The sequence below is a fragment of the Myiozetetes cayanensis genome, unplaced genomic scaffold (genome assembly GCF_022539395.1).
Source record: "Myiozetetes cayanensis isolate MyiCay16 unplaced genomic scaffold, myiCay2020 scf10, whole genome shotgun sequence".
In the NCBI taxonomy this organism is placed as follows: Eukaryota; Metazoa; Chordata; class Aves; order Passeriformes; family Tyrannidae; genus Myiozetetes; species Myiozetetes cayanensis.
In genome coordinates, this window is record NW_026086605.1 from 6,148,046 (window position 1) to 6,292,224 (window position 144,179).

At 46.6% G+C, this 144,179-nt stretch overlaps 1 protein-coding gene across 1 annotated transcript; it reads right to left on the reverse strand.

Moving 5' to 3' along the window:
* Window positions 1-38,336: 38,336 nt before the first annotated feature.
* Window positions 38,337-96,478, reverse strand: TCERG1L (transcription elongation regulator 1 like). The gene is given in 15 exon segments (XM_050337528.1): window positions 38,337-39,287; window positions 40,733-40,851; window positions 42,885-42,974; window positions 45,923-46,058; window positions 48,476-48,545; window positions 53,767-53,921; window positions 55,167-55,255; window positions 56,354-56,448; window positions 60,654-60,779; window positions 85,083-85,238; window positions 93,750-93,930; window positions 94,774-94,920; window positions 96,218-96,410; window positions 96,412-96,449; window positions 96,452-96,478. Coding segments are annotated over 15 exon segments (1,779 nt in total). The 3' UTR covers window positions 38,337-39,130.
* Window positions 96,479-144,179: the final 47,701 nt, after the last annotated feature.

The window sequence follows — 144,179 nt, forward strand, 5'->3', positions numbered from 1 at the left end:
TGCATCTTCCTTCCAAACTCCCCCCCATAATTTCACAATCCTTTCTAAAAAATCTCATAAGGGCAGGGGGAAGGATCACCGAGGTGAGAGCAGGTTGTCCAGGACAGGGACTGGATGAACCTCTGTTTATTTTAGGCAAGACTTGGCCAAAACGGAAGAGTCTCCACTTTAACTCAGTCAAACTGTCAGGATCTGACAAATTACTGTCCCACACTTGGCTTTTTTTTTTTCCTGCTGACAATTATAATTCTATTTGTGAGCATTGTGGGTTTGGTGAGATGAGTTGCCAGGTATTCAGGGACTTGGATATGGGAGCAAAAATTATTTGACTTGTTCAGAGACTGCACAAGACAGGCTTATAGGCAGAGGTGATATATTGCTGTGCTGCAGAGCAACCCCATGGAGGGAGAATTTGTAGCTGCCAGGGCCCCAAATCCCCCACCATTTCTCTTGCTTTGGAAATGTGACTTTGCCTGGAACTCTGCTCTCACTGTTAATCAGATGAAGCCTTGATTAGTAAACCAGGAAAAAATGATCCTAAACAATGATTTATCTAGAATTCTTTTTGTTCATCTTGTTGTGTTACATCTAGACCTAGCACAGTAGTTCTCAGAGTATTGGGGATATTAAATAGCATTTTATACTTGTTAGTCTTTACTTTCTCAGATTCTTAATGGAAGGTTTTATCCCCTGTATAAATTTGGATTGGATTTCTTTCTCTGTCACATAGTTTTGGTTCCTTCCTCTTTCTAGAGATTGATTTTGGGCTGAGAGAGACATTGAATCACAGAATGGTTTCGGTTGAAAGAGACCTTAAAATTCATCTCAACCCACCCCTTGACATGAGGGCAGGTTATTGAAATAAAAAGCATCTCCAAATCAGTATCTTGTCATTATGAAGTTGTGGTTTTGCTGTCTCAGGAGACATTCTCATCTTCATCTGACAGGAGCAACTGCCTGCTTGCCTCTTGGTATGATCCGTGCTAAATTAAGATTTGGGGTGTAGAAACTGGAAATCAAGTTAAACTGAGGTAATTAACAAGGTGATCTGCAGAAAGTGAATATGTAAATATATAAATATATATATATATATATAATTTCTAAGCTTCTGTTCTCCATGTTCCCTTTCACCTGAACTGCAAAATAACACTTCCCCAGACTGGACAGGGCTTGGAGCAACCTGGTCTAGTGGAAAATGTCCCTGGGGTCAGACTAGATGCTCTTGAAGGTCCCTTCCAATCCAAACCAGCCCGTGATTCCATGATATATTGTTTTAGCCAGGTTTATTTGCTTGCTTACTTACTTCCTGCCCCATTTCTGCAGTGCAAAAGCAGCAGGAACTGCAGGACATGAAAGCCACAAACACTTAATGAAAGGAGGGACATGATCAATGAACACAATTGGATGTCAGGTTTTTAATTCTCCCCATTTAAACACAAGCTGTTTTTTAAAGTGAGAGACAGAGAAACATGGTTACAACCCCCCATTAATGTCCAGCATCACCACTCTGAGAAGGAAGAAAAATTACACTCTTTTATAGCCAGCACATGCAAACAGCTCATTAGTAGTGTGGATAAAACTGAAATATGGGCCTTCAAGTGACTGGATTGGAAACCATTAGATACAACACTGGTAGGAACAGCTGTAGGAATCCTGGGAGGGTGGTCAGGAACACCAGGACCTGCTCAGCCCAATGGGCACCAATCCTGTTCTTGCCTCCCTGGTACCAGCACCACCCGACCCCAGGAAGTGTCCAAGGCCAGGTTGGACGGGGCTTGGAACAACCTGGGCCAGTGGAAGGTGTCCCTGCTCATGGCAGGGGGTGGGACTGGATGGGTTTTAAGGTCCCTTCCAATCCAAACCATTCCAGGATTCTGTGATCATGAGGGAAGGGGGCTGGGGATGGTCTCTGGACCCCAGAGCCTTGTAACAGCCCTGCAGGTCCCAGCTCAGGGTTGGGTCCCCAGAGGCCTTTGCCTAGGAAGGAAGGGTTATAAAAACCCCAACTATTCCCCTGCTTAAGCTTTTTTCTTCTGTCCCCATTGAAGCTGCATCAATGGAAAATTTTGGAGGAAGGACTTCAAGTATGTGAGGAATGAATGTTTGTGCACCTGCAAAATGATGTCCTGTCCCAGTAACAAACAGACGTTACAGAAGCTCCTGATTTGTCTTTTTTTAAAATACATTTTCACCAGGATACTCTCTTAAAATATAGATCTTGAAAGATATATACTCTCCTGAATATATCTCTGTACATATATATATATATACACATATACTGGAGGAGTCTTGCCCCACTTCACTTCTGCTCTGATGACTGATCCCTTTAACACGTCAAGCAATCACCCAAGGAGGTCACACATAATAGAAAAACATCAAACCAAAAGTTATCATACTCATCCCATCTGTGAAATCACTTTGCTTCCTGCATTGCTTTATCTTCTCTCAAAAAAAAATATTGCTTTAAAATCTGACACTAACACCAAGTGGATTTGGGTTTATCTCAAACTGCATTATTGATAATTAGGGGGTTTATATTCAGCTTGAGCTTTTCTGACTGAGGATGGATTTGTTATGAAGGAAAACAGGAGCTGTAACTTCCCCTGCTCTGGCAGAGCAGCACAAAAAGGGCTCGTTCGGGTGGAATGTGTTTGGAATTCCAACATCAAACAGCCCCAGCAGCACAGGGGAGGGGGAAGGAGCAGCTGCAGTTAAAATGATTTATCCCGGCCATCGAAGATGCAGTTTGACAGATAAAACCACGAGCCGGGTGCAGTTGCAGTTGGAATAAATGGAAATGAAAATAATGTCTTTTACCAAGGGGGAATCAAATGGACAATGTGCGAGTGCCGCAGGCTTTTATGTCCTGGCTGCAGGAATATCAGTTACACCTCCCACAACTTCATTTCACACACACTCTTTGTGCCAAACCTAAGCAATGTTATTGTCACCTCAGGAAAAGTGAATGTTGGAAGTGCAAGGACTCTGTACCTGAAGCCTGCCTGCTTTCTCAACAAAATGTGTTTTCCTAACAAGAAATACACCACCAGCATGTCTTTAATACTTAAACCACTGCAGCTTTAAACATCACTGTGAAAGATATTAGGTTATACAAGCTATGAAAAAAAGTTAATTTGCCCAAATCTTCCAAATCACAGGTCAGCTTGAGGCCACAAAGAAAACCTTCCAAACCACATACAGTTATCACTGGATCACCACCATAATGCCACAGTCACCTCCCAGTTCATTAAAAAAGCCAAAACCAATCAAGTTGAAGCTACTGCAGGACAGGATTTTTTTTTCCTTCATTAATATGCTCCCCCTTCAAAGCAAACATAATTTTACAACACCTTTAAATATCAACACATTTTTAATGTTTGCTACGTGCTGAGCACAGTCAAAGAGGACCTGAAGCACAGGTAAAGAATTTATTCATGCCTTTTTCTGAAGGAGAGATTTCTTCCCTCTGTCCCACCAAAGCACTGAGAGCAGCTTCGATCCAAACATGAACCATCATTAAACATGTTTCTCGTGTCCAAGGAATGACTGGACATGGCACAGGTTGAACTCGATGGGCTGGGGGAGCTTTTCCAACCATAACAATCCTGAGAGCACATGAATTACCTGACACACTCCTTGGAGCAAATTCACCCTCGTAGTTCAAGCAAAACGACTTCAGGAACAAGCACCACCCTCTCAACTTCCTCCCTCTGGTACCTCAAGGATCTCTCTTCCCCCTTTCCTAGTCCTTTTATATAAATGAGGTTATTTAAAGCACCATCAATAGCTGAGCAATCCCAGCCCTGCCTCCTGGTTAGTGTCAGCCCCAGCACCAGGGAGGGTTTAGCTCAGAGCAGAGGAAGGTTTGGCTGATGGGATAATGCTGGTGCCATTAACAATTAATTGAATGAGGAAAGGTGGGGGGAGGATGCAAAACACTTGTTTTCCTCCCTCCTCACACAAATCCACCCAACACAAACCCACAGCAAAGGGAAAATGACCCTTGAGGGACAGAGAACAGACCCACAAGACAGGACAGCCCAAAAGCAAGACAAGACAATTTGCTCAGAGAGTTTTCCTAAATAGAACTGGCAGGTCCCAGTTCCACTCCAGCAAAGCCCAGGCTGACTGTGAGTGATGGGGGATAACTCAATAAAGATCCTACATTTACTGTAAATAAATGGGATTCATTAGGCTAAAAGGCATAACTCATGCCAGGTAATTTGTATTGCACAGGTAATTTAGGTAATTACCTCAACAACGAGGTAATTTATATTACACAGCAAACTTTCTGCACTCCCCCGCTGATGGATTTGCCATTGTTATCCTTTGTTAAACGACACTGAGCCTTCCCATAAAACCTGGAATGGAGGGTTTGATGGGCTTTATGTACTTCCACATGGAAAACAGCTCTTGGGCAGGAATTGTGAGCAGCAATGCACTGGTGTTCTTCTGGGTCTTATTATTTCCAGGAGAATATTTATGGGATTTCTTGCAGCAGGTAAAAGCTGCTCAATGCAAACATCTTCTCTACTATTTGCAGCTCTCTGAGCAGGGATCTCATGTCCTTTCTCCTAAGGTCAACTGCTCCAGAATTTGGAGCTTGGCCAAGAGCAAACAGACAGGTGTAAGAGCCTAGGAGGGGCACCTCCTCCCATTCTGAAAACCCCAGTGCTGGATTGGAATCCATAGGCTTGGAGGTCTTTTCTCATTGACTCTTTGGATTTTTGCTGCAGCTGAAGTGTTTTGGTATCTACCAAAGCTTCCTTGCCTGACTAAAGAAAGTCAAAAAAATCCTCCCTGACCTGCATAACAAGTCCAAAAAGATTAGGAAAAAGGGATGCGAACAGATCTATTTAAATAGATTTTGTTTGTTTTGAAGCAAGTCTTTCAATACCATTCTGCTGGTTTTTGGCCATTGTCCACAGTGTGCCACCAGCAGGGCCACCACAGCCACCTTCACCCCCACTGTGGTGTCTGTTCCCTGGCTCATGTGCATCAGGGCCAGCCCAGACCTGGAGATGGCTTGGTTTGGGTCTGCCATTCAACTAAACCTTTCCCTGAGCTCAGGCCCTGAGCAAGAAAGGAGATCAAAATGAACACACCTGTCCAGACCCAGGACTGCAATTGGGTGGCATTCGTGCAGTGGACTCTGTGACTCTGCCAAGGAAAACACAAAGTTAAAAAGGAATGTGAAACTGGTGACAAGTTGCCAAGCCTGTGTGTCTGATGAAGGCTGAGGGATCGAGCTGTACTCCCTGACAGCTTCCAAATTAAACTTTGGGCTCTTTAGGAGGTTGTCTGTCAATAAATCCAAGTGTTTAAGAGGTCCAAGGCTTTTTCTTTTGCCTGGCAGACAGGATATAGGATTTGGAGTGTGTGAATCTGGAAGCAACAACTCCCTTCTCCTTCACTGTTTCTGGATCATATTTATCTGACTATTACAGGAGATTTTGTCTTTTGGAAAGAACTCAAAAGTATTATTTCACTGGACTGAAATAATCCTGTTTTATCCTACCATCCATTGATTGGAACAGTGCATTAATTTTTACGAAAGCCACCCACTTACCTGGGGTAGTTCACCCACATGAGTTATCCTGCAAAGACTTTGAAACCAAACAAATTCAGAAACAGCTGAGTAACCACATGGGATGTGTGGTATGGCAGGATTGGCTTAATGTCTATTAGGAGACGCCTGCCCACACACACACACGATTTCGAAGATAAATGTTTTATTTTTACCTAACAGTCTGTTGAAAAATCTCTTCCTCCCCCAGATTTTACCCTCCAGTTTATCCTAAACCACCTTTGAGTCCCAGAAAGTTTCAACAACATACCTGAGCTTCCTACATGCTGTAATTACAGGGTGTAATTGGCCAAAATACAGATGAAAGCTTTGGGTGAATGATTCATCCCAACCCTCTGTGTGTACTCAGAGGAACCCAAAGGGTTCCTTTTCCTTCCAAGCCTCCTTCTTCCTTGGGAATTCCCATGAAATTCAACACATTACTTGGGCAAAGCTTCAGTCTCAACAAATAACACTCTGGACCCAAAAAAACCCACTCCAGCAACAACATGTTTTGCACAGAAGCATTTCTGGACAGCTCCATGAAACCCCTCAGGTGGGATGATATAGATGTGCCAGGCAACCCTCAGCTGGCACAGGCTGGCACAGCCCCATCTCATCTGTCTCATGCATATTCATGAGCAAGAGATGGCATCCTAAAACTAAAACACTCAGCAGATGCTAAACTCGAACAGGGATCTTGGCATCTGCAGTTAGAAGGTGTGAACTGCCCCCAAATAAATCAGTGTCCCAAGTGATCTTTGAAAACAAGATGAGCACTCCTAAATCACAAGCAGCTTAATCCAACATGGGGAGAGACACCAAAACTGAGATTTAGAGGACACTCGATCACGTCAGAAAACTCCTGCCCAGACACCTTTGGGGATTTGGTTTTTAAGTGCTGTTGAAAATGTTATTTTTCATTTCCATACAATTTTAAAGCGTGGAATTACTTGTTAATTCTCCAGTGCACTTGTGTTTCATGTACAGAGGTGGGTTTATATCACACCATGACAGACCTAAACTCCCTCAATCCCCCCTGAGCCCGCCCAGGACACTGAGCCCTCAAAGAGGAGTCTCACTGGCTCATGTGCAGTATCAGATCAGCCCCAAAATATGTTTATTTTGCACTATTTGGAGAAAAAGAAGAATTTAAAAAGCGTCCTGTGTTTGAACTCAGTCTTCAGCCAAATATAAATTTGTGTGTTTTGGATGAGAAAGACTTTCCACATGAAGAACTGGTCGTGTCTTGGTTCTTTCTCCAGGGCGTCATTGGAGTGACTTTGGCTGGATTACCTTCAGCAACATTCTAAAATAAAAAAGCTGCTAACCTGCCTCATGGTTGGAAATCCAGGGGTGATATTTTCCATGGTGGCTGAAATTCTGCTGTTGGGTGGGAAGGCTCTGCAGAGGGATCTGGACAGGCTGGATCCATGAGATTAATGGGATGAGGCCAATGGGGACAACAAGGGCAAGTGCCAGGTCCTACCCTTGGATCACAACAACCCCATGGAACATTCCAGGCTGGGGCAGAGGGACTGGAGAGCTGGAGAAGGCCCTGGGGGTGCTGGTGACAGCGGCTGGACATGAGCCCAGGTGTGCCCAGGTGGGCAAGAGGCCAATGGCCCCAGTGCCAGCCATGGTGTGTCACAGGCCCAGGGCAGGGACTGTCCCTGTGCTGGCACTGCTGGGGCACCTCCAGTGCTGGGGGCAGTTCTGGGCCCCTCAGACAGGAGAGACATTGAGGGGCTGGAGCGTGTCCAGGGAAGGGAACGGAGCTGGGGAAGGGTCTGGAGCACCAGGAGCAGCTGAGGGAGCTGGGGGGGCTCAGCCTGCAGAAAAGGAGGCTCAGGGGGGACCTTCTGGCTCTCTGAAACTCCCTGACAGGAGGGGAGAGCCAGGTAAGGGTTGGGCTCTGCTGCCAGAGAACAAGGGACAGGACAAGAGCAAAGGGCCTCAAGCTGTGCCAGGGGAGGTTCAGGTTGGATATTGGGGAAATTCCTTCATGGAAAGGGTTGTCCAGCCCTGGCACAGCTGTCCAGGGCAGTGGTGGAGTCCCCATCCCTGGAGCCAAGTAGATGTGGCACTTGGGGATGAGGGTTAGTGGTGGCCTTGGCAGTGCTGCGGGAGGGTTGGACTTGATGGTCTTGGAGGGCTTTTTCAACCTGAATGATTCTGTGATTCTGTGAAACCATAACCTTCTCCCCTGCCTGTAGGTACACGTGGTTTAGTGAATTTACTCACTCTGAAGCCAGAATTCATTATCTGGAGAGGCAGATTCCCCCTCCTCAGCACTGGCCTTTCACAACACACAAACTGTTCTTACTCCAACAGATTAATAAAGACATTACATAAAACAGTCATGAGACAAATGACACAGAAAACTCCAAAAATTAGACTAATAAAGAGGTCTGAGCCATAACAAGGACCTTTGGGGATTACATGTGCCAACTTCAGAGCTGTTCCCAAAAAATTAATTTATCAGCCACTTACATCAAGGTGAGTAAAGTTTATCCTCCCATAAGTTAAGATGCTCTTGATTGGAAATGACCTGTGGTTACAATTTGAATAAATAAATGGAATAAAGACACTTCAGCAGAGCCTCAGTAGAGAAGCATCAATAAATCCAAGGTTTTTCTGATCAGCACAAAATGGCAACAGAGTGGGGTATGAAGGGAAAATCTCCATTCCCATGAAAAGTCATGAATGTCTGGGAAAGAGCTCCAACACCTTCTTGACAGTTCTGATGATATTCCAGGCCCCCCTTCCCAAAATAGCTCTGACTGTGTGTACATTCATAACTCGGCTCCACAACCCAGTTCTGGAACTCTAAAATAGAATAATGGGGGCACATTTTCCTAGAAGTTCGGGGAAAATTGAGGTTATGAGAAAATTCTGTCATATTTGATAAGGCTAATGGATGTTTCAGAGATGGACTTAATTAAGACTGAAGGTTTGGGAAATGTTGGAAAATTTGATTTTAAAAGTAGCTTAGAAGGAAAATCAGTGATTTTCCTGTGCAAGCTGCACAGCAACTGGGGTGTTTGGACCTGTTATTTTACACAAGTCACGTACAAATCCTGTGGAATGCTATTTTGGAAAGTTATTTACCTGTGTTCTTCTAGTCTCTCGTGCATCAGATTAATTATTTTCAAAGACCAACAATATGTCCAGAAATAAGGTGGAATGAGCTCTTTTAAGGACAAGTTAAGAGATATGGAGTGGAATAAAAAATATTTTATATTTATTTTACTATAATTAAACATATACATTATAAACATAAATATTTATTGCTTTATCTCTACATTTATTTTTTTTTTTTAATTCTCAGATCTTTTCCTAATATCTCAAATCTTAGAGGCAGAGGCTTTGCTTTGAGCCCATGATTGGAGGTCCCCAAGCAAACTGCAGCACTCCAAGCACAGCTCTTGTGCTATCTGTGGGGTCACGGTGCCTTTCCTTCCTTTGGAGGAGGTTAAAGGGTCATTAAAAGCCTTCAGTTAAGAGAGCACTGAAAGTGCAGAGCAAAGCTGGGGAAAGACCTGCTGAAAATATTGGCTGTTGTGTCAGACACAAAAAGGGTCATGATGGGGCCACCCCATCTCATGGAATCATGGAATGGTTTGGGTTGCAAGGGACATTAAAGCCCATTCAGTTCCAGACCCTAACATGGGCAGGGACACCTTCCACTAGCCCAGGTTGCTCCAAGCCCTGTCCAACCTGACCTTGGACAATTCCAGGGATGGGGCAGCCACAGCTTCTCTGGGCAACCTGTGCCAAAGTCTCACCACCCTCACAGGGAAGGAAAAATTTCTATCCCAATATCCATCTAACCCTGCCCTCTGGACATCTCATAAAGAGCAGTTGCACCAGAGACTGAACATCTGTTACTTATGTTCAGTGCAACTTGCAAATTAATTCCATAAAATGCATTTAAAATTATTTATTATAATGTAATCATTTTGAATGCAATTTTCCTTAACTGTATCTACCTGAGCTTTATAGTGAAATAAGTGCTTGTTTCAGCTGTGGACATTAATATTTTTCTAATACTCTCTCATCCCTGACAGTTGTGCTGCCACATCCACAATTTCCATAATAATGACTGTATTCCTCAGGAGGGTGCACAGATCAGAGCAGAGGAATGTTAACTGGGTCTGGAAATTCAGAGAGATGAACTTTCTCCATTGACAGTCTCCTTTTAATCTTCAGGGAGGAAAACTCAGTGCACAACAGTCTTACTTTGGGGCTGGAATGCAAAATCAGGGGCTTTATTTACTAAAAATGGGCAAATAATGTGGTGATGAGGAAATGAATCCATTACTCTGCTTGAAACAAAGTAATCACCCTGCAAGAAGTGAAGGTACCTCATAGAGCATCTTGGCATTTGAAGAAGAAGGGGGTTTGTCTGAATATTTATTTAAAATCCTTAATGCAACAATGGTGAGACTATAAAGTTCTAAGGAGGTCTGAATGCAGCAAAAGCTTAAGAAAAAAAAGGATCTGTATTTATCTGAAGTGAATTTTGGGAGTGAAAAAATCAGTTGGCATCACAAAAACGGATGAAATGTCTGGAATGTCTCCAGTCCTGGAATAAAATATTAATAAATGAATTTCTATTTCCAGCCCTTTCCTTCTCTTTTCTTGTTACCTGGTGACTTTGTTCCTGCTCAGCCATGGTTTTTCCCGGCTCAGCCCCAGCACTCCAGGTTTTCCTTTGATGTGGTGCTGCAGAAGGCTCCCAGAGATGTCAGGTTCTTGAAAGGGAGAGAAATTCTGCTGTGTGAAAGACATGCTCTGTTTGCAAAGGCTCTGCTGCTGAAGGACGGGGAAACTCAGCAACTCCTGGGTCTCTTGAAGACTCTAAAAAGGTCTATTTATCTACAGATGAAAAACAACTTCCAGGGCCCTTCATTGGCTTTGTGTTTGCTCTTTTCCTGCTCATTGAGCTGATCTTGGTGAGGAGCCTCTTGACACAGCTACAATAGTCAGGAAGGTGTGATACAATATATGTAAAGGTGAGTTCAGCCTTTGGACACCTCAACATTCATCCACTGATGTCTGAGGGGATTTTCCAAGGATTTCAAGGGGCTTTCAGTCAGGACTGGAGTAACAAAACGGGGCCACACACCAGTGTGATGCTTGAGAGAATAAAGTACAAGAGAGAAAAAAGAAACACTGTGATATAAAATGAGTTATGTCTAAGAAAAACCAGGTATTTTTCTTGCTGAATACTGGGAATGCTGCACTCGTGGGAACTGGCAGAGTTGGTGTCTTTGCTCCTGGTAGCACCTCACTACAACCTCATTCAGGGAGCTACAGAGAGTGAGAAGGTCCCCCCTGAGCCTCCTTTTCTCCAGCTGAGCCCCCCCAGCTCCCTCACCACTCCTGTGCTCCAGCGCCTCCAATGCCAAGAAGGGACGTGGTGACATTCCCTGCACGTGCCATCCCATGTTGGACCAGGATGTGCCCTCCAGGAGGAGTTGGGCTGAGGGAGAACCTGGGGTCCAGAAAATGTACTTGCATGCAAGAGAAGGAGGATAAAACAAGGCCAGGCTGAACAGGGCTTGGAGCAACCCAGGTTGATGGGAGGTGTATCTGCTCATGGAATGAGGTGGACTTTAAAGTCCTTTCCAACCCAAACCATTCTGGGATTTTATGATTCTAAGAAAACTCATCACACCCCAGAAAGCCCCTCCTGTTCCATCCATCCCAGAGCCCTTCTCTGCTCAGAGCCACCCCAACCCTTAGGCAGGACTGATCAGAACAGGGCCTATTTCCAGTCTGTGTCCAGCAGAGCCCTGTTATTTCCTCAGTGGTACAAATGCCACGAGCAGCAAATCCCCTCCCCACCTTCCTTCCCAGTGCTGGCCTGAAGGGGAGCAGCTGGAACATATTCAGATATTAAGGCACCATTTATCAGGGGTGCTCTGGTTTCTCAGCTTCACAAAACAGCAGCATAGGACTTGAGTATGATGAATAAAAACAGGAATTGAAAGTGCTCCTGTAATGCTTGGATCGAGTTCTCCTGAATGAAAGGGAAAAGGTAAATTGTTGTCTTTGCTCAGTAACTGCCCAGAGCTCTTTTCTCTTCAGGGGGAACAACTTAGGCCTTTTAATCTATTTTAAGAGGGGAGTGGGGGTGTTGTGATCTATAAAATTAAACTTCTTAGTTGTCTTTCTGCTCTAGTGGGCTCCCTTTCCTTGGGGAACCTGTACAGGTGATTTCAGGTGCACAGTTCAAAGAGAGTGTTCCCAGACTCCAGTCCAGTTGACTTCTCCCAGATCCACCCACCTTCTCCTTATGGACATGAGAGCACTGTGTTGAGACACTGTTCCATAAAACATTGTAATATTCCAGGCAACCATTCTATGGAAAAGGCCACTGTTATCAGGTACTGATACATTAGTATTCAACTAAGGGTTTGCAAACAGGTCTCTGGGAGCTGGAGCTGTGGATGGCAATTCCTCCCTCCAAGGAGGGCCTGGCACAGGTTGCCCAGAGCAGCTGTGGCTGCCCCACTCCTGGAAGTGTCCAAGGCCAGGTTGGACGGGGCTTGGAGCAACCTGGGCTAGTGGAAGGTGTCCCCAGGGCAGGGGGTAGGATCATTCCATGATTACGTGATTCTATGTGGGAAGATAGACAAACACATTTCTGAGGTTGTTCCTTTTGGTTTATGGGGTTGGGTGTGTTCCTACTTATCTGACAGATCATGGTTTCCTGAAAATTAAGAAAGATCAGTTTATGTTTCAGGGTTAAATTTCTAAACTGAACTTTTTAGGTCAAGCTTGCCATGTCTAAGACAATATTAGATGATTTATTAATTCCTGTCCTGCTCCAGCTCAATACAGTGACAAATCTGCAATTCATGTTCATTCTTCCTAAAAGTAACCCTGCCCAATGGTAGCAGGAGATGTCACTTTAACTGAGTCCTAATAAGTGAGGATGAATATTTGCCAGGCTGGCAGAGGCACTGCCTGACCCTTGGAGGTTTCCCTGCTGCCTCTATTGAATCCAACTGCTCTGAGCCTGAGCAGCAGATTTATAGAAAACATTTATAGATTTTGATCTCTATTTGTTTTCTTGGAGAGCAGGTGCTGGTAATTGAAATGCTGGTTCTCAGGGTGGTTTGTGTGTGCTCTGGTACAGGAGCCCACGAGGAGCTCCTGGCTCCGGTGCCGGCAGCATCACTACTGACAACCCTGAGTGGGAAGGCAAATCCTCTGATGGCAAATTGCAACACCAGGAACTCTCAGACATTTTCCACACAGCACTGAACTATCTTAAAATACAGCTGGGGTGACTTACCTGGAAAGGATTTCTGTTTAAAAATCTCTGGAGTTTGAGTGATTGAGGAAATGGCCTCAAGTTGCACCAGGGGAAGCTTAAATTAGACATTATGATTCTAATTAAACACATCATTTTAATGAGAGTTTCAGAGTTACAGAACTACATTAGTTTGTGCACTGTTTGTTGGTCCTGCAGTGGAAGACCAGAGAGAAACTCTCAGTCCCTGCCCTGATGGTGCCACACCCACGCTGGTGTAACACATCCCTCACTGAACCCTTCCCTGTACAGGTAATACCAGCGTGTGCAGAGGAAATGATGGTGGATTAATTAATGGTGTTCATGAGCAGCTTAAAACACCCACTCTGGCCGTGAGAAGACAAAGGCACAGTCCTGCCTTGATTAGTGGCTTGTTACCTATCCCATTGTCACACTCTCAATCCCACTCACCTGCATTTCATGCTGCCCATCCTATGACATTTCTCTCTCAGTTCCTGGTCTGGAATGAGGCTCTTTTTATTTATTCCATCTGATATGCTCAAATTAAGCAGTGGAAAAACTCAAAAGAAATCTTCAATCCAAGTGCAGCTCAGCCTGGGCTGTGGCTCTGGCCGTGTGGAACACGGGACTTGCTGTCCCTAATGGGAAGATGGTGGGGGAATATTTCACTCTTGGCATCTAAACAAAATTCTGGCAATGGACAGATTTCTATTTCCTTCCTGTTCCCTCTCATCTTCTTGGGCTAAAGTGCAACATTCTTCTCTTTAACAGAGCATTCTTTGATGTTTCTGGGAACTTTGGGTTCAGCTAATTCTGAAAGATTTAATATTTATTTTTCCTGTTATAATCACTGGCTTGGAGATCCCTGTGTCATCAGCTCTGAAATAATTTGGTGGTAACTCTCTGCCAGGAAAGGAACAAGTCTAGAGCATTCTGGGAGGATGGAAGGAAGTGGGAAAAACTCTTTCTAGGTTCAAAAGGTGATGAGATGGGGCAATAGGGCTATGGCCAGCATGGTGTTCTCATAAACTGTGGGTTAGCAGATGCAGGGATTCTGGGGAATTTTAGGAAGATTGGCAACCACAGCCAGGGGTCATTGCTGGGCATCACATTATACACTGTAATAAGGAAAAACTCCAGGAAGGCTTCAACTCAGGAAGAATTTTTTTCCTGGAAAGGGTGGTCAGGCATTGGAAGGGGCTGCCCAGGGAAGTGGTGGAGTCCCCATCCCTGGAGGTGTCCAAGGAACCACAGCATGTGGCACTCAGTGCTCTGGACTGGGTGACAAGGTGGGGATGGGTCAAACATTGGACTTGATCTTGGAGGTCTTTTTCCACATGATTCTGGGATTCTGTGAACTCTGTCTCCTGGGATGGAGTCAGTGGCTGCAGTGCTTGGAGGGAAAACTGGGTGTATCTAAAAGGATCTGAACCTCTCCAGAAACAAAACACTTTTTCTGGAGCAGTTCAGCTGTAAAAGTTTAGGCTTGAAAATACATGAAATAACTGCAGTTTTGGAGTCTGGAAAAATAACCATGTTAGCAAGAAGCAGATATCAAATACTTTCTACATGGAGGTTTAAGCTCCATGTGCTCCATGATTAAAGCATAATTATTGTAGTTGATGGAGTATAAACCCTCCCATGATACAATTACCAATGAAGGCAAAGTCCCTGCATGAGCCCAGAGCACTCCCTGGGTCCAGGACTTTTCTCCATACCCCAAAACCCAAATAACCCTTTGTTATCAGAGATATCACACCTGGGAGAGGTGCAACCTGCCACCTTGCACTGCTGCTCCAGGGTTAATCTACCACTGTGCATGATGTAGGACAAAATGAAAGGTATCAGCTCTCTCTATACTGAATGTTGCTCTGACTGGAAAACCACTCAGAAATAAATCCCATTGGGATTTTTCCAGTGGAGAACACTAAAAATGGATGCAGCAGCCAGGGAGGAGGTGATGCTAAAGAATCACCTTCTGGAAAATGGGCATGGATGAGAGCATATCTGCCACTGCCACCTGTGAGATGGGCATTGCCATTATTGGGCTGTCCCAGGAGGTGCTGATAAGATAACCCTGTTACATTTCTGAGTTGCTAAAACCTGAGTTTTCCAGTCAAACACTCTGGAGTTTTCCAGTCCAAGTAGCCACTGAAAACAAGGAGAAAATTGGAGTAAGCCAAAAGATCTGGTTTTGCTACAGAGACCTTTCATGAACTCCCCATATTTCTCTTTGCTAAATGTGATTATTTGATTTCCTGAGTTTGTAGGGCATTGAGAATTTGTATTGACTTTTTATTTTGAGTAATTTGTACGGTGTAGTGACAGCCTAATGGAAATAGGTGTAAATGGAATAGGATCAGAGAGTCACCGAACTATTTGAGTGGGAAGGGGCCTTGAGGCTCTGGGCTGGTTAGCAGGGATCCAGCTTTGATGAACAAGCCCTTCTATGTTTATGATTTCATGATATAAACCTGCTCAGCTCCAAACAATAAGATTAAATTCTGTGCTGGTTTTGTGTGAGGGAGGATTTCTGCAAAGACAGACTGTGTTTGTACCCAGACATTTGAAATACAAGAATTTCATCAAGGGTTTTTCCCAACTTCTCACCAAACAGACAGATTCAGGGGGCTTTGAGGGGAAAAAAAAAAAAGAGTTTCTGTGCTGGGTATTTGCTGGCAGCCCTTCATTAAACACTTTCAAACCAGCCCATGTCTGTCACTGGCAGCCTGGCTGGGCAAGGGGCTTTGCACAGAACCAGCAGAAGTTCTCCCTCAAATGATGTGAGATGAGATAGTGACAGATGATGTGAATTTCATGCCTCACCCCCAGAAAACAGATTTTTCCTTCAGAACTAAAAAAATAAACAAACCCACACTGTAGGGAGCTATTTTTCAGTGACCTTGTCTTCCAGCATCCCCAGGAGGAACTGGGCAGCAAACACGAGCCAATTAATTCTGGACACATTGCAAAAAAGAAATATCAGCCAACAACCTTTTCCTGGTGACAGATTTCTGCCTTTTCAGTGGCAATGAAAAGAACAGCAATGCTGATCTTTGTTTCTCCAAAACAATAGAAGCGGCCAACTCATTAAACATCTTCTCCATCTTCATCCAAAGAGCAGCTGCTTGTCCTGCCCACCCCACGCTCAACACTGGGTTGTCCATCAGCTGGAGCCCATTTGGAACAAACTCTGCTGTTCAGAGCCAAAGGCACACGTGGAACTTGGACTGATCAGGCAACAAAGGGGCTGGTGCCACAGAAAGGGGAAAAGCAGCATTTATTACTTCTCTCTGTCGTATGAAGGAATTCTGAAAACTTATGAGCAACACGGATGAGTCTCAGAAACTTTAAAGTTCAAGTCATTATTCATGTTCTTTTACACATTTTGTGGAGGCTCATACTTTTTTTGCAAAGCTGATGAATTTCTGTTCAAGGTTTACCCAGAGGCACAATGATCCTGCCAGGCAGACACACACGAGCTCTCTGATCATCAATAACACTTCCCACATCACTTATGGCTGCAGAAGACAAAGCACTTATTCTAATCTGGATCACAATAAAAACGCAGAGATCATAAAACTTGGTCAAGAAATCTGATCACTGAATAAAGCAGCAGCTCTGAAATATGGAGCTCTGCTCACACACGAGCTGAAAATCACTCCCCAGACACTTCAGGTTGCTAAATTGAAAGTCTCTGGTGAGTCCATAAAGATGAAAGTGGTGAGCCCTGTTAAACACCAGCACACACCGTGGGATGAAGGGAAACAGAGCAGCTGAAATTTGGGTATGAGAGAGAAGGAAAACCGGAGCACGATGGAGATGTGTGGCAGTCTTAATTTCAAATTCTGGAAAATAAATTTAAGCTAATTTGCTTAAGACCATTTAATGACACGGGAAATTAGTTTCCCTGAATTAACATATTATTGAATCCTGTTGTTTATGAGTGTGGGAATCTGACAAAGCCCCAGAGCTCAGTGCTTGAGCTTTTTTTCCTTCATACTGCAAATTATACATTGCTGTGTATGGCAGGGACTGTAAAGGGTTGGCTATAAACTGGCCTGTGACCGCTCCTCTTTGGGCATCCAAACTGCCCAGAATGGTGCTGTGAGCTCTGGGGGTTGGGATGTGCTTTCCAGGCAGGGATCTCCCCCCAGGGAGGGCAGGGCAGGGGCAGGGCTCAGGCTGGGCCCGAAGGGAGGGTGGTGGTGGGCACTTCTTTGTTAAGCACAACCACGAGGTTCCTCATGGTTGGATTGATGGTCACAGAATCACAGGCTGGGTCAGGCTGGAAGGCACCACAGTGGGGCATCTGGTCCCACCTCCCTACTCAGGCAGGGCCATCCCAGAGCACAGGGCACGGGATTGTGTCCAGACAGTTCTGGAATATCCCCAGTGAGGGACACTCCACAACCTCTCTGAACAATCTGTCCAGTGCTGGGTCACTGCACAGCAAAGAGGTTCTTCCTCATGTCCAGCTGGAACTTGCTGGGCATCAGTTCCTGCCCATTCCTCCTGTGCCATTGCTGGGCCCCCCCAGCAGAGCCTGGTCCATCCTCTGCCCCCTCCCTGCAGACACTGACAGACATTGGGGAGGTCCCCTCTCAGTGTCTGCTCTGGAGGATGAACAGTCCCAGCTCCCTCACCCTTTCCTGGTCCTCCAGTCCCTTCATCCTCCTGGAGGTCTTTTGCAACCTAAAGGATTCTGTGATTATCTTCTAGAATTTTCTGGAAAATGCAGTGTTTCCAGCCTGTCTTTTCCCATCTCTACCCCTGCCAGTTTGTTGCAGTCGGAGCAGAGTTTGAACCAAACTGGTTCTTACGTCACTAGAGAGCAAACTCTCTGACTGAGACTGGACTCAATGAGATCACCAGGAGTGTGTGGGGTACAGGAGCCTGAAACCCTCAGAGATCTGTGCAGAGCCCTCATTTCAGTCACAGGAGTGGAGTGAGGCCAGTAAGAGCCTGCACTGAACTGGGGTCCAGCACCACTGAAATGCCATCATGGGAGATGTCAGGGACACCACTGGAAGCCAAGTGGCCTCATCACGGGGCAGGGCAAGAGCCAACCTTCCCTTCCAGAGTAATAGAAGCCCAAACACAACACCAACAAGGCTGTTACAGGGCACAAAGGAGCTGAAAGGCAGCAGCAGCCCATTCTGAGTATCTGAACATCATGGCCCTGACCAAGAGAGTGAAGAATCTCATGTGTGAAGGTTGGGCTTGGTGCACAAGGGGCAGTGGAGCAGAGGGAGAAGGAGGCAGGAGACAGCAGCTAAGCAACAGGGCAGTGGGAGCATCACCTGTGCACAGAAACAGGAAAAGAAAAAGGCTGAGAACAATAAAGTGGCGGATGAAAAGGGTTTTGAACTAAGAGCAGAGAAACTCCAAGCACTTGAGCGTGGCTACGTGGAGGGAATCAGTGCCTCATGCATCCCCTATAAACAGGCCTACATCCCACATTTCTGCCTCCATCTCCAAACTTCCCTTCTTCAGAAACCTCATTTCAGCGAAATGCTGGAGTGACAAGTGTAATAAAAATAACACCATAAAACGCATGAAGAATCTCCTTTCCTAAATATCAGATTTTAAAAGCAAAATACACATTAATTCTCCTCTGTCCTGCCGTGACACTGATGTGATTCATGGCCATTCAGCTGCACAAGGCTGAGTTCTGTTCTTTGAGAAACAGAATATAAATCTTCAGATGAGCTATCAAATGGCTGGATGATTAATCCTGTGTTATCCTTGAATGTAATACCAGTGGGTGGGAAGAAAAGGGGAATATCCCATAGAAGAGGAGTGGAGCACAGACAAACTCACAAGTGTCCCAAGGTTAATCTGAAAGAGTTTCTTTCTTGTCTCTCCCATGGAATGTGATGCTCTGGGACCGATGCTGGGAATGGAGCCTTCAGAGGAGCTGCCACAGGCTCTGGAAAACACGGGAAACATGCTGGGCTGGGGCTGCTCCCTTTTCCCTGCTATGCCCAAATACAGTCAGAGCAGCTCCCCTTGGGAAGGCAAAGCTCTGCTACTGCCACATCCTGCAGGAATGGGGGACAGAGTTGTGAGAGCCCAGGCTGGGGCTGCCTGGATCCTGAAGGGACCTGCAGGTGACTCCTGGAAGGCTGAACAATTCCATCTTTCATTGTCTGCCAAAATCTAGGAAGATTTTCAGAGAATCCCAGAATGGTTTGGGTTGGAAGGGACCTTGAAGACCATCCAGTCCAACCTCTGTCATGGGCAGGGACACCTTCCACTAGCCCAGGTTGCTCCAAGCCCTGGCCAAACTGGCCTTGGACATTCCCAGGGATGGGGCAGTCACAGCTTCTCTGGGCAACCTGTGCCAGGGCCTCACCACCCTTACAGGAAACAATTCCTTCCCAATATCCCATCTAACCCTGCCCTCTGGCACTGGGAAGCCATTCCCCCTTATCCTGTCCCTCCAGGCCCTTGTCCAAAGTCCCTCTCCAGATCCCCTGAAGCCCCTTTAGTCACTGGAATGAGCTCTAAGGTCACCCTGGAGCCTTCTCTTCTCCAAGTGAACACCCACAGCTCTCCCAGTCTGGCTCCATAGAAGATGTGCTGAAATTTTCCTGCCTTCTGTTTCAACAGATGCAGATTATTGTTTTATATGAGACGAGTTTTAAATATACTTAAAAAAAAAATAAATGAGGCATTGAGTTTAGAATGAAAAGAAGAAAAAAACACCCAGGTAATTAAGACATGTCTGAGGGTTTGATATAAACCTGGAATTTAACTGAAAGTGGGAAAGGATTTTACAGCAGCTCTTGCTTGCCCAGATCCCAAATAAGCCCCTGGCTGCCCTGGGCTCTGGAGGTTCCCCATGCTCTGATCGTCACATTGTACTGAGTTCAGAAGATGCCTGGCAGGAGAAATGGATCAATAGCACCAATTACATGTGACTCTGCAGTAAAATTCCCTGCTAATTTTGTTTTTTTAAGTCCTTGTAAAGCAGCACTGAAAGGTGCACTGACAGGAACAAGGGGCAAAGGGCAGCTCTGTCCCTGTCCTGTGCCCAGGGCACCTCAGGTAGGGACCCTCCACCTCCAGCTGTGTGTGGGACTCCCTGAGTGGGCTGGTGTGGGCACAGTTCCCCGAGGATGGGATTTGGGTTTTCCTGCTGTCACCTGTGTGTCACAGCTGGCTGGACCTGCCAAGGAGCTGCTGGGCCCTGTTAGGGAGCTCTGGCTGCTGCTGACAGGGTGTGAATGAATATTCATGGCCATTATTCTGCAGTCTGCACCCCATCTAGGCATTATCTGTTAAAAAATTAATTAGGAAATCTGAACTCATCTCTCAAGCTTGAGTCACAAAATTGAGTCCAAATAAAAAGTGGTTCAAAACAGCCGAGGTGACAGACGGTGTCCTCGGCACAGCTGCTGCTTCCCTGGTCCCCAGCAGTGTGAAGCCCCCAGTTCCCCAGGGAGAAGCAGCAGACGGGTGTCACAGACGTGGCTGTGTGTTAAAACCACAGTTCCATGGATATTTGGATATCCAGAGGAGAGGGAAGGAGTGTTCAGGGCCCTCCTGCTGAGATTCACAGCAGGAGGAGCTGCCAACCCCAGGAGCTGCTTCCACAGCTCTCAGCCTCCTGACCCCAGACAGTTCCCGAGACACTTCTGAGAATTCATCACAAAGTTCAGGCTTTTTATTTCTCCTGACTCACAAACCAACAGAAATCAAGGTCAGAGCGTGAATGGCCAAGCTTTTCTACAGTTTAAATTCTCATCTTTTGCTGTCTGAGCTCTGGAAAGTCTGAGTGATACAACGAGGGAAGTGCTGATGCCACAAATCACTTGAACCAGGCAAAGGTCAAGAAAACAGACTGTGAAGACATTTAGAGGGGACCAAACAAGTCCAGTTCAATTGGCAGGATGATGGTGGAGGAATCCACATCTTACCAAAAACACATTACTATTAATTTTAGATTCCTTGCAGTCATGCAGAGATCAGACCTGGGAATCATTTCTGAGCTCATTTTCTCTCTGTGTGTGGTATGGCTGATTGCAAGTGAAGTGTTGGGCAGCATAAAACAGAGTAGAAATCAAACAACACAAAGGATTGTGTCCTACCTGCTGCAGATTCTTTGTCCCCACCTACATGTGTATTTTTTTAATTAGAGTGGCCTTACTTGGCAAATGCACCGAGTATTTCTCACCCTCAAAAGAGTTGGGCAGACAGAAGGTTGCTATAATCATTTAAGATATGAAAAATCCAAAAGATGGGAGAGTTGGATCCAAGATGAAATAAATCAGAGGGTATTCTGTAGAGATTTATGGAATTACAAAGAGAAGAGCAAGAGACACCAAACCTGACACCTGATCCGCCTTGCTGTTATAAAACACCAATTTCTAACACAAAATTAATTTTACTTCTGACTTATTTTGTTTTACTCCAGAACAAGTGAATCATCTAATCCTGCCATCAGAGTAGCTGAGATATCCATGGAAAAAGACCTGACAGAAATCATCCCATGAGCCCACAGGTGGTGGTGTCTCCAGCCTCCAGCCCACTCCCCTTCTGTGGGGATGGTCATGGTCTGGTCCCATGGATGCTTTGGAGCAGGGCACCACTGGTGTCATGGGCTCCACAAGATTAAATAAATTAAGAAATTAAATTAAATCCAGCACTTCCAGCAATGTAAATATCCTAACATGCTGTATTAGGTTACAGCAAACAGACAGACCCTCCTGCACCACTGTAAAATTCCATGATTAACTAATTGGGTTTGTAAGAACTAATCCCAACTAAGAGGCTTTTCTCCCCAACAGCTGAGGGGATGATCAGAAGAGATGGACAGAATAATGTACAAATAAGGCTCCTGTAAACTGTATTTCCCAAAAAGAGCCTGTCCAGGCTGTTGTACAATCTAGAAGAGTTAGAAACTCAGTATTTAGGGAAGTCCCAAAGGCATCACAGGACAAGAATAACCAAAAGGAATCACTTAGGTTGGAAAAACCCTCCCAGCCTGTTGAGTCCAACCTGTGCCCAATCCCCACCTTGTCACCCAGCCCAGAGCCCTGAGTGCCACATCCAGTCCTTCCTTGGACACCTCCAAGGATGGGGACTCCGCCACCTCCCTGGGCAGCCCCTTCCAGTGCCTGACCACCCTTTACAGGGAGAAATTCCTCCTGGATTCAGGTCAGAGCAGGAAGGGGGGAAACATCCCTGAGGACACCAGGCAAAATCCTGCCACACACTCCTTTATCCTTTCCTTTGGACATTACTCGCTTTTAGCCAAAAGAATGGGAAATATAAATTAGTGACTGTGCCCCAAACTGCCAACACAGAAATTAGAATTACTTAAAACATCACTAAATTATGCTCTGGTGTTTATTCCATTTGGCTCATGATCTCATTTTTCTCCCCATTATAGTCACAGAAATAAATGATTTAATTCCTCCAGCCTGTGCTGCACATAAAGCACTGCCCTTGGAAGCTATGGAATGTATATGTTAATCAGCTCGGGGGCTGCCTGGGCCATTCCCAGCCCTCTTAATTTGTTTCCTGGTGTCATTCCTGATCACACATCTTTGAAACAGATCACTGTACTCACAGGGGTGGGCAGGCAGCTCCCCTGCCAGGGAGGCCTTGGATCAATCTTCTCATTGCAGGCGAAATGTATTTTCTGAATAAATTCCAGGTCTGCTTTTCGTTTTCTGTAACTTTTCCATTTTGGGAATTAATTAATATTAGTGATTGCAAGAGCAGGTAGAGCTTTGAATCAACATAAATAAACACTATTGACAGAGTAAATGAAATACAGAACTGGTGCTACTGGGAACAGCCAGCTGAGGGATGGGGTGGGTTTTCTAGCCTGCTAATTCATCACCCTTTGAAAACAAAATTTTGCTCAGTCTCAGACCCAAAGATCTCAAGCAGCATATTCATAACAGCAGCACTGTCCTGCTGCTTTGCTCTGGGACTGGTGGCTTGTGTTGCTGTTCAGTTTGGTATTGATTTCTTTGTGTTTTAAAATCATCTGGAGCAAATTGTCCCTGAGTGAGTCTCTTAACACGAGCTATGCTGTGCCCTGGGTGTCCCTGGGTTCAGACACACGAGGTGCTGAAGTGGCTGCTCTTTTCTAGGTTTCTCTCCAGCAAAACTAAAAGGATGCTGTGCATGGATTGCAAGGCTGATGAATTACAAATATGTGCTCATGTTCTATTCACAGCACAGCACATGTAGCTGCTTTCTTTGAAACAGAGTAATTTGGGGTGTTTGATCACACACACCCTGTCAAAACACTGCAAAAGTCTCTCTAGAAGAGCTACAGAATCACAGAATCGTTTAGGTTGGGAAAGACCTGCCAGATGATTGAGTTCAACTGTTCCCCAGCACTGCCAAGGCCACCACCAACCTCTGTCCCCAAGCTCCACACCCACAGGGCTTTTGAATCTTTCCAGGAGCAGGGACTCCACCAGTTCCTCGGGAAAACATCCAGCACATTGCAAACCAAGGAGCAACTCTTCCACCTGCCCCTGAGGAGTAAGTCAGGACTCCTACATCTCTTAAATTTTATCAGAAAGCCACCAATTACTAAGACCAGGGACAATGCACCCCTGCCCAAAAGGCATCTTCACATCAGGAGTTCCCTGTTCCTCTTGACCACCCTTCAGACCACTTCTTTCCATCTCCGCAACTGAGCAAATATCCAACTGCTTCCCCTGCAAACAAGGATTTTGGGACCCCAACTGCACCAGGAGTTTCCCTGGAGCCAGACACCACTTTGCTCCAATCTCTCCTTGGCTTCCAACATATTCCCAGCCCTTCCAGCTGCTCAGGCTGCAGCAGTGAGGGATTTAATAGACACAAGGATGACTCGATGCTTTCCAGCAGCTGAAACAAAATGGGAAGGGAGCCAGGCAGAGTTGATAATTAGGGAATAAATTCACACTCAATAACAGAGCCCAGCAGCAGAAAACCCCAGACAGATCAAGCTGGAATGAGAGAACAGGTTGTTTCATCCTCTCACTGCTTTTATTCACAAAGTAGAAAATTACTCTTCCCCTCAAAACACTCCCTGAAAACTCTGTTCTTGGAGGTGTGGGTGGTGGGAAGAACAGATTCCTTACATCCTCCCTGGGTCACCTTTCCAGCTGGAGGCTGTTTAAAGGTCTCTCCAGGTGAGCTTTGCAGTGAGTCTAATGAATAGGAAAGTATGAAATATTTTCTACTCAAATGTAAGAAATGCAGCCCAATTTCAGCTGTGCAGAGCAGGAGAAACTGCTGGGACAGCTGTGTGCTGGAAGGAGGGCACAGGGGGACACAGAGGTGGAAGAAATGCCCCTCATCCTGCAGCTCATCCTGCAGACCCACAACCATCCATTTCCCTCGAGTCCACATGCTCTGGTCATCTTGGAGAATGATCTAGAACAGAATCCCAGAATGCTGTGGGTTGTAAGGGACATTAAAGCCCATCCAGTCCCACCCCCTGCCATGGAGAGAGACACCTCCCACTATCCCAGGTTGCTCCAAGCCCCATCCAACCTGGCCTTGGACTCCAATTTTCAAAATTTTCAAATTTTCCAATTTTTTCAAATGTGCTATTTTTCAGTACTCAGGTGGGACCTGCTCCACCTCCATGACTGACTCCATCCAGTGACTGACTCCCCAGTGAGCTCCTTCATCCCAAGCACAACAGCAATGACCCACAAGTGTGTGCAAGAACGACTCGGTAGCACATCCAATAACGAGCTTTACTACAATTAATGACTTTCTTTCAATAATTACTTCCCTTGTTTTGAATTAGGAACTGTGAATTCACCGATAAATGGACCCATTTGAAAGATTCATTCCCACTGTAGCTCCTGCAGTTTGGTGTTTGTGAAGTGATGCTTTTTGGTGATTCACACCCAGCACTCGGCAGCTCCTGTAGCCCATTCCCCCCATCCTCAGACCCCAGGATGCAGCAGAGCCTCTCCTGGTTTCCAAAGACCAGGGTTAACTAATTAATTAATTAATTAAGCTGTGGCTGCTCCATCCCTGGAAATGTCCAAGGCCAGGTTGGAGCAACCTGGGCTAGTGGAAGGTGTCCCTGCCCATGGCAGGGGTGGGACAAGATGGGCTTTAAGGTCCCTTCCCACCCAAACCATTCCATGGTTATGCCATGTGTCCCATGCAGCCACATGTGTGCATGCAAAGAGTATTTTACAAATCTCTTTTTCAAGTTTTCCCAGTTCTCTCAAGTTATCCCAACCCCTGTCCCATCTGCCTCCTGTATCTTCCCTTCCTCCACCCCTACCTGGTGTTTGCAGGTGATTTATTACACCCCAGCTTCCACAACAGGAGGAATAAATTCCTGACACAGAGTGTTTTCACGGAGCCTTTCCCAAGTTCAGTGTGAGCACACTGGGTGTGAGAAGTTAATCCTTTCAAGGCACACTTCCCCGTGTCCCCGAGGAGAGGATCAAGGGCTCTGTGTTTCAGAGCTCACCAATCACATTAAAACCACTCCATTCCCTTCACTGTGGTTAACTCTGATGCCTCACTGAATGGAATGGGACCTACCCAGGAATTCCAGGCCCTTTCCCCCTTCTCACTGGCACGATGGTGGAGTGAAGGCCACAGGAGCTGTGGGACAGGGCCATAGCCATGGGACACAGTCCACAGGGAGCTGAGGGTCTGGGCCTCCCAAAGCCCCCCTGCACACAGGGAATGGGGCAAGGAAGGCACAATTCTGCCTTGCCTTTGAGACCAATCAATTGTGGGATCAATGAAACAATCTGCTGAGCTATGGGAGCAACAACCTTGCTGACACTCGTTTGCTCCTCCAAGCTAATCAGTTTTATTGCCAAACTGCTTGCAGACCCTTCAGGGAAATACATACATTTTACTTAACTCAGAAATGTTTTGGTTTTTGGTTTGTTTGGTTGGGTTTTTTTGCTGTTGTTTTATTTAGTTTTGGTTTAAAATCTATTTCATGATTGCTAATTCAAAGCTTTTTATTTTATTATATTTCATTTATAACTTATGGCTTAACTTTAGAACTTATAACAGGTTGCCCAGAGAAGCTGTGGCTGCCCCATCCCTGGAAGTGTCCAAGGCCAGGCTGGACAGGGCTTGGAGCAACCTGGGATACTGAAAGGTGCCCCTGTCCATGGCAGGGAGTAGAACGAGATGATGCTTAAGGTCCCTCCCACTCCAAACCAGTTTGTGATTCCATGTCCACTTGATCAGTTTACAAACAGAGATACCTGAATGTGGGACCTTCCATCTGAAATCAATTTTAGGGAACACATGCACTGAAATATCAGATATCTGTGTGTTCACAAGCACAGACCAAAGCACTTTGTTTATCCATTTATTCAGCATTAGTTAGAAGAGACACAGAGATGCTTCTTACCTTCATTTGGCCTTTTCTGCTGCTTTGCTGAAGGCAGGGGATGAGCTGTGAGCTGCAAGCTTTGAATCCTCACAGTGTGCTTCTCTGGGATGGAGCTGGATTTGTCCCTGGAAAACAGTTCTCTGTCTCCTGGAAGTCCTTCACCTCCTCCTGCCTTTCCATCATGGGCGCTTCCCAGGTTGGCTGGAGAGCTTTGGATCTAAAGGGAAAGGCTGTTTTAATTTTTTGATTTTTCATTTCTCACAGGAATTAGAAGGGAATTGAGGGTTTCCCCACAAATGTTCACTTTCATCGAAGCAAAATGTCCACCACCACAATAAAGCACATGAACCTGCAGCTCTGAGCACCTCCCACTGCTGCCCTTGGCACCACCAAGGAGCTGGACACCAGGACTCTGAGGTGTCTGTGCTGCTGGGAGCTGAAACAGAGGGTTTTTCCTAATTAACTGTCCTGGAAAACTGATGGAACTCTTGTGGGTATTGAGAAAGAGAGCAGAGTAAGGAGCTCAAGCACATCCTCCATGCTCTGGTGATGCTTTATAGGACTTTACTGGTACATGGAGAGGGCAAAGAAATGACTCCCAAATACACCAGTACAAAAAAAAAAAAAAAAAAAAAGAAAGCCCAGTCTTGTTCTCTTTTCTCATTGAACCACATTAAAAGATTAATAATGGAGATGTGATCTCCAGGAAAGGGCCCCTGGGATTTCCATTAAGCAGCCTCTAAGCCCAACCAGATCAGCAATAGCAGCACTACTAAACCAGCTTTCTGTGATCCTCACAACAGAGACTGAAGCCTTCAAGCAGGCCACAAGATTAAAGAAATTACTTCCATAAAGCATAATCTGCTCCCCTTCCTGGACCTGGTTTAGCCACACAGTCAATCAGGGAAGAATATTTTCTCCTACAGAGAAAAAAAAAGTCTTTACAGTGTAACTTCTTTGCAAAAATGAGAATTTTCAGTGATAACAAAATCCAATTTCCTTTGATCTGGCTTCTGCAGGACATTTGACTACAGGCTGGGTCTTGTAAACCTTTTCTGAACCCTCCCAAGCCCAGGGTGAGCTCAGGCCCTGCCTTCTGGTTTCTGTGGCAGGGTGAGGAGTCCCTCTTGCAGCGCCTGCATCTCAATGTCCTGCTCATTCCAGTCACACCCCCCTGAGGGTGCATTAGATCACAAACTTGACACTTTCTAACCAGCTACAGAGAAAAACTGTTTTTCTCTTACGAAATAAACTCCATTTCAATTTGTCTGAAGGAACAAGAAATCTACCTGGAAATTACCCCGGGCTGCCACATTCTTGAAGTGTCCAAGGCCAGGTTGGACAGAGCTTGGAGCAACCTGGGATAGTGGAAGGTGTCCCTGCCCATGGCAGGGGTGGGACTGGATGGGTTTAAGGTCCCCTCCCACCCAAACCGTTCCATAATTCCACGATTCTGTGACCTCAAACCACATTGTGCTTTTCACCCACTGCCACGTGTGTTGGAGGTGTCAAGAACCTTCTCCAGGCCACAGCATTTCAGCCAGATCTGTCCCCAGCACCTGGCACTGTCCCTGAGCTGAGCAGCCACCACTGCCCTCACACCATGGCGTTCCCAGGGAAAGGGCAGGAGGGAAGCAACCAGGAGACTCCATTACAGCCAAAGATTAAACATTCCTTCTGCAGCGTTGAGAGAAAGATTAATGTGCACAGAGTTGTTGAATTAGTGCCCGAGTTAACTGAGGACTGGAGAGTTGTACAGTTTCTATATGCACAGTTAGTTAGGTATATATGGTCTGTAAATGAATAATAATAGAATGATATTTCTTCTAGTCCTAAACAGCAAAGCCACTGTTAATTGTGTTTAAATGTAAAATGGCCTTTACCAAAGGGTCACCTGAAGAACCCCCAGAGAGTGGGGCTGTGCTGGCCCAGTGGGTGACTCTTTGATCCCTTCACTGCCACAGCCAGTGGAATGCAGGGAGGGGAAAGTACCACCAGGTAAAATTTAGGTTTTAAATACTCCTTTCATCCCCACCTGGAGCTGGCTGACTTCAGGCTTGGCTTTGGTGCAGCTCCTTAAAATCTGGTGGCCCAGGGGAGGGTTTGGTGGGAGCAGAGCTCCTTTGCCTCATCCTTCTTCACCCTCCTGTTTAACCACAACAATGAGGCCTCAAATGTCAGGTTTGGTGGTTGTTAAATTATTGCAGCCAAGTTGACCAAGAGAAAAAGAGGGAAGTTGGGCACCTGGATCCTCAAAGCCAAGGGGAGGGAACAGTGGTGTCACTGGGTAGGACCAGGACGTGCCTCTGGCTGGGACATCATCGGTGCTAAAGGCAAAGTAAGAGCATTTTAGGAGGAACAGCAAGATTTTGGGCAAAGGCTTATGGAGGAGGGATGCAGGAAAAAGAGCTTCACACTTCCAGGTGTTGCAGAGGGATGGAAGAATCAATCTGACAGAACTCTCACTGGAGTAAAAGGCTCCAGGGATCCAGCTCAGCTGGGAAGGAGCAGCTTGGACAGGAGCGATGCGGAGGGTGAGGGAGATTTTTGCTTCTCCAAGTGGCACAATGACAATAAAAACGGGCATTAGAGGAGAGGGAGGCAAATCTAAAACCCAGAGTTGGAAAACACTTTTTGCCTGGCCCATGGGGGTTCTTATCCCACGGGGCATGGCAGGAGTTTGGGGCACCAACCTCCACAGCAAGATGGGAAACCTGTGCCAAGGAGACTTTCTACTTGTGGTGGGATAGAAAGAAGGAAAAATAGTAACTCAGGGAGATGAGGGAAGGTGACAGGCAAGGGCTGCACAAAGAGAAGAGTCTTGGCTCAGCCCTTCACTGCGTCAGGCACAAGGAAACTGCAATTTCCAACTGGAAATCACAGTCCAACCAAAATGAGAAGCAGCACCTCAAAACCAGGTGGGGTTTTCCTGGGATCTGGCACATTCCCATCCTGAGGGAGTGTAAAGAGAAGCAGAGGCACCTGCTGTGGGGAGCAGCCCATCTCCATCACCCCCCACTTCACCTCCTGCTTAATTGGCTGTGACAGCAGCGATTCCTTGTCTGGGATAAATGAGGTGTCAGTTTTGTAGGACAGGGCTGTGGCAGCAGCTGTGTGCTCACCCTCCCAGCAGCAGCCAGGGAAAAACAGCTCTGGAAGCACTGCAGGAAAGGAGTCTAAAGGCAAAATTTAATTTGCCTTATACCTCCAATGTCCTTCTCCAGCATCATCTGGTTTGTCACTTAACCATTTCCAAGGCAGGCAGCCAAAACCCCACCAGTGACTGTAGATGTCCCAGAGGACAACTTTGGAAGGTCCCAGATGTGCATATGGGAAACACAAGCCTGATTAACAAAATGAGGAGACACATTTGGCTGGAGCTCTCCTGCTCTCAAAGAGCAAAGGTAGCTTAAATAGCAAGTTTAGAAAGACCTTGCTAATTAAATGGGTTTATTATTTCCTGAGCTCTGGTTAATCACCCTTTTAAAGCCTCTGTTTGCTAATTGAATGCTTCCCTTTCTATCAGGAGATGAAGGGAACAAGGAGCTGTTGAAAATGTTGATTATCCATGTGGATAAGGACACTGGGCTGCCTAATGAATCTGGGAGATGAGAAATTTATATTTACAGTAAATCAGTCACCTGTTTTTTTGTCCCTGTTTTATGGGGATTTCCCACAGTTCCCCTGGCAGTGAGTGTTATCTGTGAAATGGCTCAAGACCATTCTCTGCTCATGGTGGCTGCACCACTGGGCAAACATGGGGCAGAATCCCAGAATGATTGGGGTTGGAAGGGACCTTAAAGCTCATCCAGTCCACCCCCTGCCATGGCCAGGGACTCCTTCCACTATCCCAAGTGCTCCAAGCCACATTGTAAATGGTCTCTCTCCATCCCAGCTCTCTCAGCCTTTCCTCCCAGCAGAGCTGCTCCACCCCTCTGATCATCCCAGTGCCTCCTCTGGACTCGGTCCAGCAGCTCCAGGTCCTCCCTGTGCTGGGCCCCAGGGCTGGAGGCTGCTCTGCAGGTGGGGTCTCACCTGAGCAGGTGTGTCCAGGCGGCTCTGCAGGAGCTGTTCCAGTGGTGCAGCCCAGGTTGGTAGGAGGTGGCTTTGCTAAATAGCCAGGCAGGTCTGGAACAAAATAACCCTTTTCTGATCCCCCAAGCATAAATTATCAGTTATAACATAATTGTGGCGAGAGGCAGAAAAACAAAAGTTAAACGAGTTAAAGTGTAAACACAGGCAGTTTTTGAAAAAGATAAGTGTGAAGCAAATGAACCAAAACTGGCTTAAACACAGGGGAGAGCAGATAATCGAGTTCAGGAATTAGAGTGAAAAACAGGAGATGGAGCTTGGAAGGACGTCTGCTGACAGCATACAAAGGATTAGGAACAGCATACAAAGGATCAGGAAGGTCGAGTCGAGGATAATCCCATCCCAGCAGGATTTGTGCAAAGGGCTGGACCACAGACACTCGGGGCTGTTTCCCCTCTCCCTGTTATTTGCTGTTCAGTGCTGTCACATTCCCTGTGTGGTGATGAGTTTCATCTGAGCTGTGGAACAATGGGAGCTTGGGATGGATCGTGGCACAGCAACCAGGTGCCTTAGTGCAGTGAGAACAGGCCCCCCCAGCCTCCAGCAACAGCTGTTCCCACACCCATCAAAAATTCAGCTCCAGAGTTTAAACTGAATGACACATTTACTGGGGGTATCTGGTGTTTGGGGCAGCGGGGGCACAGGGGACTGAAAGGTAAAACTGCCCAGCCAGTGCCTGCAGTGGGTTCAGAGCAGCAGGGATCACAGAATCATTGGGAAAAGCCATCTGAGCCCGTCCAGTCCAACCATTCCCCAGCACTGCAAGGCCACCACTAACCCCCATCCTCCAAGTGCCACTTCCACATATTTTAAACCCCTCCAGGGCTGGGGACTCTGCCCCTGCCCTGTGTTCCTGCTATTTTTCCTGCTGCAAGCCCCAGAGCGCTGAGAGTGGAGAGGGAGCAGAGGAGGTGGTAGAGGCAATATCATTTTTCCTGCTGGTGCCCATAACACGGAATGATTTCCAATTTGTCAGCATTCATTCCCAGTGCTCTGCTCTGAGAGGGCTGTACCAGAGCTAATGTGTTGCAGGTGGATTGCAAAGTGCTTTTACATCAGCCTGGGCCCAGCAGGGGATCAGCCTGAGCAGGGTGGTTTCAAATCTGCTGTTCCTGAGGATGGGAATGTTGACTTGTGGCTGGAGCTGTTCCCTCACAGCAGCTGGGCCAGCAGAGCCCAGCATGGGCTTTCTCCATCAGCAAGGGCTTGTAACTCTGCTGCTGCCTGCTGTGGGGAGATAAACCAGCTCAGGGGGGAGGGCACATGCTGGAGCCCTGCCTGCCACCCCTGCCAGCACCCAGGTTCACATGGAATATGCAATTCAGTGGGTAGGGCACGGCCAGCTCCTCACCTGGGGCTGTGCTCAGTGTTATGGGCTCTGTTAGTGGTGCTACCAAATGATCACAGAATCAAAGAACCTCCTGAGTTGGAAGGGATCCACCATCCAGTCCAACTCCTGGCCCTGCTAAGAACACCCCAACAATCCCACTCTGTCCCTGAGAACATGGTCCAAATGCTCCTTGGGCTCTGTCAGCCTTAGGGCTGTTCCCACTGCCCTGGGGAGCCTGTTCAGTGCCCAACCACCCTCAAATCCAACCTAAACCTGCCCTGACACAGCTGCAGCTGCTCTCTGGGTCCTGTCACTGGATGTGCTGGTTCATGAGATAATTTGCTTAAAAAAAAAAGAAAGTCTGCCCAGAGTAAAACTTGGGAAATTCAAGTGTTTCTGGGCAAAATATTGGTGTGCAGCCCAGTGGGTACAAAAAAAAAAAAAAAAAAAAAAGGTAGTCTTTGCTCCCAAGGGCTCAACAGGCAGCACATCCAGCACCTCCAAACTCTGGCAAACTGATCCACAGCCACCAGAGAGGGAAAAGCATCTGTGTGGGGAAAGGGGTTATTTCTTAATGAGTTTGAAATGCCTCCAGCCACTGCCTTTGCAAAGACGTAGCTCAGGTGGTGCCACTCCCTGCTCCATGTTCCTGTCTGCTGTGGGGAGCAGCAAAGCCAGGGCCATGCCCTCACACCTTGAGTGGGTGGTTGGGGGACCCACAATCCTCCATGACCTTTTCCTTGTTTTTCAGTGCTGTTGAGGCCCCACCACTAGCATCTCCCTGTCCCTCAGGCTCAGCACAGTCAAGTCCCTTCTCCTCTCCCAACCCCTCATTAGCTGAGTTTCTGTCTCCATGGAAGAGAAGAGCATCTTCTTTAACCAAAACATTTCCATGGAATGCTGGGAAGATGCAGTGTGAAGGCATACTGTCTATTTTCTCATTAAAAGAGTCATGTGAGAAGTCCAAGGAAGAAGTGGAGCTGTTTCATATTTCATTGATTCAACCCTCAGCAGCACAGGAGACACATGAGGCTGCTTTGGAAATTATTCTGGCTGTGGAGCATCAACTAAAGGTGGCTCAATTCATTATTATTTTTTAAATTTTGGAGTGATGTCACTATATTCATATATTTCTATGATATATCTGTCACATATTCATTTGCTGTAAAGTAGATGCCAGACTCTGGCTGTAAACCCAACACATGGATGGGATAATTACTGTTACTCACAGCAGCAGCAAAGACCATTCAATAAAATATATATATTTAGCATAGCAGGCTGAATAAATGTTTGTTTATAGAAATAAAACCCATGTGCAAAACCATCTGCTTCTGTCATTACTGTCAGAGGGAGCTGAGTTACTACAAGCCACCCAACCATCAGCTTCACCACAGGTTTGCATCTCTGTGATTGGAATTATCAAGGGCATCATCCAGGATGGGTTCTCCAGTTTGTTTTGTTTTACTTGGCTGTCTTTTTATTTAATTGGGAATCAGACTGGAGCTGCCTGGACTGAAAAGCAATGTTTCTGATTCCCTTGGACTGAAATCAGCTTCATGGAGCAGGTTCCCCTGGCAGCCCTTGGGATGCTCATATAGGAGCCCTCAATCCCCATCTGCACTAGGGTTGATCCCACAGCATGCTCCAGTCAAGGAATACATTGATTTTTGCCCATTTGTCCCATTGCTGGGAGCAAGACTGCTAAATAAACATCAAAGAGGCACTGGGAGAAAAGAGGTGGGATCGGGAATACAATGCCTTGTCTCCCTGAGTGCTTCAGACAGCCCAGTGCAGGAACGCTCATCATCCTGTCTGCTGCTTCAAAATAAGTATATTAAAGAAAACACTACCAAACTTCAGCTGGGGAACACAAAGGGTTTATCACCACGAAGGTTTATCGTGGAAAGACAATCACAAGCTACTTACACAGCCCAAGAAAGAGCAGAAACTCTGCCAGGGGAAATAAACTCCTTCCTTCTCACAGTGCCAGCCCAACAACCAGGATTAAAGGCAGCTGGAAATATGGACACAGAGCTAGAAACACATGTTTTTCCTGCAGAGAGAATTCCTGCCCAAAGCCCTGAGGGATGTGAGACCAGTTCTGGGAGGATCCTGCCCCTGAGAATGAACCAGGTTTGTGGTGGCTCTTCGTATCCAGCACAGGGGTGGGTGAGTTGGAGCTGGGATGGAAACCCACCAATCCCCCTCCTGAACTCGTTTCAATATTCTCTTTGCATGCTGCATAATTTGTGTCATAATTCCCAAGGTAATAAAGTAAACAACCTCACAGCTTTTTTTGTTTTGCTTTTCCCCAGGATCTCCCCCGTGGCAAAACTTTTCTCCTGGCAGAGGACAAGTGTGGAATACTTAAAGAGAGCAGCAAAACTGAGAGGAAAATGTTGCCTTTTCACTTCCCAACCTTCATTTAGGAGAAAAACAAACACATAACTCTCCATTCACAGTGTAGAGGACCCCCATGATGAGCATGGGGGGACACACAGCCCTGCTGCAAAGTGCAATCCCTTCTTTTAATGGCAATATTCCACACTGGACTGCCTTAGGAGCAGGCTCAGAGAGCTGTGGGAGCAAATGGTACCTTTGGGAAGAGCTGGGGCCATGCTCCTGGATAAAGCAGATCCCCAGAAAATTCCTTTTTCACTGCATGGTTCTGGTATCCACTGGGAGACCTGGAAAATCCACAGGATCAAGAGGCTTCTGCAGGGGCTCACTTTCCCTTTTTCTTTTAGCACTTTCCTGCTCACAATTAAATGAATGTTCTGCTGTAAAACAGATGTAGGAACAACACTAGGAGGCTTTGAAATCCACCTGAAATGCCTTGGAGAAGATCCCTGAGGAAAACAAAGGCAAGTGCAGAGCAGCTCCCCCTCACCTACAGCCCTGAACCAGCACATCCTGGAGGTCTTGGGATGGGAATTATCCCAAGGGAAAAAAGTTACAGCATCCCTTTTAAACAACTGCTTTGAGGCCAGAACAGCACATGGAGATTGTCAGGGCTGAGAGCGAGGTCTGCTTAGAATCATGGAGTCACAGATACCCGAGGCTGGAAAAGTCCTCTGAGAACAAGTACCACCATTCCCAGCACTGTCAAGGCCACCACTGACCCATGTCCCCAAGTGCCACATGCACATGGCTTTTAAACCCCTCCAGGGATGGGACTCCACCACCAAAACACCCAGACGTATTTCCTTTAACCATGGACAAGTTTTGGCACAGCTCCCTCCATGTCTTTGTCCCTGTTCCCCCACCCTGAGCTCTCCTCACTCTGAAATCCCCATCAGGTGTTGCAGGGAAGATGATTTCCCCTGGTTTTGGAACATCACAACAACTCTGGATATTTTTTGAGAACACATGAGCAGCTTTTTTTTTAAAATAAAAACATACAGTGGCAATTTGTAAGATCTGTGTGGAAGATCCAGACAGATCAACCTCCAGTTGACTGGGTTTGAATTATTAAATCAATATTTTATTCTTTTAGGAGGAAAAACATCACATCTGAGGGAAAAATTATTTTTAATACAAACAAAACACGAGCCTTGAAAGTCTCAGCCTCCCGTGCTTACAATCACAGCCTCCTCAGATGGAGAAGGTCTTTATTAAAAATGCTCTTTAAAGTTAAATATATTCTTGTTTTTCAGCTTCTGTTCCAAACAGAAGAACTGCTTTCCTGTGATTCCAGGGAAAGGTTTTCTCTTCAAAGTAGGAAAAAAAAGGGGAAGTGTATTAAAATGACATTTTGTTTCATTGGGTAAAGCCTGATTTAAGAATCCCAGACTGGTTTGGTTGGAAGGGACCTTAAAGCTCCTCCATGGGCAGAGACACCTTCCACTAGACCATGTTGCTCCAACCTGGCCTTGGACACTTCCAGGGATGGGGCAGCCACAACTGCTCTGGGTATTTTGTCTGGTTAACCCCAAAGTGGTTTCATTGGTTCAACCCCAATGATGGCCAAAGCAAAATCTATTCCAACAGGTAAATGTGGAAAAATTAATTTAGAAAGGCTTAGACCAGTCCTTACAGCTCAGAAACTTGTATGTGCAGTGGAACTGGAGACTCCAATTCCATTGAAAACCTGCCTGAAATTTGCATCTCAGGCATGAACAAGAACTTCCAAGAACAGGATTTTTGTTTCTCTCCAGGTAAATAACAAGCTCAGAAAGAAGGGGAGGTGTTCAGAGAGTGTTTAGGGATTTGGCAAAGATTTTTTTGCCCTTTTTTTATCAGTGCCTTTATTTTTACCAGATGGTAACTCAAAAATAATCAGCAGAAGACTTTGTGATATTTATATTGAAAATCACTCTGAGTTAAACATTGGCAAGTTATGCAATTCTGTTACCAGAAGAGAAGGGGATGCTTAGTGGTCTGCAGTGAAGATGAGAGGACAGGACCAGCTCTCTGACTGTGGTTTATAAAAACCAACAAAAAATATCCTTCACTTTTCTACCCAAAGCTAAACCTGGTATGGAAATACAGTGGATCAGGAATGAGTTGTGAGCTCCCCCCTCATACCCAGTACAGGATGCCTGAGGAAAATAAAGTCCAATTTACAGCAATTTTGACAAACTCTAAAGCATTCCTAGGGCTACACCGAGTGCCCAGTTCACCCTCTTAGAGGAACTTCTGACAAACTCTTCCATAGCAAATTACTCCAAGTCACCTCCTGATCTCCCTCTGCTGAAAGGGGTGAAACTCAGTTCCCTGTCCAAGAGAAACCAATATTTCTGCATTTCCAGTTGCTGCACTGTTTTCCTTCCAAAAGGCTTTAAAAACCACCACCTCAAGACAAGGAGATGGAAGAAAACCATGAAAACCTCTCAGGTTACAACCCAAGCAAACCTGCCAGGAGTGAATTCATCAGGAAAAGCAAGTGGAGAGGCACCAATACTGGGTGTCTCCACCAGGACTGGAGAAATACAATATATAGAGATTTCATTGGTGCTTGGAGGGATAAATCAAGTTGAATTGCTCACAGAAGCAAACCCAAAGCATCTCGTTGTGAATCCAGAAAAGTCAATTCCGAGACTCCTGGGAACGTTGCCATCATTTGTTTTCATTGCTCTGACTTCTCTTCATTTAGGCTCGAGATGAGCTCTCCCAACAATGATCACAGCAATACAAAAACCTGCTCCCAGGGGAATGGGATGAAAGGAATATTTACCAAAGTAAACCCAAGCCGAGAAATCAAAATATGGAGAAGTTAAGAAATAGCAGAGTCACAAACTATTTAGGAGAGAAACAAAATGGCTTTAACTGTTGCTGAATCGCCAAACATTCACCCCAAAATCTGTAGCCTTGTTAGGAAGCCAAAAAAAACAGAGAAAAAACTCATCCAAACCTCCCAACAACCATCCTTTGTGTATCTTCATATTGCCCACATTGATCAGAATTTATTTACTGAGTATTTTGCACTTTTTCTAAAGAAAAAAGCATTTTCACCTTTGATTTTTCCTCCTCTATATCTTGTTTTCAGCCAAATATAATCCTGCTAAGGATGCAAACACACAAATTGCTCTTCAAACAGACTTACTCAAACAAAGTGATTATTTGGATTTTATTGGCATGCGAAGCCAAAATGCAACGAGCTCCAGCCTCTGGCAGCCCCTTCCACCTCAATTTAGTTTGAATTACAACATCCTTAATTTCTAGTGTCCTGTTCATAGGGGAGGCAAAAGCAGAGCTCCCTCTGGAAATGTACCCTCTGCTCAACTCCTGTTCATTCTTCTTCCCAAGGATCCAACCAACTATAAATAAATCTGCTCTACGTGTCCTGGGGGGGTTTCCGGGCTGTTGGTTGAACTGGAGACCATGAAAACCACTAAATGCGCCAAACTTTTCTGACTCCAAAACTGAAAAAGAGAAGATATCCAACCCTCCTCCAAGGCACTTATCTGGGCAGAAGAACATCCAGAAGATCCATCGCAGATGGGAAATTATGGAGCAAGCACAGGAAGACACAGAGCAATGGGAGACTCCAACAGGAAGCGAGGAAATCAGGACCTGGACAAACATTTTTTCCCAATATCCCACCTAACTCTGCCCCCTGGCAGTGGGAAGCCATTCCCCCTTGTCCTGGCAGTCTTTGAATTATTCAGAGTTAGTTTTCCAAGGCATTAGCAAATACCCTTTATCTCCTTAATTATAAAAATATGTAGCACACACATAAAGAATAATTCCTGTTAGCTGGAGAAAACATCCCCCTCATTCCAAGCAAGCAAAAATCTATGGATCTGAGGAGTAATGCCTTAAAAATTAGGTCAACTGAGAAGAAAGTGATGATCACAGAGAGAGTGTCTTTGAACTAGCACAAAGGCAGAGATACCCTGATGTCCAGCAGGGCTGTGCTGGTTTAATCCAGCCATGAATCCTATCTGTGTGGCCAGAGTGACTCTTTTGCTCCCAGTATCCTCAGAACTCTGATGGATCCCAGTGGAATTTGCACACGAACCCTGAGTGGGGCTCCTCCCACTCCTCTGGTTTTCCATCTCTCCAGTGAAAACCACAAGATTTTACTCATAATTTCACAGAAACACAGAATATCCTGATTTGGAAGGGACCCACAAGGATCATCCAGTCCAGTTTCTGGCCCTGCACAGCTCCAGCAACCCCACCAAACATTCCTTGAGCTCTGGCAAAGGAACTATTCAAACAGTCCGGAAACTTAAACCCCCTAAAAATTGGCTTAACATACATATTAATTAAAAAAGTTAAATATTTATTTATACAAATATGATGAGAAAAATCTCATGCAGACTTTTCACAGACAGTAACAGAACCCAGACGGGGATGGCTTTACAAAACTTGGTTTTGGGGACGTTGAGGGAGAAGTGTCGCTCTCGCCCGCCCGGAGCACCGGTCACAGGGGGTGGGAAGTTCTGAGAGAGTTTTCCTATGGGACATATGCCAAGATTTTCACACTCTTCACCAATATTAACAATTAATATCTGATTACTACTACTCAGAGGACTGGACAGAGACGTATGAGCAGTGGGGAATGGATTCCTGTGACCACCAGACCTCCACACACTGGGAATGCAGAAAGTTGCCAAAAGGTTGCTTGAGATAATTCCCCTAATGATGAAAATACCTTGAGATGGTTATGGATGGCATCTGCTTCTGCTTAATTATAAACCTGCACTGGATTCATAATTTGTGTATATTACAAGTAATTTGCATAATTAAAACAATTAAGGGATTGACATATCATGGCAATTAGAAATGCATCAAACTCTGGATGTTGTACAAAAGAGAGCTTCAATATGAAACATTAATTCTTTGAGAACAAAATATCCTTCAGATTCCTGCAGAACAGCCTTCACAAATCCCAGAGATGGTCAAGAAACTCTATTTAGAGCAAGTTTTTTCCCTGGGAAACCCACTCATTGTCGTGCTGTTGAACACTGAACCCTGACCTCCTTCTCCTTCAAGTTCCTCCCTGCGGTCACAGCCTGGGCTCCCTCGTGTCTTTATTGCCAGTTTCAGGAGTTCTTATCTCATTTTCCGTAGCCTTATCCTGTTTTCTTTGTCCCTCTTTTTGAGAATAAGTATGAACTGATTGAAAAAATGCTCCTGGTCCTTCTTCTTCTGGACAAGGCGGAACCGCTGGTCTCGGCCGTGTTTCTCCGCGAATTCCTTAAATGTTGTCCTGCAGGAAACAGAGAGGTTTTAGAGCCAGGACTTGGCCAAGCCACTCTCAGGCTCTTCGACCTGGATCTCAGTTTGTCACACAGACACCAAGAACGAGGGGTGTTCTGGGAATATTTGACAGGAGTGTGATGGTGAAGGAAAGCAGGACAATGCCAGAACCACTCGACCTTTGGACACACAGACCTCCCTGCAGCGGCTAAGGTTCATTTTTTATGGAAAAATGGGGTGATAGTTGGCACTACGGGCATTGCTGAATCTCTAACGCGTCATTCACAAACCAGTGACAAGGGATTTTTTATTTTAACTCCTGGATGTTTTACATTACACTCTCCTAGCAGCATTTTCTCCCTTATTTTCCTTTCAGGCTGCACTCCCAGCATGATGTTTTCATTTTATAGGAAAGAGTTGTGATTTATTTATCTCGCTGTGTACCTAATCCAAGCCAGAGACTACTGGAGGCAAACAAGCGTCCTCCCTGCTGTGTCAAAACTATTCACAGGTTAAATGTTCCCTGTCCTGTCGGCCAGGACAGTTTTTCCCTTGCAGGCTGGAAGTATCATTGCCGGAACCAGCTTTTAAGTGCTACATTACCCCCAGAATATTCCCAGTTTTGTTCCAAAATCCTTCTTATAATAATATTAATTATTATTATTATCTCCATCCAGCCCCACATGCTGTTTGTATCTACATGTCTTGGCAGGTTTTGCTGTGTAATTAATTACCTGCCTATTTTAGTAGAGAAAACAATAATTTTTTGCTTCCAACTATATATTTATGAGATATAAACACTTATTTTCATGTAATTTACACATAAAAAGCACTGCCCTAAGCACTGTGTTTGCTATACATTTGCTAGGTTTGGACCATCACTCGAAAAACAAGGTAAAAAAATTAATTACACATGGGGCACTTTATTCTAAGTTAATAACAGAATTAAAGAATGGTTTGGGTTGGGAGAGACCTTAGAGATCATCTTGTTCCAACCCCCTGCCATAGGTAGGGACAGTTTGTACTAATTTAATGGCATGGCATTAACAGCAAATTTGTTACATTATATTTCTCTTCCATCAAAAACCAAACCTAAATAGAATTTATGACTAATTCCACCTGTATGTGTAATATAAATGAGATTTAACATTCAGGGACTGATTTTATGTGATTAATATGTATGTGTGTGGGTTCTACAACCACAGCATACATATAAATATAAAATAAATATGTTATGCAAAATATTACACATTCTGAATGAGAGGGGGAGAGAGGGAACGTTTCCTCTCCCAATACTTTGAGGAAATATAGTAAAATATTAGGAAAGAAACATCAGCACAGCATTGGAAGAGCTTGTTATGAAGAGTTAAGCTCAGTGTTCCAGCACTCTGGGCTGATAAGCTCAGCCTAAATGAGAAATCTTATCTCCCCAAGCCCTCCAAAGGCAATGCCCACCTTGGTGACAACTTGGATTCTTCCAGAAGCTTTTTAAATTCTTCTTTGGCCAACAACAGTTTGTTTTTCTTCTCTTTGTACTCCTCTCTGATCCGGGTCTTGACAAACTGCTCAAAGATCTTGCCAAGAAAGGGAATAAGACACAGAGTTATGAACAAAGCCTTTGTGCTGCTGGGGCCTGGCCCAAGAGCTGCCAATCCCAGGGACTGCAGTTCTTATCTGCTTGGGGTTCCTGCAGCACTGACTGTGCATTCCCACAAAGGAAGGAACTGGGAAAAGGCACAGTTTGGAGAGATAACATCTCCATCCAAACATCAAATGCAACACAAATCAAAATCTCCCAGCTCCAGTGCCTTACTCGCATTTTCATGCCTCCAGCACTAGTTTTGTGCCCCTGTCCAACTGCCTGCAGGCCTTTAGTTTGAATCTTGCCTCATTCCCAGCTGGCTGGAATTCCTGAAAATGTCTGTTATACCAAACAGCAACATTCTGTAGGTTATCCCGAAAAAACCCTGAAGATCTTTCAAACACCATGAGTTTACACCTGATCCTCCACGCACCCAAAAGCTTTAACGTCTTAGGAATGAGCAACAACCTTCCTCTAATAGTATTTGGCAGCCAAACAGGTGGCAGGACACATAACATCAGGACTTTTGATGTCTTCAAAAGGACTTAGGGAGCTCACTATGTTACAAAATTCTGCCAACGACTTTAATCCCATTTTTAATCCCCAAACCCTGGCTGGTTTCATGCTCTAAACACTGTAACACACTAAGCTGTTCAACAAAAGGAGCTGCTCCTCAAAATTCCCGGAGTTTTCCATAGTCGCCATCCTTCTCATCACAAATGACACACATTAGACATGAAATCCATGAGTTCCTCCCCAGCCATGAGTATGCTCAGGGGCAAATCCACATCCCAGGAAAGCTGAAGTAACCAAACTACAACTGGGATTTTGGAGGAACGTGGAAAAGGGAAGGAATAGCAATGAGAAACTATTAAAAGATGGTAATGAAAGAATTACTAAAAGAACCCCAAGGAATCTAAATGCAGTTGAGTAAAGATGGAAAAAATGGAACTAACAGGTAACACTGGTTTTGCTTTTCTTTCCTTCCTTCCTTCATCCCTTTACCTTCTATCTCCCTTATTCTCTCCTTCCCTCCCTCTTCCCTTTCATTTTGAGCCACTTTTCCCCTCTCACTGAATTTCCACCATTCCCAAAGCCTGCAACAGTTGCTCTTGAGGCCACAGTCACCAAGTCAGTAAATGAAGATGGATGTGCCCAGTCCCTCAGTAAATATCTACAGGAAGCTCTCTGGAGAACCAGGGGACAATATGGAATAGGAAAAAGTCCATTTTTCATCGTGTTCACTTAAAAAATGGACAATTCCATATTCAAAATTCTTCCTTCTCCAGGATGACAAAAGACTTCTAAGGAAGAGCAATAACTACAGGACAGAAGTCCTCACCTTCACTGCAACATCCTTGCATCTCTCCCAAATTTTTTAGATTAAACTGAAGACTTCTGGATCCCTTGTGATAATTAACACCCAAATTATCAAGGAAGCAAAACATCCACATCCCTTTGCATCACCAGGAAAACCCAAAACTGTAAAACAGGCACCAGCACAACACAGGGCTGTGCCCATTTATTTCCAAATCCAGCAGTAAATCCTGCCAAACTCATAGAAAACGTACTAAATAATAAAAATGAAGTAGTCTCTCTTCAATATTTAAATAATTCAGGGTAGGAACGTTACCTTATGGCCATTTCCTTCTCTCCAGCCCAGTTTCCCAGGCTCAGGAGTTGTTCCTACAACCCAAGAGACTGGAGCTTGTCTTGTGTTCAGACCTCTCTGTGCCACTTGCTTCTTCAAGGAGACAACACTTAAAAACATGGAATATCCTAAGTTGGAAAGCACCCACAAGGAACATCCAAGTCCAACTCCTGGCCCTGCACAGGACACCCCGACAATCCCAACCTATGCCTGAGGAGCATCACATCCCAATGAGCTGAGCCTAAACCAGGAGTTTCCACAAAGAAATAATAATTTTATGCAATTTTTACCCTCCCAAGGTAATTCCTCTGGTATCCTGGTTAATTTGGGAGATGTTTGAGGCCAGTCAGGAGCCTGGCCAGGGGAACACTCACCTGCTTTCGCTCCTCTGAGTTCAGCAGGAGGTACCGGGGGTCAAACACTATTTTGTGTAATTCTTTCTCCCACGTAGAAAATGCTGAAACCTGCAAAGCACACCAAGAGCTGCACTAAGGAATTTTAATAAGGATGTGGAAGAAGCAAATGTTCCAAGGTAAAGCCAAAGAGGAGCTAACGAGCCCTCGGGAGGACATCTCAGAGCGACTGGAAGGGGAATTTTAATGATTTTGGCAACGCTCTGGTCACCCCCACACCACTGATTTCCTTTAGGATATCTCAATGAGGAGCTGGGAGATGCTCCTTCCATATTTTTGGTGGAAAGAATCTGTAGCAGAAAGGAAAATTCCATTTTATGATCCTGCTTGAAGAACAGAAAAATCAATTCCACCGAAGGAATTATCTCAGCTTTAACTCCAAAACTGAAATTAAGACCCAACTGAGGCACAGACTGAGGAACCACCAGTGAACATCTTCAAAGCACCACATCCCTGCAGCTACAGGAGATGAGGAGATCACATCCTACAGAGGTTCTTCCATCTTCACAAAGTCGTGGAATCACGGAATGGTTTGGGTTGGAGGGGACCTTAAAGCTCATCCAGTTCCACCCACTGCCATTGGCAGGGACACCTTCCACTATTTCAGGACTTTGGGAATTATTTGCTACAGAACAATCTGGAGGAACATAAAATATTCTAATCACTCCATCTAATTACAAAGCAGAGTAAACTCTCTAAAAAAACTAAGTATGTGAAGTATAATTACATAGAGCAATTAACACTCAAACAGGAAAGGTTTGATGAAGCAAAGTGGGTTGAAACGGACTTATTTTCCTCTTAAGAGTGGTCAGAGATTGGAATATTCAAAGTTCAAGCTCCTTTTGGGGATGGAAGGCCATCTCCTCCCAACATCTCCTTTTCTGAGGTCCCCTCCCTGTGCCCACCATGCCCTGAGATTTGGGGGTTCCCCCTTCAAAAGGTTGAGCAGCAGAAATCCCCTTTTGGGGGTATCTTTTATACTCTCTTAGACACTGGATTTGTTCCCAGCACAAAACCCACTTCGAACTCAAAGCCAGTTAAACTCAGACTTTGAGATGGGAAGGTGGGGTTTAGGACACCCAAACCCCCCACCTTTCTCCCCAGGATTAGGAAGGTAAAATCTTGAGGAAAAAATACTGCATGGAACCCTCTGAAAAGCCTTGTTTTGCTGCCAGAATCCCAGCAAGGAGAAGGCTTTCCTAGGAATGCTGTAGAACGTGGATGTTTTGATGCTGGGGCTGGGAGGAAGCCAGAAAGAAGCTTCAGTTTTCTCAGGATTTCGCATAAACTTTTAAACTTCCAAGAGGGTATCAGAGATTATATTTTTACACAGAAAAACTTGCCCCAGACTTCAGAATAGATAGTGCCTTTGTCTTGGAGCAGCACCAAAAATTCCCTCTATTTTTGAAATGTTACAATAAATATTCTTCTGTTGACATAATTTATGTAGGAAGATGCAGAACTACCCTGGCAAACTCCATCTGGTTCAGCTTTTGTAATGCCATCAAGTAACTCCTTGAGAAACAACAGCATGAGGAGAAAATGGCAGGAGATGGCCATTAAATAATCAGATTAAAGCAGCACTAATGCACTCCCTGTGTCTGAAGTGATGCCAAGCAGCTGGTGCTGACCCAGGGCTCATCTGGACATTTAAAAAATGCTCAGGGCAAAAGCCAAATCCCCCCTTATCTCCGCATTTTCAAATCATAGCAATGCAAAACTGTAAAAATTCCCAAATTTCTTAGTTTTATGAGCAAATCTGGCTCTCACACAGAAACACTTGAGGATTCTATTCCTTAGAACATCCCTAATACTTCCAAATATCGCCTTATTAACCCCCAACTTAAACTGTGCCAGTAGAAGTCTCGACCAGGGTTCATTTATGGCCCTTCTGCATTTTTATGCATAAATAACAAAATGCATTAATAAAGCAGGGCTGGCGTGGAGATAATTTACTGCTGAGCTGCTGAAGCTCTAATTATGCACCTTTAAAGCTGCTGATTACCAAGGATAAATTTTATAGGCTTTACTGCCTAACAACAGACACCTTGGGTTTTATTTTGTTACAGAAATGACATTATCTTTATAGAACACATATTGAGTTATCTTTAGAGAACACAGATTGCAGAGGGTTAGAGGGAGGGAGGAAAACTGCACACACTGCTCATTATAAACCCTCCTTGTCCCTGTTCAGCCCTGAGCATCCGGTGTTCCTGCAGCTCAGCCTCAGCTGGAACATCTCCAGAACATCCTTTTCTAGGGATCTGGATAAGCATTAATGGCTTTACACTGCCAGAGGGTGGGTTAGATGGGATATTGGGAAGGAATTCTTCCCTGTGAGGCCCTGGCACAGGTTGCCCAGAGAAGCTGTGGCTGCCCCATCCCTGGAAGTGTCCAAGGCCATGTTGGACAGGGCTTGGAGCAATCTGGGATAGTGGAAGGGGTGGGACTGGATGAGCTTTATGTCCCTTCCCACGCAAACCACTCTGTGATTCCATGATTCTATTATTTTGGATGGCCAGTAAGTGAATTTAGCTTCCAAACTCTGCTGGAATCACTGGAATTTGTGGTGATGAATAAATCACAAAAAATAAAGCAAATAAAGCAAATATAAAATAAAATAAAGCAAAAGCCCTTGCCAGGACAAGCCTTCCAGGTGATGTACAAGACACATCATTTGCTCTTTGGGATGGTGCATGGCCACAGTCCTCCATGATCTGCTGAGCCACTGCCCTGTGCTGGAAGAGCTGCTGCCCCTGGTTATCTCTGGGTCTGTCTCCAGGAATTTCTTTGGGAAGGGCTTCAGTCCTGCATGGCAGCGTTTGGCAGTGGGAGAAAAGGCACAGAAAGTGTCCCAAACCAACAGGGTCGTGGAGAGAAACTCCCTCTCACCAATTCTCCACTTGGCTGCTGAGCCATAGCCATGAAATGACTTCTGCATCGTCCTGGCTGGTGCCCTGGCTGAGAGATGGGATGTCAGGAATGGAGCAGTTCCTTACCCCCCTCTCCAGCAGCATGTCTCGGAAGTGGGTGATCCTCTCCTCCAGGGGAGGGGTGATCTGGGGGGCAGATGTCTCCTCATTCCTCTCCTCCACTCCAGCCCTCTCCAGGCCAGCAGCTTGGGAATCTTCTGTTCTTTAACAAGGCAAGATAGAAAAGAGTTCAGCAATTGTGAGCCCGGGAGGGGATTTTAATCCTCCCCAGAACATCCTTGAGGATCCGGGAGCGGACGCTGATGGATGAGAAGTTCCCCCAACCTGCAGCTGGTTATTAAACCCTGGGCTTTGTGGGACCTGTGAGGGACCTCTGGCAGCTCCTTATGTGGAAGGATGGTCCATCAGGGACATCAGAGGGACTCAGCAGCCAAACATTACATGATAATTCCAGCTACAGCAAAGTGACAGCTTTAAATAAACCTTGCCAAGGAGCACAGACTTTGAAGGACTGAAAAGACTCATCTTGGTTTATTTTTTTTCCACCTGTTTTTGTGGCCTCTAACTTGACAGTCAATACTCATCTTTATTTTATGTTCCTGTGCACCCCAGGAGCTCATTCCTAAAGGAAGTAATCCAGGAACACCCTGAGTTCACAAAACTTGCCAGAGGGTCTGTGTTTATTTTGGCAGCCTTTTCCAGGATTGCATCTGATTGGAATAGATAGGTGTTCCTGAGAAATCACTTCCTACACACTGTCTGAGTGCCTTTGTCCACAATACCCCTGGATAAAGCAGGGGGGCAAGACCGTGGGGGGTTCATTGCTGGGAGGGATATTTTATCATGGAATCACGGAATCATTACAGTTGGAAAAGACCTCCAGGATCTTCAAGTTTCAACCGTAAAGTCACAGCACCATGAGAGTGATGGTCCCCTCAGGTGCAGCCCATCATAACCAGTGTCATCAGCTGTTTCACACAGGATAAATATCCCCTCCTGGAGCATCCAACCCGGGATCCTCAAAAAAAAAAAAAGGATGTGGAGCTGCTGGAGCAATTCTAGAGAGACCACAGAGATGCTCTAAGGGCTGGAGCCCCTCTGCTCTGGAGACAGGTTAGGAGAGCTGAGGGTGTTCACCTGGAGAAGAGAAGGCTCCAGGGAGACCTTAGAGCCCCTTCTAGAGCCTAAAGGGGCTCCAGGAGAGCTGGAGACGGACTTGGGACAAGGTCCTGGAGGAACAGGACAAGGGAGAAAGGCTTCCCAGTGCCAGAGGGCAAGGTTAGATGGGATACTGGGAAGGAATTGTTGGCTGTGAGGATGGTGAGGCCCTGGCACAGGTTGCCCAGAGAAGCTGTGGCTGCCCCATCCCTGGAAGTGTCCAAGACCAGGTTGGACGGGGCTGGGAGCAACCTGGGAGAGTGGAAGGTGTCCCTGCCCACAGCAGGGGTGGGACTGGGTGGGCTTTAAGGTCCCTTCCAACCCAACCTGTTCTATGACTCAATTTAAGTTCAGCACAAATTCAGGCTCTTTCTGGAAAGACCAGGAAGCTTTAAACCATCACAAGGTTCAAGTGAGGGTAATTCAAGGAAGGTGATTTGATTTTTAGCCTCCTACTAAACATGACTGCATTTTCTACTGATGCAACTTTCACCACTACAGGATATTACTCAGTTTGAAATTTCAACAAGAGAACAATTTGGTTTACTTCCAATCAGAGGAATTTGATCATTGTGTAACTTGAGCTCTGGCCCATTATCCTCCTACAAACAATTACATTCCACTTGACATTCATCCCAAAACGGTGCTGCATCACCAGTGAGCTGAGAGGGACCACACTGGTGCCCTCCACAGAATGGCAACGAGTGTGATATCAAAATAGCAAATTTCATTTGGTGACATCACCCATGAAAGGCCCAATCCAATTTCTACTACACACAAAGAGCTTTGTCCAGCCAGAACTGAGGGAAGCACATCCCACTGCTCCCCCAGCCAAGCACCAGGACAGCTCCTCTGTCCTTCAGCCCTCACACAAGTGAAAATGATGCTGTAAATCACACTGATTTTTTTTTTCTTATGCCAAAAAAAAGACAATAAAAAATTTAATTTAGCAAATATACAACAATCTGCACACCAAACTCCATGACTGCCTGCTCAGAAGGACACAGGCCATGGATCTTGGAAGCCTGAATGTCTCAAAATTGCTTCTTCAATTGTTTTTTCATGAGAATTTGAAGCACAAATGGTAATAAAGGTCAATAACAGCAACACCTCAGGCTACTTCTGAGCCTGGAAACCTAAGACCAGGGGAACAAACTCTGTTTCCCTTCAATAAAGACAAAGCTTTTATCCAACGTCTTTGAAATAACTTGAAACATCCTTGCAGTCTTTTGTTTAACCATTTCAAAGGAAAAGCTACTCAGACAAAAATGGATGATGTCCATGGGAAACAGAGATTGCAGAGCAACCTGGAGTCTGATGAGGACTGGATACCCACAGAATGACTCCTATAACTTAGTGGTGCAGTTATCCACACAGAAAAACTGTGTTTTCTTTGCCCTCCTTCCTACCAAACATTCCCTTCCCACCATTACACACAGACAAGCAAACTTCAGAACTTACTTATTTCTCTTAGTTTTGATGTTGAGATCATCGTTTTCATCCCCTGGGCAAGAACTAACACACTTGTCTGCTAAAAAGAAAGAAATCATTATTAGATTGGAACCAGAGAGATGGGAATACAAGTTCCTCCCGTTGACCTTTCACTCCTTGTCTTTGCTGCTCAGGTATTTAGTGGTTTTCACTCCCCACAGAGTTGTTTTAAGAAAATACTACATATTTTATCAGATCCCCGGAATTGCTTCATCCAAAGGGAAGGGAGAGCAATAAACTGATCATTTTCATTCAGCAAAATCACTCATTTTTCATTCGTGACACTATTGGTTTCAATCTTGTTATCGTTTCACCTGATCCTCCCTCCTCCCTTCCCTTAAAAATGCAACTGCAAAGACATTCCTGCAAAATCATTTCCGTGCTGGCAGCCTGAGGGATTCACTAGAGGGAAGTCCCCCAGAACATCTCCCCTTAGCCCATTTTTCTGTCTTATATAAAGAAATATACCCCTGCTTTCCCAGGAATACAAGCACCAGTGTGGCAAGGCTGTGGAGACACCAACAGCCTCCACACTCCTGATGTTGGGAATAACTCCAAGGCAACATCACTCCTCTGGACTGAGCTGGACACACGTCCTTGAAGGACTCGAGGGTTGGATTTTCACTCATAAAGCACATGTTTACTTCTGAAATATTTTCTTTTCATCCACATAGGCTGCAGTTTTCATCCAAATTCCACTGGACAGAGCACCAGGAGCCACGACCATCCAGTGCTTGGTTTGTGCTGCGACTCTTCCATCCCAAACACGTTGGCTGAGAAATATAAATATCAGACTGCAAGGGGTTCACTTGGGAATATCAGAACCACCAACCTCAGCCCTTTTGGATTAGCCTGGTAATGAACTTGTCTTGCTCTTTAGAAAACTACAAAAAAAAAATAAATTAAAGGCAAATATAAAATTGAACTGAGGTTATGGAGAGGAAAGGTTTGAATAACTTGAAATGGTAGGATCTGAGCTCACTGAAACCCCATAGAACTACGAGAATTCTGCTGGAAAATGGGTCCAGTCTTTGTACCAGTGAAGGAAACAGAAATTTGGTCATTTATTTCTGGTTTCAATTTAAGAGTCTTGCTCTGAGCTCAGTTTGGTTCCCTATTTGAAGGAAATTACATGTTTATTTGTGTTCTTCCAGCAAATGTTAATTTCTATTTAAATTCAGTGCTCAAAGGAACAATAAAAAGCAAAGAGCAGCTGTGACTTTGCGGCATGAAAAGATCAGGAGCAGGGACCCCATGAGGAGGAAAAACATGACAGGCGCCAAAGGACACTCTATTTAAAACCCTAAAGGATAATAAGGAGAAAGGGATGGAATTCCAAAATAAGGAGAGATTGATCTCAACATTCCTGACAACAAATTAGCATTATGACAACATAAGTGAATTGAATAATGTTTTAAATAAACATAAAATTATTAGGTCATAAATTACCTCTTCTCAATAAATTCTTCTTTGAAAGAAGAATTAAAACCCAATTAAGAACACAAACAAATAGGAAAACCAACCTGTGAAGTCAGAAGGTGGAATGTAACACAACAGAGAGATTATAGAGCTATTAATCAGGAGCTGGACATCCTGCAAAGGCAGCAGTAGTGTTAATTTAATGAATTCTGAGGATAAGAATATGAAATGAGACTATTTGGTGGTGCTTTCCAGAAGAGCTGGGTGACTGGGCAAGGACAATCCTGTTCCTACCAAATTTAGGGACGTGGGTCAGTGCTGGCCTTGGCAGTGCTGGGGGAATGGTTGGACTCACTGGTCCCAGAGGGCTTTTCCAACCTCAGTAATTCTGTGATTCTATGAAAGAAAAGGAAAATCCCCCTCCTGCACTTGTCACCTGCCATGGGAGCCCTTCCAGAGCTGGCTCAAGGATGTTGTGGGAAGGTCACACACTCTGAACCCTGATGGGATGTTCTTTTAGTAAAACAAGTGGGGGGGAGTCCAACCAAGGCAGCAGAGCCTTTCCCATTCCACATTTCCACAGGACAAGAGAAACCCCCTGGTGATGACAAATTATGTCAATTTCTCCAGATACTTCAAGAAGAACTCACGTTTTAAATCATTTTATGACAAGATCTCTCACAGCTCTCTGAAAGGGAGGTAGCATTTTAAAGTTTTACCATGAAGAATCTGTGAACCGGGTAATAAACCCCAATCTTAGCTACCACTGAGTCCTCAGGTAAAGGAACTCCGACACAAAACATCCCAGCTTCAGAGTTTGATTCCATCTGACCATTCCTATCACACCTCAGGTTCCCCCCCAGAGAGCAAGGACAGACCAAATCCTTTTCACTTTGCCACATGACTGACTGCCAGGACAAATGGGACAGAATTCCAGGCAATACATTACTGACACCTCAGTGCAATGGAAAACTCAGGAAAACACGACAAATGGTGTCTGTGCTCTCACTCAGGAATCCACTGAATCACATCACACCCCTGGACCTCTGTGAGTTGCAAACCCACTGTGCAGGGAAGAGGCAACCAAGCACAAAATGCAGTAATTGATGTAAAGCTTTGAGGAAGAACATCCCTTGACAGGGATCCTTCCACAGACTCACAAAGCCGAGCACTGCCCCAGTCTGTTGGTCTGTTGAGCTTAGTGCTGATTAATTAAATCTCTCGGCTAATCCCAGCCTTGTCAGGAATTCTGGTTCATTTTCCAGCACAAAGAGGAAACACCAGCATTTACCAGGCCCTTGTCAATCCCTTGCTCCCATGCAAAACTCTGATTTGCAGTTTTGGAGTTTCCTGTCAGCCCAGGAGCTCCTCTGTGATAGGGACAGGCTTCAGATTTTTGTCTGAACGTGAAAGGGTCCAAAATATTTGTTGGAATTGAGTAAATGGAACCATCACTGGTAGATTCTGCCAACTATATTCAAGGCCAGGTTGGACAGGGCTTGGAGCAACCTGGGATAGTGGAAGGTGTCCCTGCCCATGGCAGGGGGTGGAATGAGATGAGCTTTAAGGTCCCCTTCCAACCCAGGCCATCCTGTGATTGCATGATCCTATAATGTCCATTTTCTTCTAATTAGCTGAAAAAATTTCCTCAGCCTGAACAGCCAGACAAACCACAGGAGGAGCTGAAGGAAGAGGAGGAGATAAAAAAAGATCCATTTGCTCTGGGGCACAGAAGGAGCTGCCCCTCCTCTCCAATCCCACGGGATGGCCTGATGGGAACCATCAGTGAGGAGCCACGTCCATGAGAACAAACACTTGGGGTAGGTGGAGTAACTGATAAATGAGTAATTTTTCATTTATGCCCAAATTACAAATGCACTTGATCTTTCAGCAGAGATAACCCAGAGCACCCCGTGAACAACTTCACTTGACAACTTGTTTTCCATGCCTTTGATCTGAAGGCTCTAATTAAAACTCAGCAGCAGCCACTCAGCTCAATAAATTTGGGAACCATTGTTGGGAATGCACAGCTCATTTGTGTTATTTATTTACTCCAGATTACAATGTAAGAGAAGTGGGAACAAATAATCCCTTTCACCTCAGCAGCCAATATATACTAATTATAACCAGCCTGGCTCAAGCATCAAGTAAGGCCCAATTATATCAAGGAATATTAGGACAATTAGCAACAATGAAAATCATGGCCATAAAAACACTGGTGCATGAGTCAAGTCTTCGTGGGACATAGAGATAATAAATGAAAAGGATGGATCACACAGCAAAAACAGACTTTTGAAGTGGGATGTACCAACCATGACTTCAGACCCTCCTGTTAATTAATTACAGACCATGAATGATGATATAGACCATGAACAATGACCCTCAGTTTTGTCTCTGGCCATTGTTCCTCCTTGTCAGGAATCAATAATAAAAAGCATATGCTATCTTTTTCTCCTAAAGAATGAATTTTAGCTGTAATTCCAAAGTGTATCTGCTGAAGTTCTTCAAGTCATATACAAAACTTTATATAAATACATATACAGGCATCTGCAGATTGAAATTGATATTGAAAAATGTAATTACACCCTTTGTTGATAAGGACACACCAACAGAAAACAGCCTTTGTGGCTGTTTTCCTGCTCATACTGCTGACACAAATCCTGGTTATCACTCCCTTTCACCCCCTGCAGACACAGGGGTTAATTGGGAGCTGTGGCCCTGGTTCAAAGCCAACACCCAGCCCTGCTGGGCTGAGGGGACCAGGCAGGTCCCCTCATCAGACTGGCAGCGCCACCCTACTTTAGTTATAAAAACTACACTTTAAAACAATTACTAAAGTCTCACTTTTCCCCCCTCCATCTTTCTAGGTCTCACCACTAAAGAACAACCAGCAACTGAGGGATAATGACTATTCCTTCTCCCAAAAAACATAGAACATTAGGGAATTCCAAGCAGCTAATCAAGACCAGGAGCTTTTCCAGTGACTGCCATGACTCAGTGTCCCCCCCCCCAGTAAGGGCAGGTCTTATGGACCCTGCTTCCAATAAAGCCAATGTGAAGCCTCAGGAAATAAAAGGACCACTGCCATGGGAAGGAACAACTCCCAGGAAGAGGGAGTCCATTAAATTGGTGAAGCAATCTTTGGAGAGAAATGTGGTGGAACAAGCTATGGAGCCACCATGGAAACAGCAAGCACAGGCTGGCACACTGGGCTGCTCCTGGACTGGCAGCAGTATGACAACACCTGGATGGAGCAAATAAGGTATGGAGAGCAGGAAAGAAGCTGGAGCATGGGATTGGAAAGTCCAGCTGGGAAAACCCTCCCTTCAGGACTCCCAGGTGATCAGAAGGTGCCTGGCAGAGCCACGGTTAGATGGCAGCACCCGCCTTTCCACCAAACCCTTCAGCATTCAGAGATTTCCTCCTGGGATTTTCCCCCCTCTACAAGTCGGTTGGATAATCATTAGCTCTGGAGTATCTGCCTCAGTGCAGGAGCTGAGTGATGTGTTGGTAATCCTCTCCTAACGTACATCTTGGAACTCAGGGCAATAAAACACACAGACAGAGTCTTCTGAGATGTATTTTATACCTCAAAGATTCATCTCATATAAGGAGCCACCTGCTCCTTCCCTGCCAGTAATGAGAACACTCAGTCCCCAGCTCAGCATTCCAGTGAAAACAAGGATTCTGCAATAAACAGCAATTTTCCTGCAATACTTCACATTGAATCTCCAAAGGAAACCCGCTCTGATTATGGCTACCAAGCCTCCACCAAGCACGTTCAGCGCCCAGGCTTCCCTGGACACGGGAGTTTAGAGGCCAATAATCCCGGAATGAGTTACCTGGAGCAGCCTCCAGCTTGCGCTTGTGCGGGGGGTCCTCGAGCAGCCGGTTGATGTCCCCGCGGTGCCGCAGGTCCAGCGGCTTCTCCCACACCGAGAGCTGCATGGAGGGGTTGAAGAAGAACACCCTGTCATCTCCAGTCCACACCACACACCTGTGCCAGGAGATAAACCGGCTTTAGACCAGGTCAGACACACCCACGAGCAAAACATTCCCCCCCAGCTGGGTATCGCATCTGCATGGCCATGCCTGGTGACACCCGCCGGGACTGCCCTCTGCCTGTGCCCTGCCAGCTCACCCCAACACCATCTCTCTCCTTACCAACACAGCATCACAGAAATGGTTGAAAGAGCACACACCACCTCTCCAAGAAGCAGTAGGGGAAATCCTATCCCAGAAGGGAGAAAGAAGCAAGCTCACTGTGTGCCCACAGCAAGAGCAGCCCCAGGAAAAGAGGTTTCCTGACCCAAAGCCATGGCTGAGAGCAGCAGTGGCAGGAGCCTCAACCATGGGACAGGGACAAGGACATAACCTTGATGCCACAGGCCAGGGCTCTGCTCACTGCTGGCAGGTGGCCGTGGGAGCCTTTTCCACTGTGCTGGTGCGAGGAGGTGCAATCACAGCATTCCTGGGCCATCCTCTTGGTATCCCAAAGGCATCCCAGCCAGCTCCCACCTGCTCTGGACAGTTCTTCCCAACTGGACAGGTCCCTCCACTACTCATCACTGCCCCAAAGCTTCAGGTTGATTTTTTAGGGCTGTTTCAAATCTGACAGGTGTGACCAAGCGCAGTCTCAGGCCTTGGCCAGGTAAGAGATGCACGGCAGCAGTTCAGCTCTTTGTCCTGACATTCATTTGGAATCAGCCAAGACAATATGAAAATAAGTATTGCACCATCCTTAATAGACATTCGAAATCCGGGAGCTGTACTTCCCTAAATTTATATGTAAATAAACAAACAGAATTTCCATCTCAAGCTGGCGCTTTCTGAATCACAATGAGAACTAACAAACACTGGCTTACACACACACACTGATAGGAGGGAAATGTTTGTGTCTCTGAAGCATAAATATCTGGAAGAAACAAATCTTATAATTAGACGCTCAGCTGCTTAATTGTTATTAAAAGTAGGGAATAAAGCCGGTTAAAAAATGGTCTGGTCTGGGTAAAAGAGTCCAAACTGGAGAAGTGCTCCACCACTGCAGAGTATGAAAATAATCTGACACACACCCTGTGCACCACAGGTAAGACATCCCACCAAAGTGATTGCACAAACCCAGCTGTGCCTTCAGCCAGAAAGACAGCCCATGGGAGTTTTGTCTTTCCCACTAACACAATGTTTGGGAAGGGAATGGCACTGAGGAACAGCCTCTATCACTCTGACCCTTCCCTCTGCTCACCATGGTGACCCCGGCACGGGGGTGGAGGCCACGGGCTTATTGCCATTGGCTGCGCTGTCACCCTCAGCCACCAGTTTAAAGGAATGACCCTGGAAAGGCAGACAGAGATGAGTTAACAAATAAAGCCTGTGCAAGGACTGTTACTGCTGTACAAATCACCCCTTTAACCTGGAGTGGATTCCCCTTAGGGCCATTATCCCACGAGTGGCTTTATGAAGAACCGGCTGCCTCGGGAATAGCCCAGATAAACGGGAATGATAAAAATGTCACCCCACTTCCAGCAGTATAAATGAAAAAGCAGCCAATGTGCTCCTGTCCATGCCAATGGCTCCCCTGGGAGAGCAGGGATTACTCTGTGTATGGCACTAACAAGGAGAGAATGAGCCCAGGGAGCCCCAGGTGCCCCAAAGGGCCCAGCTCCTTGTGGCCATCGTGCTGCTCCTGCTTCCTGACTTCCAAAAGGCAAAACAACAGGGGGTGGAGGGGACCCAGCTGCACTCTTGCCCCCATCAAATGGCACAGAAATATTTGGAGCTGCTGGAGTGAGTCCAGAGGGGGCTGCAGAGATGCTCTGAGGGCTGGAGTCCCTCTGCTCTGGAGACAGGTTAGGAGAGCTGGGGGTGTTCACCTGGAGAAGAGAAGGCTCCAGGGAGAACTGAGAGCCCCTTCTAGAGCCTAAAGGGGCTCCAAGAGAGCTGGAGAGGGACTTTGGGCAAGGGTCTGGAGGGACAAGACAAAGAGGAATGGCTTCCACTGTCAGAGGGCAGGGATAGATGAGATATTGGGAAGGAATTGTTGGCTGTGAGGGTGGGGAGGCCCTGGCACAGGTTGCTCAGAGAAGCTGTGGCTGCCCCATCTCTGGAAGTGTCCAAGGCCAGGTTGGACGGGGCTTGGAGCAACCTGGGATAGGGGAAGGGGTCCCTGCCTATGGCAGGGGGTAGAACTGGATGGGCTTTAAAGTCCCTTCCAACACAAACCATTCATGGGGAGCAAACCAGCTGCAAGGGTCTCTCTCCTAACACTCTGACACTCAGAGCTCCTACAAAACACCAAGGTAAATTAAGACCACGGCTCTTCAAAATCAGCTGCAGGAAATGATTGTGTGTCGCCAGCACAGCCCCACACCCTGACTCCAGTTTGTGCAGTTCAGTGGTTTAAAGAGGTTTTTAAGAAGCTCCAGCACAGACCTTGTCGCTGTCACTGTCCACAGGGACACTCTTCCTGTCCGTGTGCAGGATCAGGGTCGGGGGGCAGGAGGATCTGCTTGATTCTTTGCCATGATCTGTGGGGAGAAAGCATTTTATTTAATATTAAATGAACTCGCAACAAGCCAAAACTAGTGAACAAAAAACAAACCACTCCCTACAGCTCTGAGCCCCCTCTCTCCACCTCCTCCTTCTCACTCAGCCCTTTATTCACTCACACACCTTCCAAATGCCACCTCTTATTGGGAATCATTCACAGACCTTAGAAAGAGGCTTTTACTGCACTGAGCTTTGTGCCCTGCTCTCCCCGAACCCACAGCTGTTTCTCATGGGACATCCTGAGGGACATGGGTTTGTGGGGGGCTTGGTGGTGTTTGGTTAATGGTTGGGCTCAATCTCAGAGGGTTTTTCCAACAGAAATAATTCCCTGATTCGATGATCCTTTTCTCCCTGGGGACCACAAGCCCCCTGGGAACAGTAGCCCTCTCCCCTGTGGGGTTTGGGGCTGGCCACCCCCTCTCCTCCCAGCCCAGAGATCCTGGTGTGACCTTCCTGTGCTCCAGGATAATCTCCATAGGAACCACCAATAAATGCTGGATTGCATTTCCACTGGAAGCAGTACAAGAACACTTTCCTCTCCTTTCCAGACTCTTGTCTCCATCCTGAAATCCTAAACACCAGAAGTTTCTGCTGCTACAAAATGTTTCCAGAACAGAGAGGCCTTAAGGGACCCCAGGGAAAGGCAAAAAGGTAGCAGGTATGAGACACAGACCCAACAATCAGAAAAAAAAGTATTCACAGTAAGACATATTAAAAAATATGTTATTTTCTTAATTGTGGAGGGCTTTTTGTCTTCTCATCCTCTTAAAACACATATTTGACTCTGCGTCACCTGGAATATTTCAGAATAATAAAAACTTACATCCATGTCATTTTGCTCAGATGATTACTTACTCAGTTTTTATGGGAAGAGAAAAAGAAGATTTATAAACCAGAGCAATTAATTTCCACATTAAAGGAGCCAGGAGTAGGGAGCAGCTAATACATATCAAAGAGGGCTCTAAATTCATCTTCCTTCCCTCGGTATCTGGTAATCAGGAATCAAAGCTTTACAATGTCCACCTCTGCCTTCTCCTGCCTGGCCTTTGGAAAGGGGAAGGGCTTCCCAGGAGTGTGCTCAGAAAGGTCTGGGACACTGGAGGGGTAACACGGGGACCTGTCCAACCTGGCCTTGGACACTTCCAGGGATGGGGCAGCCACAGCTTCTCTGGGCAACCTGTGCCAGGGCCCCACCACCCTCACAGGAAATATATGAGTGTCAGTTGGGAGATTTAAGCAAACTAAAACAGGAGAGAGACCCTAATCACGCTCCAGGAGCTCTGGTTTGACGCACGGGAAGGTACAACACGGTGTAACTGCTTTTGTCTCTGCTTCCCCTGCCCTGCTCGTTAGTAAATGAAGCTGAGGATGAAGCCCAGAGCAGGGAGGGGCTGGTGTGGGCAGCTCTCCCACAGCAACAGCCACTCTCAGTCCTCTTTGAACCTCACACACCCTCCTGGAGGAGACACTGCAAATGCCCCAGGCAATCTCTTCTTCCATCTCTTCTTCCATCTCTTTTTTGCAGCTGTGAAAAGCTACCTCACAGCATCCCCAGAGCCCCAGGGACAGTCTTGGGTGCTGCAGCTTTTGCTGCACACGTGGGTGAGCTTCTGCAGCAGGCAGCTCCTAAGGCATTCACATGGGAAACACAACGTTTGGAACAGTCAGCACATAGAAAAGAAGATGGAAATAAAAAAAAATTAAAAAAAAAGGAAAATAAAATAACAAAGGAGAGTCCTGACAGTCCCTGTGCACTGCAGGAGTCATTTAGTTTTATGTCTACAGTTGAACACTGAATGTTTTTCCTAAGTATAATGTAAAGAGAGAAATAATCCGAGCTCCTGCCTCCCTCCTCAAGCTCAGGAATCCCCAGTGGGCTCAGGACAGGAGCACCAACCCCATGGGCTGTGCCATGGGGGGACCCCGAGCCCCCAAACAGCACAGAGGAGGGGGAGTGTGGTCCATCCACTACCCCACAAACCCTCTGTGCTTCCCATGGAGGACATCACGCAGGCCCCTGTTAGGACTTTTTCCATCATTACAGATCTCCCCTCCTCTGCCCATGCTGGGGAAGAACATCCAGCACAACCTGTGTTCACCCTCCACTGCCAACTGGGAATGTCTCTGCTCAGCTTTACTTGTTTCTCATTAAATAACCTTTTCTTCCCCTTCTTTTTCACTTAAGTGCATAAACTAAACTGCAGCCTGACAATTCAGGCACGACAATATCTTTCCAATCCCGTTTTATTCCCTTAAACCCAGCGGTGTGATCATCACCCCTTTGCTGTGCAGCTGCCCAAGGATGTGCTGCAGACAGAGGATGAAATACCTGATCAAAGAGGCTTCTCCTGCTCCACGGCAGGTACAGAGACATGAATAATTCACAGTGTGAAAAGGAAAGGTGAAGCAGCAAAACTACCTTGGGTAAATCACAGAGGATGTCGGTGTGTGATCATAAACAGCTGATTAAAAGCAGAATTAGAGAGGGAGGGGAAGAGGGAAGGTTGATTCATGGCACGAGGAGCTGTGGACAAGACATAATAAAAATTTGCTTTGCAAAGGTATGTAGAGGCCAAACCACCATTAATCTCAAAAGAAGTTTAAAGTTCTGATTCCAAATGCTTCTGAGAATTGGATTTACTTAAGTGCACACATGTGAACACTCTGGGTTTTATCATCCTCCAGCATCTCCACAGGTAAGTTCTGTCTCTCCTCATAACCCTTATGCTCTGGTTTTTGAGATTGGCCTAAAAACCCTCCCTGACTGGTGCCCATCTCCTCCTCTGCTGGTTCTCACTCAATCCCAGTGTGGGATTTCAGTGCTGGCTACACCAGCCAGGGCCATGCCCTGCTCCCAGTGGCACTTCACCCCATCACCACAGTTTCAGGGGCAGATCCCACTCCATCTCCTGCCTGCACACGGTATTTTCCACTGTCACTGGTGTCTGTTTGCTGCTCTCACCAGTTTTGCTGTGCCCTACAAACACTCCTTTCCCCTCTTAGAACAAGTCTCTTCGAGCTGAGCTTTTCTCCATCCTGCAGCAATCATTTCTCACCCTCCCCTTTATTGTTCTGGAGATTTGTAATGGGAACAGTACAATAACAAGGACAAATTCTTTGTTGGTGTGGAGTTCAAGGACAAACTCATTTCATGGTTGGATTTTCCAGGCACAGACCCAGCACTGCCCAAGAGGTGCTGTTTGTCACTGCCCTGAAAATCATAAAATCACAGAGTTTGAGTTGGGAGGGACCTCAAAGCCCATCCAGTCCCATCCCCTGCCATGGGCAGGGACACCTTCCACTATCCCAGGTTGCTCCAAGCCCCGTCCAACCTGGCTTTGAACACTTCCAGGGATGGGGAGTCACAACCTCTTTGGACAACAAAGTCTAATCCTTAGGGGTGAACGATCAGATAAGTTATTCCTGAACTGATCCCTAGAGTAATTTCTGGTAAACACTCATTTGTTTTTTCCATGGAAGAGGGCTGGGAAGGTGCACTCATGGCCCTGCGGTGCCACAAAGCTAGCAAGTGTGGCTGGATCCTCCTCTGTGGCTGCGTGGCCCCAGCTCAGGCAGAGGAATCACCTCTTCAACCCCATTGCAGCACCTCCCCTGCAGTAACAGAGCTCCAGCCTTCACACCGACAGCACTGCGAGAGGAATGTCCCGTTGTTAGGAATGATTTTCCCAATTTCCTGGCAAAATCTGATGGTGATTTGAGTGTACATGAATCTGAACAAAGCCATGAGACTTCCTCCAGCCTTTGCAGACAGCACTGCCTCTTCTCTCACAACACACACACATTTAAATGGCAGTAAATAAACCTGGTTTATCACACGGTGCAGCACAAAGAGCCCTTGGAGGGTTTGGCCAACGATGCCTCGTGGAGCAATTACCCCAAAAATGAGCACATTGTCACTGCAGGGCTGTGGAAACCACCAGTGCAGGACAGGGAAAGCCCAAGATGTGTATCAGCATATTCAAAGCTACAGCCAATTGCTGGAGTGAGGAAACACGACCCAAAACACACAGAGTACACTCCAAAATTAACCAAAGCAAATGCCATCAAACTGGAGGAGATTCATTGAGGGCCCCCATCCCTGCGCAGCACAGGTAGGTTGGGAGGACACAAATACACACCATGTGCTTCAGCCACCATTCCAGGACATGGAAACACAACCCACCTGTCAGTGCCTGGTCCATGAGGTTGGTGGCCATGAACGTCACAGCCGGCGCGGACACCGCGGTGACGCGGGTGACTTGAGCTGGCATCAAGGGACCCACGTGGGCATCCAGCCTGGAGCCAGAACCTGTGTGCAAACCATAAGGAAACCCATGCTTAACCTGTAAAAAAAAAACGCCTTTAAAAAAAAACACCTCAGTTTGTTTCCCAGTTGTATTTCCCAGAACATTTCTTTCAGCACATGAGGCCACGGGCTGGTGGTGAACACGGGGGTGCTGCACCGGTGGTCCCCCCATGGCACGTGGAGACCTTAGAGAGCCTTTCCAACCTCAATGATTCTACGAATTAATCTCCTGCTGAACACTTCCCCCTACACCCACTTGCATGGTTAAAACAAGAGGGTTTATGTTTAGCTCAATTCCTGCTCCAGCCTGCTCACCAGTTCTCAAACAACAAGCATTGCCAGAAATTTGAAATTAATGAAAGAAAACATGGCCCTCAATATAAGAATTTGCATGGATAGATTAATGCCTTCAGAGCAGATTACAGCAAGACCAGTTTTCTTATTTTAAATAACACATCTCTGGTTTCTACTGTTACTCTTCACAGACTCTTTGTGTCCCACTCTATCCATAGGAAATGATTTTGCCAATAATTTAAAACTGCAGCTTTATCCAGGGAACCACAGTCTGCTCAGACAGGGCCCAAAGCAGAAAATCACTAATGTGCTCATGTACATTATTCATGGTAAATCAGTAACCCAGGTTTGCTGATAGAACTGTTCTAATTAAATCAGGCTACTCAGTCCTGGAGAATTCATGGCTGTTGCCAAATTTAAGGTCAAACCTGGGGTATTAATTTCCCCTTAATTACACACAAAACCATTTTCCCGAAACCGAGAATCCCATGTAAAACCCCCACACAACCTCATCTCCTCTCAGCTGTAAGTTCAGGTGTCCCATTAGCAGTTCCATGTCCCATTAGATAGTTCCATAGCACTATCCACCACTTCCAAACTGAACTATCAGTGCAGACATACCCTTACTTTAAGGCAGGCTCTGGGAAGAATGTATTTCCCAAGCACAGTCCAAGCTGCCAGATTTACTGACCCTTCATTTCACTAACTCTTCATGGGCTATCAAATAGTTCTCATCCCAACTTCTCTGCATTTAGGAATTATATGGATAATTTCTGAAACCTCCACTCATAAAAACTCAAACACTTCAAACCCCTTCAATGATTTGTGTTTCTAAAATCCCAGGTGCCAAAGCACAACATTAAACACAACTCTCACCAACACAGAACTATGGAATCCCAAACTGGTTTGTATTTAAGAGGGCCTTAGAGACGAGGTACTTGCAAGCTCTTCCATGGTCAGGGACACCTTCCACTAGCCCAGGTTGCTCCAAGCCCCGGCCAACCTGGCCTTGGAAGCTCCCAGGGATAGGGTAGCCACAGCTTCTCTGAGCAACCTGTGCCAGGGCCTCCCCACCCTCCCAGGGGAGACCTGCAGGACTTCCTTGGGATAGGGGGAGCTGCAGGATAAACATCAGGAAATGAAACATTTCATTATTTCCCTTCTTTTTTCCCCCAACATCAAGTCAGGATAAAGAAATCCTTGCAAGACACGATCGACAGCACAATAAAGAAATTCCCCTGGACAGTGCTGTGATAAATGGAATCCAGACTTGCTTGGAAGAAAGAATGGTAAATAAAGCATTTAGGGAAGAGGAGCAGGTCAGTGGGATGTTTGTTGTGCTCCCTACAGCACCACAGTGTGACTGGAGGCACTTGTACCTCGGCCACCTCTAACAAGAACTGAACCATTTTCCAGCTCGAGCCCATGTTCAGACCTCAGGCAATGACAGTTCCTTAGTTCTGCTTCTGTCAAAGCCCCTGGCAAAACCATTACCTTTCATGAGCTCTCTGGATATCAGGGAACGCTGAGGAGCCAGCAATTCCAACTCTGGAGTCAAAGGTGCCTCTAATTACACAGCACAACAGCAGAGCCCCAGTAGCCCCTGAGCAGGACACACACGTGAACACATGGAAATTCTGGTTTCCACATCCTTGGAGACCCTTTCCATCCGCACCTTAGATGTACACTCCTACACAATTAATTCCAGGAATAATATTTTATAGAGCAAGAGGGTTTGGGGTTTCTTCGGCTTTTCAAATTAATTTTAATGACAACAAGAAGGAGGCTCTAATCCTGTTGATTTCGGAAGTACCAGAGTCAGATTAAAATAGAATTTCACCATCTCGTGCTGGTGGGGTTTGTGCACATGAATGACCTGTTATCTACAACAATATCCTTGGAAAAGGTTATGCAGCTGTGGCTGCCCCATCCCTGGAAGTGTCCAAGGCCAGGCTGGACAGGGCTTGGAGCAACCTAGGATAGTGGAAGGTGTCCCTGCCCATGGCAGGAGGTGGCACTGGACGAGCTTTAAGGTGCCTTCCAGCCCAAACCAGTCTGGGATTCTATGAATTCTCTACACCCAAAATTGGAATAATTTTCATAACATGCATAATTATCTCCCTGTAATTCCACACACACATTTGAGCTGAGCTCTGCTCATTCTCCTACCACGGTTTATGCTGCCTGTTGAAATGTGACTTGCCATTATATAATTTCAGCTGCTTCTTTATGTTGATTTATTACCAAATCCAAACACAATATCAGTGCATCTTTTGATGTGATGGAAGCAATTATCCCACAGCTTCCACCCGCATCACAGTCAAGTATATACATCCATATACATATATATACTTATTTCATACATGCAGATCGAGTTCAACTGCTTATTTTAATTATAAGTGCTGCTCACCAAATAAGCTGGAATGATTTAAGGCAATCTTAACCTTTAAGGAATAAATATTTATGCTTTATAGCTCTTTGAGCTCATAAAGAGCAGCCTTTGCAATAGATGGTTTTGGAATACAAATAAACTCTGGATTGAGTTGAATGTCACAATGCAATATCAGCTTCTGGCCTGAACTGAACATAACCTGGGCTGGAATTACACCCCAATATGAAGCCACACTCTGAGTGTTTTAGGATTAAATTTAGGCAAATTTTACTCTAAAACAATCCTGTGGAGTGGGAGGGAAGATAAGAGTGCTCTTCCCTATGAAGTTTTGGATTACTGCAGAGTCAGGGAGGCCTGACGAGCAAACCAAGTGTTCAGAGAACATCTGCCCCTTTTTGAGATTATTTCAGTTCATTTTCCTGCGTTTTACTAACACAGAGCAACCCACATCTCCTTTAACTGCAAGGACACCACAAGGACAAGGGAGGACAAAGGCACAGGAGTGAAAGGTTCAGAAAGCTAAAGATCCTCTTGCAAGTGAAACAGTGCCCTGATTTGCATCCCTGATGAGACAGTGTTCATTGTCACGTAGGATGGTGGAATGCAGAGGGTTCAGGGTCTCCACAGACTCCCCCTCAGCTGCTGGTCCCCTTGGCCACTCTGCCCAGCCCCACCTCAGCCACGGCTGGGCATATTCAGGGGTGGAGCAGAAGGATCCCACTGGGCACAGCTCCATCCCCAGAGCTGCTCCCCCAGCTCAACAAATTCTTCCCCATGGAGAGTGAGGGACCCAGCCAAGGGGCCGCCCAGGCACCTGCAGTCCCAGGCAATGTTCCCTCTTGTCCTGTCCCTTGTTCCCTGAGAGAAGAGCCTGACCCCCACCTACAACTTCATTTCAAGTAGTTCTAGAGAGTGACATGGTCACCCCTGAGTCTCCTCCAGGCAACAGCCTCTGGCTGCTCCCAGCCAGTCCCACCAAACCACAGCACAGCCACCCACCCAGGAGCGGATCAGGATTCAGCACCAGTGATGGCCCAGCCTGAGCCACCATCCTGAGCCACCATCCTGCTCAGCAGTGAGAAAAAAGCCAAGGTTTTAATTTAAAAAAATGTTTTTCACATGCTCCAAATCACCCCTGTTTCATTCACCTTTTCCATCTTTTCTCCCCTTTATGACATACTTTGTATTTCCCTGCAGTTACACATTTGATTAGATGAGATACTGGTAAGAAATCCGTCCCTGTGAGGGTGGGGAGGCCCTGGCACAGGTTGCCCAGAGAAGCTGTGGCTGCCCCATCCCTGGAAGTGTCCAAGGCCAGGTTGGACAGGGCTTGGAGCAACCTGGGCTAGTGGAAGGTGTTCCTGCCCATGGCAAGGGGGTGGAATGAGACACACTTTCAGGTCCTTTCCAACCCAAACCAGTCTAGGATTCTATGACTATTTTAACACCACCAAATTAAAGAAAAGCTTTCCGGTGTGAAGGAATCTCACCCAAATGTCTGGAAACTGCTGGAAGGAACAGAAATATGAGGAACAGATGAGTAAAGCCATGAAGTAATTAATTCCTCAGCAGCAGGTAATGAGCATGTCTGGGTTGCAGGGAAGGCACTCACCAGCCTCATCCCATACCTGGAAGAAGCTGCTCTGCTATGTAGGAGCAGCCATCACAACATGGAAACAGGGAAAGGTGAGAGGGAAAGGGGTGACCAGAGATAGAGAAAGGTGAGGGAAAAGGGGGTTCCATGCCCCAGGTAGCACCTCCACCCCCACTCAATCCAGTGTCTGACCTGTTCTCCAAACCCCCCTCACTGTCGCTGGCACTGAGCTCAAGGCACTGAATCCTCTGAGAGGGATCTGATCCCAGGCACTCCCCCAGCCCACGTGAGAAATGCCTGTAATCCCCAGCTCTGCATGGGGAGCTCGGGAAGGCAACACTGGGAATGAAAATCCAACGTGTGATGCTGCAGTGAAACCACGGCTCACTTTAGAAATCATGGCCAGCATTTCACACTTAGCTCTGCTGCCTCTCTAATGCCTCCTGGGGGACCTGGACTTGAACTGAGACAAAGAAACAGGTAGAGTTCAAACATCTTGGAAGAGAAGGGAATAACCTTAAGAACTGTGTGACCAGGATGAAGCAGGTCGGGCAAAAGCATCAGCACGAAGGTCCTGCCTGATACAAACCAAACCCAGCAGAGAAATCCAGCCTTTCTGCTGCTGAGGATGGGCCTGTGCAGAAGAGACCAGGATGAAAGATGGTTTGGCAGGAAGGAATCAGAGTAAATCCATGTCTGGTCCAACTTTTTCACTACTGGAACAAAGCTCTGAAGGAATTTGCCCATTCCCAGCCCCGGGGGCGCTCAGCCAGATGAGTGACATCAGCACCATGGATGGGATCATGGAATCATTAAGGCTGGAAAAGACCTTAAGATCATGAACTCCAACTGTCAACCAGCACCACCATTACGTTCACCACTAACCCATGTCCCCAAGTGCCACATCCACACAACTTTTAAATCCCTCCAGAGATGGGGACTCCACCACTACCCTGGGCAGACAGTTCCAATGCTTTACAACTCTTCCCGTGAAAAAAATGACCTAATATCTAATGTAACCCTCCCCTGATGTGGACACTTGTCACCCTGGCCCCTCTTTGCTTGTCTGGGTGCAACCAAACTGCTTTCAGCCACAGGCAGGATGAGTTCATAAAATTCCTAGCATATAAACGCAGAGTTTAATTGAAAAGAGGAGAGAAATGAAATTAGTAATTCCAGCCTCTCTGTCTAATAGCCAGTACCAGTCAGGCACAGAAATGCACCAATTTCTTTCTATTATTGCTGCTATCTTTTCCTGACCCCAGAAGTTACTGGAGATCAGGGCTCAGGGACTTGCTTCATTTAGAAGCACCATCCGTCCTGATGAAGTAATTTGGGGAAATTCTGCCTCTCTGCAAAGGACAGGAGAAGCCTCTTTGCTTGAAAAAAAGGAAGAATTGAGCAGTAATAGTAAAAAATTGACTTTTTTACCAACCATGCAGCCTCCTCCAGCTCCATTCAGCCCCTCAGCTCTGCTCCCCCCTTCTCCTCAAGGACATACCATCCTCTTCCTCAAGGCAATTTTTGGTGAGTAAACACAGGGCTGCCTAGAAGCCACCTTTGAGGAATTTTCCCTCCTTCCTCTGTTTCTTTGAAAAGGCCCAGACACATTCATTAAAAAGATTCATCACTTTCTGAATCTGATTATCTCCCTCAGATCCCAAACGTGTGGTGTGTTCTGAGCAGCCACTGCACTCACGGCTCTGTTGAGGCGCTGCTGGGTGAGGCCTCGTGAGAAACACCTTCAGCACAGCTGCTGGAAAGCTCAGCAAAGCCTGCCCTGTCCTCATTCCTACCCCAAACTTCCCCAGGAGAAAGCCACAGTGTTCCCCTGGGTGTGGTGGAGATCCCCTGTGCTCTCCTCCCCTTCAGCACTGGGTGGCTGGGAAAAGTCTCCACACGCTGCAGTACTTTGGGGTGCTCCGGGAACCACAGCTGCCCCAAAACTACCAAAACCGGGTGAGAATGGCAAAACCTGTTTGTCATTTTCCCTGGAATGCACCACGAAGGTGGTTTCAAAGGGCAGTGGTGATCCATGGGACACAGCTCTGCCCTGTTGAGTGCTCCTCACTGGGAACCTGCCAACAGCCCCTCAAATCGAGCTGGAAACTGAAGCCAATCTGACAATCAGATGCAAACAGGAATTTTTTGATTGCTTAGAGAGAAGGAGACACCATACACAAACAGAACTTACACCAGAGAATCACAGAATCCCAGACTGGTTTGGGTTGGAAGGGACTTGAAAACTCATCCAGTCCCACGCCCTGCCATGAGCAGGGATACCTTCCACTAGACCAGGATGCTCCAAGCCCCGTCCAACCTTTGAATTTTGGCACCATCACTGATTTTGGCAGAATTACCCCAACTACTTTGCAGTTCTTCATCCAGCTTTCCTGTGGTTTATTTTTGTTTGAGTTTTCCCATTTTGAAATCAGAAAAAAAAATATATATGGAAATTGCTACTGAAGATCTATTTTCCTGCTGTACTGGGAAGTAACACAAATAATACATTCAGTGACCCCAGTGACTCCAGAAGAATGACAATGAGCTGGAAGGTGAAGGGTGACTCCAGAATGAATGGATGTTTCTGAAGAGAAAGAGCTCCCAGCAGGGATGGTCCAGCCTGGCACAGACACCAGGGAATCCAGGGCATCACAGCCACTGCAAGAAGCATGAGCTGCTTATGGATTTTGGCACGGAAATGTTTTATTTTTTAATTTAAACTGATAATGCAGATGCTTAATCATCTCATTTTATTCCATCAGATTAATAAACTGCCCTAGAAGATCATCAGGAAATTAGTGTAGGAATTTCTCTCTTTGATTAAATGAAAAACAGAGGCATGAGACCCAGAACTACAGAGGGAGAGAGATACACACACATGCACAGATGTGTAACTGTGCAGCAGAAAGACAATACAGAGAACTATCTTTTCTGCAGGATACTTCCCCACCCCTGGAAGTGTCCAAGGCCAGGATGGACAGGGCTTGGAGCACCTGGTCTAATGGAAGGTGTCCCTGCCCATGGCAGGGGGTGGAACAAGATGATCTTTAAGGTCCCTTTCAACCTGAATCAGTCTGGGATTCCTTGATTCAAAGACTGAACAAATCAATACCTCCATTTCCAAAAAGGGCAGGAAAGGGAGGAGGAGGGAGGGCTGTAAGTGCTCACACTGAAAGCAAAGCCCCACCTTTGCTGAGGGACCGAGAGCTCAACATCCATGGGTAAGGAAAGGGCTCTGGATGCCAAAAAAAGCTTCACTTCAAGTTTGCACTTCTTTAAATACCTGGAGGCACAAGCCTGTGGGAAACCAGCCCTTGTTAGGTCAGAGTTACTGAAGAAGATAATCACCATCTCAACCACCACGTGGGTCATCTCCAGCTGCCACCAACTCACCCTGCTCTGACAGCCTTGGGTACTGTCCTTTATCACCCAGGAACCGAGGACTGTCTGGTTTCAGCTGCCAGGACTCTGCCCAGAGTTAATTCCAGGGTACAAGGAGAGGGTGAGGGATGTCCCCAGCACATCCCTGCCCTGCTGAACCTCCACCAGCACACAGCCCCGCTGTGCCAAGGGCAGCCCAGGCACGAGGAACAGCAGGATCTGGGTATGTCCCACAGGCAGCAGCAGGAGCTCTGGAAGAAAAGCCCTGTTTGGGAACTATTTGCATCTCATTACAATGATCCTGTTACAGCTCTGACTGCCAGGCTAGACACTGACTGTGGCATAAAACATGGATTACTGGAAAATATTCTCCTCTACATTGGAAGTCTGGTGTGTAATGAGGGATTGAAGGGATGATGAACACGGGCAGTGCCCCCAGCAGTGAGTGAGAGCTGCAGCACAGCCCAACATCTGCTTAGTGCCCACAGGGAGAATTTTCCAGGACAATCTACACAGGACAAGGCAGTGATGCCTGAAAATGGGGCTTGAGGAGGGGAGATTCAGCTCTCAGCACACAATTAAAGAAGAGAAAACAAACATCTGTTTGTTTGAATGAGATTATGCCTCCTTAGGACAGTACAAATGGGTGGATTTGCTGTGGTGGCTCCCAAAACAAACAACATTTGTTTTTGTTTAGTTCTTCCCACTCAGCTGTGGCAGCTTTTCAACCTGGGAATCTGCCTCAGTCCTCTGATGCTTTTCAGTGATCAGACACCTCACACACCCCGATCCCTCCCTGCATCCCACAAGAAAAATCAATAATACTCGATCAACAATATTTGAATTTTCAAGGGATATGGTTTTGGGATCTCTGATTGCCAAGTCCCCAAGTCACCTGGGCATCTGTACAGAACATCCACGGACAGGGTGGTGACCCTTCAGAGTCCTGAGAAAGTCTTCAGTCTTCCTAAAATCAGAAATCAATCTCACACCAGCTACTCTTTCAGTAGTTCTACAGAGATAAAACACTTCAGCACAATAAGAGCTGCCCACCCTTGTTATACCTCAGCAAACAGCTGCCAGACACCACTGGGTTAAAATTAAGAACTCTCCAACTCTTCCATCCTCCTACACTCTAATTTCAATATCCTTGAAAAACTTCATTTCTCCTGGGGTTTTGAGCATCGTTTCAGATTCCACCTCACTACTGGAAAAGATTCTGTTGCTACAACCTCCCTTAGACATAAATCTACCACCAGGGCTAAGGTTGAAGGACCTGGAGCATTTTCAGACACACTTCGTAAAGAATCAAATTCTTTGAACTTCCTTTCTCTCCAGCTCTTTCTTTTGGGAACGGGGTATTTAAAAAAACTGGGAAAGCTCTGGAGGCTCAACACAAGTTTCTGTGCTTTTATCAGCCACACCCCCACCCTCCTGCAGAAATTCCTCACAAATCTTAATGTTTATATGCAAAATAGAACCCAAGACACAGAACTCCCACTTTCAGAGAATCCCACACCAGGTTGGGTTGGAAGGGACCGTAAAGCCCATCCACCTCCACCCCAGCCATAGGCAGGGAACACCTTCTATAGACCAGGTTGCTCCAAGCGCCATCCAACCTGGCCTTGGACACTTCCAGGGAAATCTCTCCATCTGGAATTCTCGCTGAATTCCTTAGTCCTCAGCTTTATTATGTTCTTAGTATGTTTCTGTTAGTTTCCCATATTTGGAAATCTTGAAAATCTCTGGATTGTTCTGAAATTAATGGATTACTTTGCATTGCCTGTGGGAATGCCTTGGATTCCTCACTAATGCCCACACTGATGCCATTACTCCCCAATATTTGTTTGAAGAAATTTATCAGCAACAGAAGGCAAAAAAAAAAAAAATCAGGGCACTTTGTAAGGTGCCAAAAAGGATTAAACCTAGGGATCCTTCCTGAGCCAAAGCAACCCCCAGTAATTCTGACTTACTGGGGTGTTCCAGGCCGGGTTTCCTGCCAGCTCCAAAACAACTGCTGCTCTGGGCTGCAAACAGGATTTTATCATGAAACTTTAAAGGACCCAGAGCAGTGCACCAGGCCCAGATCAGCTGGAGCTGTAGGCAACAGCTCTGCTTTCTTCTGCAAAAATGCCTTTTAAAAATATCCAAATCGTGTGCTTAAAAATATGCAGAATGTTATAGTTCATTAAAGGGAAATTAAGGATCTTTAATCAGAACATGAGGTAGTTACAACTGCAAAGAGAAATTTAAACAAAGCATGTCCCACCTGGTACCAAAATGGAAATAAAGCAGGAGATCACTGCTGCTGGATCTCCTCTCCCAAAGGCAGGGAGCTCAGAAGAGCTGCAAAACTCCCCTTCTCCACTGAAACTCAGGGTTCTCATCATTCCATTTTCCCTGGAAAAAAACCTACCAGGTCAGATCCACAGGCAGCCTTGGGAACTTGGCTCTTTCATTGCCGCCAACTCTGTACCTTTGAGGCCAAAAGTGTAGCAACAGCAGCTTTCTGGGTTGTTTTGGCTCTGCTTTTTTTTTAAACCAAGGGGAGAAACAAAATGAAAACACATGTTCATGGCAAAGCAGGGGAGTCCACCCAGCAGTGCTCCAATATCAGAAAAGAACAGAACTGAAATGGGAATTTTGGGCTCAGAGTTGCCCATTGTACTCGTACAACTGACACTGCTCAGACAAACAGCTCAGGCTGAAGAACAAGGAGTGCTAATATGGCTAAATCCTGACTCATGAAAGTCTCTGGGAGCCAGAAAACACCAACAGGGTGATGCACTGAGCCTGAATTCTCTTCTCTGGCCGTGCTGGACACCCCATAGCATCTCCCCACTGCCGCCACCACCACCTTCACCCTCCATCCTTCCACCCTACAGCTTCCACATCTATCCTGAATTCAACCTTTCCTTCACCCTCACGTGAAGTTGAAAAGGGAATTGTTCCTTTACATCCCAAGTCTGACCCAGTACTGGTGTCCTGGGGAATGACCCCCTTGGAACAAAGCTGGAAGGGTCAGACCTTGCAGCCCCAGAGTCTGTTCACCTGCAGCAGCCCAAGTACCAGTCAGTGCTAAATGCTCCCTAAGTAACTTATGAACCAAAACACTTCCACTATTGTGGGGGTTTGAAGGAAAATCCTAAAATCATAGGTTGGTCTGGGTGGGAAGAGATCTTAAACCTATCCAGTTCCACCTTCTGCCATGGGAGGGACACCTTCCACTAAAGCAAATTGCTCCAAGGCCCATCCAACCTGGCCTTGGACGTTTCCAAGAATATTTTAACCTTTCTAGCCATATTTCCCCTGTCCAGGAAGCACTGGGTGACATCAGATCTGAATCACTGTTTGTTTTCCTCAGGACAGAAATACACCAAATCTAACAAAAACAATACAAGGTGCGAAGAGAAACTGATAAAATTTTTAAAAACAACAGTTGTGAGTTTATGGTTGTTATATTTTCATGAGCAATGATCCTTTATTCCCTCCAAGATGAAATCAGAAATAAATGAGCCTGTTGAACAATTGGCAGGCTGTGTCACCATCGTTCCAGATAATGAAGTGAGATGTGTTCTGGAGCAGAGCCAGATATCCCAGGGATGTGCCAATTAGTTCTGCAGAGCCCAGTCAAGATCACACAGAACTCCCCTCCTGCATCTTCATTACTGGTCTGTCTTAAATTTGGGTCTTAAACTATCCAAAGAGCTTTTGGGAAAACAAAACCCCTGCCTTCCCATCACAGTGTCCTCCTTCTGAAGGCAGACCTTGCACGTGAGCCAGTCAGGCGCAGCATTCCAGCATGGGCCAACCCATTCCAGGCGTGGAGGTGGATGGACCAACAGCCCTTCCCATCCTGGAGGCTCCCAGACAAATTTTCCACCTTAGGATGCTCTTAAGGCTCAGGGGCTGAAGCACAGCTGGGTTTGGTAGCACCTTCTCCTCCTCCACCTCCTCTTTGCTCGCTCTGTAGGAGCTACACCAGGGTTCGGGAGGCCAGGAGAAGTCCAGGAACATCAGCTTGGTTTCCCATTTCCCAAGTCCTGCCACTGCTTTTCTTCCTGCACTCCAACAGCAAGTTCTCCAAGGGCAGCTCTGTACAAGCTGTAATGCCACAAATCTGGAGTTGTGTTTTGAGGGGCCCAAAGCTCCAAGTTTGTCTCTGCCCACACGTTTGGCTCCAGGCGGGGCTGTGGAAACAGGAGCTGCTCCCTGCTGGGCTGTGTCCCCAGACCCACCTGGTACAGAGCCATCTCCAGGCATCCCCAGCTACCTCCCACATCCCTGCTCCATGTACAGGAAGGCTGGAGCTGCCTGTCTTCAGGAACAGAATAAAAAATGACCTGACACTGTCGCAAATCACGAGGCTGCTCCGCAGCGTCTGCTTTTCGCTCACTGCGATTTTAACAGGACAATTGATTTTTAGGAGCAAAGAGAAAACACAATTTCATCTCATTTCATGCAGGTGGGTATTTACAGGATACAAATCACACTGACAACACAGTCACAGGTATCAGATCCCAATCTGTGTTGGGCTGATGTGGCTTTACATCACTTCCCGTCCACTACGCCTCACCTAGGAACATTTTTCCTTCAAAATTATCTGCACTGATATCAAGTAGATATTGCACACACCCTCCAATAATAATTTGAGGGATGGTTAGGGAAATCAGCCACTTCACTTTTATGGTGAGACATCAGTAAGATATTGGTGTCCTCCAGCTTGGATTCCCTGTCCCCCTGAGCCTTACAGGGTGACAGACCCTGTGTGGACAGACAGACAGGGACAGCATTTACAGCTTTTCAGGAGAGCTGATTCAGGAAGTTTGCTGAACTTTCCAACTACCCACTTCTGTCAATTTATGCAATTAAAATTAATTTATCAGAAAGCCTGGGGATATAAAAATTCCACAGCCACCTGCCAACCCACCAAGCAGCAGAGCTGGACACCCTGCAAACCCTGAGCTCCAGGCACATCTTGATTTTCATTAATTTGCTCCCAATACAAAACAGGACCTGGGTAAACAAGGATGTGGATCTGCTGGAGCAAGTCCAGAGGGGACTGTGGCTGCCCCATCCCTGGAAGTGTCCAAGGCCAGGTAGGACAGGGCTTGGAGCAACCTGGGATAGTGGAAGGTGTCCCTGCCCATGGCAGGAGGTGGGACTGGATGGGCTTTAAGGTCCCTTCCAACCCAACCTATTCCATGTTTCTCTATGTCCAACAGCAAACCCAAAATCCCTGCTGGCACAGAGCCCCCCACCCTCCCCCCACAGCACGAGCTGCACTTTTGTTTCTGCAGGATAATTTCAGCTCTCATTTCAATATGCATTGCCATAACCACTTCAGGAACTAGTAAATGCTGAAGTAAATTGCTTATTGGAGCGGGAAGGGAAGATGTGAGATGGAAAGTCAGCAAGTATTTCTGTAAATCTGCAGAGTCAGGACTGAGTGTCAATGAGCACCTTCTGCAATGAGCTCTACTGGGGGAACATTTCTCTATCCACTTTCTCTTCCTTTAACAACCTGTTTTTTTTCAATTCCCAACAAATGTGCAGCAAAAGGAGTAAAAAAATGGCTTCAAAACTGAAGTGAAATCAAAACAAATCAAACCCCCCTAAGAGCTGAAATGTCACATCCAGCCTTTTTTTTTTAAAAAACTGTATCTTGCACTGTTTATGTTTGAGAAAAATACCATCAGTTAAAAACCAACCAAGGAAACTCTCCCTGTCCTGAGGGAGGGGACGTTGCAGGAGGTTGGACTAGATGGCCTTGGAAGGTCCCTTCCAAACCAAACCATTCTGTGATTCCATGACAGTGATGGCACCAGGCACCAGCTGAGCACAGTCCCATAACACTGGGTGCAGTGGGCATGAAATATCCCCCCAAAAAACCTTCTGCAAGTTCCCTCACTCCCCTCTCCACCCCCTGCCATTAAACACAGGCAGACTCTGCTCCTCAAAGTCTTGCTGCTGCTTTTGGGAAGCTGAAGCGTCTAAATCTAAAAGACTTCTCAGAGGAATTATTTAAATGGGGGTTTGGCATCCTCATTTCTGCCCTTTTGGGGAGAAATGGTTCTTCAAGGCCATACACCCACCCCAGACAAACCTTGCCCTGACCTCACTTCACCCCTTCCCTGGTCCTGCCTGGAGGATCCAATGTAGCAATTCAACCCCTTGGTGCCACCTCCTGATGTTGGTGTTTAATTGGAAAAAAAGTGCCCAAATTGAATGAGAACTCTGTGACCAGCACAGTTAACAGAAACCATTTCCAACTTTTAATGAGATTTCTCATCGCAGGAGCTGTAAAAGCAGGACTCATAATGATGGTATTAAAACTGACATATTTAATAACAAAAATAGCAGGACTATTAAACACCACTTTAAGCCCCTTAGTTAGAAAAGCAAATGATGCAAATCCCAAGTCCCAGCTCGTGTCCCCATGTGACTGCTCAGCTCTGACTCCTGCTGACCCTCTGCTCCAGACTCTGCCTGGGGTCAGATCCCACAGCTTTGGAAGACTGAAAATACAAATCCTGTCTGGAAGCTTCTTCTTACCATTTTTATATTTAAGGATATATAGTCAAATGTTGGACAACACCCTCAGGCACAGGGTGGGATTTTTGGGGTGTCCTGTGCAGGTGAATTCCCCATCTCTCCAATCTCAGGTTTTCCTGCAGCTTTGCAGGTCATGTGGCCACGAATGAACCCAGAGATGCCCCTGAGATTTCAGCCCTGGGAAAGGTCCTGATGTATTTTGTGTCAGGGATCTTCAGCACCATGAGGACAAGGAGGAATGGCTGATTCTCTTCTGTGCTTTGATTTAATAGTTGTGGAATCATGGACTCTCCTGAGCTGGAAGGGACCCACAAGGGCCATCCGGTCCTGGGCCCTGCCCAGGACACCCCAACAATCCCATCCTGTCCCTGAGAGCATTGTCCAAACACTCCTGGAGCTCTGTCAGCCTTGGTGCTGTGCCCACTGCCCTGGGGAGCCTGTTCAGTGCCAAACACACTCTGGGGGAAGAACCTTTCCCTGAGATCCACCCTAACCCTGCCCTGGCACAGCTCCAGCCGTTCCCTGGTCCTGTCCCTGCTCACACAGAGAGGAGTATTACAAGCAATTTTTAAAATCTGTATTAAAATCTCAACAATTTAAATGTTTCTGGAATCTCATTTGGAGGATTCCTTCCTCCCAATTCCCCTTTACAAGGCCCTGATTGTGGCATTGCTATTTCCCTCTCCAGTGAAACACAAATGAGGTGTGACCAAGGGCTCAGAGCAGGGGCTGCCACTGTTTTTCCAGCTGTGGTTCCTGTGTGTCTGAAGCTCCACCGAGACCATTTTGGGCACTGCTGGCTCCTGGTGCAATACAGAGCATAATGCAGTGCCAGAAATAGGGGGGGTAAAAAATTAATATTAGATTTTTGGCCAGTTTCTCAGGCAGTAGCACCTAACCCGGGTGACCTCCCTGCACACAGGGACCTCCTGAGCTTGGAACGTGGCAGCTGCTATTGGATAAAAGGCTCTTTTTGAATTATTCATGGGATCCATCCTATCAAATTGGAAAACAAGGCTGGAGGTCCCCAAACTCACAGCAGTGATTTGTGCTGAGTGTACCTCAGCACATTTTGCAGGAATTGGGAGCATCCCAGGCTGGAACACAGAGCTTCTCCAAGCACAGGGGGCACTGAGATGCACCAGCAAATCCTGAGGAGGATTGTGGAGCAACCATCCTGCATCCATGGGAGCCACAGGGCTGGGAATCATCTGCCTACACCAGGAGGGGAAAGGGATGATGATGATGACCCCACACCCTTCACCTCCCATAACGCTTCTTGCTGCTCCATATGGCCCCATTTCCAAAACTTTTCTGCTTTATTTCCAGCCTCATGAAAACTCTAGCACAAAATATCAATCTCCTCGTTTAACAGGATGTAATTCAGAGAGAATTTCCTAAATTCTGCAGTATCAAACCTTCAGAACTTCCACTTTCCCTGCATCGTAGCAGAGTAATTATTTCTGCATGAACCAACCCTTTGTATTTGAGTGAAATCTTCAAATACTCATTTCTAGGAGGATTTGAGTTATAAATTAGGTTTGGAATTTTGAAACCAGCGAAGTAGAAAGCAGAAATGTGATTCTCTTGCTCAGTTTTAATGATGGTTTCCGAGTTGAGGTTTAAGATCCCCGGTTCCTGACATCCCAGGGGGCTGTCAACAGCACACAGGGCCTGGGGGGGGGCGGGATTTTCTTGGAATGACAGAATCCTAGACTGGTTTGGGTTGCAAGGGACCTTAAAGCCTACCCAGTCCCACCCCCCACCATGGGCAGGGACACCTTCCACTATTCCAGGTTGCTCCAAGTCCCGTCCAGCCTAGCCTTGAACATTTTCAGGGATGGGGCAGCCACAGCTTCTGTGTGCAACCTGTGCCAGAGCCTCACTCCCCTAACTGCAAAAAACATCTTATCTGATCTAAATCAACCTTATTTCAGTTTTAAACCACCATCCTTTGTCTTCTCACAGCAGGCCCTGCTGAAAAGTTTATCCCCATGGAACCCTGGGTGTCTGCTCAGGCTTTTTTCTGCTGCTTTATCCATCTCCAAAACAAACCCAAGACAGAAAGACTCTGCTTTGGAATATTTGCTGCCAGCTCCTCAAGCCTCACAGCCTTGGTAAACCTGCAGTTGAATGGCATCATGGAATCCCAGACTGGTTTGGGCTGGAAGGGACCTCCTTCCACAAACGTCACCCTCACGTTTTGCATGCAGCAAACACAACCACATTTGCAATAAAATCAATGAAATTCCATTTAGCTACTCCAGGGAAGCATCTACAGCACGCTTAAAATTAGGGATTTTAATTAATTTTCCTTATGTATATTCTGGCAATGGGCTAAGATTCATTTTAGCTCGTTACATTTATTTACAGTGACATGGAGGGGCTTGATTGAGAACCACAGGAAGTCACCCGGAAAACATCCACTGGCTCCAGACTACAACTGCTTACAAATACCAGGAAAACCCCTAAAAATGTGATTTAACCATCTAAGAGGTTGAACAGGAATAGCTGTTTTACCAGAATAATCATCATCATCCTTCTCCCATTCCCTGTGTCCTCCCCAGCCATCCACATGTCCCTGGGGCCACCAGCAAAAGGACCAGCAGGTCCTTCACCTTCAGAACCTCCCTGAGCTCTCCATCTACTCCTAGGCACACAGTGCCATTTAAATGTATATTTTTATTTATTTATAATATGCTTCCAATCAGGTATTTCTGTATTAATTTTAATTTCTGAGATTAAATGTAATTAATGTAATTTTTTAATTAACCCAAGGATGTTTTTGTGGCACAAGGTTTCCTCGGCTCACAGTTCCATTAGGCAGAATGTTTAGGGGAAAATTAAACTCTCAGCCTTTTGAGATCCCATTCTATCCCAGGGAATGCTGTGAAATTATTGCCCTACCCAACACACCACACAGAGTTTCCCACTAGAAGGTACAAGATCCTGAGATGCAAATCCTAAATAAAGAGATCAGTCCACTGAGATCATGGAATTTCTCCCTCCATCAGACATTAGTTTTTTACTGAGTTTACACCACATACAGACCTGACTTAGGACTGAAAATTCAGGTCAAACTGAAGCTCTGTGGCTTCTCTTTACAGTATCAAAATAAGAACAAAAAACCCCCAATATTTCAAAAATAAAGTTGGCTGAACATATGAGAAATAATTTCAAAAACCCCACATGTTTTTTTCTCACTGATAATGCACCTAAAACGTTATGTAGAGCAAGAGAAATGCACACAAAACAATGTCACTCCCGGGACATCTTCCCACCTTTTACACAGACCTCAGAAAAACTGGCTCCTTTGTTCCACTCTCCAAATCTCCCCAATATTCCTAGTAGGTAAAAACCAGCAGGGACAGAGGAGATGGGTTCAGTCATGGCACTGGGAATTTACTTTGTATCACACAGCATTCCATCCTGGCTGCTTAAAGCCTTGGCCACGCACACAAAGTTCCTAATGGTTTAATTGCGCAAATAAATTTAAGGAAACAACAGCAGGAGCCTCCAAAACAAGGTGTTCCCTCAGCTCTGATTTAAAACTCATGATCACACACTGTAATTCTCATGCATTTCCCTTCTCCTGGAAGGGGACAAGCCAAGGAATCTTCTTGGAACAAGTCCATTATCCTTGCAAGACTTATTTCTTCGTTTTGGTCCATTTGGTTTTTCCTTCTCAGACTCCTGCTCCATTTACAGGAAATATATCATGTTTAGAGAAAACTGTTTTAAGCTACACAAATCTCAACTAAATCTGAGTCTGCAACAGAAAAACAGGAAGCAGGAGAATCCTTTATGAAAAGTCTTCCAGGGGGTAAATGGTGTCTCCTGTAGCTCCTGAGGAGGAGCTGAACTGATTTGAGTGAGATGTTTGAGCAGGGGTGGGAAACACTCACACTGACACAGCCCAGCTGGGGATGGTGCTTCAAGGGCACTGCTGGGCAGGTGGGAAACTCAGGAGTCATATGGAAAATGAGACCTTTCCCCTATGGATTCCCAGTGGTCCCATCTGCCACAGGCAGGAGGAATTCAGCCCTTAAAGCAGAGCAGGAGCTGCCAAGATCCCCCCAGTCCTGACCCATTACAGCCCCTTGTCTCAAGTGTGAGATCAAGAGAGTTTGTGCATCCACGTCACAGAAACACAGAATGATTCAAGTGGGAAAAGTCCTCTAAGATGACTGAGTCCAACCATTCCCCAGCACTGCCAAGCCCACCACTAACCCATGTCCCCAAGTGCCACATCCACTAGGCTTTTAAATCCCTCCAGGGATGGGGACTCCGCCCTACCCTGGGTAGCTGTGCCAGGGCTGGACAGCCCTTTTAGGGAAGGAATTCTCACTAATTTCCAATCTAAATCTCCCCTGGCACAGCTTGAGGCCATTTCCCCTTGTCCTGTCCCTTGTTCCCTGGGAGCAGAGCCCGACAACCCCCACAGCTCACCCCTCCTGTCAGGGAGTTGCAGAGAGCCAGAAGGTCCACCCTGAGCCTCCTTTTCTCCAGGCTGAGCCCCCCCAGCTCCCTCAGCTGCTCCAGACCCTTCCCCAGCTCCATTCCCTTCCCTGGACATGCTCCAGGCCCTCAATGTCTTTTTCAAAACAGAACAAAACATTTCAAGGCTGCCCAAGTAACCACAAAGCATAAAATAAGAAGACGAGCGATCTCCAGTGCTTTTAGGTGCCTCTCCATGTGCCATAGCAGGAGGGTGGCAGCACCTTGGCCCCCCCAGCCCAGAGGCCCATCCTGGGGCAGAAAGAACAAACTGTGACCAATTCAGATAAATTTCCTCCAAGGGACACAGGGAAAATTACCAACTGCTGTATCAGTACTAATCTTCCAAGTACCAGCAGTGACAACCCTCAGCCTGCACACCTTGCTTGGCTCGTGGTTGGGAAAAAACCCCCTGGCAAATATTTTAACTGTGTAATTGCTATTACTAACAGTGAAACCTGATTTAAACACTCTACAAGTGCACTGGCATTTTTCAAAGAAAAAAAAAAACCTACTTCGTGTTTTACCAAGCAGTTAAAGTCAATTACGTCTGACTATGATGACATTTACCGAGCAAAGAGCTGGGCACGAATGAAACGATTTGGTTGTTTGTCTTTCGTAACTACTACAGGAAATATTTATATTTTTTCTTTTGTCAGTATCTTGTTTTTACATGGGAGACACTGAACGAGGCTCTTCTGGTTCACACCTGAGGAAGCAACTGTTTGTTAGGCCACAGACGTGGCCTAAATGGACAGGACAGAGCTGTAACTGGTACCATCTCAGCCACAGGATTCTGGCAACAAATCAGATGAATCCCAGAATCACTGAGGCTGGAAAAGACCTCAGAGATCAAGTCCAGCCTGTGAGTGACCCCCACCTTCTCACCCAGCCCAGAGCACACAGTGCCACATCCTGTCCTTAAGCACCACAGTAGCACATTCCCTCCACAAGGGTATTTTTATTCTTCCAGAAGATCATTCCTTCTACTTCTAGTTAATCGTACCAAGGATATTCCAGGGAAAGGAGGATTAGAAAGGCTTTTTTCTATATGTATATAAGACCTTGGAATATCCCAGGTGGGAAGGGACCCACAGGGACCATCAGTTCAACTCCTGGTCCAGACTGGGACACCCCAACAATCCCACCCTGTCCCTGAGAGTGTTGTCTGAACACTCCTGGAGCTCTGGCAGCCTTGAGCTGTGCCCACTGCCCTGGGGAGCCTGTTCAGTGCCCAACCACCCTCTGGGGGAAGAACCTTTCCTGAGATCCAACCTAACCCTGCCCTGACACAACACCAGATGTTCCCTGAGTCCTGTCACCAGTCCCCAGGCATTCTCTGAATGCCTTGGGAATCCCAGTCTGTTTGCACAGACCAAGTGAATCGTGATCCATAAATCCAGTTGGTTCCAGCCACATATTTTCACCAATAAACGCTCCATGCTGGACTTCATTTATTCAATAGAGATGATGTAAAAATTTGCAATATCCAAACATTCTGCCTGCCATCACTCTGCCTGTCCTTTTCATGCAGTTTTCTTTGGTAACCCAAAAAACAGCTGACTTTTCACACGATCAGAACCATCACCCCATTTTTTAGAGAGTCTTAACTGGGCAGCTGAGCACTTCCAGTTTCCAGCAGAGATTTCGTGTCCAACAGGAGGAGGGAATTGACGCTCATTTCAATGATTCTGGGCATTAATTTATCCCACTGTACAATCATGTCTTCCCTTGCATGTGCCAACACAGATAGGAACAGAAAAGTAATTTTATGCTGAATATTAACTCCAGTAGGAAGTTATCACTTTAATAACTATAAACATTCATTATCTTGCTTCGTTACACAGCATTAAAGCTGGGCAGATCATTTACAACAAGCTTGTTAGAACTATTCAGCATTCCAAGTCAAGCCTATTTTACTGCCAGACATGTGGGACACCCAGGAAAGGGAAGGAAAAGCTTCCTGAGGAGATGAATATCACATTTCTGGTTCGAATATTTGTGATTTTTCCAAAATTGTCATTTTTTGCTCACCTAATACCTAGGAATTCTGGTATGCAGGACTAATCTTAAATTACCACTGAGTGAATCATCTTCATGATGGGAATGAGCCCAGCAGAGAGACCCAACCTGGCAGAACAGGCAGGAACAATCCCAGTGCCCAGAACTGCATGAGCTCTCCAAGTATTTACTCACTGGATCACAGTTTTTAATTAAACTTGTAAAGAAAAGAAAGAAAAGGGTTTGTAGCTTCCACAGAGGTTGGACAAGTGTCCTCAGCCCAGCTCTCCCCAGCCCTGTAGTCTGCTGGAACACCCAACCCCACCAGCTGGGCACTGGAAGGAGATGAGCAGAACAAACCTCCAGGTAACTGGGAGGCACTGGAGATATTCAACCTTGCTCCCTAATTTCTTCAGTTCCATTCCCCAGAAAACAAATATTTTTTACAGACAATTTTTATCTCCTAGAATCACAGAATTGTTAAGGTTGGCAAAGCCCTCGAAGATCATCAAGTCCAAATGTCAATCCAGCACCACCACCATGGTCACAACTAAATCATGTTCTCAAGTGCCACATCCACATGGTTTTTGAACACTTCCAAGGATGGGGGCTCCACCACTGCCCTGGGCAGCTGTGCCAGCCCTTTCAGTGAAGAAATTTTCTCCAGTATCCAACCTAAACATCCCCTGGTGAGACTTGTGGCCATTTCCTCTCATCCTGTCCCTTGTTCCCTGGGAGCAGAGCCCGACCCCCCTGGGCTCCCCACTCCTGTCAGGAGTTGCAGAGAGTGAGAAGGTCCCCCTGAGTCCCCCAGCTCCCTCAGCCACTCCTCAACAGACTTCTGCTCCAAATATTTTACAGGAAATTCTCACCCCACTCACTCACAATCACAGAATCATGGAACTGTATAGGCTGGAAAAGATCTCGAAGATCATCAAGTTCCACTGTTCATCAGCCTCATCTTTGAGGTGAGCAGTAAGGAACTGGGGAGTTGAAGAGGTTGGCCAGGAATCATCTGGCAACATCCAGGCCCGGTTGGACAGGGCTTGGAGCAACCTGGTCTAGTGGAAGGTGTCCCTGCCCATGGCAGGGGCTGGGACTGGATGGGCTTTAAAGTCCCTTCCAGCCCAGAAGGAATTGGATTCTGTGTGATTCTATGATTCCATGAAGATATTAGGCTGAGCTTAAGGGTATAACAGGAGTAACTCCACTGTCACATCACCTTTCCCCAGCACTGACCCCTCACTAAGTGCTGTGACCACTCCAACAGCCATTACCTGTGTTTGCTGTGGGAGAGCAGCTGCTTCCTCCCAAAAACAGCATTAAAAAAAAATCACCAAATAACTTATGAAAATGTGGTTTAAACCAGCTAATGAAGGAGTGACAGACACATGAAAGGCCCCAGACAAGCGCTGGCATTAAGAGCTGGTCTAACACACGACGTTGTTTGGCCGTTTAGGTGCCGAGAGGAAAAATACTGAGTCACTTCCCAGCTGTTCCATGGCAGGGTAAAACAGTGCATTGAAACCTTAAATAATTCGGGAAGCCAGGAACAGGTGGCAAATGGTTTAGATGGCAGATGGTGCCTTTTTTAATATTTGTACTCACTGCTAATTTAGGGAGTCCATAACCACAGACTCAGCTCTTACCTTCTTCACTCCGATAATTAAAAAACTGCACATAAAGAAAATAAATGCCCAGTTCTTTATGGAGTAGCTGTAAAAGCGGTATTGGAGGTCACTAGACATCCCACACCTGAATACTCCATGTAACTGCTTATGTTCCCAAAGTTTTTTGCATTTGGTTTTCTTTAAGATCATCTTCAAAGCCTTGGCTTGGCAGTGCTGGGAAATTCAGTTTTCTCTCCACCAGCGGAGCTCACAAGCACGAAGGTGCAGCTCAGTGAGGAGCTGCATCTCCACAAGCTCCTATTTAGTCTTTATATTAAACCTGGCACAAAAACTAAGCTAACAGCGAGGCTGGCATTAAATATTTAAGGGAATATTTTGCCTGGTAGATGCACGGGCAGAACCACGAGTAGATGCAAAAAAAAAAAAAAAGAAAAAAAAGGGGAGGGGGGGAAAGGAATAAAACTACGAAATGGAGCTGAAACAGCACTGCTGGAACCTTGTCCACGTAAGTCATTGATGTGACAGCAGAGAGCACAGAAATATTGTGCCAAGCCCCTTCTCCCTCTCAGTGCTGCTGTACAGCTCCAGCTCCAGCACCTGAGTTTTAATTCTGTGAAAGTCCAATCACAGATCACTCGTGTAGAAATAGGTTCCTCAAATTTAAATATATTTTAAATAAAATTTTATGTTGCTACTAAATCCAGTATTTTATGCTGCATTTTTTCCATGATTACAATTCTCCAAGCTCAGGACAGAGACAAACAAATACCCAACAATAAAAATGATCACAGGAGCTTCTCCCGTGGCAGAGCCAAAGCACAGAGAACCTGCACCACCCAGCACATCCCACCCACGTCTGCTCAGCCCCATCTCCAGCTGGGATCCTTCACAGTAAAAGGCAACACATGGGTTTAAATTCCCTAAATATCCTGTACTCTCTCATAGCTCTGATTTTCTTTTACAAAATGTAAAATAAATTGCATTAAAATGAACCCCAACTCAGGGAAGAACACATCTAACAAGTAATTCTGCTCTTTATATAAAGAATGATTTTTTTTCCCCTTTGGTTTCTCCTCCAAGATACTCATAAACAGGCAATGTGTTTTCTTTGGGTGAAATACAATATTCCATGGGAAGCACCACCAACTCTCTGCCCTTCAGTAGAATTAATTCAGGAACAATGATCACTGAGATACATTTCTCATGAAAAGATTTCATCTGAGCACCAAAGCCATAACCACACACCTTCTGTGAAATCCAATCTCACTGTATGGAAAACACACCCTAATTTACATTTTTAACTTCATCAGCATGTAACATTTCTAAATATAGCCTTGAGCATTCAAAGTACAGTCTCAAAAATTACCCTTAAGGTTTGAAGCCAGCCCCAGTGAGGCAGAGATGCCCCAGTGCTTCCCCAGCTGCCATATGCAGAAAATTTTTACTCAACACCATGCCAAGAAAACAGTGATTTTTTTCAGTCAGAAACCACATCTCAACCTACTGGAAAGAACCAAAGACCCAGGCTGGGTCTCACAGTGTGCTTTAAAATGATAAATAGCCAAGGAATCTACTTAAGTCTTAATCAAATATTATTGTACCTTGAGCAGATACCTTTCAAACCCCAACCTTTAAGCTGAGGATCAGCTCCAAAGGCTTGGTGTAACTCAGACCAGGTTTCCTTACAGGACTCACTGAGATGGAGGAACCAGTTCAGTTCATCAACTGCCCATTAAATGCCACAGCAACAGGACCACTGCAAACACCCCCAGGGTTCTGAACTCACCTCTGACACCATTTCAGAGGACGCCTCCAAACCGCCCCAGAAAATCCACCTTCAACCCCAGATTGCAGTGACACCCCCTGCACCCCTCAGTGTTTACCCAACACACAGAGAAGCCTCTTTGCTGCATGAAAACAGGAAAAGCTGCTCATCAGTGTCCCAGGAGGGACCTTACCTGGGAAGGGCGAAGCCACCAGAGGGATTTTGAGTGGGGAGAAGGTGAGGAGGTGGCAGGGCTGGGGGGCCTCGGGCTCCACCGACACCACGGCCGCCGTGGCCAGAGCCAGGGTCTGGTTGGCACCCATGGCCTTCAGGCTGTTCTGGCAACCACCTGTGGGACAGGGAGACACAGCAGGGTTATCTGGACAGGAAGCAGTGGGTTTAGGTAAAAGGATGTTTTCAGCCCTCAGTTTTGACACAAGATGGAACAAAAGTCTGCCACACTTGCCAGCTGGCCCCCGCTGCATGTCAGAGATACTAGAGCTTGAATATATACTATGCATAATATATGTATATATTATATAGTGAGGCCATATCTGCAGCATTGGGTTCAGTGCTGGTCTCCAGAGCTCATGAATCACAGAATCACTGAGGATGGAAAAGCCCTCCCAGCCCATTGAGTCCAACCTGGGCCTGATCCCCACCTTGTCACCCAGCCCAGAGCACTGAGTGCCTCATCCAGTCATTCCTTGGACACCACCAGGGATGGGGACTCCACCACCTGCCTGGGCAGCCCCTTCCAATGCCTGAACACCCTTTCTGTGAGGAAGTTTTCCCTGATAACCAACGTGAACCTTCCCTGGCAAAGCTTGAGGCCATTGCCTCTTGTCCTGTCACTGGTTGCCTGGGAGAAGAGATGAAGCAGGAAAGCCAAGGAGCTACTGGAGAGGATCCACCAGAGGCCACAGAGATGATCTGGTATCTGGAGCATCTCTCTGATGAGCAGAGACTGCAGGAGCTGGGTAGGCCTGGTTAGCCCAGAGAAGAGAAGGATGAGGGGGAATGCCATCAATCCACACAAATATCTCCAAAGGGTGTCAGGATGGTCCCACACTGTTCAGTGGTGCCCAGGGACAGGATGACGAGCAATGGCCATAATCCAAAACATAAGTTCCACCTCAACATGAAGCAGAACCTTCCACGGAGGTGGCAGAGCCTGGAACAGTCACCCGGGGTGGGTGTGGAGTCTCCCTCTCTGGAGACATTCCAACCCCACCTGGACACGTTCCTGTATCACCTGCTCCAGGTGACCCTGCCTGGGCAGGGGGATGGACTGATGGGTGATCCCCAGAGGTTCCTTCCAACCCCAGCTATTCTGTGGCTCTCTGATGTATTTCCTAAGGACTCCCAAAGCCCCTTTTCTAATCGTTATTCTGAAGTCCCAGCTCGTGGCTGGAGCATTTTTAGATATTAAAACCCCATAGATGTGAAAACATCATTATAACCCAGAGGGACAAGGCAGCAGTGACTCATATCCAAACTGTGCAGAGTTATTAAATATAAATGAAAAAACCTCAATAAAAAAGCCAAATATTTGAGCGCATTGAACACAATTATTCTGAACTTTCCTAAATATAAGCTGTCTGATTTCAAACCTGATTTTTTTTATTACTTTCTATATTAACAACCCAATGTTCCTCTTGCCTTCCTGGCTGCTCTGCTTTGTTCTGCACACAAATACCTGGGTTTTACACGTTGTACATTCATATCCTTCATCTCAGAAACATCACATGCAGGAAACTACCAATGGTCTAACATGAGAACTAAGGAGTCTCCCAAATTAAAGCTCAAGCAGCATTTAGACTCTGTCCTATTCACCTTTGTCTGACAAACATGCAGGGAAGACCTTCAGAGCTCAATCTCGGCTAAATATGTTAAATAAACGAGAACATTAGGAGTAAAAATCTTAAGGAGAAAACCTAATCTGACACACAGCAGCTGTTCCTCCCTCCACACCGAGCTAAGGATTCCAGAATTAAGCAATCATTAGCTTATTATGTCATTCAGCAAACACTCCCAGCCCCTGTGGAAATCCTTCAGGCAACAGGAGGCAACTGTGGTGCTCCAAAAAAAAAAAAAAAAAAAAAATTAAAAAAGAATCACTATTTGATCAGACTCCTCACTCCAGGCACAGTGTCAGTCTGGGGGGTGCCTTTATCCTTGTGTGTCACTGAGAGGAAAACAGGGAACTGGTGTTTGGGAAGGGAGACTCTCAGGGGGTGATGCAGCACCTACAACATCACTGCTGCAGAGTGAACATCCAAGAATCATGGAATCACAGACTGGTTTGGGTTGGAAGAGACCTTAAACCTCATCCAGTCCCATCCCATTCCACTATGCCACACCTTCCACTATGCCCAGGTTGCTCCAAGCCCCATCCAACCTGGCCTTGGACACTGCCAGGGATGGGGATTTCTCTGGGAAATCCATTCCAGCCCCTCACCGCCCTCACAGCCAAGAATTGCTTCCCAATATCCCATCTCATCCCTGCCATCTGGCAGTGGGAAGCCATTCTCCCTTGTCCTGTCCCTCCAGACCCTTGTCCAAAGTCCCTCTCCAGCTCTCTGGAGCCCCTTTAGACACTGGAAGTGGCACTAAGGCCTCCCTGGAGCCTCCTCTTTTCCAGGTGAACACCCTCAGCTCTCTTAGCTTTGTTCTAACCCTTCATAGACAATTATTTGTCAACAGCTGAGCCCTGCATTAGTAAAAGAGAAGTTAAATATTTTCAGTTATCATCACCAAAAAAAAAGTTGTTTATTTTTACTGTATCCCTCAACGCCAAAAAACACCTGCAAATGCACTAATTATCAGGCACACAGGCCAAAAAGCCCACAAATACTCCAGGTTTTGTCATTCAGTGATGGATACACGGAAACAAATTTTTCTGCCAGAGTCATGATAGACAATAAATAAAAATAAATAAAAATCAGAGTCCAAGTCCAAGTGTTAATCCAAGCTTATTTTGTATTCATCTGGGGACTAGAACAGCCATTTAGTGAGGTCAAACATGTGGCCTCCCAGAGTCAAAGCTCATTCCTAATTCCAGCTGTCTGCAACTGGGAAAAATCCACAAAACATCTCCTGTAGCTCCTATGAGAACTAATGTTGTTTGGAAAAAATGGCTTTTCTACTGGCTTCCGACAGGGTACAGGAGCAGAAAGGTTGTTTACTTCTCATTTGATTATTTTATTTTTGAGAAGAGGATGCAATTTCCCCAAAGAGTCCAGGAAAACAGGAAAATAATGTGTGCCTTGGTTGCTTGGCCAGCCAGAGCTTCTGCCAGCACCGATGAGTAACAGTCCTGGAGCAGGGCTTCCTTATTAAACTTTCATCAATCCCCTTATTAAAGTTTCATCAGTCAGTTGAAAGAGAAGTTTGGGTGATTTCCCCTCCTTTGATGAAGTTCTCTCTCCTTCTCTCCTGCTAAATAATTCCATGAAGAAAGGACTATCCCTGTGATTGTTAATCCAGGGGAGGAGGCACAGGTGTGGTGTGTGGGGTCAGCAAAGCCCCTCTCCTATTTACAGGCAGCTCAGCAATCAGTCAGCAATTTATCAGCTCTAACACAACACTGGACTTGCCAAAGCTGGCCCAGGACGTGACTCCTTGAGGGCTGAGGACTTTCATCTGAGAAGTTCTTCTCAGAAACCAACCAGATTCTGCTGCAGGATTTTTTTAAAAAGTTCTTGAAAGAGTTCTCTAGAATCATCATTAATCATTCCACATTTATAGGTGGAATTTCAAGCGTCAAATGCCTTGAAAATACCCTTGAGGGGGAAAATATGGAAATGCTAGGAAAATATTTTTCCTAGCAATGGTGGGTTCCCAAATCTGTTTCTGGAAGGTCAGGGTACACCCTGGGCAAGGAGTTGAGACTTGCCTGCTGAATCCCAGAATCACTGAGGTTGGAAAAGCCCTCCCAGCCCATGGAGTCCACCCTGTGGCCAATCCCCACCTTGTCACTCAGCCCAGAGCACTGAGTGCCACGTCCAGTCATTCCTTGGACACCTCCAAGGATGGGGACTCCACCACCTGCCTGGGCAGCCCCTTCCAATGCCTGACCACCCTTTCCAGAAAGAAATTTGTCCTGAGAACCAGAAACAATCATCAGCAAGGCCTGACACCAGTCATGCTTTAACAGGAGCTTCCGATGCTTCTTGGAAGGAACTTTGCCCTTCCAACCATCCAGCCCCCCTCATCCCACCCATCCCAGCCCCCACACCTACAGGGTGATGCTCCATGCCCCTCTGGCCACTCCACCCCCATCCTACGGGCTCCAAACCACCACATGCTGAGCTCCTGCAGCAACATCGATCCTTCAATAAGTGAAGCCACGGATTGACTTAAACAGCATATTTATCCCTCTGCAAAGGAAAACATATTGATATCCCTGCCTCCTGCAACCCAACGGGGGAAAAACAGCTTGTGTCACTTCCATTTGTAAACTCCAGTTATTGTATGAGCGTGCCAGGGACAGCCTCACTTTTCTGCTCATTTGCAATCAACAAAAAATCCCTGGCTCCTCACGAACAACACCCTGCAAAGCACTAGGAGAGATGCATTTATTTACCAGGAGGTCTGGGGTCAGGCAGGACAATGGTATGAAAGGGTCAGAACTACCAGCCTTGCCCATAAATAACACATTGCATGTTTTATATCTAAAATGTAAGAGTTAAACCAACCCAAACCGGGCTGAATTTTATCTTGATTTGGGTTGATAACAGAAAAAGCACCAAAGAACCATAAACTTAATAAGCAAAACAAAAACTTTGTGAAGACTGTGATTAAAGTGAGGCACTCCCAGACCTAATAAAGCATTTGGCTCTGCAATGCTTGAACACTCCATAAATAAAGAGGGGTTTGATGGCTTTTCAGGGACATGAAGAGGGTCCTGCAGTGCTATTGTTGTTTCCCAAACAGGGAGCCCCAGCACATGCATGCTAAGTGCAAGATAATCCAATTTGAGAAGCCCAAACCTGACTATTTGTATATGCAAATGGGCTTCAAATCAAAGCTCGTGCTCAGGAAATACAGAAGGCCGGAGTTCCTGGGTCCTGTATTTCAGAACTGCTAAAAAAAACATGAGAAAATAGAACCCAAATTCAACACAAGGCAAACCCACTTAATTCAGAGATTTGTAATGTCTGAAATCTAAACTGAAATTATCCAGAAAACTATGCCTGTGTGTAGGTGTGTATTTGCATATAAATCCTAATGCTGATCATTGCTACGAGAGACACTGGCTCAGTTCTGCAAAGATTCTTGGGGTTAAAAGAAAGAAGGGACACTGATAGGATCAAAGTTTTAATCTACTGAGGATGTCCTACATGACATCCTTGTTTCTAGCCTGGACATGGATTTCACAGGTGGACCACTCAGTGGGTAGGGAATTTTCTGGAAGGCCACATGCAGACCTGTGGTCAATGGCTCGATGTCCAAGTGGAGCCCAGTGAGGAGTGGTGTCCTCAGGGGTCGGGACTGGGACTGGAGCTGTTTGACATCTGTGCCTGTGACAGGGACAGTGAGATTGATGCACCTTTGGCCAGTTTGCCAATGACACCGAGCTGGGTGGTGCAGTCACACACTCCAGGGAAGGGACTGGACATCCAGAGGGACCTGTAGAGGTGGGGCTGTGCCAAATTCATGAAGGTCCTACAGCTGGGTCAGGGCAATCCCAATCACAGGCACAGGCTGGAAGGAGAATGGCTGGAGAGCAGCCCTGGGGAGAAGAACTTGGGGGTATTGGTGGATGCCACATCCCTGGAAGTGTCCAAGGCCAGATTCTACCTGGTCTAGTGGAAGGTGTCCCTGCCCATGGCAGGGCATGGAATGAGATAGTCTTTGATGTTCCTCGCAAGCCAAACCATTCCATGATTCTGTGAAAACCTTCCCAAACACACCAGCAGGAACACACCTTTTGTAAGTAATCACTGATGGTGTTTGAGAGCCAGGAATGTCAAACTACAAGAACACCCCTTCAAACACTTAAACCAACAGCAACAACAGTAACAGCACAGAATATCACCTACCAGAAGGTGACAGCTTTTATCTAACAGGTGCCAGCAAGGGGTCCTGTCAATGCTCCCTCACCCCCATTCAGCAGCCACCGAGCTCACAGGATGTGCAGGTGCCACAGGGGCACATCTGACTCAGGACCAAACCAGCCCCGACCCCACCCACGTGGCTGAGAGCACAAAGCAGGAGATGAAAATATTAATCCCTTCTTTGCTAAAATATCAATCCTTTCTTTGAAAAATATCAGCCCTTTCTTTGAAAAAACATCAATGCTTTCTCTGAAAAACATCCAGCCACTGCCTTCCACCCAAACCCGCCGAATCCAGCAGACACAAAACGAGCCATCATTCCGAGGTGGGCAAAGGCCACAATCCTCCTCACATACACAAACCACTAAGTACATAAATTCGTGGTTTGCAGTTTGTGAGAGAACAACAGAGCTTTCTTTCCTTACAGAAAATAACACCTTGTAGTAACTGGAACTGCAGCTGGTAAATTATGCACATCACCCTCCACAGACTCAGTGCTCATTCCTTTATCTCTGGAACTGCAGATCCATTGAGGAAACAATTATATCATTACTGATAACTGTGCAAGGCAGACCCGCCGTACGAGCGGCTCCCGAAACGAGTCCGACGCAGAGCCGGCAGAGCTCTTATTAACTGCTCCGTTTGTGCCACTTAACAAAGCCATTTGCTCACAGGGGTTTTATTAATCTCCACGTTAAGTGTAAAGATTACACAGGAAATACTTCACGTGCCACCATAACCCTCGGGGAGGCTGGTTCTGGTTATGGCTGGAGGACACAGACGGTGCCGTCCTGCCGGGATGGCCCCACCTCAAACGAGCTCTGAGGCCACACAGCCTGGGATGTCACTGGATTGGCACAACCACAGCAACAAGGAATGAGATTCTGAGAAAGATGGGAAGGAATTCTTGACTCAGAGGATGAGGAGGCCCTGGCACAGGTTGCCTGAGAAGCTGTGGCTGCCCTATCACTGGAAGAGTCCCAGGCCAGGTTGGACGGGGCTTGGAGCAACCTGGGCTAGTGGAAGGTGTCCCTGCACATGGCAGAGGGTGGGACTTGGTGGGCTTTAAAGTCCCTTCAAACCCAAACCCTTCCAGGATTCTATGATTTAGAAAGGTGGCTGGGGGTCTTTGTGCTCCTTCCTGCATTTCTCCCACCCAGTGGGGCTCAGGGAGTTCTGAAGAGGCAGACAATGCTGCACACACTGCTGCAGGAAGAGTTGGATGCACCTGAGGATCTCCTGTACTAACAGGCTGGTGCTTGCATATCTTGTCCAGGCAGAAGAAAACCTTCCCTTCTCTGTGCTACTTCCAGACCTCAGACACGGCACCAGGCTGGGAATGTCCCAGTTCTGCCCAGCACATCCCCCTGACCCACTGCCAGGTACGCTCTTGCGTTATGTTCTGTGATAAAATGTTTGTGCGTGTTTAAATAACATTGTTGTGAAATATTTTAAAGTATTGAAATCTTTTAAACGTACATAAACAAAGAAGGGGCTGTTGCTCCCCTGCTCAGAACACCTCCCTCACCATCACACTTTTCCTCAAACCCCACTTTCTCCTGCCTGGGAGCACAGCTTGATGCTTCCCCACGTCATGCTGGGGGCATGCAGCTGTTTTTATGGGTAATAAATACAAATAAATAATATAATAAATATGCATAAACAAATAACACAGCAGCTTCACTCCTCCAGCCGAGCACTGGAGATCCTGGCAGGATGAGGAGGCAGCTGACAGACATGGCTTTGCTACAACACCAAAATATGGACCCATTCGAGTGGTTCAACATGTTTCAGTGTAGAACAACATTCACTGCTAATTAATCAGGTTGGCAAATGAGCCCAAACAGCAACAATCTCTTCCAGCATGCTCTGAATCTCAACAGTGATGGTAAAATACAACATCCCATGTGCTGCTCAGCTGCAAAATAAAAAGGACTTTATGGGGCAGAGACCACAGAAAGAGGAGTTGTGGTGTCAACCCAACAGGCATCACCTTGGGTCTGAGGAAGGAACAACTGGCAGCAAGCCATTAATTCTTATTCTCATTTTAAGAATATATTTAGGGGTTGAAACATCAGTAGCATTTTACTTCTCAACCTCTTCTCTGAAACAACTGCTATGTTACTGCTGCAGTGACAAAACAGAGATTCAGCCCTACTGAAATGCATGTCCTGCTCTTTTCCAAGTACAACTGTTCTTTTCCAAGTATAAATCTTAGTAACTTACATAATCACGGAATATTTATACAGAAAATATATTTATACTACTATGTATATATTTATAAGTATATAACTCTTAGGATTTATGCAGATTAATGGAATTTACTTCACACTATCATTGTGCATAACTGAGCCTTAATGAGTTGATTGATCAATTCCTCCCCTCTACTGCCAGTGGTCTACAGAGACCACACTGAACCCTTAAAATGAGCAGCCAACAGAACTGTGCATGGGCTGTGCCACAGAATCATGGAATCATTCAGGTTGTCAGCAATTCCTTGTTTGAAAAATAAACTGTGCAGTTGGGGAGTGGCTGGTCCCTTCATTCCAGAGGTCAACGACAGGCTATGGAACAGCCTGTTACAATCTCCTGTAATTACACATGGTCTTTTCCTCCTTTCAGAGTAATTTTGGAGGATGAAACGCATTTTGCCATCAAGGTTCAGCTCAAACAGGAGTTTTTTAGTAAAATGGAAGGAGATCTTTACTCTAGAGAACAGCTTGTGCTTCTCTCAGAGATGCATTAAGGGGAAAACACCGATGAACAGCCAAGTACTTAATTATTTACATGCTACTAACCTGGTACCAGCTGAGGTGCCAACACCAGTGTGGGCAGTGGCCTGGAGGCAGCAGCTGGCCTGGCTACAGCCAGAGCTACTTGGTTGGTCATCAGCAGAGGTTTCTCAGCTCCCTGGAACAGCCTGGACTCCTCAGGATGTATCCAGGCTGAATCCAGAGCAAATGCATTGTTCAAGTATATCTGTCCAACAGGGAGAAATGAAAAATGTTACTGCTTGAGAGACAAAATTCAGCAATAAAAGCGAGATTAAAGTGTCTTTAACTCAGTATTACAACAGGTAATGTCTCACCTGGGGACAAATCCGCCAAACTAGATGGATTTCTGCTCCCTCAGTGTTGAGGCTGAGCTCAAGTGACCATTTAAAAATTAACTGGCTTTTAACATGAATCATCAGCTGATGCAGCATCACAAAGAGAAAAGAATCACTGAAGGCAACGGTGTCCCAGACACAGCCACAACCAGTCCCGAGAGACCCCTCGCCACCTCAGGGACTGCGGTCACATTCCAAACAGGGGACATGAGGTGAGGGAGAGGATGGGATGCAGGCACAGAGCTGCATTTTCAGCATTCAGATGTTAAATGGTCAGGTGAAGGTAACTGAGGGTGGCATGAGGGACACAGGACCACGAGTGACCAGGTACCAGGGACATGGCAGCGCTCGTGGTGACGCCGCTGCTGCCAGAGCTGGACCTCGGCAACACTCTGGGGTGAACAGGGGAAAACCAGGAAGAAAGGGAAAACTCCCATAATCACATCCCATTTTAAAAATAAGACACTCTATTCAACGGACTAAAGACTAATATTGGAGATGTTCTATTTTTTTCAAGGCTTCAGAAAAGCAAAGCCGTGTAAGTGTTGCTCCATCAGCCCTCCCTCCTGACATTCCTCCTCCACAGGGTTTTCCTGGCAAACCACTGACCTCTCCCACTCCATCACAATCCATTGAACCAGTAACATTCCTCAGCTTCCATACTTTATGTACTTCAGCCTTAAAACCACTTCAGCATTCAAGATCAGACTTACTTTGCAGTTGGGCAGCCTTTTATCGATCCAGCTTTTCCCAGTGTGAGGCGGAACCGAAGTCGTGAACACGGGGGGGAAAACAGGGACAAATTCCACGCTCGAAGAAGGGGAAAATCCTATGACCGGGGAATGAGCTCCAAATATCCACTTTGGAGGGAGGAAAAAAAAACAGGAGGAAGAGTTAACAAGAGGATTCTGTCCCGAGTAAACCTCTGCTTTTCATGATTTCCTAATTATGTTACAGAAGAGTGCGGAGAATTTCAAGCACATTCCTCCAGTCCAACAAGAATCTGTGGTTCTTTGGGCATCACACGGTGAGCAGCACATGGCACTGGCATCATAAGCTGCTTTAGGAAGCCACAAACCTGTGCCTGGAGCACAGCAGCACTGGTAATGGCTGCAGTGGGTTTGCTCTGATCAGTCTGAACCTCACACACAAAATCAAAACATCACTAGAAAGTGCTTTGAAAATGAGTCTCGAAAACCAAAGCAAATGGCAGAAACGTATTTTTTCTCAACTTAAATTCTCTTGGCAGATAGGTTCCCACAGCAAAACCACCTCTGCGGGTCAGTCAAGTGGTCTCACGCTGGGGAATAATTGATGCTCCCGTTTCATTAGACCCAGCACCGACTATTTTCTCCCGAACCACAAGAGACGCTCGAGCTCGAAACGGCTGGAAATCACCACACGAAATCGCGCGGACACTACAGCGCTCACATCGCGGGTTTATTTTTACCTCCATAGGGTAAAAAACATAAAGACGATGCAAAACTACAGCACAGCTCCGGCACTTGCACTGTGACAGGGCGAGCACCCCGACGAGAGGCTCCGCTATCGCTGCTGCTGCTCACGGCAGCAATTAATAATTCAAATATTCATCAGGGGAAGCACTGGCGCGACACACCGGTTCCAGTGACACGGCTCAAAACTTTCGTCTTTATAAATATTCAAAGAACGCAGAGCGGCGATGCTGCCCCGGCTGCCGGAGCATCCCTCGCGTTCCCGCTGGATCTGCGGGAAGCGCATTCCCAGCCGGCGGGGAGCGGACCCGGAGCCCAGCCCCGCCGAAGAGACCCTCAATCCTGCCGAAGGGACCCCAGCCCCTCTCCCAGCCCTTTTCCTCCCGGGGAAAACCCTGCCGCAGGTTTCTAGAGCCGCTGGAAGCGTCGCGATCCCCCACACTCGGAGGCGCGACCGGAGACCGAGCCCGAGGGGCGCAGAGCGCGGGGGAAGGGGGGGCGGTTGTAGCCCCCAGGGGAGCACCACCCGGGGAAAGAGGATGCCGAAACCGCGGAAGGGCGATGGCGAGCCCGGAGTGTCCCCGCCGTCCCGCGGGGATGGGATGGGGGAAGGGGGGTCCCGGTGGCGGGGCTGGCGCCGGGCACGGACCCGGACCCGGGACGGCTGTGCCCCCCGGGGGTCGCGGGGCCGCTCCGCCCTTACCTGCCCCTGGAGCAGCGGCTCGGTGGTCGCGGGCAGCAGCGGCAGCAGCGGCTCTGCGGGGCCGCGCCAGCCCCGCAGCACGGCGGGGGCGGGGGGCGGCAGCAGCAGCGGCGGGGGCGGGGGGACCCCGGCGTTGGCAGCGCCCACCCGGAGCAGCCCCGCGGCCGCGGGCAGCACCCAGGCCCAGGGGGCGCGGGGGCTCCGCGGGCGGCGGCCACAGCAGCGGCGGCGGCGGGCGGGGGCGGCGGCGGCCGGGAGCATCCCGCATGGCACGGAGGGGCAGGAGCGGCTCCGCTCGGCTCCGGCACCGGCTCCGCTCCGGCACCGCCGCCGAGTGAACTCCGAGCGCCGGGAGCCGCGGGCAGGCTCCGCCCGGCGCGGGGCGGGGGCGCGGGCAGGGCGGGGCGCCGGGGCCGCCCGGGGAAGGCAGAGAGGGAGGGGGCGCCGGGACCGGCCCCCGGCACAGCCCCTGCCGGGAGCGGGGACGCTGCCGTGCGGGAATAAAATGGGCTTTTTGGCGACTTGCCCAGCGCCCGGGGGGCAGCCCCTGGGCACGGGGGATGGGGGGAAGAGGCGGAGGGGACATGCGTGGGGATAGGAGAGACAGCTAGGCTGGACACGGCCCCTCCGACTGCACCCCCGACACACTAACACTCCCACATCCTCAACCTCCCGAAGACTCCACGACCCTCAAAACCTTCCCAACCTCCCCAAAACCTCACAGAAGCCCCAAGCTTCCCCAATCCCCCAACACCCTCGATCCCCCAAACCTCCCCAGCCTCCTCGACTCCTCCGAACAGCCCCAGAACCCTGACCTGTCCGACCCCCCCAATCTCTCTGCCTTCCCCAGACCATTAATGTGCCACAGCACCAGCAGCTGCAGGAGGCTCAGATATCCCACAGCTGCCCCCTCAAACACAACCCATCTGTCTGCAGTGGAAATAACCTGAATTCAAACTAGAAGAGGGGAGAACTGTCTTAGATATGGGGAAGGAATTCTTCCCTGAGAGGGTGGGGAGGCCCTGGCACAGGTTGCCCAGAGAAGCTGTGGCTGCCCCATCCCTGGAAGTGTCCAAGGCCAGGTTGGACAGGGCTTGGAGCAACCTGGGCTAGTGAAAGGTGTCCCTGCAGGGGGTGGAACTGGAGGATCTTTAAGATTCCTTCTAACCAAACCAGCCTAGAATTCTAACTATTTTCTGGCATACAGAAGCCTGGTACTACTGCTGCTGCCAGAGAGCAGGTTCTTCTCTAACCCTTCTTTACAACCTGCGGGCTTGTTTCTCCTACCTTCTCCTCCACACTGGGAAATAAAGCAGCTGGACAAACCCTGCGAGCTCTTGACAGCATCCCAGCTTCCAGGAGCTCCTGCAAAAATTAAAAGAATGAATACCAGTGAAATGAGCTTGAGATCACACCAAGTGTTTCAGCTTCACAGTCTAAAATCATTGCAGAAGAACTGGATCTCCTCTGGCAAAGATCAACCTGAGTAAAAGTAATGCCCAAGAAGGTTTGAAATCAAATTATGATGATCTGTGACTGAACACTGAATCAGGGAAATACATTGCTCATAATTACCCTCAGAGAGACACTGAAATACTGATCTGATTAAGGTATAAAGTGGCAGGAGTCAGATGGACAGACAATCACTGCTGAATGTTTTAGTGTGTTTGTAAAACTCAGTCACATCCTGGGAATTGTAACTGAGCAAGAGAAACAGAAATGCAATGACAACATCAACAACAAAAACCAACAAACAAAAATGGTTGTTTCCTCTGACATGCAGAGGTCCTCGAGTTTAAATGCAATGGGGAAAAAGGCACCTGAGAACAGTTCAGTCTCACCCCTGGTGCACACCTTAGCCCTTGGATACTGCAAAGACCACTTTAGAAAAGACAAAAAAACAATTTAGCCCTGAAAAGAAAGGTTTAGACCCATCATCTTCATTTTTAAGTCTGAAAAATGGGTCTAAGCACTCAAATAAGACGTACCTCTCATTAATATCTAAATTACAGATTTTTTTTTTTTTCTGAGGACATTCTTAGCCACTGTTCTTCATGACAGGGTTGTCTTTGTGAGACAATATTAGGTAATAACCAGACTTTCTGTTGTTAATGCACTTACTGTTTCAAAGTACAGGTGCTGTAAATCAGCAGCCATCCATAGGGATCCGTTCGATTTGGTTGGTGAACACGAACAGAGCATATCCCGGGCCACATTCCAAAGGCATCCTGTGGAACACTCTGTGTGCAGGTGTATCTGGAGCCATGAACATTTGAACATGTGAAGCTGCCTGTAGGTGATAACACTGACCAGAATCCTGGCACAATTACACGCTGAGCAAATACCTAATGAATAAATTCCTCTCTGCTTCCACCTGTGATCTGAGCTCGGAGTCCCAGGGAAGGAGCAAGGACAGGGAATCTCTTCCCCCATCACTGGGAGCTTCTGCTGGGTGAGAAAGCAAATGTGAGCACAAGGAGATCGTTCATTTGAGGCACCAACCCATTCCCCCCTCCCCTCCCGGCAGGGCAGCAATCAGGACCCCGTCCCAGGAGCTCTCATTCCTCCTCCAGCAGAGCTGTCACACCCCTGCCAAACAAATGACCCCGCGAGGTGATTGCTCTGTTTCCTCACACCAGCACAGACTAATAGTCTGTCCTTCGGGTTAATCCTCGTCTGCTGCTTCACTCATTTGTTTCCAGCAGTGGTGAAGAGCAGCTACTTCAGAAATGCATCAAATAAACCCTCTGTGCCCCTAAACGTGCAACACCATGTGACAAAGGGAAATGAGCCCCCGAGTCCGCTCGCTATCGGCTCCTGGAGCAGGAGAACTGACTGTCCTGTGTCTTTAATTCCAGCCAGATGCTTTTTATTCTCCTACACAGCTCGGTGGAAGCTCTGACAAATTCCCCGGTTTTGGAAATTGTGGATAGAGGGATTAACCCCCGATGCCCAAACCAGGGTGGATCCCATGGGATTTCACTGCTGCTGGACTCATGTGTGTGTGGTGGATGGGGGAGCAGCTTCCCCTGCTCCTCGGAGCACAAGTCAACCCTCCAGTGAGCGGAGTCCCCAAGGGAAACACATCAAACCGAAAACCCTGACATGAAATGACCTCGTTTCTATTCCTGTCGTGTGAAATACCCGATCCCTGATTGGATTTTTTGCTGAATTCCATTGATTTCCATGAGCCTGTTTCAACCCCATTAAAGATATCAAAGAAAAAGGAGGCAAATGAAGAGTAGCTTCAGTAGTGCAATAAAAGTCACTGCAGGAAAACCTGTGTGACACATGACTTCAGCCTTCCCTGGAGCCCTTTTTCAGGTGGGAAGGAGGGTGGGAACTGCCTTGGAACACCTGGCTCCCTGGGAAACTTCCTAATCTCTCTGGCAGGACATGACCCACGGCAAACTGGGTGGAGAAAAGGATGGAGCATCATTCCCCCATAAAACATCAGTTTACTTTTCGTTATATTTCATTTTTTTATTATTATTTCTTCTACAATATTCACAAGCTGTTTTTATACAAAGATAGAGTTATTGATACCAAAACTTCAAACTCTTGTTTAGGAAGGAAAAACAAATGAGGAATTGCTGCCCTTCCATTCATGATCAACTGAAATCAGGAATAAGAGGGCACAGGCAAACACAGAATCCCAGAATGGTTTGGGTTGGAAGGGACCTTAAGGCTCATCCAGTCCCACCCCCTGCCATGGGCAGGGACACCTTCCACTAGCCCAGGTTACTCCAAGCCCATCCAACCTGGCCTTGGACACTTCCAGGGATGGGGCAGCCACAGCTTCTCTGGGCAACCTGTGCCAGGGCTGCTGGGACAGCTAAATTCATTCACTCAAATCCCAAATTTCTTCTCATCCTGTTGGATTCAGAAGTCAAACGAACCTTTGTTCTTTAAAAACAGCACAACTGCTGCACAGATCCAGGGTAAAGCTCTGCAGGGTTTGCATACAGGAAGATCACTTCAGATAGCTCAGAAAAGAAACAGAAAATGTTCAAACCATGAGAAATACAAAAAAAAATGGCCTCTTTTGTGTGTGCAGGCTCGAGACTGATAGGCTGCAAACATTTTCTTTGTGAATTGAAGAACAAAGAGCACAGTCACTTCAGGTAAGGTTTGCTTTTTAACTACTCCTTGGAATACAGCTCCAGTCTGATTTAACCCTTCCTGGGAGTCGTTCCCAGTTCCACTCCACAGCAGCAGAAGGATAAAAGAAACACAGGATAAAGATACCTACCTCTGACTCCCCTTTGTGCCAGAGCACTCCTGAGAGCACACACAGCTTGCTTTGATATGGGCATCTATTTAAAAGACTCCAAAAAATTTTCCGTGCTAAATCTGGGGCTGAGCAATCTGTAGAGGCAGCAGCTCATCTCCCCTCTGCATACAGAAAGGAGGGTGAGGATGGATAAAACCATCCTCAGTACACCTGGAATTCATAAAATACAGTCAGTGATTCCCTTACACACCATGTGCCAGGTTGTGAAATTTGGGAAGGGAGCTGCTCTGTAAGGTCAGGGAACAGACACAAGGTGGGGTGAGCACCTCCCTCCAGCACAGCATTGCTGGATGGGACACTGGCACAGGTTGCCCAGAGAAGCTGTGGCTGCCCCACCCCTGGAAGTGTTTAAGGCCAGGTTGGATGGGGCTTGGAGTAACCTGGGCTAGTGGGAGGTGTCCCTGCCCATGGCAGGGTGGGACTGGGTGAGCTTTAAGGTCCCTTCCAGCCCAAACCACTCTGGGATTCCATGAAGTGTCTGACCTGGTACTGGCCCAATGCTCCAGAAGAGCCCTAGGGGCCACCACATCTCCTTACCATGGGAGACACTCCTGGGAGGCCCTGCTGACCATTAGCAGAAAGACACAAATTTCCTTACTCCCTTCTGACTTTCAGGGCCAACTGAAGTTGTCTGGAGCAATCTGTGCATCTCCAAGGAGACCTCTTGCAGGAACACAGCATTCTGAGTTAGATTTGAACCTTCTTAGTCCTCTAAAGTACAAAGATGTGAAGCATCAAGGGTTTGAGGAGAAGATGTTGGTTTGCAGCTGGTAAAGCCCAGCAGGAAATTATAAGAGGGGTTTCATGTTTAAGTTTTCAGGGGATGCTTTCCTGATTTACATTCTTCAGCCATCACTGAAAGCCTGGAGATCTGGTCCTCTGCATCAACTCTCATCTCATAAGCATTCCAGGTACCTCAGGAAGAAACTTTGAGCATTGCAGGTTCTCAGTAAAGTCAGATCAATGAGTTCACTCAAAATAACTAGTCTGGAAATTAACTGTTTCATGAATTGAGAAATGTGAGAGGCTCCAAACATCCCGCTAGTCAAACATCCTTCTGCTCAAACAGCCCTGGAATCCAAAACAACAACAACAACAGATGGTGCCATCTCATATCTACCTACTGCTCTGAAGGGACACTTGATGGATAGTCAGTGAAGCCCCTCATAGGAAGGCTCACAGTAGTGTTTAGAGTAGAAAGATCCAATTTTTTTGTGCAGGTTTTATCAGTAAAGAGCAGTGATCATGTCAACACACTCCACAGCACCAGCAGGGCAGGCAGAAGGTGCCTCAGTCCAGCAAAAATTCCTGTCACATACTCAGCAACTTGGGTTATCATTTTTAAAAACAAGTTACATTGCATCCTGGAGGGACAGCAAATTGTCACCTTCTCCCTGCTGTAGGAAGTCAGGGTTGCCATGACCAGTCATTCCTTAAACACTTCCAAGGATGCAGTTCCTTCCAATGCCTGACCACCCTTTCCAGGAAGAAATTCCTCCTGATGTCCAACCTGAACCTCCCCTGGCACAGCTTGAGGTCTCTTCCCCTTGTCCTGTCCCTTGTTCCCTGGGAGCAGAGCCCAATTCCTCCCACCCACCCCTTCCCAGCTCCCCCCTCCTGTCAGGGAGTTGCAGAGAGTGAGAAGGTTCCCCCTGAGCCTCCTTTTCTCCAGGCTGAGCCTCCCCAGCTCCCTCAGCTGCTCCTGGTGCTCCAGACCCTTCCCCAGCTCCATTCCCTCCCCTGGACACGCTCCAGCCCCTCAATGTCCTTCTTTGAGCGAGGGGCCCAAACCTGACCCCAGAATTGCAGACACAGCCTCGCCAGTGCCCAGCACAGAAGCTCCACCAGACAAGGATGAGGCTCTCTCACTGCTGTGAAGCCTCACAGGGATGTTCTGGATGCTGAGTGGGAGTGTTGGAAAGGTGCTGCAGCCACCCACGCACCCCTGCCATACACAACCCACACCAAACCAGTCAGTGATGAGCCAGCAGAGCTCCCTGCCAGGGACACACCTCTCCTGAGGCACCAGCTTCCATCAGCCCACTCTGCGTGCACAGGGGCTCACAAGGGTTCCTGCACCCGAGCTGAGTGGGCTGAAAATATATCAGGGCAGGGAGGGGAGTCGTGGGCGCTTGAGTCTCACACTGGAGGAAAAAAAAAAAAATCACAACTACTTCTGCTTTTTATACATTATTTCAACATAAAAATATGTTTTTGGCTTCTTGATGAGTACCTCCTCACATTAACATGGATTTGTCAAAGCCAATTGCAAGTTTTAAACTTCACTTTATCAGTGGAGCAATTACACTTTTATGGGATTTATCCTCTTTGCAGTAACTTTAATACACTTCTGTTACCTAATTATTTCCCTTCCCAGATTATTGCCCTTAAGTGAAATCCCCATTATTCCGGATTCAGCAGTGGAGACAGTGGCCCAAATGACACACTTCCCTCCGAACCCATTTGGGGAACCAAATGTGGGAATGTCAGTGTCAAGTTACCAAAAAAAAAAAAAAAAGTACCAAGAACTAATTATTTCATCTGGAAACCTTCCGATTTAATTTCCCCGGCACTAAATCCCCGGTGTCTCTCCACAGTCACTCAGCTGAAACGGGCTCTGCTCTGCTCCCGCAGGAGCCTTTCCAGGACAGTGCTCTCCCGCTCCCTCCTCGCTGCAGCCACTTTTCCTTGCCGCCTAATTACCCATTTCAGGGATGATTTTCCCTCGCAGTCGGAGCTGTTCGCTGAGGCCATTTATTCCACGCCCAGTCCTCCTCCTGCAGCCCAGGGTTGGAGCAGGGCTGGATGCTGCGTTTTGCCTCCCCCCCCCCCCATGCCAGGGCTTTCCCTGCACTCACAGAGGGGATGGAGAGGGAGACAGGGTCACCTCCAGTGACACAGCCAGCCCCTGTGCCACCAGCTTGGGGATGGAGAAAGGGTTTTCATCCACAGAAAGTGCTAAGACAGACATTTAGGAATTAGGACACAAAACCCTCCTAAAAAACAAATGCTTGCATCAAAATCCCTCCCCCAAGGTGGAATGTGCTGCTGGGAGGAGAAGAGGAATCTGGGGCCTGCCAGAAACTGCTGGGACTTGGAGGTCTCTGGCAAAGAACAAATCCCAGTCCCAGCCTCTTCAGTGAGAGCTCAGCTCCCAGATCGTACATGGGGAGCGAACACCAGCACAGCGTGGGCGCACACCAGTTATACCTCACAGCTTGGTTTTGGGGGTAGATCTCGGTCCTGCTGCCTTGGAGCAGTTGTGCTCCATTCCCTGAAGGGATCAGAGCATCCCCCGGAGGCATCGGAGCCTCCCCCAGCTCTCGGGGCTGCAGCTCAAAGCATCAACTCAACACTCTCAGCAGCCGCCGAGCTTCCCCGCCTCCGGCCAGGAACCCCAGGGAGCAGGAAATGCTCGGGAGGCGTCTCCTGGATCCAGTTCCCAGCCCTGGTGCGGGAATGGGTGAGGCAGGCAGTGGTGGGTGCCCCTGGGAACTGCACACTGAGAGCACAGGACAGCTCCTGCTTCCATCTCCCTCCCTCCGGGGTTGGTGCTGCTGGTTCCTCACACCAGGATCCATCCTGGCCATTTCCTTGTGACATAAGGAACTTGTTGCTCAGAAGGAATTTGTACAAAACACTGCACAACTTGTTAAATCACCTTCTGAAGAGCCAAGCATGGATTCCCTGTTTGAAGATGCCACTGGTGTTCCTGGTAGGTTGTGGAGAGCCACGTGCAGGTTTGGGCACAACTGGACAGCCCAGGTTAGGAAGAGAAATGGCTCAGCCAGGCTGGAATTCAGCCATGAGAAAAGGAAGATTTCAGCCTGGAGAAGAGAAGGCTCCAGGGAGACCTCAGAGCCCCTTCCAGTGCCTAAAGGGCCTCCAGGAGAGCTGGAGAGGGACTTGGGACAAGAGCCTGGAAGGACAGGACAAGGGGGAATGGGATCCCACTGCCAGAAGGCAGGATTAGATGGGATATGGGGATGAAATCCTTCCTTGTGAGAGTGGTGAAGCCCTGGCACAGGTTGCCCAGAGAAGCTGTGGCTGCCCCATCCCTGGAAGTGTCCAAGGCCAGGTTGGACAGGGCTTGGAGCAACCTGGGCTAGTGGAAGGTGCCCCTGCCCATGGCAGGTGATGGGATGAGATGGACTTTAAGGTCCTTTCCAACCCAAACCATTCTGTGATTCTGTGATTTCTAAGCAACCTTAAAAAATCAGCTAATGCAGTGTTTTGGACAAAATCCCACACCTACCCTTTAAAAAAAAAAAAATCACTGTTCAGCAAAGAGTTGTGACTGACCTTGTAAAGGACAAGAATTCTACAGACACCTCAAACACTGCAAATGTAAGACAGTTTCACAATAATAATAATAAAAAAAACCCTACAAACAAAAAACCCCCAAGAAAACAAACAAAAAAACCCACCAAAAAACAAAACACCCTGCACCTGGCATGATGGACTTGTGTCTTCCTTCTCTCTAAAGGACAGCAAGGGATGGGGAAAGCTCCTGCTTTGGGTTAGGGCTTTAAGGGAGACTGATAATGACTGAGATCCTCCCTTCTTATTAGAAAATTCCCCTGCTCTGTGTAATTTAAAAATAGCCTGAGCAACTGCTGGTAGCACTATTCTACTAAAGAAGGTAAAAATGCCCTGAGTTTCTTTTTAGGATAGTTTTGATCAGATGAAAATCGAAAGAAAAAGAAATGCTTTAATGTTCAGTTGACAAGTAAAATCCTTGAGAGAAAAGGGAAGCAGTTGCAGAGGGTCCTGCTGGCAGATGACAATTACATCTGCCACAGGAATTCTTCTTGGGAATGGAGTTGTGTGGGTCTCCTGTGATGCTCATAAAAGTGTGGGGGAGGTCCCTGGGGTCATCAGTCTCTTTTGGGGTTTGGTTTGGGGTTTTTTCCTTGGGTTATTTAAGTTCTTCTTGGGCTTCTCGTGGGGTTTTTCAGGGAGAACTCAATATACTGTTGGCCTGTGAGACCATGCAGGGGTGGGCATGAGGAGGAGCTGAAACGGATTCTCCTGTAAATTCCTACAGAAAAACAGCCCAAACACAAATACTTCTAAGGGATACATCCAACCTTCCCAACAACACAGTCAGCAGACCACGAGAGCATTATGCCATTCCTGGAGAATTATTTATCACTCAGATAATGACACAATTAACTTTGTGGCTTCCTCTCCCATTAAAAATCCCCCAGATTTATGGGAGTGAGCCAGCAGAACTCCAAAGGTTTCTCCTCAGGTGGGAAAAGGGGGATATTTCCAGTGACACCTCCACTGGCATGGGGGCAGTTTGGTCTGGGCCAAATGAAGCAGCTCTCTCACTAACAAATTAAAAGCAAAGAGAAGCACCACTGGGGGATGAACATCATCCCTCAGCCATGTCCAGCAGAGACAGCGCTGTCCTGGAGCTGGAGGCCTCCAGCCAAGAGCTTGGCCAGGGATCTGTCCTGGTCCCACTGCCCAGGTTGACACACACAGCCTCAGGATTCCAAAGCCTCACTGAGGTTCCCAGTGACGAGAGAGGTGGTGGCACCTCTCCATCCATGGGGACACAGCACAGGTGTCTGTCCTGCAAGTGATGCAACTCTCACATCTGACCAGACCCTGTGTGTTTGAGCACTCTGAACTGGAGAGATATTAAATATCACAATACTTCAAAACTTTAGTTACCCATATCTTTTAAAGATTTCTCAAAACACCAAAGCTCTTCAACATTCCTCTGCAACCCCTCTGATTGTTGCTGTTACTCTTCTGTCACTTCCTTATTTAACTCTAAATCTGTCAGTTATGTTTCCTTTGGTACAAGCAGGAAAGCTGCCCCTGCCCCGATCCCATCAGCAGCCAAGTCCAGACCACAGCCCAGCTCCCACTGCACCTCTGAAGCCTTGCTTTATTTTCACCTCCCCTCATCATACCCCTTGAAAAACACAGAAAGTCTTATGAGTATGGACATATTAATGATGGAAGGTATTTTAACTACTCTTTTCCCATTCTCTAGGAGTTCTACGGACACCCAAACATTTAACCACAAATGGGTTTGGTTCCCCAAATCTGAGACTTAACCAGGAAGGTTTTTTTTTTAACTAGAAGTGAAGCTCCAGCTGCCCCTGGGCAGGATGAGGGGCTCAGGGGGTGACCCTGCACTGCTGGGAGTGTGCAGGGCTTTGTGCAAGAGCCAAGAGTGATTGTGCAGAAATGGGAGAGAAAACCCCCAACACATCAGACAAGGAGAAGAACATCCAATCGATCCTGTGACAGCAAAACGTGGCATCTCATGCAGTTCCCTCTCAAAAGCAGTACCATTAATGCATTATCAAACCCTCAGTTTGTTCAGTGTCTGTAGCACAAACTGCCAGGAGCACAGAACATTTCATGCTTTCATCTCCCAGAAATAATTTGACAGTGCTTGAAGATTTGATCGCTCTGATTGCATTATTATTGTTTGTTGAATACCAATAAAAGCTTTAAAAAAAAACCAACCCAGCAATCTTTTCACTGTTTGATTGTAGCAGCAAGATGTGCTGTGGTGGGCCACCAAAATGAGAGGGGAAATTTTTCTTTTCCCATAGGATGAGGGTGAGCAGGATGAGTTCCCACCAGCTGTCTGAGCCCCCAGAACTCCACGGCTGCCCCTAATGAGATCAGAGTCTGTCCATGGAAAAAGAGTTGAGGTATCCCTTGATGATGATTAATTAATGACGGAGCATCCCACAGCACAGCCTCGGGCTTTACACCAGTGGGCTCTTCTCCTCCAAACTTACAGGATCATGGAATGGTTTGGGTTGGAAGGGACCTTAAAGCTCACCCAGTTCCACCCCCTGCCATGGGCAGGGACACCTTCCACTAGACCAGGTTGCTCCAAGCCCTGTCCAACCTGGTCTTGGACACTTCCAGGGATGGGGCAGCCACAGCTTCTCTGGGCAACCTGTGCCAGGGCCTCACCACCCTCACAAGGAAGGATTTCATCCCCATATCCCATCTAACCCTGCCCTCTGGCAGTTATTTTTATTACATTCCCCCTTGTCCTGTCCCTCCAGACGCTGGTCCCAAGTCCCTCTCCAGTCTCCCTCTCTTGGAGCCCCTTTGGGCACTGGAAGGGGCTCTGAGGTCTCCCTGGAGCTCGGATCTGCTCCAGTCCCTAGATTTGGGATCTGCTGAATCAAAGTACTCAAAAATTTACATTTATACAGTTTGTGGCTAAAAATTATCCAGTACCCACACACAGATCAAGCTGGATGAAGCCCCAGACTGCACAGGACAGGATGCTCTGCACCCAAGAGTCCCTGCCAGGATTCCTGGCCCACACTGAGAATGCAAGTAACAAACTCCTGCCAAAGTTAAGGGTGAGCTTTGCAAGCTCTCCCTGTCCCTGCTGATACCTGATATTCCACAGAAACCAGGAATGCCTGATCGATCCAGCCAGCCATAAAATCAGGGAATCTTTAAGTCTGGAAAAGACCTGTAAGATCAAGTCCAACCATCAACCACCACCAGTACCACGGTCCCCATGACACCAGTCCCTCTCTGACACTCCCTGACAGCCACATTTGGCTCCTTGGTGAGCCAGTCAGAGGCACAAGGAGTAGAATCATCTCATTATTTCCTTCCTCGTAGCATTAATTTCCCTCCTTAATCCAAACACAGCTTTCCGCAGTTATTAAAGCAGTTTTAATCCAATAAAACATAAACAGCACGGATCAAAGGATATCCCAGAGGCACAGGATGGGAACTGCTCCTGTAAAGTTCAGCCACATAAAATGCAAAGCCTGTTACTGCATAAGAGCCAACCCAAAGGTGGGAGATGTGCAAGACGTGTGTGCCACTCTATTCCCTGTGCCAGAGCCCCATCCATCCAATTAAAGTGTCTGACTAATCACCAGTTAGCATATTTCAATTAATTTAATTAGCACGTAATAACATTGCATCACACACACATAATGCTGTAACTTGGGTTCGGATTAAACCCTAAATTACTGCAGAACACATCCAGTCCTACATGAAATGCAAGTAAAAGCTGCTTTTCTCCCTTTCCTTCCGAGCTCCTTTCAGGAACAGGCACAGGAAATCTGAATTCATTAAGTGAATTTATGGGATTCATGAAATCCAGAGGCGTTGATTAATCCAGGAGTGTTCATGTGCTTCTTGAATCATCAAGGGCAGATGCCAGTGCTTGGAATTGGACATGACAACACTCCCAGGCCTGGATGGCTTGGCCCTACCTGGCTTATCCCACTGGCATGATCAGATCAGATTCAAGCCCAGTGGTTCATCCATCAGCTGTCAGAAAGGGCAACCAAATCCAAGACCACCATTTCTGACACTCCCCCTGCTATTTCTGACTTTTTTCCCACACACAAAGAGTTTATCTAGAGCCCATCACCCAGTCCCAGCCTCCCAGTGCTCAGAGGAAACTGGGAATCACTTCCCTGGTCTCAGTGAGATGCCTCCAGCCAGACCTTCACTTGTGTGTCACACCACCCTCTTTAAAGTTCTGCTTTGCTCTACTGAGGGCATGAAAACCTAAGGATCCCTCTCTAAGCAGCAACACTGCCCCAAGGGGAAGGGTCCTTGTGCTCTCAGGGAGGCTTCCTTGTCACCATCACTCCTGTGAGGGTGGGGATGAGGAACCGGCCTCAGCACAAGCGAGGTCTGCTGGAAAGGGCAGGGGAAAAAAAATGTCATGAAATGCAGGGATGGGAAAGGAGAAAAGCAACAGAGAAATGGAGAGTGGCAGCAGGTGGAGGCTGGAATAACGTTATGTTCTGCAATTCCACTGGAGTTTTCCCAGTTTTCTTTATTCTCTACTCTGTTGTCTGTGCCCACGGTGCAGCAAGGCCAGTTCTGACCCAGAGCAACCTCAGGGCAGCCAGCAAGAATGAGCTCCCTGTTCTCCCCAAACTCCTGACTGGGTCTCTCTAGGCTGCTACAGACACCATCACCCCTGTTCCCTGTTGGGAGAGCTCTAATCACAGCCAAAACACCTCCAGGTACCTGCTGAGCTTCCCTGCTCAGGAACATCTCCATTTACCGCTCACGTCCAAGGCTTTGCACGCCCTGCAGCAACAGCAAATGTTACACTTAAGGGAAGGCTTTTCTAACTCATTAATTAATTTGTTCCACTGGCTGAGACTCTCTGGAAAGTCTCGAGAGAAGTGTTTTACAGGGAGGGTGGGGAGGCCCTGGCACAGGTTGCCCAAAGAAGCTGTGGCTTCCCTATCCCTGGAAGTGCCCAAGGCCAGGTAGCACAGAGCTTGGAGCATCCTGGTCTAGTGAAAGCTGTCCCTGACCATGGCAGAGGAGGGAATGAGATGGTCTGTAAGGTCCCTTTCAACCCAAACCAGTCTGTGATTCTGTGAAACACCACATTTTCACTGATCTCCTCAGAAACTTTGAGCCCCACCCAACATCCACCCAAACAGCAGCTCCTACAGGACAGGAGAATGTGACTTTCCTTCCTTTTTGTGATGTTGAAGGATTAAACCTGTAAAGCATCAGAGTGATGTATCTCGCTGAAAAAAAAGTGAAATATGATTTAATAGCATCTTTATCAATAAAAAGGAAAGTATACACTATATATCCTGAATGGATCCCCTGCTTTCTAATTTTAAAAAGTTAATTTTAAAGAGAAATAACAGCTCAGTCAAAACCTGATCCCCTTTAAATTTCCCTTCTGATCTGTGCATGGCAATATTTCTGCTCAAAGTGGCCTCGTCAGAGGTTGCACTTCACCAGCTGGAAAGCCATACCATAAAAATCATGTCAGAATCTCTGAGTAGTCCAGCTAATGAAAGGACAAATAAAATACCAGCATTATTTCCAACCTTTGAAAGTTCCCTTTCTGAGGAGTCCTTTTAAGTGCTAATTAATCAAATCAGTGATATTTTGCTGGGGTCAGTGACTCATTTCTGCTGCACTCACTGACTGCAGAAGTCTGAAACACGAAACTAAAGAGATCATATTTCTTCCATAGATGGCCAAGCTGTGTTTGCAGAGGGATCCACATTATCTCCAGTCAAATACATTCTGCATCACTTTTTTCTCCCCCTCTCTCCTTTTCATAGCAGTACAGAATTAAGGAGATGACATTACCAGGAGAATTTCCATTGACCATCCAACCAACCCTTGACCTGTGCAGATGAGCATCATCAGGTTCCCCCTCCCTCTTGTAGCCAACCCAAGGAAACCCTGAACATTCCCAGCCAGGTTTATCTGGGAATTCAGCCATGTTCTTCATGCAGGACCAAAGCCTGGATTTGTGGAAAGGTGTGGAAGGCACAGTTGAATTCAAGGCTGGGAGCAGAAATTGGCTTCCTGCACAGATGGAAAACAGGGATTAGATGTAACCTCACTCCAACCACCCTCTATCACCCTGGTATCCTCCCAGCAGGGCTTTGCAAATGTTTATCCAGTCATACAAAGAAAGTAACGTTGAGAAACAGCAGAGAGAGGTCTGAGGGAATGTCATGGAATCACAGACTGGTTTGGGTTGGAAGGGACCTTCCTCCAGTCCCACCCCTGCCATGGGCAGGGACACCTTTCACCATCCCAGGTTCCTCCAAGACCCATCCAACCTGACCTTGGACACTTCCAGGGATGGGACAGCCACAGTTTCTCTGGGAAACCTGTGCCAGGGCCTCACCACTCTCACTGGGAAGAATTTCCTCCTAAATTCCAATCTAGTCCTACCCTCCTTCAGCTTAAAGCCATTCCCCTGGTCCTATCCCATCACCACAAAGGATGAATAAAACATGGGGAGGTGAAGATGGAGGTACAAAATAAGTGAGAACAGATGACAGGGAAAAAAATGAAATATTAAAGAAACACAGTAAAAGAGAAACAAGTTTTAAACCGTCTTGCAAATGAACATTTCTTACACAATGAAACCAAGGTGGGACAGAACTGGATTGTTCCAAGTGAAATTTCAAAGTCATCTGAATTTCTGCACAGAAGAGGTGAATCACAGAGTATCTGAGTTGAAAGGGACTCACAAGGATCACTGAGACCAATTCCTGAGCACAAGCAGCTCTGGAAAAGCTCAGAACCCCACAACTGAACTTGGAGGGGGAGGAAACCCAGCAGACGTGATGGCAACACATGATATGAATTTATATATAGGAAATCTTTCTAGGTAGAAAACATCCCCCTAGCCTGAAACTGCACATGCTCCCGCCCAACACCAACCAATTTAATTTATCATCATATTCCTAGGGAAACACCCTCAGACATCAACCTAATGCAACTGAACATTGGGAGAATTTGTCTTCATCAACAACATAGAATATGCAGGTCTTTCAGACCCTCAGTTGGAAGAAAACCTCTGTGTAATCTCAATGCCAATCTCAATGCCACAGAAACACAATTTAGGAGTTGACATTATGAGTTATTACAGGCTATTAGATGAGGGGTTTTTTTTATTTCTTTTGTTAACTAATGCCTGTCTTCAGAATAAAAATTACATGCAGCAATTTCTACCTACACTTGCACCAGGATAATCTAAAATTTGTCGTAAAACAAACAAGTTGGTGGTCAAAAATCCCAAATCAATGCATTAACCACTACTCCTGTTATCTTTGTTTTTCACCCCATGGGAAGTGGTTGAATGCCTTTGGTACCTGTGCCCATTTCCCATCTCATTCCTCTGCAGTTTTGGACAATCAACATTTGAGATGTGCCAACCTGAACTAATGACGTGGCCAGGGGAGCTCAGAGCTCCTGTGCAAAAGAAACACTTAAATTGTTCAGTCTTTTGAGTTACCAAATTAACAGAATCCCCAGGGCTTTACGTGCCATATTTTTGGAGGAAACATGGTGTCCCAAAGTACAGGAGATGCCTTATTTGCCAATGAAACGGAGCAGGAGCTGTTGCATCAAACGTGGGGTAAAGACAGAAGGTCCTCCGATAAGTTGACTAAACCCAGAGTAAGGGAGGTGGTTGTAGAGCTCTGGGTTTGGCTTAAATCTGGGTTCCTGTTTCTATCTTCCCTTTGCAGCTGAGCCTGCAAAACTCAGCAGTGGATGTTACCAGTGATGTTCCCTCTGAAGCCCCAGCTGGCGGCACAGACAGGACACATGAACCTTGCACAGGTCCCACACCTTGCAAGGACCAATCCAGACCTTACTGAGGCACCAGAAGAGCTGTACCCTGGGAAACCACACATCAAAGTTGGGTTGGGTTTGGGGTTTAGTTTTTTTATTATTATTATTTTATATAAAAATATATAAATAAGAATAATGGGCCAAACCCTTCATTCCCCACCCGGGGAAGCCCCTACCAGGCCTCAGCACATCTTACTGCAAACTGACGGAGAGGGTGGAAGTCTGCCCTGGGTGATGTGTCCAGGCAGCTCCCAGTGGAGGTAACAAAGGTTTTTCTTTGCCAGTGGTAGCTGGGGAATATCACACAGCTTGTGTGTGCATGAGATGTTTGCTGCTCTTAAGCAATAAACCTTTAAAATCTGTATAAGAAATCAAATTAACCAAGTGAAAACAGGAAGGGGTTTTCATACCAGAAGCGAACACACAAAAAGATGCTTCCAGTGAAGAAAAAACTATTGGCAATGCCAAAGGCCCTCTGAACCCCTTTTGTGGGAGCCAGGTTTAATAAGACTGTTAAAATTAAAAGCCTAATGTACATATCCCCACTGCTGTGTAATGTTGAGTCAAACCCATGGAATTGTTCTTTCTGCTTTTATTTCTCTCAGAGCCTGTTTCAAGCAGGTTTGGCTGCAGGCACTGGAGACATTCCCCACAGCCCCCCATCCAGACAGCATTAATATTTTCCTCTATAGGCATAAATCTCCTCAAGGCTCTGCTCCAGTCCTGCCTGGTAATTAAAAGATTCAGAAAACCTCCAGGACTACACCCACACACCCAAGAACCACATGGCAACCTGCTGCTGCTGAGCCCTTGATAACAGCTAATTAATTCTCTACAAGAGAACAAAGTTGAAAAATCACCTCTACAAACCAGCTCCATCTTTGCTCCTTCCCAATATTCCCACAGAGGATGGACATCACCCTGGGACAGGGCAAATACCAGAGCTGTGCTGCAAGAGTTGGGTTTGTACAGACTTGGAGTTGCAACACGTTAGTCCTTCCTGGAAAGGGTGTTCAGGCATTGGAAGGGGCTGCCCAGGGAGGTTTGGAGTCCCCACCCCTGGAGGTGTCCACGGAACAACTGGCCATGGCACTCAGTGCTCTGGGCTGGGTGACAAGGTGGGGATCGGGCACAGGCTGGGAGGGCTTTTCCAACCTCAGTGATTCTGGGATTTTGTTATTAACTCCCTTTCCAGGCACAGGACTCCTCCAGTAGGACATGGCTGGTTTTCCTGCAGTACGGACTGGTCCCTCCATAGCCTGGGGGACAGACAAGTCGCCTACAAGGAACCTTGTAGGTCCTCATGTGAACTGAGCACTTGAAGCTACAGAGGCCTCTTGAAGGAAATACACTGCCACTCCTGCAGAGACCAGAGCTATTGCTCACCAAACTGGAGAGGGGGCTGCAACTGCCCAAAGTCAGACCCACTGGGGATGTGGAGAATATCAGCACAGCCCTCACCCCATGGCAGGTGCAGTCAGTGCTCAGAATCATCATCCTATGAGGTGAAACATGGAATGGTTTGGGTTTGAAGGGATCTTCAAAGCCATCTCATTCCAAACCCTTGCCCTGGGCAGGGACACCTTCCACTAGCCCAGGTTGCTCCAAGCCCCATCCAACCTGGCCTTGGACACTTCCAGGGATCCAGGGGCAGCCACAGCTTCTCTGGGTAACCTGTGCCAGGGCCTCCCCACCCACAGCAGGAAGAATATTTGCAGACAAGTTCTAACCCTCTAGAAAGAGGTTTACCCTGAATCTGCCCAAATTCTTCAGAGGTCTCTCCCAACATGCCAAATGGCACCCACCCCAAGGCTCCCAGGCAGGTGATGGTGAGAGACAGGCAACTCCCTATGAGTGACAGGCCCAAATTAGCTCAGAGTGGGGAAAAAGAGACGCAAAGAAATGTTAGACTAATTCATACACAACATTTAGTTTAATTTACAAATGGTTGTTATCTCTTGCAATCTCTGTAGCAGTGGCAGAGAAGGGATGAAGCGTCAGATGAGGATTTTAGGGTAATGTTATTCATAAGCAAGTCTTATCTGGCTTGGTACAGCTTGAATATTCTTATAAATAGCTAAATTTTTTAACCATTCATGGTTTGGGAGCCAAGAGATTCACATCTCACCTTGTTTCTCTGAGGAAATGGATTTATGGTCACTGTACAGCTGCCTCCTAATTAGTCAGAGCTTCTCAGCTCAGTGGGTTTGATGAACCCTCTGCAATATTGAATCACCAGGTGTGTGAAGAACAGAGTCAGGCACTGACACTGCATGGAAACCCCAGGCAGCATCTTAAAAAGGAGGGGGGAAGGTGCTGACACAGCACCTTGCTGTCTGTGCTCACTCAAGGAGAACCTCCCTCCACCACGGGATCAGACCAAAAACCTGGGCACTGTCTTCCCCACGCAGAGATTGGGTTCTCCCACAAACTAAAGGGGGAATTTCAGCAATCAGGGAGGTATTCCTGTAACCAGACATGACAACAGCTTTAGAAATCATAAATGCAAGGAGCCTGTTTTTTAATGTGCCTTAAATAACAGAATGAAGTAGGCCACTGTCACTGTGACTTTGTCTACTTCAAAATTTCTCATGGCTTAAAGTAGTAATTTATATTTTTTTTTGTACTGAGAGCCTCCAAAAAGTCAAGCTGAGAGTAGTTTCCAGGGAATAAATCATCTCACTGCGATAAACACTTTCCTTAAAATTGCCTTTTGCACAGTTTATTAGACCTTTTATTTTGAAGGAAGCAGTTGAACAAATTTTTCACTGCAGTTTTAGTGATTGATAATTAAGCTCATGTGGTTTGACTATTTTTGTGATTTCCAAAGGCAAATCTTCATCTTGCCCACCTGATGCTCAGGTACAACAATGGGTTATATTTCAAAATATGAAGTCCTTTCAACCCAAACCATTCTACAATTTTATTTTTTATTTATCTAAGCTGAATTTGGAAAACTTTGCAAACCTTTGGTATTTAAAATATCAGGTAAACATAACTTGTTGCCCTGAGCTGAGCAGCACTTTCATCCAGAAAGGTCCTTCATGCCATAGAATTCTCATCAAGAAAAGATTTTTTAAAACATAATAGGGAATGTCATCCTTAGTTTATAATATGGGAAGCTGAGGTAGGTTGGAAATCCTGCCCTGGGTAAGGCAGGTAATTTAGGGAGCAAAAATCTTTACTCAGACATCCTTATCCTCTATTTTATCAAGGTACTTTGTCATCTCCTCCTTTTTGTTCTTCACTGAATGGGAGCATTGTATTATTTTTTATGCTTAGAATTGGGTCATAAGCACTGTAATCCAACATAAATCCATCTAACATTTCAGTAGAGATAATAAAAAGATAGATAAGGAACAAAAGTTAAAGATTCTTTGTAGCATTTTCATAAATGAAAAGTACGTGAGGGACAACTCTCTGAAACAACATCCAAAAATTGGTGATACTTATAAAAGACATCACTAATGGTTCATTTAACTTTGCAATATCTTAAACTCACTCATTTTGTGAAACTGGAATTATTTATGAGACAGTTTATTACAAGCAGATTAATATTCATTGGGCAGTTGGCAGAAGATGTATGTTCAGATCTTGGGGTTGTTTAGCAAAAGACCAGAGCCATCACTCTGGGAGCTTTGGGCAGAGAACTGATTGCAATCAGTATTACCCAGGAGTTCATTAGACACAAACACTGGGTGCAGAGAGGCATCATTTCAGTTAATCAGTCCCTGGCTGTCAGGTGAGAGCAGCTCCCTGAGCCCGTGTTTTACAGCCCTGGGTAAGGCTTGGGGGGTGTTCACACCACTAATGAGACACAGTTCATTACAGGTAATATTTTTGCTTTCCATAAACTTTATAGAGCCAATTCCTCAAGTACTCGAGAAATAGTAGGTTCCACACTTAGATCTACACTGTCCAGGCTCTCCAAAACACCCCTGCTTCAGGATGACCAAAACACAGCCCTTACTGACTAGCAGGGCACTGGTTTCAAGAGGTTTTCTACAAGTTCAGCCCCTTACTCTATGTTTCTGCATTCACTTAAATCATTGGCAAGTCAATAAAACAAACATCACCAGCAAACTCCCACCCTGGGGTTTCTGGGTCTGCCAAAGGGCCACTGCTCCAAAGATCCCCACAGACACCAGCAGAGTTTGGTTGTTTAACAAAAATGAGCAGGAAACACAGAAGCATTTAAAAATAGGCAGGACAGCACCAGGGAGCCCTTATGCAAAACTCAAAATCGAAAAAAAACCCAGAAACAAGTGATTTGTTTCCTGTGAGTTGACAGCTGTGAATTAGAGGGGTGAGAGGTGGCCTCTGACAGCCAACACATTGCCCTGTGCCCAGGGCCCCCATCCCCCAGAGCACATCCTGAGACCCCCAACAGCTCCTTCCCAACATCTGCACGAGTCCATGGGTTACTTTTCCTATGGAAAGAAAGTCTAAAAGTACATCTCAGCATTAATCCATCAATACCTATTATTTATTTGTCTACTGCTATATATAAATAATTGCTAAGCAGCACATCCACCCATACACAGCTCCAGCTGATCGTGGCAATCAAATGGAAAATAACGGATCCCTGGTCTCACTGCTTCCCCCTCACCTGCCAGCCATCAGGATGGGATTGCAGGGAGAGCAGATAGAAAACTGCCACATACAGAAAGAAACTGCAGCAAAGCTCTCATTGTGAGACAGCAGGGAATCAGTAAAACATGTCTTGGATCGATGAAAAAACCATTTGTGCTTCTAGAATTGTCTGATTCAGAAATCTCCAAGATTACAGATGTTGCCTCATGCCATGACTGCTGCAATCGTTTGTTAGTCATGGCTGTTTTGCTCAAGCCTTTCACTGACTCACACCCTTTTCTCAGTCGACAGCACCACAACACTCCTAAATGAGCCTTTTCTGTCCTTTGGTTCTGCCCCACAGTGAAGACAGAAAATTACCTGGCAAATCAAGCACAGCAAGTGCACCTTCCACACAACCTGCACAGGGAGATTTCCCTGTGAAATCCACTGTTCCTCTGACTGGATTCTCGAAGCTCACCTTTAGGTCTCCTCTCAGTGGTGCATTTAATGCATCACTTCACAGCTGCTGCTTAAATCACACTGGGACAATTACCTGCTGCCATGTAATTAGCGATGACAGCAGCAAATGAAGGCAGCTCAGAGCATCACATGGGGCTCCACGCAGGAAAAATCAACTCTGATTGTGGCTTTGTCAGAGAAAAGTGTTTTGCAATCCCCCAGCCATGTCTGTACTTCCCCAGCAGCACATCCCCAGCCACATAAGGCGTTTGCTCAGGAGGGAAAGTCACAAAAGCTCCTGAAATGGCAAACTTAAAAGTACTGCAGGAAAGGTATTTCACCACATCTGACTTCATTGTTTAATATAAAATTATGGACATTGGGGTCAGTACTTTGCTTTGAGCAGCAGAAAGTTGACTCTCATTTTGAATTTCTTTTTTTCCTTTAAGTTTGAACACACACCCTGAGAAAGGACCCTCCTCATCTCATCTCCTCTCCCAAAACCACAGGGGTTTGGAGAGGTAGGAGAAGGCACAGAGCTACACAGAGTCAGGCCAAAATAAAATTGAAAACCTATTGCATGCTCAAATTAGCATCTAATTTCTTGGAATATTAACAACAGAGAAAAAAATTAGCACCTGAGTTTTGAGGTGATCTCCCCCCACCCACCATCACTTGTGACCCATATAGTTTAACTACATCCATAACATTATTCCACGAGAATCTTTGAAACCAGACAACTTAATGTATGTAGATGCAAAATCAACGCACATTTGAATTTCCTAATGAGACCAGAGCTTTTGTAATAAGGCTATTTTTGGTCTAGGTATTTATAACTATCCCATCCTAAATTGAAAAGAAGGAGCAGTTTGCAAATTTATCCAGTTTTTGCATAAAATATGTGACTGGAGCTGATGTTAATGAGTTCATTGTGGCATTGGACCCAAAACCTTCTCCCTGGCTAAGGAAAAGCAAACAGCAGATACTCAGTGGCCAAAATTCCCACTCACTCCAAATCTGAGGGATGGTTTCCATCACCACAAACCCAAACACCCCCGGAGCTGCAGGAACAGGGGGCACACAGAGCATCCTCAGCCAGCACAGAGCACTGTGGGGTTAAATTCCCTATCAGGGGACACACCCCATTCCAGGCACCCCCTCACCTAGAACTTGTCTAAAATCACGACAGACACAGGCAAAGCACCTACATCATGGAAAGAAAAGGACTTTCTTCCCCAGGCATGAGAAAGGCTGATGCCACCCTGATCCCACAGGTCAAAGAGATTGTTTTTAGCCACATCCCCCTTTCAGCCTGTGCAGCTCCAGGGACAAGGAGCAGGGAGGCTGCAGGAGGAGACAGGATGGCATTAACCCCCTGGAGCCCAAATAACAACAAAATGATCATCAAGAGCCAACACGTCCAAGCAGCTGGTGAGGGCGCTGTGAAAACTACACATACCCTCAGAGTCACTCACCACAGCAGCAGAGCAGACCTTCCACCCACCATCCTACAGAACTCCAACCCCCTTCCTGCTCCTTTTATCCCCTCTGGCTGTGCCTTGTTTCCCTCAGGGGTGGGATTTGCCACCAGGTGTGGGCAGTGAGGGCAGCGACCACCTGGCCCTTCCCCTCCTGCTTTCCATGGGTGGTAACAGGGACAACCTGCCCTGCCTTGGAATCACACCTTGGTTTGGGTGGGAGGGGACCTTAAAGCCCATCCAGTCCCACCCTCTGCAGTGGATAGGGGTATTTTCTACTACACCAGGTTGCTCCAAGTGCCATCCAACCTGGCCTTGGACATCCCTCTGGGATTCCAGCGTGGAAACATAACAGCAAAAATGAGAAGCAGCAGCACTGTTTGGATGTGACCCCTGTGGGTGTCACCATGGCCCGTGGCAATGAAAGGGGGGAAGGGTTTTGCTCATGGAAATTGTTCTGCATTAGGGACAGCTCTGCTCCTGGAGCAGGGAAAGGATCTTAATTGATGGAGCTCAGGAACTGACAGAGAAAAAAACCTCCAACCCATTTTCTGTTCAGAATGGATTTCTTTAAGTGGCCAAATCATTATTCTTTTAATTTGACTTTTCTTTATCCAGTCTGACAGCTGCCACCATCCAGGAGGTGTGAAAAGCCAGGGGGTGAGCCTGAGCGAGGTGACACTGGTCATGGTGGCTTTGAGGCACAGCATGACATGAGTCTGTGATTGGATGTGCTGGGTTGGTCTTTTTATAACTTTAATTTGAAAGGTTTCTTGGCTGTTTGCTGTTTCTTGTGATTTTAACAAACCCTACATTTCTCTAGACCTGGTACTGGAGCAGCTCTGGGTATCCCAGGAGTTGGGCAATGCAGCTGTGGTGGCCTGACCTCACAACAGTCATTCTTCAGGACTGAGAAAAGGCATTTTAGTCCTTTATCTGGTCACAGAATTTGCCCCTGGAGACTCCCAGCTCCCCCTGAGTGTGAGCTCGTTCTCCCAACCTCCTGAGCCAGTGCTCCATCTCCTTTTTTCCCCAATCTCCATGGCCTATGGGCAGGGATTTTTCCCTTTGCCCTGAGCTGCTGCTCAGATTTTCTGCCCTTCCCTCATTTAGTAGCCCTCTCCCCTTGTATTTCTGCAAAATATTTGTAATTGGTATACAAATTGTAACTTGTATAAACATGCTAATTTGTATTGAAAAATGTAATTTGCATAAAAATAATTTCCTCTGGCAAATACTTTGGGGTTTATGTTTTCTGGTTTTGAGGGTTCACTGCAGATCCTATGTTTCCTTTTGAATTCTTAAAAGGCACAAAAACGGTTAAGGATTTGTAAACTCTTCTCCTCTATTTTCAGAAGTGGAAAATAAATGAAGTGAGTTTCATTTCAGGAGGTTTTTTCTTTTTTTCCCACATATTCCCTGGGGCAAAATTTTGATGCAGTAGCAGCAGAGTCAGGTTGTCTCAAGCATGAAGAGTATCATGTATATAAATATATATATCAGGTTTTGACATTTGAAATCATCCCAGCAAAAAGTCCTCTTAATTTCGTCTGTTCATTAATTCCAAGCTGAAGACACGTGTTATGGCCAAAGGCTGCTGAGTCAGGGGCACGTTCATCTTTTCTACTGTTATCATTATTCCTTTCTGCTTTCCCAAAGCCTGGCTGGTTCTAACTCGGCTCCTTGACTGATGCTGTGCAGTTTGGCACAGTCCTGCTTTAGAGTTCTCTCCAGATTCCCCACTTCTGCAAGTGGGTGTCTCTCATTATCCTGCCATTAATAGTGGATGAACCAACAGCTGCTTCGTGCTAATGAGCCACAGCAAAGAGAGCTCTCTGCAGCTCCAGGCTTGGCACAGTGCCTGGGAACTCAGGGAATCACACACTGGTTGGGCTGGAAGGGACCTGAAAGGTCCTGCCATGGGCAGGGACACCTTCCTCTAGACCAGATGGTCCAGCCTGTTGAGTTACAGCAACAATTCCTGCCCTGACGACACATATTTAAGTGGGAAAAGCAGGAATACACTTTCATTACATGCACATTTCCTACTTCAGAAGGTAACTGTAGTGCTACAACAAAATGAAACAGCAGGGTTAGATGGGATATTGAGAAGGAATCCTTCCCTGTGAGGCTGGGGAGGCCCTGGCACAGGTTGTCCAGAGAAGCTGTGGTTGCCCCATCCCTGGAAGTGTCCAAGGCCAGGCTGGACGGGGCTTGGAGCAACCTGGGATAGTGGAAGGTGTCCCTGCCCAGCCCATGGCAGGGTTGTGGAACCAGATGGGTTTTAAGGTCCTTCCCACCCGAACCCTGCCATGATTCCATGATCTCTGTGTGACCATGGCATAATTCCTGGAGGTCTCTGAGTATCCCCCCGTCCCCTTATGCCCAGTGTTATAACACACGAAAGAACCAGCAGATGAACAAAGAAAAAGGAATTTATGTATTGAAGACCCACATGGGCCTGAGCAGAAAGCCCAGCTGGGCAGCAGTGCCCAGGGCATCCCTGTGCCTTCTGACCAGGCTGGGTACCCTGGAGAAGCCCTACCTGGCACTTTGGCATTGGGGGGAATGCTGGGGGCCAAATCCTGCCCATCAGTGTGATGAGAGACCCCACTCCCACATCCAGAGACACCTGGGGACAGCACTAAACTGATAACTGCACAAGGTCTATTTTAGGCTGTTGTTAAGCCTCCAAGGTCAGTACCAACCTCTGTGTCCCTCAGTTAAGCACAAACATAATTTACACTGATGGCCAGGGACATATTTAAGTGCTCTGTGTCAAAACCCCGTTTGCTCTTCCTGAAAAGCCATTTCCAGAAGGTGAAGGGACACTGGATGGGGCAGTAACCCCGAAGGTCACAGGCAGAGCAAAGGCCTGGGATCATTAACCAGCTCAGGAAACTCTACCATAAATAATGGCAGAGATCAGTGTAATTAATAATGTAAAAATAGCTGCCAGTTACAATGTCCTGTGTGTTTATGTGTATCTGTACATACACATGTACACAACGGGGGGTTTTGAGTGAGGGGTTAACAGCTGGCCTTGATGATCTTAGAGGGATTCCCCAACCTAAACAGTTCCATGATTAGGGGGACTTTCCTTTGAAATTCTCGTTACAGCAGCAGCACTTTTCAATATATAATTATGCTATGAGAGGACAGATTGAGGTTAAGGTTATATTTAACAAAGCTTATGTGGACAACTGAAACTGGAACCAGATGAAACACTGGCTTGGATATTTCAAACAAAGGACTGATTTAAAAGAGGGTCCCTATGGGACCATTCCAACTCAAGGTATTCCCTGATTCCACAGTTCTACAGCTGGCAGGAGCCAGATGAGCCTCAGCAGTGCCATTTGTAGTACATCCAAAAGGAAAGCAAGGGGCTGGAGATCCTGGGGTCTGAGGGAAAACAGCAAAGCACCACCACAGGTAATCCTTCCTGACACTGATCTGAGAGAGATGAGACAAAACCAGCCAACGCTCCCTTTTCCAAGAGCCTGGCTGAGAAGTTCTGACAGGTTCACTGGGTTTGTAGCCTTACAATTCCCCTCTAACGAGAGAAACGTTTCCCCAGGAACAGTTTCCTGTCTAAAGAAACTGAAGATGTCAAGTGAAGATGAGAAATTTCTTCTGGAACAGAGCAGTTTAATTTCTGACTCATCTTCATGATTTCAAACTGAAAGAGAGCAGGGTTAGATGGGATATTGGGAAGGAATTCTCCCCTGTGATGCTGGTGAGGCCCTGGTACAGGCTGCCCAGAGAAGCTGTGGCTGCCCCATCCCTGGAAGTGTCCCAGGTCAGGCTGGACAGGGCTTGGAGCAACCTGGGCTAGTGGAAGGTGTCCCTGCCCATGGCAGGGGGTGGGACTGGATGAGTTTTAAGGTCCCTTCCAACCCACTTGTGTGATTGTCTGACTTACAATGACTTTTCAACAACCAAGAGATCCAGGCCTGGAGTTTACTTTATCTTTGCTTCAAATCTGTTGGATGGCATCACTCAGCAAGAGGTTCAAGTGAGGAGTTTTTGGGAGACAGTGGAAGTATTTGGTGAAACAAACTTTTTGACAATAAACAAAATAATAAATTGGAATATCTTAGTTACTGTGTTGCAAAAGGTCTTTGGAATACTGTCTCTTCCTTTTAAATTCAGAAGGTCATGAAATTTGCCAGATACCTTTGAAATGCAAAGAGTAGCAGGTTTATTTCTGCATTTTGGTGAATAAAGCTACATGGATTCACTTTTTTTTGATTTAAATACCATGGGGCACTGAGAGCTGGTGCCCTTGGAATGCAAAGTAGGGAAACACTTAGATTAGAACAATTAGTGCAAAAAACATCTGCATCTCTTGTTAACCATAGGGACTGTCTAGCAAAAGGGATTTTTTTTTTTTTTTTACTGTTAATTGGAATTCATTAAAATAACTTTGCTTCAAAGTAAACATTAAAGCCATTTCTGAGCTTTTTATTTTCATGTTTACCTAGGCAGGTTCCATTTGGTTTAGGCTTCTCTGAAAAACAGCAACTTGGAGGAAGAGACTGGACTTTTAAATCGCTGCTGGAAGCTTAAAGTTCCAGTTGCTCTCAAAGTCAAGCCTTGCTGCTCCCAGGTCATTGCAAAAGTGACAGTGTGGGGTCACAGGAAGGCTCCTGCATTATGAAACCATGTGGGAGCATTATTTTAGGAAGGAATTCTTCCCTGTGAGGGTGGGGAGGTGCTGGCACAGGTTGCCCAGAGAAGCTGTGGCTGCCCCATCCCTGGAAGTGTCCAAGGCCAGGCTGGCTGGGGCTTGGAGCAACCTGGGCTAGTGGAAGATTTCCCTACCCATGGCAGGAGGTGGGACTGGATGGGCTTTAATGTCCCTTCCAACTCAGACCATTCTGGGACTCCATGATTCTAAACAGAATTGTGATGTTCATCCAATCAGATACACAACAAGGATGTTTTTGTAATAGGAGAGTTAGAAATGTTTGAGAGAGCTGCTAACACACACACACACAGAAACATCTGACTAAAAGGCCTGAATCACCTCAAAGTTCTTTAGGCTGGAGGCACTTCAGGAAACTGTTCATGGTGGATGCAGCTGGAAGGAGCCAAGGGGCTGGAAAGGCTCTGGGTGGGGGTTAAAGGGTGAATGTATCTTTAGGGAACCCCTTCACTTGCTGCAGTGAAACACTGGCAGCTCTGGCAGTGCCTGAGGATTCCCACAGTCCAACCTGGCCTTATAAAGGCTGTTAAGGAGGCACCACTTATTACTGTAAAATAAAAACATTCCTATGGAGACATAAGATGAAGAGATCCCTTCTCCTATGTGGCATTTCAGTGTTGCACCTCCAGTGTTGGCTGCCTGCCCTCCCCAGGCTTTGGAAAGCACAGAGACACACACACACAGGAATGTGGGGCAGGGGAATCACTGGTGATGTGACCTCGGTGACTCTGGAATGGTGCCAGCGATGCTCCTGGTGAAAGGATGCTCCCAGTGTCCCTCAGGAAGCTGTGCTGGGACAACCAGAGAAGTTTTGCCACTGTCTTTGCAGTGTTTCACCTGTCACACATCAGGGCTGCACAGAATGGGTCCCCTGCACAGAATGGACCCCTCTGCTGCTGCTGCTCCAAACCTGCCCCCTTTTTTCCCCGTGCATCCTTCAGGAATCCCAGTGAGATCTATCCCAAAGCCCAAATGATGCAGGTGAGATTTAAGCAGACCAGCTCTTCATCCCTCAGTGCTGTGACTGGAGGCTGCTGCTCCCCTGCCTCTGAATGTCAAGGATAAAATTCCACTGTAGAAGGATAAAATCCTCTGCTCAGCTCCTCCCGCCTTCCAAACTCCCTCTTGCTCTCCACTCACAGACACCTCGTTTGTCCCACCACTCTGACAATAACGATGTGCTCCCAGCAATCCTTTCCCATCACTGGCACTGGGATGTGAGCCTTGCAATATTCCTTGCCTTGCAATCTCCACAATGGGCAGGATATGCCATCCCCAGCTTTCCATCAAGCAGCACAAAGCATTTACAGCAGCAGCACTCACAAAAAGTGCTGAAAAGTGACAAAATATTAGTTCTAATTCCTTTCTGGATGACACATTATTACAAGGGTATTAGCTGAGGTTTCCAATTTTCCTGGTTGCTGTGATTTAGGAAACCAATGTAAAGATTTCCAGACACTGCATATGAATAATTTACCACTCGCTCGATTCATCTTTGAAAAGCCTCCCTATTTTACCAGGATCAAACAAATGTCACACCACCTTGTCACATCCCATCACAAAAGTAAATGAGTAAATTTATCGTTAAAAGACATTTAAAGACAAGTTAATGCCCAGTAAATCTCAGAATATGGATTGGGAGGTGTGAGAGCTGCAAACCTGCGTGTGTATGAGATGCAAACTTCCCATGCCTGGTGGGGTGAAAGACTGTGTGACAAGGGTGGGACTTGTCCCATTACTGCTGATTTAGGATGAAAATCCAATGAAACTGCTTAACACTGGGCTCTTTAAAATCAGAAGTGTCATTACAAGTTGAAATAAAGGTTTAGAGCCCACTTTTACTTCCTTATCTCCAGAAGTGTTGACATTTACGAATAAGGATTTGGGGATGGAAGTGCGTCGTTGGCAAGAGGGCATTTCACAGGAGGACCCTGCAGTCAAGGAGAAGCCAAAAAGTCAAGAGCAAGATGAGGGTGAGTGGAGACGTTTGCTCAGAGGCATTTTAAGCAGCACTTTCTCTTAAGACAGGAAGGGAATTCACACCCAGCAGGCTGGCAGTGCTCAGTTTTATGGAACCACAGGCTGGGTCAGGCTGGAAGGGACCACAGTGGGGCATCTGGTCCCACCTCCCTGCTCAGGCAGGGCCATCCCAGAGCACAGGGCACAGGATTGTGTCCAGACAGCTCTGGAATATCCCCAGCGAGGGAGAATCCACACCCTCTCTGGACAATCTGTTCAGTGCTGGGTCACTGCACAGCAAAGAGGTTCTTCCTCATGTCCAGCTGGAACTTGCTGGGCATCAGTTCCTACCCGTTCCTCCTGTGCCATTGCCGGGCCCCCCCCACCCAGCAGAGCCTGGTCCATCCTCTGACCCCTCCCTGCAGACACTGACAGGCACTGGGAAGGTCCCCTCTCAGTGTCTGCTCTGGAGGCTGAACAGTCCCAGCTCCGTCACCCTTTCCTGGTCAGGGAGATGCTCCAGTCCCTTCAGCATCTCTGCAGCCTGCACTGGACCCTCTCCAGGAGCTTCATGTCCCTCCTGTCCTGAGCAGCCCAGACCTGGATACAGCACTGCAGATGTGCCTTCACAGGGTAGGATCACCTCCCTGACCTGCTGGAAATGCTCCTCCTAATGCACCCCAGGAGATATTTGGTAATTGATATTTGATCCATATACACTGGTACAGGATCACTGACATTCAGAGAGGCGAAATCACCTTTTTTTGTTCCACTACAACTTTTCTGCTGTGATGATTCAACGCTTTACAGTGAAACTCTGGTTGCTGGAAGCCTTCAGAATGGATTTAGTATTGTATCATTAGAGGGCTCTAATTCAGTTGGAGAGGAGACATTTGAAACATCACCTTGGATTTGCACCTGGTTGTTATTGCTTGAACTCAGAGACAGCCAAGGTTCCCAGGAAATCTGCCTGGGGAGAGGTCTGGGAATGCAGCTGTGGCTGTAAACAGCAAAGCCAGGCACTTCCCAGGGTGTAACAGCCCTTTGCATTCACCAGAGCATCCTACCTGTCATTAATTTTACAATAGCAGGAAATGGAGAAGTAAAACCCTTGCTTGGAGATTAATGCTCGGGAGCTCAGTGCTAAGCATTATTTACCCATAAATAAAATTATACTGTAGTCTGAGAGTCTGCAGTGCTTCCATTACTGCCTTCCCTGCAGCCGGATGGGATCCTGCTCAAACACTCCCACACGGGGCTGGCTGCCTGTGCCTTCCCAGCGCTCCCTGGGAAGCAGAGAGAGAGAGATCTCACTGCAAGGGTTGAGCAGAATTAGCTGTGGCTCGTTATTTCCCAGAAAACTGTAGGAATTTGGGGTTTCCTTGGAGGGAGATGTGTCCTGTCTGCCCCGGTCCCATCACGTCCTAACTCATCCAGCCTTGATGCATCGGCAGAGCGGCACTGACAGGAGGGTAGAGCTGTGTGAGGGTCGGTCTCTTCTCCCAGGTAATAAGGATCAGGACAAGGGGAAACAGCCTCAAGCAGTGCCAGGGGAGGTTTAGGTTGGACACCAGGAAGAATTTCTTCACAGAAAGGGTTGTTAGACACTGGCACAGCTGCCCAGGGCAGTGGTGGAGTCCCTATTCCTGGATGGATTTAACAGATGTGTAAATATGGCACCTGGGGATGTGGAAACCATGGGCTCTTTGAACTCAAGCACATTCACCTTCATCCTTTGATCTCCTAAAGCCACTTACCCAAAGCTTCTCACCCCAGATTTCCCTCTGTAGGGCTGAGGCTTCTCTGTTCAGTTCAGTTCCAGGGAATCAGGGGATTCAGGGACCTGACCCCATCTCCCTGAATGAAACATCTATAATTTTTACTTTGTACTTAAACTCCTTTAATTCAATATTTCTGCAACGCTGAAATTTGTTTTTAAATAATAAGTTGAATACATCTGCAGCTGAGAATATTTGGCTGCCAATGCTTACACAGACTATTGAGGGACGTTTTTTGAAATAGCAGCTTTTCCAGACTTCAGCAGCGTAATTAAACATATGCTTTTAACAGAGCTCACCTGCAGTGGCACCTGCCTGCAGGAGATTAAAGCTCTCAACCATATATTTGAAAGAAAAGCCAACATAGCAAAGAGAATTAGTCCTCCTGCTGGAACCAAGGACCCTAAACCTGGTTTTAAAGAAACAGAGGAGAGCTTTGGGGCTGCAAAAGGGAGTGGTGGCAGAAGAGCAGGAATGTGCTGAAGGAAGCACAGGCAAAGACATCACCAAGGGCTTCTGGAGGACGAGCAGAGAGTAGGTTTAGATGGGGTATTTGGAAGGAATCCTTCTCTGTGAAGGCTGGGGAGGCCCTGGCACAGGTTGCCCAGAGAAGCTGTGGCTGCCCCATCCCTGGAAGTGTCCAAGGCCAGGCTGGACAGGGTTTGGAACAACCTGGTCTAGTGGAAGGTGTCCCTGCCCATGGCAGGGGGTGGAATAGGATGGGCTTTTAAGTCCCTTCCAACTCAGACCATTCCATGATTCTTTGAATTCAAGGCTTGACTGTGAACCTGCCTATTTTTCTCTGGAGAGGCACAAGCGAGATGGAAGAGGCTGTGCCAGAACCCTCTGCCTTATGCTGTGATTTAGTTGTGCAACAACCCAGAGAAGAGAGAAAGAAATCCTCCCACCACATCACAATAGTGCAGAGCAGAGACATGACAACGAGGATAAACAGGTATTTGGCCAGGAAAAATAGAACCTCATTTTCCTTATCTTTTTTTTAAAGTGCCAGCATGAAAAGAAGAACTGAAAGGATGCCCTTTAGAGGAAGCACAGCCCTTTCCTTGCTTTTTAACTGAGGGAGCATCTGCCCTAACAACAAGGGGAGAATAATGGACTGAGAAACCACAATGTGTTTATTTTCCATTTGTTCATTTGAAGAATGAAAACAGGTGGATGAAGAATTCTCTCCCCAAGCTGTTTAAAAGCTCTGCTCATCCCCTCATCAGTTAACTCTTTTCTGTTCCAGAGAAGAGAAAGAGACTCCTCTTTCCCTAGAGGACTGGGAGCATTAGGATTCCTACTGTATTTTGAGGGAGCTTGTAGATAATGTCACTATTTCTTTCTTTCCTCTGATAAGTTCAATGTTTTCAGCAAACTCCCTCAGTGTTTCTGTTAGCTGTAACATTTGGATTTGTGAAAGCAGCAGAGACTGAAGATGTTGAAAAAGCCCCACTCATCACTTTGTACAAATGCTTTAACACAACACAAGGTGTTTTAGAGGAAAACCCCAGTTCCTTTGTCCCGATTACCTAATTGCAGGTTTCCTTCCCCTTCAGATGCAAAACATCAAAGCCCAAGATCTTGAGTTCTTCCAGCTTTGCATTACATTTTAACCCCTTCACATGTCAGACCTGTTTCTCTCGAAAGGGACTGAATGTGCTTTTCAAAGACAATATTTAAGATTTCTGGAGACTTCATGGGCAGAGCTGCTATTAGTCAGTTGGCAGCAGTGTCACCCTGATGATGGATTATCAGCAGGGAAAGCCCAGCTGGCTGCACACACTTGAAGGATTCAGGCTCCATAAAATTGTGCTGAGAAATTGTCCCTATAGCCAGTGAGGCTGGAGTGAGATGGATTTCCACAGGGACTGGCCTGGACAGCAGCAGCCAGAGGTAGGGAGCTTTTTGGTAACTGAGGCCAAGTCTCCTGCAGCACCTCTGGGTCACAAGAACTGCTGGGCTGGACCCCAGGGGCCACTCAATGCTCTCCAGGCCCTGAAGGGCTCAGTCCACAGGAACAGGATAGAACTCGTCCAAAGCATCTCCCCTCCCCTCTCAACAAACCCTCCTGTTGTTCTGAGGAAGCTCCATGAAGAAACCTGTACATGCCCAAAGCCACCACTTATAGAAGCCCTGACCAGCAAGGATCAGTTTTTGGGGTGGAAGCCACATGCAGCTCTTTGGGGTGAGATCAGACTATGGAAGAACTGTAAAGAGTGGTCCTTGGTCCAGGACAACAAGGCCCAGAAGACTCAAATGGCTTCTCCTGCCTCAGCCAGGAATCCTGGCATTTGTCTCCAACTGCTACACCAACTTCTCACGTGTGGTGATGGAACTTGGGCAAGGTTTAGGAGGATGGACATGAGAAGCTGCCTGGCACTGCAGCTCCAAACAGACATTCCATAGCTCCAGAAGTGCTTTGCAAACCCTTTTCCTGCCCCCTCCCCATCTGATTTTCTTCTTCACAGAACTTGTTTTTTATTTCTTGACTCCAAGTTCTGCTTGGCCCATAAGCAAAACTCAGATCCTTGACACGGGAAGACAGATTTATCCCAAGCCCTGTTGAAACAAATGGTCTCTCTCTTTTAACTCTGCATCTGCTCACCCCATTATTCCTGTGCTGTTCATGCAGAGGGAGCAGTAAATCCACGTTAGCAGTGACTTGCTGTGTCTATGAAGTTTATAAATCACAAAGGGACAGCCCCGTCCTGCATTATTAAAATCTGTTATTACACTCTGGTTCCGAGCTCAGATAAACCCCACCACGCAGCTGTGAGCCGTGTGTCGCGTTTGCCCCATATAAGAGCTTCTGGTAAGCAAAGAAAAAGGGATATTAAAACATCCTGCTAAGAAATTTCGTGTAATATGAAGATGGAGTGGCAGATAACGCAGCCGACTAGAAAACGTTTGCTTGATACGGCTTTGGAAGGAACAGATAAAGTCGCTGATGGGTGAATCCTGCCCTCCCCTCTGCTGCTTCTCCCTTTAAAGTCACAGGAGAGATTCATGGAGGAGGCTGCAAAGTGCAGAGCAATCCCCCAAAGGAATCATGCAGCACTGCGAAGTATCTTCAGCAGAAATCCTGCCCCGATGCAGCACTGCCATAAAACTTCATTTAGCAGAAGTCAGAGGGAAAAAAATTCTGTATCTCTTCAGGCCCTTCGGTCTTTAGAGTAGAATCAATAGAACCATAGAGTGGTTTGGGTTCGAAGGGACCTGAAAGGTCATCTGTTGCCACCCCCTGCCATGGGCAGGGACATCTTCCACTAGCCCAGGTTGCTCCAAGCCCTGCGGCCAACCTGGCCTTGGACACTTCCAGGGATGGGGCAGCCACAGCTTCTCTGCCCAACCTGTGCCAGGGCCTCCCCACCCTCCTAAGGAAAAATTACTTCCATTTATCTATCCTAAATTTCCCCTCCTTCAGTCTGAAGCCATTCCCCCTCATCCTGTCCCTCCAGGCCCTTGTCCAAAGTCCCTCTCCAGCTCCTCTGGAGCACCTTTAGGCTCTGGAAGGGGCTCTAAGGCATCCCCAGAGCCCTCTCTGCTCCAGGCTGGCTGAGGGGCTGCAGTGCCACGATGTTACCCAGACCCCTGACAAGAGGTTCCCTCAGTGGTCCCACTCCCCTCATTGCTGACAACACACCCTGAACAGCCCTTCTGACTGTTCAGCAAACACCAGCTCTCGTTATCCTGAGGAGAACTGGAGAGCAGAGGAGAAAACAACAACTCTGTTTCCCTGTGTGCTCCCAGTGTCATTTGTGCAGCCTCGTGTTCCCCTCTGTCCTCCTTCCCTTCATTTCCCAGCGCAGCAAAGAGGGGAAACCCTCGGAGCTGTCAGTGTGTGTGCCGAGAAACCACAAAATCTGGCAGAGGGACAAAGGGACAAGTTTAGTCCTTTAAATTACCATGAGCTCATTTTAAAGTGTGAAAGGAATGGCAGGCACCCAGCCAGCTTTCCCTTGGAAATGGGCTTTCCTAGGGGAAGTGTGGAACTGCTGGGGGAGGCTGCTGGCATCTGCTCTGCCTGTCCCACTGTCCCCCAAATCCCCCACCCTGCACCCACCCAGGGCTGGGAATACCCCTCACCATGAGTCAGAGCAATAAACCCTCAGCCAGAAGGAAAACTGCACTTACAATTCCTAGATTTCCAGTGGTTAGAAAACTGGAAAACTGATGTTTTCCTCCCACTGTGGTGTTTGACATGTCAGGCAAGGGGGTGTGCACACACTCAAACACATAATTGATGCAGGATTTTAAATACAGTGCATGGCACACAATTTGCTTACTTCATTTAGTCCGTGGTACCTTAAGGCTTTATCCCTGTTTGCCCATTTTTTCCATCCCATGCCTCATTTGCTGGTGACAACAGACAGAGTCATTAGACCTGCGATGTGCAAGGACAGCTTCCAGCAGCAGCACTCACAGCTCTGCCCATATGCCCAAGGATTTGTTCAAAAACAGAATTTTTGAGTAATTTATGACTGTTCTTCCCGTGATACAGGTGGTTTATTGATCTGTTTAATCCAAGTACCCCTGGTCTCACGGAATAAAATACTTCTCTTTTTTGTGCTGCTCATTTACAGACTCCTCAGAGCACGAGAATGTGCTGCCCATTACCTTAATTGACTGATTTTTTTAACAAGTTGCTGTCTAGAGAGAACAAAAATAATTTCAGAAATGCTTGATCAGCTTCAGGTTTGCTCATCCTCCTCATCTCAGGACACCTGTTGCTCATTCTTGCTTCACTCACCTAAGGGTGACTTTGAAAACCTCCAGAAGGTCATATCAGATGAAGTTCAGCTATTTGAGGTTCAGGCAATGAAAAGGACCAACATTTACACAGGGCCTTCTCTACTCTGCTCCAAGCAAAAGCCACACTCTTTAGATATAAGTTGCCAGCCTCATTATTTCAGAGAATTTTTTTCCCCTACTGAAGCCAATAAAGATGCTACTGCTGGTAAAGGGAGAACAAAGTCCAAAGGACACAGCTATTCAAATTTTAATCTTCTTTTTTTTTTTTTTTTTTTCTAGCTACCACGAATCAAAATGAACTCAAACCTTTGCAGTTCCACAAAGGAGAGCCTCGATGCATTCTCAGAAAAGCTCTTTCACTATAATGAGGAGCACAGAGTAACAAACCACCACCAGAATCAAACCACGTTAAAATCTGAAAGGAGAAATGATGACTCTGAGTCTTTTCTGAAGAATAACACACCTATGAAGTATCAGGACTGGTGCATCAGGACACAGCTAAAGGAAATTAAAAGTTACGCAGGAACCTGCTCAGATAAACAAACTGCATTAGACCCAAACTATGGCCTTTCAGCCGTGCCTCAGAGCTCTTGGAATTCAAGTTAATATATATTACAAGTGCTGCAGAGTCTTTCTGGCCTTGGTAGCACTCAAGGCCTCTGGGAAGGGGTTCTTGGCACAGTGTTTATTCCCCATCGTGGCCTCGTGGCTTGTGTCCCTTTTCCATCCAAGCTTGTTCTGGCCATGAAAGGGGAGGGTGCTCCTCACATGTCCCTGCATTCCCTAAATTCTCTAGGAGCTGGAAAATGCAGCTCCACAGGATGAGATCCCAGGGGCAGGGACCCTGCTGGGAAGAGCTGCCTGGCTGCACAGAGACAGGAATTGGATGCCCCATGGACACCCTGGAGGGGTGGGAGACCCGTGGTGACCCAGACATGGGGTTACACCAGATTTTGCGTGAAGTCAGAGCCCACAGGCCGTGCCCAGAGGCATAAACTTCACAGACAGGAGAAAAGACATTTTCAATCATTTCTTTTAGAAAACTGCAGCACAATCCCAATGCTGGCATTAAAACCCAGCCAAATCTCTCATTTCCCACTTGACAAGGGCTTTATTCTTCAGCTGCTACAAATAATAAAGACATTGGTGCTGTTCCTGCTTTAATATAGCTTTTCCTGCACCTGCAATTATTCTGCTTCATTTTCCTGTTCCAGTGTGGCAGAGCAGTCAAGGGAAGGCTCTTGGCCAGGTGTGAGAAGTGGGACATGGTGGTGATGGGGATGAGTGTGATCGGATTTATTGCTAATACAGTGTCTAAATATTGCCAGAGCGGTATCCAAATAACAAATAATCTATTACAAGGGATTATGGTGTCATCAACTCCTGGTCCCTCCTAGTGACTCACAAGCTCCACTGAGACCCCTCTCACTGCCTGAATTGCTCAGAGAAGCCCAGGTCTGGATCAGTCCACTTCATCCCAGATTTGGTCACAGTCTGTGTCTGAAGGGTTATTATATCAGCAGGCCTGGCTGGAAACACACAGGTTTGCACTTTTGGCCTTGCAGAATTCACAGTTCCAAAGAAAAAAAGCCCTGTGGAGCTGCTTCAGGACTTTGTGTTTGACTGGATCTTGGCACTTTTCACTCCCCCATCCAAAAGTGAGTGTTCCCCATCTTCAGGCTGGAAGGTGTCCCTGGAAACCTGGACACCCAGGACAGAGATTCACCCAGGAACTGCCTGCAGCCTGGAGAGACCTGGAGCTGGCCCAGTCTTCAGCAGTGTTTCATACCCTTTTGTATGCAGATGTGCCCCAAAAACAATCAGCCCCCCCCTCTCTGGAATGCATTAAAGTTGGGAGCATCCAGACAGTTCCTCCTTGGGACAAACCACATTGCCATCAAAGAGGGTGGAAAGGGAGAGGGGGCTGGAGCCAAAGGCTGGAGCAGAGCCTGCCTGGAGTACGATGTCACCCTTCTCTAGGGTCTTAGTTTCCTCTTCCTGGTGAAACCAGAGCATTTCCCATTTGGCAACAGGGGATTTCACCTAAAGCACTCGAGGAGCACCCTCAGTAGCTCCCAAGGGTGGACCAGACTCCTTGATTTGCTCCTGATTTATACCAGCATCAAGACAGAATCATACCCAGAGCCTTTACACGACTAGAGGATTTTTTTTTTCCACAAATAAATACACTTTCAGGAAAGTTTTATCTGTTCTCAGGAGCGATTAACTTTCCTTTAGACTCTTCTGTCTCAAAAATAGCACTTTTAGCATCATCCTTAGCATAGAATGAAGTGAGAACAAAACCTTATGGGAAGACAAATGCTACACGGGGGAAGAGCCCTTCTGAGATAAACTGCACATTTTCTATCCTTAACAAAATCCTGATCAAGTCTCCTGAGCTGGTCCCTGCCGGGTTCATCACACACACTCTTCCTTGTTATTTCAGAATGGAAGGCCAAACCAGCCCCCAAACAGCTTTTCTGTACAAAAGCAAATCAACCACAGTCCACATACAAAGTGAGACTAATTTACTTGTCCTTAATTAATCACCTTCATTTCCCCCTCCTTAGTATGAGCCAATGAGGTGTAAATTGCTGGGGCAGATGCACTTTCTGGGCTAAATTCCAAGCTAAATGTTCTTCAGAAAGTGAGGAGGCACTTAACACATCCCATTAAATCCACCTCATCCTGAGGGTTTTGGTGACCATATTTTACCCATATTCTTTCTAATCTGCTTATGGCAGATTTTGTACCCTGAGATCAAAGTCCTGAGTTCAGCAAAGAACAGAAGTTGATCAATCAGAGCTTTAGTGGTTCAGGAATTCGAACCAAGGCAGCCTGGACCAGCCCTGGGTCTTCAGCTACAAATCCTTTGGAGGGGGATTAATCTGAGATTCCTTTATGTCCCAAACTTCATGTTCATCGAGGTCCAGTTATTTGTGGGTTCCTCAGCAATGAGGAGCACAGTGAGACACCAAAGGTGGTTCTGATCCCAAATACCACCATTGTCATTTTAAAAATCTTAATTTTGGTATTTGCCAGATGATCACCGTGATTAATGTACAACCCTCCCACTCTGTGTGACCAAGGGCTATCAGTGAAAGGCAATGGCAGGGAGGGGGTTTCATATAAATTTCCATGAGACCATTTTATTCCTGACTTCACCACAAAAGCTCAGTTTGGATATTTTCATTGTCTGTCATGGAATCCCAGACTGGTTTGGGTTGGAAGGGACCTTAAAACCCATCCAGTCTCATCCCCTGCCATGGGCAGGGACACTTTCCACTAGCCCAGGTTGCTCCAAGCCCCATCCAACCTGGCCTTGGACACTTCCAGGGATGGGGCAGCCACAGCTTCTCTGGGCAACCTGTGCCAGGGCCTCCCCACCCCCAAAGGGAAGAGTTTCTTCCCTACTTTGAATCCAAACCCACCCTCCTTCACTGAAGGCCATTCCCCCTTGTCCCATCACTACGTGCTCCATGAGCCACTGTGCCCTCCCACCCTCCAAGGGGTCACTCTCAGTGAGTTTTTTATTCCCTGACTGTACACAAGGCAGAGCCCTTCCCTGCAGGGTTGAGTGATTGCCAATCCCACACTCATTACCAGGATTATATTTGCAGCTGGGATCTCTGGACAGGCAAACGAGGAGCCTGCACATTTCCCACATCGTTTCCACATCAGTGTTCAATCACACCAGCTACATAAAAACACAGCACAGGGCTGGAGCTGGGGCCCCACAGGGAACCTTTCTGGGTGTGTAACAACTTTCATCACAGCCACTGATTTCCAATGACAAACCTCGTGCTGAGGGAAGTTCATATATTGTCATTAATTGCAAAAAAACATACTTAGAAAGTGTAGTGAGGCAAATATTTGGAGTCTGAGGATTTAAGAGAGGCCCATTTGCTGGAAGCACCGCTATATTCAGCGCTGTGAGATCAATGCCATATATTTGAATTAAACATGCATTAATCCCCCTATAAAGGACTGTAGTCATCCAGTCAATTTTCAGATTGTAAACACAGCTTTTGTTAATACAGTAGAAATAAAGCATTTCTCTTTCAGCCCTAACTCCGATGATGGAACCTGTTTCAAGCACAGCTCTTTAGTTGCCACCATACTGTAATTATTCATCAAACTGACAGAATAAAGATCCTTTTTATCCATCTTCTATTTCATCCAGAAACATTCTGGTTGTTGGAGAGCAACAGCCTCCCACAGTGTCAGGACATTGCTGATGATATTGGCAATAAATAAATACTGGCAATTCTGGCTGGAGGGGAAAGCAGAGCCTTTGCTTATGCTATACATTACCCACTGCTCCTCCTTATAGGATGAGGGGTGTGGTGGTAATATTAAATAATTCATCTTTTAAATGTATGTGTTTCCCAGCCTTACAATCCTATAGGTGAGATCCTCACACTCTGCAATATTTTAGTTTTAGCAGACTGCCTCTAACTGAGAGTTTCTCTCTTTCTAATTGAGTTTGCAGTGCTGGAAGGGGTTTAACCAGTCCCACCCCAGCGTAGTGGCAGCCGGAGATGTGAAACCTGTGCTGAGCCAACGCCCCTGGGCCAAAGCAAACCAGAGCTGTAGCTGCATGGAGGGAGTGGCACAGCAGAGGAATGGGGGACTGAACTTACAGCACATGGGTTGGGTTGTTTGCAGTTCAGGAAAAGAAAGCATTATTGGAGGTCTTAGTTCTGTCATTTGGCAGCTGAGCTGTGCTCTCCTTTGGGTAAGGGCAGTAGCCTGGCTTTGAAAATTTGCTCTCCTAAAATCAGCAAGGTGTTAAAAAATAAAGTTGGAATGTACTGTCTAGGAAAGCCTGAGGGCAAATAGAAACATGGAATGGTTTGGGTTGCAAAAGGGACCTTAAGGCTCATCTATTGCAACCCCCTGCCATGGGCAGAGACACCTTCCACTAGATCAGGCTGCTCCAAGTCCTGGCTGCAGACACTTCCAGGGATGGGGCAGCCACAGCTTCTCCAGGCAACCTGTGCCAGGGCCAAGCTTGTTGTTGTGAAGTCATCACAGGCTCCTAATCACAATTCCTTGTTTCACGTGTCACACAGCTGGGTGACAATGACAACTTTGGCTTCATGGACCACTAAGACACAGAACATCTCTGCTGAACTCAAGGAGCTGAGGATTGTGCTGCTCTGTCCCTCCCCATCATCCTGGAACCTGAAGGAGTGAGGAGCTGAGTTTTTGCATGAGGGTGTGACAGCTGATGCAACAAGAAAACAGCCAGTGAAGGCATCAGAATCCATCATCCACAGCCCTCATTTCACGGGCCTATAGACCAGCCCTCCTGCTACAAAATCATCCATCTCAGTAATTGCAAAATCCATTAAAAACAAGCAGGAGCTGCCACCCGACACGAGCGCTGGTTTTATTTACCTCACGTTATAAAGGCAATTTGAAATTACATCCATTTGAATTTTAATGGTGTGAGTGTGGATGGGCTGCAGACAAACCACACGGAATCTGTGTGGGTTATAATCGCTGTAATTTGTATGCAAGAAAAAGTTGATGAACTTTAAGCGTTTTGGTGGAAGGAGGCTGGACAGACCCTCAGCTGGAGCTCAGGCTTGCATGACTCGTTTTGTAGGTTGACCAGCCTCACTCCCAGTGTGGAATTCCATGGAAACATTATTCCATAGTCTTCTCCTTACACTAAAACCGAGTTGTGTGTTTTCCTGAGCTCTGCAGGTTTTATAAGCAGCTGCAAATCCCCTCCAATGGCAGCATTTCTGTTCTGCCATTTATCAACCTCTGAAAAAACTTCACAGATATTACTCAACTTACAGATACTACTGAAACAATAACATTAAAACAAATAAGTATGTCTATATAATAACATATATATATAACATATGACATAGCCTTGTTATAAGAACTGATCTTTTTTCCCCCAAAATTTATGTATTTTAAGGATTATGTGTCACTGCAGTGATGAGTTTTCCTTGCCATGATTGTGAGCTGGCTACGGTAGCAGTAAATGGTGCTCAACTAAAATTGGTGCCAGAATTCTGCCAAAAATTTATTCCACTCTTATGTCACAAATTAAAGTAATAGAAAAATATGTTCCAAATTGCTATAGTAAGGTTTTAATGCTATAGTGAAAATCCAGAAATATTGCTATATTAAATGTCAGTACTAAAACAGCCAAAAAAATTCTGCAGGACCACTCAGAAAAGGTTGGATAGCTCAGAGAGTCAAATGTTTCATGGCAGTTTTTTGTCAGATCAGGGCTGGGAAGAGTTTAAAAGCAGGACCTCCTTCAGCTGAATGGCTGTCACAGGCTGAGGATTTACAGTGTCATTTCTTGAATTTATCGCTGGGCATTGATATTTCCTTTATAGAATTTAGAGCAAGGAACAGCAAATTTCCTATTTGAAAAACAAATCTCCTATTTGAACAGAAGTAGAGAACCATTTCTGCTTAAACATTTCTAATCTAGTTTCAAATGTAACTGCTCAGTGCAGTTTATTTGGCTGTGAATTTCAATTTTGGGGTTGTTTCTGAAGCCCCACTGTTTGCATGGGGAGCAGTGAGGGCTGGAGGGTTATGGCATCACTGCAGAGCACACGTGTCCTTGGGCAAAACCCTGTGTGTGTGTGCACATGTGAGGATGTATCCTAGAGCCCACAGGGAAAATCTGCCCATGAACACTCACAGATCCATCCAGGATAGCACAGGAAACTGCCTCTCCTTGGAAAAGCTGACTCTCCTTGGAGAAACCATCTCTCCTTGGAGTAGATCTCCGAGGTACCTGAATACCCCTCTGCATCCCAGCTGGTTTGGGCCGACACTCTCAGGAGCTGGACTCAAGGATCTAGGATTTCCAGTTCCCATCATCACCCAGGACTGCAGATAATAATGATAATAATCAATATCAGGCGAAGAGCAGTGAACACTCTGGAGAGCTGGGCTTTGGAAAATATTATGTAGCTGACTCTAATCCCCACCCAAAATTGCACTGTTGATTTGCAGCTGAGCTTGTACCTCATCCTCACATCCCTGTAAGGAAACCTTGAAATCTCCCTGTGACCAAATATTGCCAATATCGACCAGCACAGCCAGAAGTGGGGGATATAAAATAAAGCCACCCAGATCTCCGAGCTCAGGCTTTATGAGGCACAGAAAGGAGCCAAGGAAGACTTGGATCTCCATCAAATAACTCTTCCCAGGGTGGCTGTGGAGCTCCTGGCCCTGCTGACTCTCCACAGCCCCATAAAACCCCCCCAGGAGGCACCACTGTGGTGGGAGATTCCTGACCTGCCACTATAAATAAATTTGCCCCTCCTTTGCTGAATCTTTTGAATTTCATGTTTCCAACCATAATGATAGTATACACTCTTATAGTTCATGTTTTACAAGCAAATAAAAACTATCCACACACCTGTTGTACCTGAATTTGTGGCAGAGCTGGCAGGGGCAGGATTGGCACAGCCATCCGTGGGCTCGGGCTTGGCAGTGAGAGGTGCAGGAGAAGTCAGGGGGCACTGGGGGGATCCTGTGTGACATCCTGACAGCACTGCCCACACCTCCTGCTTCTCAGGCCTTGGGGAGAAGGGAAACAGCTGGAGCACAAGAGACCTCTGCCACCCAGATCCTCTGGGAAGACCTTTCTCACACCACCAGTTCCAAAGCAGGTTTCACATCATTGACTGTATTTCCAGAATGAGCTTTCCTGAAATTTGCACACAGGTTTATTTTATAGTGCTACTCCTACAGTAAATCATGGAATCATGGACTGCTTTGGGCTGGAAAGGACCTTAAAGCTCATCCAGTCCCACCCCCTGACATGGGCAGGGACACCTTCCACTATCCCAGGTTGCTCCAAGCCCCATCCATCCTGGCCTTGGACACTTCCAGGGATGGGGCAGCCACAGCTTCTCTGGGCAGCCTGTGCCAGGGCCTCACAGGGAATTCCTTCCCCATATCCCATCTAACCCTGCCCTCTGGCAGTGGGAAGCCATTCCCCCTTGTCCAGTCCATGATATATGAATAAACTCCATTATACATAAGTAGGCAGATACACTTGAGACAAGACACTTAAAATTATTCTGTGAGCAGAGTCCCCAGTGCCCTCTCCAACCCTGGAAAACACGGATGCTCATCCCCCTTTCCCTGTCCCCCAGGCTCCAGGAGTGACATCTGCTCCAGCCAGCTGGGGAATTCAGACATAATTACTGAGCAGGCACGAGGTGCATCTGTTATTAACATATTGATTAATTGTATTCAGAGGATACCAAGTGACATTGAAAACTTCAATGGCTTTGTTTCCAGCACAAACCAAAAATAAACTGCAACCCCTCCCAAATCCCCCCTGTGCACTGTAGACTTTAGACTGTAAAACTTGGGAGGGGTTTTTTTTTTTATGGAAGTGTAGTTTTAAAGTTCTGCTGTAATACTGTAATCAGAGTTCCACTTTCTGAATTGCAGCACCACTGAGGGATGTGGTTTCTCTATGAAACATTCCCTTCCTGGGGCTCTGCTCTCCCTGTGGCACTCAGGACATGGCACTGTGCCAGCTGGCACTGACAGGGTAAAATAGTGACCAGTCCTGTGCTAATGTGACCACAAGTATCCCCAACCCCTCCTCTGGCTCCACAGGGACCAACCTCCACCTGGGCACAGCCCGGGACACAAACACAGAATTTGGCATTGCTGCATTTCCCAGTGCAATTCCAAACTTCCATGTCTCACATTGGATTTGAAAGCTGAAATTTTTCATTCTGATCTTGTTACTTTCGTTTCCAACCCTCTCATCCTGACAAGGATTTCCTTCCCTGCCTGCTGACATGTGCCATGTGTTTCAGAGGGTTTTGGATAGACATCAGACTCTCCCTGACTCCTCTTGCAGGTGAACAGCAGCTGAGGGAGGAAGGAAAGTGCTCCTCACTCATGTGGGCTTGCAGGTTTTTAGCTCTGAACTCAGTCCCAGGGGACAATTTGCAGGGATGGAGGGGAACAGGCACAGGGAGGGTTTCAGCAGCTCGAGGAGACAGGGAAGGTGAGATCTGGCTCTGACCCAGCCCATGAGAGCAGCACCTGACAAGTAGCCGAACACAAAACACTGAGCTTTGGGGGCTTGTCAAAGTACTGTGCTTTGTAAAGTATTGCTGGGGCTGTGCTGAGCAACAGCTCTCTGGAAAAATCCCCTGCTCAGGGAAACTCCTCCGGTGCATCCTTCCAGGAATTGCTTTGTTTCTGAGATTCGAACTCCTAGGTGAGATAGGGTCACTTAAGGCATGAGAGTTTAAAGCTACTGGCAGGAGTTTTGATCAATGGCCTGTTGATGAAATGCCAGATTAGTCCATCCTATTCATTAACTCACTGTCTGCTCCAGGTACCTCTGTCTTAAACCTTCTCAGGGTGAGCTCTTTGAAATCTTTTTCTGAAAGCCAGGACAAGCAGAGACTAGCTTGTCTCCATATTCACAGAAAGAGAGGAGGGTTTATGTTGACACAGCCTTCTGAGACCACTGAGTCCAACCCTTCCCCCAGCACTACCACTGCACCACTGACCCGTGTCCCCAAGTGCCACCCTGCAAAGCCAGCCCCACTCTGAGCTGAGCCTGGACAGCCAGAGCTGTGCCTGTGCCTGGACACATGGGCACTGGGAAAGGCAGAGCACGTGGGAAGCCAGGGAGTGTCCAGCCTGGAACCATCAGCTCGAAACAAATTGCTTCGGATTCAAACACGTTTTGAGTCTCTTTTCCCCACAGTGCCCGTTCCTCAGCCCTGCGCATGGAGACACCACTGAACACACCACAGAGGAGCGACACAAATCAGGCAGGCTCCTGAAACCAACAGAAGAGGCTCTTCTTAAGGCAATTTGTCATCAAGAGAGACAGCATGAAACAGCAGAAAATCAGGAGGCATGTTCTCATACGACATTTTCAGCTCAAGAGGTTCAGAGTACGTGGATACCTGGGAAAGCTTTTTGGGGTTTTGCATGAAAAACGAACCAGAGCTTTGAGAAGTGGGTTAAAGCACCATCATAAAGCCATCTGACTGAACAAAGCCATCTTTCCTTACTGAAGTGGGTTTGCTTTCAGGTTCCTGGCACTCACTCAGAGTCAGCAGGGCTGGGGTGGGTTTGAGACCATGATCAGAGACTGCAGATCTCCCACCAGCTGCCCCAAAGCCAACCACCAGCTGGTTCATCCTCTGTGGGATCAGAACTGATTTTTTTAAAAATCCCCATATTTTCTGAGGTAAACCAACTTTTTTTTTTTTTCCATATTCTTACTGTTTTTCTAGGGGATTGCTGAAAATTGAAAGCTAGTAGGAAAATAATCAGTATCTGTGAAGGTCTTTATGCACCTAACACTTCTTTAATGAGCTGTATTTCAGCATAGAGAGGTCCAACTTCACAGCAGTGTTTAGTGACTTGCTTATTAGCAAAGAAAAAACAGTCCTGTTATTCGTGTGCCTTCTCCTACATGTGGGCCCAGTACTCTGAGTAGAGATCTGAGGTATGTGTTATACTTGAGTAAGTTTCTAAATATAAGTTATTGCCCTTATCAGAACTGGGGTGACGTTTGGAAATTCAACCAGAAGTCTTTGTTTGCACAAAAATCTGTTCTAACTTTAATAAAGTCCTGTGCCTGGTATATCTACCTTTGGATGCTTTAGTCAATGAGTTTCCTCATGGATGTTTGAGGAAGCAAATCCCTGTGGCATATTTTTAGGAATCTGTTTCAAAACAGAGACTAGAACAGGAGAGTCTTTGTAATGAAACTTCATAATAAGACCAATAATGCAACTGTTAATTGGAAGCCTGGAACAACCCAGCCTGTGCCACAAAACAATGCAAGAAATCATTTAATCAAAGATACAGTAAAGGAAACACCCCCATGTTGACAAGGAGAAGGTACATTTGATTTATTCTCCATTGAACCTTCAGGGTGACCCGTGGAGGAGGTTTGGCTGCCCCTGGATCCCTGGAAGTGTTCCAGGCCAGGTTGGATGGGACTTGGAGCAACCTGGGCTAGTGGGAGGTGTCCCTGCCCATGGCAGGGGGTGGATGACCTTTAACCTCCCTTCCAGCCCAAACGACCCTGTGATTCCATGATTCTCAATCTCACTGGGAATGTGACACAGTCCTACACCTGCTGGAAATAAATTGTGGTGGTTCTGAAGTCCACAGACTGACTCACCTAAAACATTCCCTTTCCCTTCAGGTACGGGTTATTTTTAGGAGCATTACTCACTGGAAGTGTTGGTGGTACATCTGAAACAAGTAAGGCTTTTAAGTTCAGAACAAAGTATTTCAGAATCCTTGCCACATTTTCTTACTTTTAAGGCAATAGTTAATTAATTCATAAGTGCTCAGAAGCAAAACCTGACGATGGCAAGAATTCAAAGGTAAATTCACAATGTTAGGGGACATCAGGTAACGTGGAGCACAGCTTCCCCTGGAATTTCCAGGCTATAAAATTATCTCAGTAAATGTGGCTCAAAGGAGCAGTTTTAGGGCCTCCTGTCCCCCCCCCACTCCTCCCATGGTGATGATCACTCATGGGTTCCACTCTCCTGTTTAGGGGCAGCATCTTTCTGAAGCTTCTCGTAGTGGGTGATGTTTGATCTAATTTACATCATTTAGAGACAGCGACGGAGGCCCCCAGGGGTGGCCTCACATCTGTGATTGGTGCAGTTATTGCCTCTTGGGTGAGGACACATCACAAAATCCTCCAAACTGACTGTTCTTTGAAATACCCTAAAAATGCATCGAAAATATCCCAAAACTTCATTGAAATACCCTAGTAAATGCAGTGAAATACTCTAATAACCACAGTGAAATAAATAAATGCAGTGAAATACCCTAA